General features: G+C 49.4%; 5 protein-coding genes and 1 pseudogene across 9 annotated transcripts in view; 5 read left to right on the top strand and 1 right to left on the bottom strand.

The window, feature by feature from the left end:
- The window catches only part of LOC119957249 (C-type lectin domain family 10 member A-like), a 26,493-nt gene extending 11,638 nt beyond the window's left edge, over positions 1–14,855 (top strand). The window contains exons 4-8 of one of the 2 annotated variants that reach the window (XM_038785094.1): positions 964–1,035; positions 6,248–6,322; positions 7,567–7,718; positions 10,277–10,389; positions 14,354–14,855. In XM_038785094.1, the coding sequence (XP_038641022.1) occupies positions 964–1,035; positions 6,248–6,322; positions 7,567–7,718; positions 10,277–10,389; positions 14,354–14,483 (542 nt within the window). In that variant the 3' untranslated portion in view covers positions 14,484–14,855. The remainder of the gene's footprint in view (positions 1–963; positions 1,036–6,247; positions 6,323–7,566; positions 7,719–10,276; positions 10,390–14,353) is intronic. The other variant, XM_038785095.1, reaches the window with a different exon arrangement.
- Positions 14,856–22,479: 7,624 nt separating this feature from the next.
- On the top strand, positions 22,480–38,618 carry LOC119957133 (deoxyribonuclease-2-alpha-like). Its single transcript, XM_038784880.1, has 7 exons — positions 22,480–22,743; positions 23,742–23,854; positions 29,199–29,364; positions 33,182–33,257; positions 35,336–35,497; positions 36,247–36,444; positions 37,230–38,618. Exons 2-7 carry the CDS (start codon positions 23,742–23,744, stop codon positions 37,601–37,603), a joined length of 1,089 nt encoding a protein of 362 aa, XP_038640808.1. The 5' UTR covers positions 22,480–22,743; the 3' UTR covers positions 37,604–38,618.
- A 1,742-nt stretch (positions 38,619–40,360) lies between these two features.
- Positions 40,361–68,276, top strand: dcaf15 (DDB1 and CUL4 associated factor 15). Its single transcript, XM_038784735.1, has 13 exons — positions 40,361–40,486; positions 48,900–48,997; positions 50,480–50,624; positions 51,375–51,481; positions 52,989–53,125; positions 53,224–53,394; positions 54,800–55,627; positions 58,094–58,182; positions 59,938–60,066; positions 61,090–61,172; positions 64,906–65,010; positions 65,110–65,225; positions 67,255–68,276. The coding sequence occupies exons 1-13, from the start codon at positions 40,412–40,414 to the stop codon at positions 67,308–67,310; spliced, it is 2,139 nt and encodes a 712-aa protein (XP_038640663.1). The 5' UTR covers positions 40,361–40,411; the 3' UTR covers positions 67,311–68,276.
- A 1,206-nt stretch (positions 68,277–69,482) lies between these two features.
- Positions 69,483–69,683, top strand: LOC119957268 (annotated as a pseudogene).
- A 1,550-nt stretch (positions 69,684–71,233) lies between these two features.
- On the bottom strand, positions 71,234–81,824 carry LOC119957086 (guanine nucleotide-binding protein G(I)/G(S)/G(O) subunit gamma-10-like). 2 transcript variants are annotated; one of them, XM_038784753.1, is made up of 3 exons: positions 81,630–81,824; positions 76,971–77,133; positions 71,234–74,851 (listed from the first exon to the last, which is right to left on the bottom strand). In XM_038784753.1, exons 1-2 carry the CDS (start codon positions 81,708–81,710, stop codon positions 77,008–77,010), a joined length of 207 nt encoding a protein of 68 aa, XP_038640681.1. In that variant the 5' UTR covers positions 81,711–81,824; the 3' UTR covers positions 71,234–74,851; positions 76,971–77,007. The 2 variants fall into 2 exon arrangements, with proteins under 2 accessions (XP_038640681.1, XP_038640680.1); XM_038784752.1 differs by having other exon boundaries at positions 71,234–75,096; positions 81,630–81,823.
- Positions 81,825–93,351: 11,527 nt separating this feature from the next.
- Positions 93,352–103,616, top strand: LOC119957182 (caseinolytic mitochondrial matrix peptidase proteolytic subunit). 3 transcript variants are annotated; one of them, XM_038784980.1, is made up of 7 exons: positions 93,352–93,596; positions 96,431–96,532; positions 96,656–96,727; positions 96,819–96,915; positions 99,586–99,773; positions 101,425–101,530; positions 103,341–103,616. In XM_038784980.1, the coding sequence occupies exons 1-7, from the start codon at positions 93,387–93,389 to the stop codon at positions 103,499–103,501; spliced, it is 936 nt and encodes a 311-aa protein (XP_038640908.1). In that variant the 5' UTR covers positions 93,352–93,386; the 3' UTR covers positions 103,502–103,616. The 3 variants fall into 3 exon arrangements, with proteins under 3 accessions (XP_038640908.1, XP_038640910.1, XP_038640909.1); XM_038784982.1 differs by lacking the exon at positions 93,352–93,596 and adding an exon at positions 93,601–93,621; XM_038784981.1 differs by lacking the exon at positions 93,352–93,596 and adding an exon at positions 94,990–95,031.
- Positions 103,617–105,541: the final 1,925 nt, after the last annotated feature.

The following is a 105,541-nucleotide window of genomic DNA, read 5'->3' as shown; positions in this document are numbered from 1 at the left end:
CTCTGAGTTCTCTGTTGTGTCCAGCTGGTGCCAGAAACACGGCAATCCCCTTCCTGAAACTCTGGGCCCGCTCGCTTTAAGACATTCCTTGCAATCCAAATTCTTCGACCAAGCTTTTGGTCACCTGCCCTAGTGTCCCCTCATCGAGCTCAGTGTCAGAATTTGCCCACAACGGTCTTGTGAAGGACCTTGGGATGCTTACCTACGGTGAAAGGCACCATCTAAATGCGAGTTGTTGTTGCCTCACGTTCGACATGCCTGGCCTGTATGATCGTCCACTCCGCCGCAGCTGTACTCAGGCTCCCATCATCCCCCAAATCTCTTCCAAAGCCTCAAACCTACAACAAGGAAAAGTGCAGCACAGGAACAGACCCTTCGGCCCTCCAATCCTGCACCGACCATGCTGCCTAAAACCTTCTACACTTCCGGGGACCGTATCCCTCTATTCCCATCCTAATCATGTATTTGTCAAGTCCCCCCTCAAAAGTCACTATCGGACCTGCATCCGCCACCTCCCCCAGCAGCGAATTCCAGGCACCCACTAATAATTATAAGAACGATCTTTATTATTGTCACAAGTAGGCTTACATTAACACTGCAATGAAGTTACTGTGAAAATCCCCTAGTCGTCACATTCCGGCGCCTGTTCGGGTACACAGAGGGAGAATTCAGAATGTCCAATTCACCTAACAGCACGTCTTTTGGGACTTGTGGGAGGAAACCGGAGGAAACCCACGCAGACACGGGGGGAGAACGTGCAGACTCCGCACAGACAGCACAGTAGCACAGCGGTTCACACATCTCTGGCGTTAGTCGATACTCTGCGATGAATTGGTGAACAGGTTACACAGAGGTGAGGGGGTAAAATTTCCCCGTATTGTGGCTCACTCACACTGCAGCCGGTTAGGAGGTGATTTGCTTAAAATTCTAATCTTGACATCTAAACCGTTTCTCACAATTTAGTCTCCGACAGGACAGAGCTGCGGGAGCTCGAGCTGCACATCCTCAGCGAAGTTTCACGGATGAGTGAGAGAGGTGAGAGGGACAGCGCTGGTTAGGTCAAACCGCTGGCGTGAATAGACATTGTGGTGCTAATTCCCATAAGGGAATGTAGACATTTATGGTACAGAAGGAGGCCATTCAGCCCATCATATTTGTTACAGCCGGAAAGGAGAAATCGAGACATCATATTTTATTGTTAATTTGCAGCACGGGTTTAAGAATAAGTCACTCCTCCACGTTCTGGAGACGACAGGGGATTGATTGGATTTCAGTTTAATGAAGTGCAGGGAGCGTCAGTCTCCTGCAGGTGGCAGCAGCACCCAGGCCTTCCCTGGCCTGGACCTCTCATTGGAAGTGACAACGTCCACTGGGATGGAGCCTGGGCCCTGTCACTCCCACAGTCAGCAATCCGCCTTCAACCAAGATCACTCCCTCGATCAATATCACTCCCTCAACCAACATCCCTCCCTCGATCAATATCACTCTCTCAACCGACATCCCTCCCTCAATCAATATCACTCCCTCAACCGACATCCCTCCCTCAATCAATATCACTCCCTCAACCATCACTCCCTCAACGAACCTCACTCCCTCAATCAATATTCCTCCCTAAACCAACATCACTCCCTAAATCAATATCACTCCCTCAACCAACATCCCTCCCTCAATCAATATCACTCCCTCAACCGACATCCCTCCCTCGATCAATATCACTCCCTCAACCGACATCCCTCCCTCAATCAATATCACTCCCTCAACCGACATCCCTCCCTCGATCAATATCACTCCCTCAACCGACATCCCTCCCTCAATCAATATCACTCCCTCAACCATCACTCCCTCAACGAACCTCACTCCCTCAATCAATATTCCTCCCTAAACCAACATCACTCCCTAAATCAATATCACTCCCTCAACCAACATCCCTCCCTCAATCAATATCACTCCCTCAACCGACATCCCTCCCTCGATCAATATCACTCCCTCAACCGACATCCCTCCCTCAATCAATATCACTCCCTCAACCAACATCCCTCCCTCGATCAATATCACTCCCTCAACCGACATCCCTCCCTCGATCAATATCACTCCCTCAACCATCACTCCCTCAACGAACCTCACTCCCTCAATCAATATTCCTCCCTAAACCAACATCACTCCCTCAATCAATATCCCTCCCTCAACCAAGATCACTCCCTCAATCAATATCACTCCCTCAACCAACATCCCTCCCTCAATCAATATCACTCCCTCAACCAACATCCCTCCCTCGATCAATATCACTCCCTCAACCGACATCCCTCCCTCGATCAAAATCACTCCCTCAACCGACATCCCTCCCTCGATCAATATCACTCCCTCAACCATCACTCCCTCAACGAACCTCACTCCCTCAATCAATATTCCTCCCTAAACCAACATCACTCCCTCAATCAATATCCCTCCCTCAACCGACATCACTCCCTCAATCAATATCCCTCCCTCAATCAATATTCCTCCCTAAACCAACATCACTCCCTCAATCAATATCACTCATCAATCAATATCCCTCCCTAAACCGACATTACTCCCTCAATCAATATCACTCCCTCAATCTATATCCCTCCCTAAACCAACATCACTCTCTCAATCAATATCCCTCCCTAAACCAACATCACTCCCTCAATCAATATCCCTCTCTCAACTATTACTCCCTCAACCAACCTCACTCCCTCAATCAATATCCCTCCCTCAATCAATATCCCTCCCTCAATCAATCAACCTCCCTCAATCAATAACCTCCCTCAATCAATCAACCTCCCTCAATCAATCAACCTCCCTCAATCAATTAACCTCCCTCAATCAATCAACTTCCCTCAATCAATCAACCTCCCTCAATCAATTAACCTCCCTCAATCAATTAACCTCCCTCAATCAATCAACCTCCCTCAATCAATCAACCTCCCTCAATCAATCAACCTCCCTCAATCAATCAACCTCCCTCAATCAATTAACCTCCCTCAATCAATCAACCTCCCTCAATCAATCAACCTCCCTCAATCAATCAACCTCCCTCAATCAATCAACCTCCCTCAATCAATTAACCTCCCTCAATCAATCAACCTCCCTCAATCAATTAACCTCCCTCAATCAATAAACCTCCCTCAATCAATCAACCTCCCTCAATCAATCAACCTCCCTCAATCAATCAACCTCCCTCAATCAATCAACCTCCCTCAATCAATCAACCTCCCTCAATCAATCAACCTCCCTCAATCAATTAACCTCCCTCAATCAATCAACCTCCCTCAATAAATTATCCTCCCTCAATCAACGTAATATTTGTCTTTATTAGTGCCACAATTAACACTGCAATGAAGTTACTGTGAAAAGCCCCTAGTTGCCACATTCCGGCGCCTGTTCGGGTACACAGAGGGAGAATTCAGAAGGTCCAATTCACCTAACAGCACGTCTTTTGGGACTTGTGGGAGGAAACCGGAGCACCCGGAGGAAACCCACGCAGACACGGGGAGAACGTGCAGACTCCGCACAGACAGTGACCCAAGCCGGGAATCGAACCCGGGACCCTGGCGCTGTGAAGCAACAATGCTAACCATTGTGCCACTGTGATACCCTGAATGTGTGTGCCTGTGTAAGTGTGTGTATTAGTGTGTGTTGTGTTTGTGTGAGTGTGTATATTAGTGTGTGTTTATGTTTGTGTGAGTGTGTATTAGTGTGTATATTTTTAGAACATAGACCATAGACCATAGAGAAATACAGCACAGAACAGGCCCTTCGGCCCACGATGTTGTGCCGAACTTTTGTACTAGGTTAAGAACAAATTAATCTACACCCCATCATTTTACCGTAATCCATGTACCTATCCAATAGCCGCTTGAAGGACCCTAAAGTTTCCGACTCAACTACTTCCACAGGCAGTGCATTCCATGCCCACACTACTCTCTGGGTAAAGAACCTACCTCTGACATCCCCGCTATATCTTCCACCATTCACCTAAAATTTATGTCCCCTTGTAATGGTTTGTTCCACCCGGGGAAAAAGTCTCTGACTGTCTACTCTATCTATTCCCCTGATCATCTTATAAACCTCTATCAAGTCGCCCCTCATCCTTCTCCGTTCTAATGAGAAAAGGCCTAGCACCCTCACCCTTTCCTTGTAAGACCTACTCTCCATTCCAGACAACATCCTGGTAAATCTCCTTTGCACCTTTTCCAAAGCTTCCACATCCTTCCTAAAATGAGGTGACCAGAACTGCACACAGTACTCCAAATGTGGGGATGGGTGTGGGTGGGGAGGGTGGGGGTGTGGGGTGGGTGGGGATGGTGGGGGTGTGGGGTGGGTGGGGATGGGGGGTATGGGTGGGGGTGTGGGGAGGGTGGGGATGGGTGGGGAGGGTGGGGTGGGGAGGGTGGGGATGGATGTGGGTGGGGAGGGTGGGGGTGTGGGGAGGGTGGGGATGGATGTGGGTGGGGAGGGTGGGGGTGTGGGGTGGGTGGGGATGGGAGTGGGTGGGGAGGGTGGGGGTGTGGGGTGGGTGGGGATGGGAGGTATGGGTGGGGGTGTGGGGAGGGTGGGGATGGGTGGGAAGGGTGGGGGTGGGGAGGGTGGGGATGGATGTGGGTGGGGAGGGTGGGGATGGGGGGTATGGGTGGGGAGGGTGGGGGTGTGGGGAGGGTGGGGATGGGGGGTATGGATGGGGAGGGTGGGAGTGTGGGGAGGGTGGGGGTTTGTGGGTGAGGGTGTGGAGAGGATGAGGGTGTGGGGGTGGGGTGGGTGGGATGGGTGTGGGTGGGGAGGGTGGGGGTGTGGGGTGGGTGGGGATGGTGGGGGTGTAGGGTGGGTGGGGATGGGGGGTATGGGTGGGGGTGTGGGGAGGGGGGGGATGGGTGGGGAGGGTGGGGTGGGGAGGGTGGGGATGGATGTGGGTGGGGAGGGTGGGGGTGTGGGGAGGGTGGGGATGGATGTGGGTGGGGAGGGTGGGGGTGTGGGGTGGGTGGGGATGGGAGTGGGTGGGGAGGGTGGGGGTGTGGGGTGGGTGGGGATGGGAGGTATGGGTGGGGGTGTGGGGCGGGTGGGGATGGGTGGGAAGGGTGGGGGTGGGGAGGGTGGGGGATGGATGTGGGTGGGGAGGGTGGGGATGGGGGGTATGGGTGGGGAGGGTGGGGGTGTGGGGAGGGTGGGGATGGGGGGTATGGATGGGGAGGGTGGGAGTGTGGGGAGGGTGGGGGTTTGTGGGTGAGGGTGTGGAGAGGATGAGGGTGTGGGGGTGGGGTGGGTGGGATGGGTGTGGGTGGGGAGGATGAGGGTGTGGGGAGGGTGTGGGGGTGGGGTGGGTGGGGGTGTAGGGAGGGTGTGGGGAGGGTGTGGGGGTGTGGGGAGGGTGGGGATGGATGTGGGTGTGGGGGTGGGGGTGTGGGGAGGGTGAGGGTGTGGGGGTGGGGGGTGGGGAGGGTGGGGAGGGGGTGGGTGAGGGGGTGCGGGGTGGGTGGGGATGGGTGTGGGTGTGGGGGTGGGGGTGTGGGGAGGGTGAGGGTGTGGGGGTGGGGGGTGGGGGGGTGGGTGAGGGTGAGGGTGTGGGGTGGGGGTGTGGGTGAGGGTGAGGGGGTGGGGGTGTGGGGGTGGGGGTGTGGGTGAGGGTGTGGTGAGGATGAGGGTGTGGGGGTGGGGTGGGTGGGGATGGATGTGGGTGTGGGGGTGGGGGTGTGGGGAGGGTGAGGGTGTGGGGGTGGGGGGTGGGGAGGGTGGGGAGGGTGTGGGTGAGGGGGTGGGGGGTGGGTGGGGATGGATGTGGGTGTGGGGGTGGGGGTGTGGGGAGGGTGAGGGTGTGGGGGTGGGGGGGTGGGGGGGTGGGTGAGGGTGAGGGTGTGGGGGTGGGGGTGTGGGTGAGGGTGAGGGGGTGGGGGTGTGGGGGTGGGGGTGTGGGTGAGGGGGTGGGGGTGAGGGTGTGGGGGTGGGGGTGTGGGTGAGGGTGAGGGGGTGGGGGTGTGGGGGTGGGGGTGGGGGTGTGGTTGAGGGTGAGGATGAGGGTGTGGGGGTGGGGTGGGTGGGGATGGATGTGGGTGAGGAGGGTGGGGAGAGGATGAGGGTGTGGGGAGGGTGGGGATGGGGTAGGGGTGGGGGTGTGGGGAGGGTGGGGAGGGGGGATAGGTGGGGAGGTTGGGGTGTGGGGAGGGGGTTTGTGGGTGGGGGTGGGGGTGAAGATGTTTGGATTTTCTCTCCCTTACGATGCACCCTTGCAATTCAGTTATGGCCAAGTTACTGAAGAACAATAACTTAATAAAGATCATGATCAGAAGATTGGAAATGTTACCCGAACCTGGTGAGTTATCCTGATGATAAGTTGATTTAAATAAATTTAAGGTGGAATCTTCCCTTCCATCGGCAGCGGGAAGTTGGCGGGAGCGAGGCCCAGACAGACCGGGATGAGCTTTAGGAATGGATTTCTTGAGACTTTAAGGTCGGTTTGAGCTTTACTGATACACAATATTGGGAAGTCTATCAGACCAGCTCATTGAAATGCCACCCAACCAGAATTAAGTTGTCCACCAGTCAGAAACTATAACGTTGACCTTTACAATCGTCGTGACCCTGGTGGGGTAGATGTCCATCACCCTCTTAAGGGAGCGTGAGCCAATGGCCAGCCTGTGCTGGAGATCGGGCGGTGCCAGTGAAAGCTGTGTGGAGGACACCGAGGGAGGGTTAGCGGGCAAGACTGGACCAGTGAACGGGCGAAGGTGGGAGGGAGTGTGCCGATTGCCCGTGTGCCCTTTAAATACGGGGCCTGGACCTCCGACCCTATGAACTGAAGGGCAGGGACGACCACTTCCAGCCTGTCCCTGCCACCTGAATGGGCAAGCCCCAGCCCGCGATCGCATGTGGTCACCCCATCCTGCACCCAGGCCGGGGACTCACCCTTACCTCCCCACCCACCACCAATCCTACACTTCAGAGAGGATGGTTCTGCATTAGTGCCCGGCAATATATAGACACTCCGCAGTCTGACCAGGCAAGTGTGAGGGAGTACGCCCTTTCGCTTTGGTGCCAACAGTGTGGAGGAGGCAGGTTTACCTTTCAACCTCGTCCTTTGCTGGAGGTGTTAGGACACGTTTCCTGCTCTAGTGACCTCACCAACGTAATTCCGCGATCCATGCCCACCCACCCACATCCCCCCCATCCCACACCCCACTCTCAGTCTCCAATGTTGGATTCACAAGGGAATATTCAGGAGGATGGCCATAAGCTTGGTCACAGGTAGGTTCAGAGGAGCACCATAAAGGGGCAGAGAGAGAGGTGGAGAGGTTTCAAGAGACAATCATAGAATTGAGGCCTTTAGCAGCTGGAGAACAGTCAGCATTGATGGAGCATTGAAAATTGGAGTTGCGGAAGAGGCCAAGCTGGGAGGGAAATCAATATTGTTCATGTTTGGCCCAGTGCAACATGGAGCCCCTCTTAAACCTAGAAACTGAGCGTGCCTGGAGGCCATTCCTCCTCCGTGTTGTGCTGTGTTGGTGAAATTCATGCTCCTTTGTTGACTTTTCCAGGTAAATGTTAAATGTTTTTCAGCCTCTCAGAACCTTCAATGCCCTCGCCACTGGATATACTTCAATGAGAGCTGTTACTACTTCTCAACCAGCAGAGCCTCGTGGAATGCAAGCAATTTGTACTGTTCCCAGCGTGAGACCCACCTTCTCGTCATTAACAGCCTTCAGGAGCAGGTGAAGCCAGCTTTATACAATCTGTCGGTGTCCAATAGGGCCGGCATTGTCAAACTCAGGGGCGCGACCCGCGGGTGGGTCGCGGGCGGGTCGTGGAGCCGTCCGTCACGGCGCTCCCGATCGCGCAAATCTGTGTGCAACAGCCACAGCAGCCGGCTGTTAATAATGCCGAATGCAAGCAACCTTCAAAATCGCCAGGAACAGATAAAAGAAAATTCGGCCGCACTGCGCATGCGCAAAACTATGCGCATGCACACCAGTGATCGGGCACACATGCGCAGTGCAGCCGCATTTTCTTTTAATATGATCGCAGCCTCTTTTTTTCAAGTTTGGGGGGGCCAAAGGGACCCAAAACCATTTCCTCCATTTTTGTCAGCAACAAACAAGGTAAGAGAAAATGGTGGGCCGCGCACGCCGGCTGGCGTAGGTCGTGAAGGTCGGCTGGCGTGGGTCGTAAAGATTGGCCGGTATGGGTTGCGAAGGTCGGCCAGCATGGCTCACGAAGGTCGGCTGGCGTGGGTCGCGAAGGTCGGCCAGCGTGGGTCGCAAAGATCGGCCGGCCAGGGTCGCGAAGGTCGGCCAGCGTGGGTCGCAAAGATCGGCCGGCCAGGGTCGCGAAGGTCGGCCAGCGTGGGTCGCAAAGATCGGCCGGCCAGGGTCGCGAAGGTCGGCCGGCGTGGGTCGTAAAGATCGGCCGGTATGGGTTGCGAAGGTCGGCCAGCATGGCTCACGAAGGTCGGCCAGCGTGGGTCGCAAAGATCGGCCGGCCAGGGTCGCGAAGGTCGGTCGGGTTGGGTCCCGAAGGTTGGCCGGTTGGTAAGAATGGGTCCCCGGAAAAGGAGTTTGGAAAACACTGCAATAAGGAGTGTGGTGGCGGAGAGGGTACAGGGAAGGGATGAGAGATCCAGATCTGTGGAGACACTGGAGAGGTTTGGGATATTCCCCTTTGAGCGGAGGGTCGAAGTCAGGTTCCACTGGAAGGTTTGAACGGACAATGTTTCTGAAGAGGGCAGATTTACAGAATGATAGGAAAAATCTGGGATTCATTTCAGACCTCTTCAATGAGCTGGTACAACATGATGAATAACAGCCTCCTGCCCTCTTAAATTCCAGACTTTCCTTCGCTCACAGAACCAAGTAGGTGACTGGAGTTGGGACAAATGTCTGTTTATCTGTTGCCTTTCTTTCCGAAACTTGCACCTGGCAAACCCCACACCAGCCCCCCACCACACCCCACTCCCCCAGTGAGGATTGTGGTCCAATCGATTGATAGAAGTGGTTTGAAGGGGCTGAATGGCCTCCTCCTGTCCCTGTGCAGTGATGACCGCTCCAGTTAAGAAGGTGAGGTGGAGATGGTGGGCACAGTCCTCCCATCAGCTTTATTAATGTGGACACCACTGGGAAAGGCCATGTGATTTCCCCGCAGGGTGGTTTGGAGGTATCCAGATCAGCATTCACCCACACTTGGAAATTCCTTCGGAGGATGAGGTAAACTGTGCCCTGGGTGAGGCGCGCGGGACCTGAAGATGCCGGCAAGGTCCGGCTCCTCAGGGATCAGGGCACCCTTTTTAAAGGCCGGCCAGACTTCAAACTAACACCCTGGCCTCTCTACAACCCCCCCCCCCCCCACCCCCCAACAGCCCCCCCCCCCCCCCGCCCCACCCACGTCTCTCCAGCAAAGACCTACCCCGCTTTCCTCCAGCATCAGCCTGCACCCCCTCACTCGCCAGCCTCCTCCCCCATCCCCTGGAGAGCCACACCCTGCTATAGGGCACCAAATGCCCCCCAATTAATGCCCTGTTCAGCCCCCCCCCCCCTCAGACCCCGCCTCCTCCAGGCAGTGCCAACCTGGGAGTGCCAGTTGCCATGCCCGTGACCAGGGACGGCAATGATATCCAAGACCCCCAGGGTGGCCTCCATGTCTGGTCTCCGTTTGCGGGGGTCATTAGGCCGGGATTCTCCTGCGGATCGCTGGTAATGGGATTCTCGGGCATCCCCCCCCCCCCCCCACAGCTGGGTGGCAGGGAAGGAATGAGGCTGGGCCCAGAGAGACAGGGCAAGAGACAGGACGGGATGCTGGGGTATGGCAGAGAGGCCGGGACACGCCGGAAGGTGGGATTGGGGTTTGCCACTAAGGCTTACGCAAAATCATTCCCACCCCTTCAAGAGACAATTCGGAGTGGGGGGGGGGGGGGGTTCCTCAACACTATGCAGCTCAGAGGTGTGGCTGACTCGATCCCAGTCCGCAGAGCTGCTGGGGTTTTATTTGAACCTTGGGCCGTATTATTAAAATCCATCGCGGGATGCCTCCGGTTCTGGGCGTGGCTGATAGCAAGGAGGGAGTTTGGATGCTTTGTGAAGCCGAGATTGGACTGGTCCCGTCCGGGTAGGGGAGGGAGTGAAGGCAACGCACCAACAGCTCGTCCCCCTGGGTTTGTCCTTGACGAAGGCCTGGAGATCAATTCTCAACGCCCAATGGGGGACGGGCAATGAATCGCTCTCGCCCAATGAAAGAACTTGAAAAATACTAACGATGTTCCATCTCCATCCGTACGCAGCATTTTGCGACCTCGGAAACCCAATCCAGGAGGTTCTGGATTGGTCTGACTGATCACAAAGGGGAGAATAAATGGCAATGGATTGACGGCACAGATTACACAAAATCGCCCACGTAAGTCCAGCCAAGAGATACAAAACCCAACACTGGCTATCTGGGTGCCTGGCGGCCCGATCCCTATACCTGGTTTGAACACAACACAACAGAGAGAACATGTTCTGGAATTCTCCGCCATTGAGATTCACTTTTCTCGCTGACGGCCCAGCCCCACCCATGGCTGGGGGTGGGTGGGTGGGGGGTGGGGGGGGGGGGGGTGGGGGGGGGGTGTCTTCAATGGGGAATTCCATTGATAATAGGCAGGCAGTAGAATAGAATCCCGCAACCAGAGAAAGGTGCGCCGCCGAGACACACGCAGCTTGGGCACCAGAGAATCCAGCCCATAATATAAAAACTAAGGTTCCAATATTGCCTCGGAGCTGGACGTTGTTCGCAACAATTATTATTGCATTTCAAAGACATGACGCTTCCTTAATGACAAAGAACAGCGAGCTGCCTGATATGTCAATAAATAGTCCTTTGGGAGCACACAACGAGAATTAAGACGCGTGTTGTCAAAGCTTTTCATCTTCCAATCTCCATGGCAACTCCTCGACCAATAAAAGTCCACTTGCCAACCAACCGGCGCTCTCTTCTCATTTATTGTAGCTTGTTGTTCCCTGTAAAATTTGGTATTCTTGCAAACTGATCTGATGAGTGCAAGACAATCAGCTTCGACGGCATGTGTCTTTTTTTTGTCAGTGCTCACCTCGGACATGAAATGAATGAAATGAAATGAAAATGAAAATCGCTTATTGTCACAAGTAGGCTTCAAATGAAGTTACTGTGAAAAGCCCCTAGTCGCCACATTCCAGCGCCTGTTCGGGGAGGCTGGTACGGGAATTGAACCCGCGCTGCTGGCCTGCCTTGGTCTGCTTTAAAAGCCAGCTATTTAGCCCTGTGCTAAACCAGCCCCTCATGTAGTGTGATGGACAGAAATTGACTTTTTTAAATTCATCTTTAGAGTCTCCAATTAATTTTTTTCCAATTAAGGGGCAATTTAGCATGGCCAATCCGCCTACCCTGCACATCTTTGGGTTGTGGGGGCGAAACCCACGCAGACACGGGGAGAATGTGCAAACCCCACACGGACAGTGACCCAGAGCTGGGATCGAACCTGGGATCTTGGCGCCGTGAGGCAGCAGTGCTAACCACTGCGCCACCGTGCTGCCCTCAGAAAAGAACATTTCCGATTGAAATCAACTCCTGAAGCGGTTTCCCAACCGTCAACAACGACAGCCGGCATTTATATAGCACCTTCAAACCAGTAAAACATCCCAAGGTCCTTCATGGGAACCATTTTCAAACAACATTTCCACCAAGCCATATGAGAAGATATTGGGACAGGTGAACGAAAGCTGAGTCAAGGAGCTAGGTTTTATGGAGACTCCTAAAGGAGCGGGAAACTGTAGAGAGGGAATTCCAGAGGTTAGCACCCAGCCAGCTGAAAGCACGGCGTCGAACGGCAGGGGAGTGAAAATCGGGATGAAGAAAGACCGGAATTGGAGGAGCGCATATCTCAGAGGGTTGTGAGGCTGGAGGAGGTTACAGAGATAGGGAGGGGTGTAGGGGCTGGAGGTTACAGAGATAGGGAGGGGTGTAGGGGCTGGAGGTGGTTACAGAGATAGGGAGGGTTGTCGGGGCTGGAGGAGGTTACAGAGATAGGGAGGGGTGTAGGGGCTGGAGGGGGTTACAGAGATAGGGAGGGGTGTAGGGGCTGGAGGAGGTTACAGAGATAAGGAGGGGGTAGGGGATGGAGGAGGTTACAGAGATTGGGAGGGGTGTAGGGGCTGGAGGAGGTTACAGAGATAGGGAGGGTTGTAGGGGCTGGAGGAGGTTACAGAGATAGGGAGGAGTGTACGGGCTGGAGGAGGTTACAGAGATAGGGAGGGTTGTAGGGGCTGGGGGAGGTTACAGAGATAGGGAGTGTTGTAGGGGACTGGAGGAGGTTACAGAGATAGGGAGGGATGTAGGGGCTGGAGGAGGTTACAGAGATAGGGAGGGTTGCAGAGGCCTGGGGAGGTTACAGAGATAGGGAGGGTTGTAGGGGACTGGAGGAGGTTACAGAGATAGGGAGGCTTTGTAGAGGCTGGAGGAGGTTACAGAGATAGGGAGGGTTGTAGGGGCTGGTGGAGGTTACAGAGATAGGGAGGATTGTAGGGGCTGGAGGAGGTTACAGAGATAGGGAGGGGTGTCGGGGCTGGAGGAGGTTACAGAGATAGGGAGGGGTGTAGGGGCTGGAGGAGGTTACAGGGATAGGGAGGATTGTAGGGGCTGGAGGAGGTTACAGAGATAGGGAGGGTGTAGGGGCTGGAGGAGGTTACAGAGATAGGGAGGATTGCAGAGGCTGGAGAAGGTTACAGAGATAGGGAGAGTTGTAGGGACTGGAGGAGGTTACAGAGATAGGGAGAGTTGTAGGGACTGGGGGAGATTACAAAGATAGGGAGGGTGTAGGGGCTGGAGGAGGTTACAGAGATAGGGAGAGTTGTAGGGGCTGTAGGTGGTTACAGAGATAGGGAGAGTTGTAGGGACTGGGGGAGATTACAAAGATAGGGAGAGTTGTAGGGATTGGAGGGGGTCACTGATATAGGGAGGGTTGTAGGGCTGGAGGAGGTAACAGAGATAGGGAGGGGTTTAGGGGCTGGAGGAGGTTACAGAGATAGGGAGGATTGTAGGGGCCGGAGGAGGTTACAGAGATGGGGAGGGTTTGTAGGGGCTGGAGGAGGTTACAGAGGTAGGAAGGAGTGTAGGAGCTGGAGGAGGTTACAGAGGTAGGAAGGAGTGTAGGAGGGGATCATCGATATAGGGAGGGTTGTAGGGCTGGAGGAGGTTACAGGTAGGGAGGATTGTAGGGGCTGGAGGAAGTTACAGAGATAGGGAGGGGTTTAGGGGCTGGAGGAGGTTACAGAGATAGGGAGGATTGTAGGGGCTGGAGGAGGTTACAGAGATAGGGAGGCTTTGTAGGGGCTGGAGGAGGTTACAGAGATAAGGAAAGGTGTAGGGGATGGAGGAGGTTACAGAGATAGGGAGGAGTGTAGGGGCTGGAGGAGGTTACAGGGATAGGGAGGGGTGTAGGGGCTGGAGGGGGTTACAGGGGTAGGGAGGGTTGTAGGGGCTGGAGGAGGTTACAGAGGTAGGAAGGAGTGTAGGGACTGGAGGAGGTTACAGAGATAAGGAGGGGTGTAGGGGCTGGAGGAGGTTACAGAGATAAGGAGGGGTGGGAATGGAGGAGGTTACAAAGATAAGGAGGGGGTGGGGATGGAGGAGGTTACAGAGATAAGGAGGGGGTAGGGGATGGAGGAGGTTACAGAGATAGGGAGGAGTGTAGTGGCTGGAGGAGGTTACAGGGATAGGGAGGGGTGTAGGGGCTGGAGGAGGTTACAGAGATAGGGAGGAGTGTAGTGGCTGGAGGAGGTTACAGGGATAGGGAGGGGTGTAGGGGCTGGAGGAGGTTACAGAGATAGGGAGGAGTGTAATGGCTGGAGGAGGTTACAGGGATAGGGAGGGCTGTAGGGGCTGGAGGAGGTTACAGAGATAGGGAAGATTGTAGGGGCTGGAGGTGGTTACAGAGATAGGGAGGGGTGTAGGGGCTGGAGGAGGTTACAGAGATAGGGAGGAGTGTAGTGGCTGGAGGAGGTTACAGGGATAGGGAGGGGTGTAGGGGCTGGAGGGGGTTACAGGGATAGGGTGGGTTGTAGGGGCTGGAGGTGGTTACAGAGATAGGGAGGGGGTGGGGATGGAGGAGGTTACAAAGATAAGGAGGGGGTGGGGATGGAGGAGGTTACAGAGATAAGGAGGGGGTAGGGGATGGAGGAGGTTGGAGATAGGGAGAGGGCAATGCAATGGAGGGATTTGGAAACATGGCTGAGAACGTTAAATGATTTGGATGGGCTGGTTTGTTTGTAAACTGTATTATTTTGTATGTGCTAAAGTGTTGGATGGCCAGGATTGGACACTGTAATACCCACCATTTCTTCCTCAGATATTGGATGCCTGGCGAACCAAACAGTCTTGATGAAAGCTGTGCTCACTTGTGGCTGGAAGGTTCCTGGAACGATGCCCCCTGTACTGAGATAGAGTACTTTGTCTGTGAAATGGATGCTCAGCAATAAGCCTGTCGCCAAGGAAAGCACTATTTTGGATTTTTCTTTAATTCCTTCCTGCTCAGCTCTAACTGCATTTGTGTAGCACCTTTCCTCACTTCTCACAATGAAGCACTTCTGACATGCAGGCACCGTTGTAATGTAGGAAACGCGGCAGCCAATCTGCTCACAGGCAGCTCTGTCAAACTGCAATGTGAGAATGTCCAGATCACCTGTTCTCGGGATCTGGGTGAATGGGTAAATATTGAGCAGGATACTGGGGGGGGACGCCCCCCATTCCTCTCCCAAATAGTCTCGCCAAATCTTTCTGTCCATCTGGGATTTTACACTGAACCCCACGGCAGCTGATCAGGGGAATGCACCCATTCCCCCCCCCCCCCCCCCCCCCCCCCCCCCAACCCCTTTGCCCACCGCACAGAAATGCAACCTGAACGAGCGTCACACCACTCTGGGCCCCGCCCCATCACCCAAGCAGGCCAGCAGCACGGTTCGATTCCCGTACCAGCCTCCCCGGACAGGCGCCGGAATGTGGCGACTAGGGGCTTTTCACAGTAACTTCATCGAAGCCTACTCGTGACAATAAGCGATTTTCATTTTTTCATTATCTTCGCTCACTTTTCACCTGAGTTGGCACGTCAACATTTACAGGGACGGAGAGAACGAGCCGGTGGGGGTGGGGGGTCTGGTTAAACAGTTCTTTCAAAGAGCTGACACAGAGCTGATGGGCAGAATGGCCTCCTCCTGTGCTGAGCAACTTTATGATTCTATCTGGGATCCATTTTATTTTGGGTTCTGGTGAGTTTTTTCGCCAATCTTCGCTCATCCCTTGTGATGTGAAAGCTTTGAATAAAACCCCGTTTGGGAACTCTCTCTTGTCTGTCGTGGATGTTAGTTACGTTCTACGTGGCGTCCGATTAAAGCTGTCGCCCAGTTTCGCAGTGACTCATGCTTCAGGAGGTGCGCGCAGGGGGGATGACGGTGGGGGTTGAGGGGTGGGGGGAGCTTCTTACAGTTCGGAAATCCTGCCCTCCCAAATTTTGTGTCATTAAAATGCTTCACTCCAAGACCCCTTTCGATTTTTTAGCCTGCCTGTGATTTGCCCGTCAAAGTAATTCGAACATTATCAGGGCCAGTGACCGAGGAACTGCGAGTTTCCTGGGTTTACACTGCTGATGTACTTGGAGGGGAGGTTAACTGAGATGTTAATGCTGAGCTGGGCTCAGTGCAGTGCAGTTACATTGAGAAGGCACTGGGCGGTTGATGCGCGATCAATGAACACAGAAACGAAGGAGTAGTCCCAATTGAAGGCTTTAATCTACAAGAAGTGTGCCCAGCAGCTCGAGTACAGAAAGAACGATGGCTGCTGGGAAACACGGGTTCTTATACTCCGCCTCGTAGGCGGAGCTACCTTTCTCTCGACCGATGAGAAGACAACACTTGGGCCAATGGGCAGCGAGCCTTCTACACCAATAGCAGCTCACACTCCCAGGTACCGTAGTACCCCTAGTCATACTACCACAGCGGTCTTCCTTTTTCCTAAACCGAGGTGTTACAAAGAGAGATTAAGTCGGCTGGACCTGTATTCGCTCACCGTCCACGGGCACCAAACATCCCGTCCAGGTTGAGCAGAACTTCACTCGTGCTGTTTTCAGTCCGGTCTATTGTGTTTGCTGCTCCTATTCCTCTCTGCTCTACACTGGGTAGACTGAACGGGCAGCAGAGTAGCACAATGGTTGCTTCGCAGCTCCAAGGTCCCAGGTTCGATTCCCGGCTTGGGTGACTGCCTGTGCGGAGTCTGCACGTTCTCCCCGTGTCTGCGTGGGTTTCCTCCGGGTGCTCCGGTTTCCTCCCACAAGTCCAAAGACGCGCAGGTTAGGTGGATTGGCCGTGATAAATTGCCCTGAGTGTCCAAATAAAAGGTTAGGTTGGGTTACGGGGATAAAGGGGATAGGGTGGAGGCACAGGGCTTAAGTAGGGTGCTCTTTCCAAGGGCCGGTGCAGACTCGGTGGGCTGAATGGCCTCCTTCTGCACTGTAAATTCTATGATTCTATAAACGCAGACTGGGTGACCGCCTTGCGGAACACCTTCTCTCAGTCCGCAAACGTAACCCCAACCCCTCCCCCTCTGCCGCCTGGCATTTAGAGTCACCACCTCGCTCTCACGCCCACATGTCCGTCCATGGCCTGCTGCAAGGCTCCAGTGAAGCCCAATCCTGCTACAGGAACAGCCTTGTCAACTCAGCTTTGCTTCAATAACCTCAGACCTTCAACCCTGTCCTCCTTTTTGATTCCCGCCTCAAGTGCCAGTCCTGCCCCGTGGTCTTCTTTAGTCAGCACTGACCTTCAATTCACATGTCAAAAACCCCTCAGGGTGGCTGAACCCTTCTCAATCCCCTTCTATCCAATTCTTTCATCTCTATTTTATCCCAGCTTCTTGTCAACAGTTCCCATCATCCCAGCGCTGCGGACATCTACTGCCCTCCCTCCTACAAACAAATGAAGAATGGAGCAAGAGGAGGCCGTTCGGCCCATCGAACCACTCTCCGCCATTTAATAAGATTGTTGTGGTGATATGCATCACTGTAAATACTCAAGGGGTTAATGTAAATACACTACGACTAAGTAACCACTAGAGGGAGCACCAGAGACATCATGACATGCCGACATACAGCTAATGAACACATAGAATAGGACACGGCCAATGGGCAGTCAAGACACCCAGGGGTGACACTACCACAAGGGGGCATTACACAACCCATATATAAGGACAAGGCACACATGCTCTGTCTCTTTCCACAGGCGACACTTAGAGAGTAGGACAGGGGCAGATCAGAAGCATCACACCCACCACATGGCTTAGAGCAGACTGGTTAGTTAGATTGAGTTACTATAGCAAGATTAGCAGGAGAGTCGAACTCATAGAGAACTGTGCTAATGGTTCAATAAATCACAATGAATTTACTTCAAAGTCTGGAGTATCTTTTGGTCAAAGCTGCATCGAGTTGCAGCCTGTGTTATCCCAGAGTACATAACACAACAATCGTGGCTGATCTGATCGTAGCTTCAAGTCTGACCCCCTGGTAACCCATCACCCCTTTGTTTACCGAGAACCAATCTGGCTCTGCCTAAAAATATTCACAGATTCTGCTGAAACTGCCTTTTGAGGAAGAGAGTTTCAGAGACTCACCCCCCTCCCTCGAGAGAAACAATTTCTCCTCATCTCCGTCTCAAATGGATGACCCCTTATTTTTAAACAGTGACCTCTCGTTCTAGATTCTCCCACAAGAGGAAACATCCTCTCCACACCCACCCTGTCAACACCCCTCAGCATCTTTAAGGTTTCGATCAAGTCGCCTCTCACTCTGCTAAACTCCAACCTTTCCTCATTAGACAACCCGCCCATTCCTGGTGTTATTCTGGTAAACACAAGTTTTCCAGCCATGTATTGAATCGTTCAATTCTCCTATTTCTCAATGCGCTTGCCTGTGAAATGAGATTGCTGCTGTTAATATCCTGTTTTTCCCAGCTCCCTCATATCTATTTTCAGGAACTCATCATCATTCCTACCAACATGGACCACAACCATTAGCTGGCCACCCTCCTCTTCTTTCACACATCAGTCACACTCACTCAGACACACGCACTCACACTCACATCAGAGTCACACACACTCACAAACACACACACTCACAAACACACACACGTCACGCTCACTCAGACACACACATCAGTCACACTCACTCAGACACACACACTCACACCAGAGTCACACACACTCACAAACACACCAGTCATGCTCACTCAGACACACTCACTCACATCAGAGTCACACACGCTCACAAACACACACGTCACGCTCACTCAGGCACACACATCAGTCACACTCACTCAGACACACGCACTCACATCAGAGTCACACACACTCACAAACACACACACGTCACGCTCACTCAGACACACACATCAGTCACACTCACTCAGACACACACACTCACATCAGAGTCACACACACTCACAAACACACACACGTCACGCTCACTCAGACACACACATCAGTCACACTCACTCAGACACACACACTCACATCAGAGTCACACACACTCACAAACACACCAGTCACACTCACTCAGACACACAGACATCAGAGTCACACTCACTCAGACACACAGACATCAGAGTCACACTCACTCAGACACACAGACATCAGAGTCACACTCACTCACATCAGAGTCACACACACTCACTCAGACACACACACCAGTCACATTCTCTCTCGCACACATCAAAGTCACACACACTCACATCAGAGTCACACACACTCACAAACACACCAGTCACACTCACTCAGACACACACATCAGAGTCACACTCACTCAGACACACACATCAGAGTCACACACACTCACAAACACACCAGTCACACTCACTCAGACACACAGACATCAGAGTCACACTCACTCAGACACACACGTCACGCTCACTCAGACCCCACATCAGAATCACACTCACTCAGACACACACTCACACCAGAGTCACACACACTCACATCAGAGTCACACACGCTCACATCAGAGTCACACACACTCACAAACACACCAGTCACGCTCACTCAGACACACACATCAGAGTCACACACACTCAGATACACACACTCACACTCACATCAGAGTCACACACACTCACTCAGACACACACACCAGTCACATTCTCTCTCGCATACATCAGAGTCACACACACTCACATCAGAGTCACACACACTCACAAACACACACATCAGTCACACACACTTACAAACACACACGTCACGCTCACTCAGACACACACATCAGAGTCACACTCACTCAGACACACACTCACATCAGAGTCACACACACTCACAAACACACCAGTCACACTCACTCAGACACACAGACATCAGAGTCACACACACTCACATCAGAGTCACACACACTCACATCAGAGTCACACACACTCACACCAGAGTCACACACACTCACATCAGAGTCACACACACTCACAAACACACCAGTCACACTCACCCAGACACACACATCAGAGTCACACTCACTCAAACACACAGACATCAGAGTCACACACACTCACATCAGAGTCACACACACTCACATTAGAGTCACACACACTCACAAACACACACATCAGTCACACACACTTACAAACACACCAGTCACGCTCACGCAGACACACACATCAGAGTCACACACACTCACATCAGAGTCACACACACTCAGACACACACTCACACCAGAGTCACACACACTCACATCAGAGTCACACACACTCACAAACACACCAGTCACGCTCACGCAGACACACACATCAGAGTCACACTCACTCAGACACACACATCAGAGTCACACTCACTCACATCAGAGTCACACACACACACATCAGAGTCACACACACTCACATCAGAGTCACACACACTCACAAACACACACCAGCCACACTCACTCAGACACACACATCAGAGTCACACTCACTCAGACACACACACACATCAGAGTGACACACACACTCACATCAGAGTCACACACACTCAGACACACACACTCACATCAGAGTCACACACACTCAGACACACACACTCACAACAGAGTCACGCTCACTCAGACACACACACTCACATCAGAGTGACACACACACTCACATCAGAGTCACACACACACAGACACACACACTCACATCAGAGTCACACACACTCAGACACACACACTCACATCAGAGTCACACACACTCAGACACACACACTCACATCAGAGTCACACACACTCAGACACACACACTCACATCAGAGTCACACACACTCAGACACACACACTCACATCAGAGTCACACTCACTCAGACACACACACTCACATCAGAGTGACACACACACTCACATCAGAGTCACACACTCGACACACACACTCACATCAGAGTCACACACACTCAGACACACACACTCACATCAGAGTCACACACACTCAGACACACACTCACATCAGAGTCACACACACTCAGACACACACACTCACATCAGAGTCACACTCACTCAGACACACACACTCACATCAGAGTGACACACACACTCACATCAGAGTCACACACACTCAGACACACACACTCACATCAGAGTCACACACACTCACATCAGAGTCACACACACTCACATCAGAGTCACACACACTCACACCAGAGTCACACACACTCACATCAGAGTCACACACACTCACAAACACACCAGTCACACTCACCCAGACACACACATCAGAGTCACACTCACTCAAACACACAGACATCAGAGTCACACACACTCACATCAGAGTCACACACACTCACATTAGAGTCACACACACTCACAAACACACACATCAGTCACACACACTTACAAACACACCAGTCACGCTCACGCAGACACACACATCAGAGTCACACACACTCACATCAGAGTCACACACACTCAGACACACACTCACACCAGAGTCACACACACTCACATCAGAGTCACACACACTCACAAACACACCAGTCACGCTCACGCAGACACACACATCAGAGTCACACTCACTCAGACACACACATCAGAGTCACACTCACTCACATCAGAGTCACACACACACACATCAGAGTCACACACACTCACATCAGAGTCACACACACTCACAAACACACACCAGCCACACTCACTCAGACACACACATCAGAGTCACACTCACTCAGACACACACACACATCAGAGTGACACACACACTCACATCAGAGTCACACACACTCAGACACACACACTCACATCAGAGTCACACACACTCAGACACACACACTCACAACAGAGTCACGCTCACTCAGACACACACACTCACATCAGAGTGACACACACACTCACATCAGAGTCACACACACACAGACACACACACTCACATCAGAGTCACACACACTCAGACACACACACTCACATCAGAGTCACACACACTCAGACACACACACTCACATCAGAGTCACACACTCAGACACACACACTCACATCAGAGTCACACACACTCAGACACACACACTCACATCAGAGTCACACTCACTCAGACACACACACTCACATCAGAGTGACACACACACTCACATCAGAGTCACACACTCGACACACACACTCACATCAGAGTCACACACACTCAGACACACACACTCACATCAGAGTCACACACACTCAGACACACACTCACATCAGAGTCACACACACTCAGACACACACACTCACATCAGAGTCACACTCACTCAGACACACACACTCACATCAGAGTGACACACACACTCACATCAGAGTCACACACACTCAGACACACACACTCACATCAGAGTCACACACACTCACATCAGAGTCACACACTCAGACACACACACTCACATCAGAGTCACACTCTCAGACACACACACTCACATCAGAGTGACACGCACACTCACATAAGAGTCACACACACTCAGACACACACACTCACATCAGAGTGACACACACACTCACATCAGAGTCACACTCACTCGACACACACACTCACATCAGAGTCACACACACTCAGACACACACCAGTCACATTCTCTCTCGCACGCACCAGCCACGCTCACTCAGACACACACTCACATCAGAGTCACACACACTCAGACACACACACTCACATCAGAGTCACACTCTCAGACACACACACTCACATCAGAGTGACACGCACACTCACATAAGAGTCACACACACTCAGACACACACACTCACATCAGAGTGACACACACACTCACATCAGAGTCACACACACTCAGACACACACACTCACATCAGAGTGACACACACACTCACACACACTCAGACACACACCAGTCACATTCTCTCTCGCACACACCAGCCACGCTCACTCAGACACAAACTCTGCTCCGGAAATACCGATTGCTATTGTGAAAGGTTTTGTAATGATAAAGGGTCAGAGTTAAGTGTAAAAGGAAGGACGAGCTGGGGAAATCCCTCAACTGGGAACGAAACTTCTTTCCTTGTCTTAGTTAATGCTGCTACGTTTCATCTGGTTCCAACCTCCCACCACCTCCCCCTGCAAACTTTAAATGGACTCTTCCAAACAGCAGTTCTGGAGGCAATTCTTTGTCCTGTGACCCAGTGGGCTGAGCAAAGTGTTTGTACCAGGAAAGGCTTGGAAGCGGTTAGAGTTGTGGCATGAACGGCTGATAGGACAGGGCAGCTGTCACAGTGCAAACACGGCAGCAGACACGAGTTAAGACAGGGTGAGTATCTGGAGAGGGTCTGGGTCTGTTCCCCCACCTTGTTCAGGCAGCTCCAGCAGAGAAACTGGATGTATGGAGTTTAGTCTCAATTTTATTTTAGGACCCAGTTGAGGACTGGTGGAATTTCCTTGGCCCTTGAATGATACAATCTGAATTTATTGCTGAGATGGTCTCATTGTCCGTGCCCTCCAATTATTCAGCCCCATATTCTTTCCCCTCTATTTCTGTATTGGCAATGAACTTGCACACATTGATTAAAGTTCTGATCTGGCCGACTGTCCTTTTTATCCCCATAATCTGTGCCTAATACTTTGCAATACATTGAGACTCAGTTACCAATTGCTCCCAGAGAGATGCTGTGTGCTGGTCTGTGATGTGTATGAAGTGGGGGGTGCAGACTGATTGGTGTGGCTGTGGTTCTGTATCCCATGTCTGTGCGTGTTTTTATTTTCCAGCACTTGGCATTTATCTGGTTTGAACAGTTGATACACGATATTGCCGAGGCTGCACAATTCCAAATCCACACGCTCCCCCTCCCAGAAGGTCAATAGCAGCAGATACCTGGGAACCCCACCACCTGGAGGTTCCCCTCCAAGCCACACACCACCCTGACTTGGAAATATATCGGCCGTTCCTTCACTGTCGCTGGGTCAAAATTCTGGAGCTCCCTCCCTGACAGCACTGTGGGTGGACCTACAGCGGCTCAAGAAGGCTGTTCACCACACCACCCAGATAAAGGTGGATAATAAATGGTGGCCGAGTCAAAACAATAATTATTTCTAAAAACATTAACATCCTTGTGAGTTTATGCCTCCGCCAATTTTTTTAAGAGTCTATTCTTGGGTTTATGGGTACCAGTGACGAGTCTGGCATCTAGTGCCCATCCCTAGTTGGCCTTGAGAAGGTGGGTATGAGCCCCCTTCTGCCTGAACCATTGCGGTCCATGAGGTGACATTGCCACCACTCCCCCCCCACCGCACATTGTCATTGTGTTTCAGATGCTGAACTCCGATTGTTGGCACGCGCTCGCTCCCCTGATTGTCGCCTGTTTCACGTCTTCCGTGATCGCTGACATTTCCTGTTACGATGATGACGGGCAGCCCGTTGACTGGTAAGTTTGAGGCATTTGCCATTCGCACCCGGTAACTTGTTCAACTAAAGCCTGAGCTGTAAGCATCAGGAAATTGATAAAAGTGACCTTTCCAATCAGCAATGAACAGGCCCTTGGGCGATTTGATCAGGGGAAACATATTACCCAGGAGAGTTGAGGAGTCCTAAGTGGTTTAGTTTGAAGATTTACAGTGCTATGTTGAGAAGTGAAAATTTTTTTTTTTAAATTTAGAGTACCCAATCATTTTTCCAACTAAGGGGCAATTTAGCCTGGCCAATCCACCTACCCTGCACATTTTTGGGTTGTGGGGGCGAAACCCACGCAGACACAGGGAGAATGTGCAAACTCCACACGGACAGTGACCCAGAGCCGGGATCGAACCTGGGACCTCAGCGCCATGAGGCCGCAGGGCTAACCACTGCGCCACCGTGCCGCCCTGAGAAGTGAAAATTTGAATACAACACATACATATCATAGATTTATCATAGAATTTACAGTGCAGAAGGAGGCCATTCGGCCCATCGAGTCTGCACCGGCTCTTAGAAACAGCACCCTACCCAAGGTTAACACCTCCACCCGATCCCCATAACCCAGTAACCCCACCCAACACTAAGGGCAATTTTGGACACTAAGGGCAATTTATCATGGCCAGTCCACCTGACCTGCACATCTTTGGACCGTGGGAGGAAACCGGAGCACCCGGAGGAAACCCACGCAGACACGGGGAGGATGTGCAGACTCCGCACAGACAGTGACCCAAGCGGGAATCGAACCTGGGACCCTGGAGCTGTGAAGCGATTGTGCTATCCACAATGCTACCGTGCTGCCCATATGGGGCTGGATTCACCGATTTGGAGACATGTCCCCACGCTGGTGTAGGAACGGTGGCGTTTTAAGAAAACTGTCGCAAAACGGCCTCCGATTTCCCCGTTTTGCTGTGGGCTAGCAGGGAGGCAGCATATAGCACCCAGCTCGAGCCGCCGTTACGCCCCGGAGAATTGCCCAGTCCGTGGCCGCACATGCGCACAGCGGTGGCCTGCATTGGCCACGTCCTGCTTCATGGCGGATGCCACCCGTGGACCCGGCCCGCGAAGTAGTCCTCCCCTTCGGCCAGCTCTTGCGCCCCCGACCGCCCCACCACAGCGCCCCCAGCCCCGAATAACATCTCCCCCCCCCACCCCGCCCCCCGCCCGCACTGCCGCCACGCTGAGTTCCCTCCGAGTGAGACCACACACGAGCAACGCTGGAGGGAACTCGGCCGGCTGGGGCGGAACATCGTGGGGTGTCCCTAAGGCAATGGGTAAGGCCGAGTATGCCGATTTGGAGGGGGCGGACCATGGCAAAAGCAGCACCGCCCCCGATTCTGTTGGGAATTTGGATTTTCCGGCTCGTCGCTAAACGAGAATCCAGCCCATGACCCATGATAGGTGCGGAGGTTTACTGTCTGTATCTCTTCCATGTCTTCAGGATGTTCATGTTGGGAAGCTGAAGCAACCTCAAGGAGTCTCCTCACTTGATCCGTGCTTCTTCCCTCTGATTGTCCATTTATTAATTGGGAAGAGTGGGAAACTCCTGCCAATCACTTGTTGCATTATATCTTCCCATCCAATTGTCTAAATACCCCAAAGAGATAGGTACCCAAAGTACACTCTTCTGATTTCACCTGGTCCATTAAGTCACTTCATTGCTTGTCTCGTGTATCTCAGTAGCTTCACCAGACAGTTTTTATTTAGAGAAGCAAGCAACAAGCCCAGACCTGTGCTCGGAGGAGATTTACCCCTGGCTGGGTGACCCAGATACTAACAATTGATCTTGACTGCGCCGTACACGTGCCATCTCCAGGAGGTGCTTGAAGAATTCCTTCAAAGTGAGAGAAAGAGCGGGAAATAAAGCTATTTCTGAAAAGCCGCTGTTCCACCCTGTTTTCAACAGCTATCAACGCTGGTAACTTTCTAATATTCTCAGAACAGCCATTCAGCCCCTCGAACCTGTTCCACCACTCAATAGAATGATGGCTGATCTTAACTCAACCCAACAACGTTGGTTCCAAAGGCCATTGGTTCCAAAGGCCATAATACTCTACTTCAAAGAAACAGAAGACCCTCCCTTACCGACTCCAGTAGAAGGAGCAGGGGAGGTGGGGTGGGAGCACCCATTATAATAGAAGGAGATATTCAATCAGATGTGCCTTGTTCGAGTCTAGGATAGTAAGAGCTGTTCAATTAGATAAGAGTGAAGGGATATAACTGATTGAAGTGTTGTACAGCATTGGTTTCCAAGTTGAGGGAAAAGACGGACCTTGCATTTGTCTTGTGCACTATATTCTACAACGCTCCCAGCGAATTCCATTTGGTCAAAACAAAGCAGTCATTTCCCAATCTTTGCATGTTGATCTATAGGGCTGGTGCTTGTTTAAACTAATAATGCTAAAAATACATATTTTTTATAACGATAGCGCTGTTTCCTGAGGGACAAAGGCCCCTCAATGTCACCTTGGTGAGTCAGATGAGGGAGTGCCACCCATAGCTGACACCATCAATGTGCTGATCAGTGAACCATTCATGTGACTCCCAAGGGTGAACTAGCTGGACTAAAATTTGTTTCATCCAACAACTGGTATCTTTCCCCTAAATTTCCTCCTCAACCCCTAACCCATCGATAAGGCTCCTAGATGAGTTTAAAAAAAAAAGAAATCCACTTGTGTCAGGAAATAATGTTTTCTGAATGGGATAGAGCGATCAAAGGAAATCGCAATGGTGGCAGTTAAACGTTTTTTAAAAAAGCAGAAGTTTGTTGATAGTTTCGAAATCAATAGGTTTAACGTAACAATCATTTTGTGGTGTGAATTAACGTACACGTAAGCATGTACGGGGCTGGTTTAGCACACTGGGCTAAATCGCTGGCTTTTAAAGCAGGCCAAGGCAGCCAGCAGCACGGTTCAATTCCCGTACCAGCCTCCCCGGACAGGCGCCGGAATGTGGCGACTAGGGGCTTTTCACAGTAACTTCATTGAAGCCTACTCGTGACAATAAGCGATTTTCATTTCATTTTCATTGTGCTCAAATTGATAGCCATTTTAATAAAAACTGAACCGCCATTATTGGATGCCAGCCAGACTGATTAGGCATACAAACATAATTGAGAGACAATTTAAAGAATAAGTAATTCGTTAATAGGTATGTTAGAAAGGCTGGGAATGTAATTTGGAACACAAAAATTTATAACTTATAATTATAAACACATTGTTAACACTTGATTATTCATACAGATTCTTAAAACACTGGGAATAATCAACTTGTATCCTTCTCAGGAAACAAAAATAACATGACTTGTTAACCTTGACTGACGTTCAAGATATCTCGACTTTAAATGACAGGCAGCAGTGTTGACCAATTATTGGTGGACACTTTGCCTACCTCAAGATAAAAAATGTAGTTTGAGAAGATGCATTGTTTTAAGCGTAATTAGCTGAAAACCGGTTAACTCTGACTCTTGGCAAGTTGTAGCCTAATTGGCTGTTTTCCAACAGTTGGTTAAGATGGGCTTTCAACAGGCGACTCGAGAAGCCATTTTGGGAGACCGGGACCAACGAGAGATGTTTACATAGAACATAGCCCACGGTGCTGTGCCGACCATTTAGCCTAATCTAAGATCAACCTAACCTACACTCCTTCAATTTACTGCTGTCCATGTGCCTGTCCAAGAGTCGCTTAAATGTCCCGAATGACTCTGACTCCACCACCTCTGCTGGCAGCGCATTCCACACACCCACCACTCTCTGTGTAAAGAACCTACCTCTGACATCTCCCCTATACCTTCCTCCAATCACCTTAAAATTATGTCTCCTCATGACAGCGGTTTGACAAGGTTTTTCTAATCACTGTTAATTGCTGCTATTTACTGTTAATTGACACTTTATGCTTTTTATTCTGATGTGTGACCTTTTTAATGGTTAATTAACTTTCTGAATTCACTATTTAAAGTCATATGATTACGTCTCTAGGACCTGGAGTCATAGAATCATAGAATGTAGAGTGCAGAAGGAGGCCATTTGGCCTATTGAGTCTGTACCGGCCCTTGGAAAGAGCACCCTACCCAAGGTCAACACCTCCACCCTATCCCAGTAACCCCACCTAACCATTTCTTTGGCACTAAGGGCAATTTAACATGGCCAATCCACCTAACCTGCACATCTTTGGACTGTGGGAGGTAACCGGAGCACCCGGGGGAAACCCACGCAGACACGGGGCGAACGTGCAGACTCCGCACAGTCAGTGACCCAAGCCGGGAATCGAACCTGGGACCCTGGCGCTGTGAATTTCTCATGCAGGATTGGTTGTAGTCAGCATATATTTCCATTCTCGAACAGAGCACCCTGATGGAACCTTCCCCCTCTCAATGAAATTGATGCTTTAAAATCTGTTTATGGGATGTGGGCTTCGTTGGCGCGGCCATATTTATTGCCCTTGCCTGGTTGCCCCTTGAGGGGATGGTGGTGAGCTGCCTTCTTGAACGGTGGCAGTCCGTGTGGTGTAGGTACACCCATAGTGCTGTTAGGGAGGGAGTTCCGGGCGGCACGGTGGCACAGTGGTTAGCACTGCTGCATCACAGCACTGAGGACCCAGGTTCGATCCCGGTCCCGTGGAGTTTGCACATTCTCTTCGTGTCTATGTTCTTACCCCCACAACCCAAAGACAGATTGGCCATGCTAAATTGCCCCTTAATTTGAATTTTAAAAAAAAAGGTAGGGAGTTCCAGGATTTTGAACAGTGAAGGAACCTCGATGTATTTCCAAGTCGGGATGGTGTGGGGCTTGGGGGGGGGGGTGGGGGTACTTGCAGGTGTCCGTGGCTCTCATCCTTTTCGGTGGTAGAGGTCATGGGTTTGGATATTGCTGTTGGGAACCTTGGCGAGTTCCTGCAGTTCATCTTGTAAATGGTGCTGAGTGTCTGTAATGATAATCGCTTATTGTCACGAGTAGGCGTTAATGAAGTTACTGTGAAAGCCCCTAGTCGCCACATTCCGGCGCCTGTTCGGGGAGACCGGTACGGGAATTGAACCCGCACTGCTGGCACTGCAAGTCAGCTGTTTAGCCCATGTGCTAAACCAGCCTCTCTCGCTAAACCAGCCGCCAAGGTGATGGATTAAACGGGCTACTTTGTCCCAGATGATGTCGAGCATCTTGAACGCGAGTGAGGGGGAATATTGTGTTGTGGCCTCCTATCCACCAGGAGTGGTTGATTCAGGCCCACCCAGACCAGATTATGGGACAGTGTTCCCTTTTCTCCCACACTGCCTTCATTGTTAACTTCTTGTTTCCTTCCCCGAACCCCTCTACTTCCAGGTTCATTATTTACAAGTTGCCTAAACACGTCAATAAAACTGGTTTAGGATACATGTACATGGACCCCTCAACCAATGGCTGGAGAGCAGGGAAACACTCAATAAATGATACCACGTGTGCTGTGGGAGCGACTCTTCAGCAATACTACAAAAAAGCCAAATATCAGGTAATTGAAAAGGCGAGTGACTCACTGAAATCTACAAGTAGATGTTGAAATGCTTTATTGATCATGCGGTGCACATGTGAGGGACTTATCAATAAGACAGATCCATATGGTGGAATATCTCCTAAGACTGCCCCATACATTTTACAATTCCCCCACCACCCCCCAAATGTGTTCTCCCCTCAGACCCAAATTCTGCATCTGTCGTTGGACAAACTGAACTTTGGAGGGTAACTTGGAAAAAGCAGGGCGAGCGGGACATATTGATTATGTTTTTCGAAAGAGGTGCCACTCTTACAATGGACTGAATGGCCTCTTTCGCTGCTGTATCATTCTATGATGTGGTAATCCGACAGTAGCTGAAGTTGGCATAGGGAGGGGAGCTGGGCGGTCCCCCAGGAGGGACAATCTTATGGGGGCCGAAACCTTGGGGCCTTGTTAGTTCGATTGATCTAGCATGTCCTCAGTGTCGTGGGCTGGTCTGAGGGTGCATGAGGGCCCGGAACCAGGCTCAGGGATACTGGGCTGGTGCAGTGATCACTGAGCAGTGATCCTGCGCTCTGTAATATTTAACTGGGTTGGCGAACATCCGAAACACAATCTGTAAACTGCTACAAGTTACCCTGACACCTCGAAGCTAGTGGTTGAGCAGCTGAAAGAATGACTCATGGTTTCAGAACCTTCATAAAGTTAAGGCCAGAAGTATTTTTCTTCCCCCGTCACTTTCTGGATCTCGTGCCTGATCTGGATTAACCCCACCCATCTGTCTTAGTTCCCTGTTCCTTCATGTGCGTACAGAACAAAAAACGAATCAATCCCAATGTTGAAATTTTCAATTGACTTCCAGTCTTAACATCTTTTTTGTGGAGAGAGAGAGATCCAGGTTTCTATTCCCCGCTGTGTGAGGTGGTGCTTCCTGACATCACCCCTGAACGGCCTGGGTCTCGTTTTAAGGTTATGGCCTCTTATTCTGGACTCTTTCCCCCCCCTCCCCCCCCAACACCAGAGGAGGCGGCTCGGTGACACAGTGGTTAGCACTGCCGCCTCACAGGATCAGGGTCCCGGGTTCGATTCCAGCCTTGGGTGACTGTCTGTGTGGAGTCTGCACGTTCTCCCCGTGTCTGAAATGAAATGAAAATCGCTGATCGGCACGAGCAGGCTTCAATGAAGTTACTGTGAAAAACCCCTAGTCGCCATATTCCGGCGCCTGTCCGGGGAGGCTGGTACGGGTGCTCCGGTTTCCTCCCACAGCCCAAAGATGTGCAGGTTATCTGGGGTTATGGGGGTACGGGAGAGGAGTGGGCCGAGGTACTGTGCTCCTTCAGAGGGTCAGTGCAGACTCGATGGGCCGAATGGCCTCCTTCTGCACTGTCGGGATTCTATGGGATCCAGAGAATACAAGCCTAGTCTCTGCAACTTGGACTTCCTTGTCTAACTCGAGAAATAGTAGATCCATGGGGGGTCATTTTCCAAAATTCTTTGGACTCTGGAATGGTTCCTAAGGATTGGTGGGTAACTAATAGAACCCCACTATTCACAAAGGGAGGTAGAGAGAATACAGGGCACTATAGCCCAGTGAACCTAACGTCAGTCGGCAGGAAGTTGCTAGGGTCCATTATCAAGGATTTCATAGCACAGCATTTGGAAAGCAGTGATGTAATCAGACAAAGTCAGCGTGTATTTGCAAAAGGAAAATCATGCTTGACAAATCTACTGGAATTCTTTGAAGATGTAACTAGTAGAGTTGACCAGGGAGAACCGGTGGATGTGGTTTATTTATACTTTCAGAAGGTTTTCGGCAAGGTCTCACATAGCAGATTACTGTGTAAAGTTAAAGTGTATGGGATTACGGGTAGTTATTAAAATGGATAGAAAGCTGATTAACAGACAGGAAGCAAAAAGTTGGAATAACATAGACTATACATACAGTGCAGAAGGAGGCCATTCGGCCCATCGAGTCTGCACCGACCCACTTAAGCCCTCACTTCCACCCTATCCCCGTAACCCAATCACACCTCCTATCCTTTTTGGACACTAAGGGCAATTTACCATGGCCAATCCACCTAACCTGCACGTCTTTGGACTGTGGTGGGAAACCGGAGCATCCGGAGGAAACCCACGCAGACACGGGGAGAACATGTAGACTCCGCACAGACAGTGACCCAGCGGGGAATCGAACCTGGGACCCTGGGGCTGTGAAGCCACAGTGCTAGCCACTTAGCGCTACCGTGCTGCCCCAGGGTTGGGTCTTTTTCTGATTGGCATGCAGTGTCTAGCGGGGTGCTGCAGGGATCTGTGCTGGGACCCCAACTGTTCACATTATATATATTTAAAATAAATTTAGAGTACCCAATTATGTATATTTTTTTCCAATTAAGGGGCAATTTAGCGTGGCCAATCCACCTACCCTGCACATCTTTGGGTTGTGGGGGTGAAACCCACGCAGACACGGGGAGAATGTGCAAACTCCACACGGACAGTGACTCTGGGCTGGGATTCGAACCCGGATCCTCAGCGTTGCAGTCCCAGTGCTAACCACTGCGCCACCATGCTGCCCTGTTCACATTATATATTAATGATTTGGACGAGGGAACTAAATGTGGTATTTTCAAATTTGCAGACGATACAAAGTTGGGTGGGAGGGTGAGCTGTGAGGAGGATGCAGAGATACTTCAGTGGGATTTGGACAGGCTGAGTGAGTGGGCAGGTGCGTGGCAGATACAGGATACTGTAGAGAAATGTGAGGTTATCCGCTTTGGTAGCAAAAGTAGGATGACAGATCATTATTTGAATGGGTGTAAATTGAGAGAGGCGGATACTCAGCGGGACCTTGGTGTCCTCGTGCATCAGTCGCTGAAAGTAAGCGCGCAGGTACAGCCGGCAGTAAAGAAGGCAAATGGTATGTGGCCTTCATAGCGAGAGGATTTGAGTATCGGAACAGAGGTATTTTACTGTAATTATACAGGGCATTGGTGAGGCCACACCTGGAGTATTGTGAGCAGTTTTGATGTCCTTATCTGAGGAAGGATGTTCTTGCTATGGAGGGAGAGCAGCGAAGGTTTACCAGGCTGATTCCTGGGATGGCGGGACTGTCATATGAGGAGAGACTAAATCGGTTAGGATTATATTCATTGGAGTTTAGAAGAGTGAGAGGGGATCTCATAGAAACTTGTAAAATTCTGACAGGATTAGGCAGGGTTAGATTCAGAAAGAATGTTCCTGATGGTGGGGGAGTCCAGAACCAGGGGGTCATAGTTTGAGGATAAGGGGTAAACTTTTAGGGACTGAGGTGAGGAGAAATTTCTTCATCCAGAGAGTGGTGAATCTGTGGAATTCACCGCCACAGAATGTAGTTGAGGCCAAAACGTTGTGTAATTTCAAGATTGGATTAGATATAGCTCTATCTGGGGTGGGGGGTGGGGTGGGGGGGGGCGGTATCAGGGTATTGAACTTGATGATCAGCCATGATCATAATGAATGGGGGAGCAGCTGGAAGGGCCAAATGGCCTCCTCCTGCTTCTATTTTCTCTGTATGTTTCTGTAATAGCTCTGGCATCGTCGGTTTGGATTGCCTGGCACAGAGTGGTTGGGAATTCTGTGGGAGCTACGGCAATAATGTGTTCTCTCTGGGATTACAGAGCTGTAAATACAGTGACTGTGCTCAGACAATGTGTATCTGTGTTGGGCAGGGAGCACTCTCTGTATCGTATCATTTGGTTTGTGTTGAAGAAAGCAAGTTGGCAAGATGGGGTTTCCAGAATGAGGCAGGAAGAAGCAGTTGGAAGCATTTCTGCATTCACTCTCTATTTTGTCTTCCCAGAATGACGATATGGCATATGTGTTCTATAACGACCAGATCCCTGACAACTCTGAAAGTTATGGTGGTCATACTAAAGGTGATGGTCATCGGCTGCGCCGTGGTGGTTGTTAATCATGCTTCGGGTCACAGGCATCTCCAAAAGTAACATCCTGATAGTAAAAAAAGCTTGTTTAAAATGGGCTGGATCACAGGGCTATTATTTTCCTCTCCTTGACTGCCCTGTGTCTCTGAGATATGTGATTGTTTTATGGATTTTTGTAAAAGGTGACCCCGTAAAAGGTTATGGGAATAAGATGGAGGATTGGACCTCTTTCGGAGGGTTGGTGCAGACTCTGATGGGCCGAATGGCCTCCTGCACTGTAGGGATCCTATGATTCCCATGGCCACTTGCCTCCAGTTTTGACCCTGTCCCTACTTCACTGCTGAAACATGGATCCTTTATTTTGATATCTCACTGCTCCATTCTTTTGGCAATCTCCAAACCAAAGCTCACCCAAAACTTTATCCTTACTTATAACAAAGTTTCATCTATCCATCCATCCTGTACTCGCTGACCTGCGTTGGCCTTCTAACCAACAACAACCCAAATTTAAAATTCTCATTTTTGTGCTCTTTATCTCTCTAACCTCCTCCATCTCTACAATCCTCCAAGAACTCTACAATCTTCCAATCTTGACTTCTTGTGCATCGCCCTGATCTCTCCTGCTCCTCCATTGTTAACTGTGCTGAGGCACCCAAACTCAGGAACTCCCTCTCTGCCTCTCCCGTCTCTTCTCAAAACCGCCCTCTGGCTCTTCGTCCTAAATATCTGCTCCTCGGTACAGCAGAGAAAGAGGCCATTCAGCCCATCGCATCGACACTGGCTCTCCAAATGAGCAACTGGCCGCGTGCCATTCCCCCCCCCCCCCCACCTCCTCCCCGTAACCCTGCACGTTCTTCCATTTCAGATAACCGTCTAACTCCTTTTTGAATGCCTCGCTTGAACCTGCCTCCTCCACACTCGCAGGCAGTGCAATCCAGAACGTAACCACTCGCTGCGGGAAATATCTTTTCCTCCTGTTGCTTTACTGTAAATCTGTGCCCCCCCCCCTCGATCTTGACCCGTTCCCGAACTGTTTCTCCTCCATCTATTCTGCCCAGAGCCCTCATGATTTTTAAAACCTCAATCAAATCTCCTCTCCGTCTCCTTTCGTCCAAAGAAAACAATTCCTGCAAACCATCTTTGTCGCTTGAAGTTCCTCATCCCTCGAATCACTCACAGGAATCTTTTCCGCATGCTCTCTGGTGCCATCACATCCTTCCTAAAGTGTGGACACAATCCTCCAGCTCAGGCTAAACTGGTGTCTTGCTCTAATACTCTATGTCCCTTAATAAAGCCTAGGATAATCACTCTGAAAACCTATCCTGTCACCTTCTGCAGCACAATGTCAAATTCTATTTGTCAATGCTCCTCTGATGCACCTTGGGGCATTTTGATACATTAAAGATGCTCTATAAATGCATATTCTGGTTGTATTCCATGCAACACGGTAGCATTGTGGATAGCACAATTGCTTCTCCGCTCCAGGGTCCCAGGTTCAATTCCGGCTTGGGTCACCGTCTGTGCGGAGTCTGCACATCCTTCCCATGTCTGCGTGGGTTTCCTCCGGCTGCTCCGGTTTCCTCCCACAGTCCAAAGATGTGCAGGTTAGGTGGATTGGCCATGCTAAATTGCCCTTAGTGACCAAAATTTCCCTTAGTGTTGGGTGGGGTTACTGGGTTATGGGGATAGGGTGGAGGTGTTGACCTTGGGTAGGGTGCTCTTTCCAAGAGCCGGTGCAGACTCGATGGGCCGAATGGCACTGTAAATTCTATGATTATGTGTTACTGACGGGGTGGGATTTCCTTCCCCCCTCTGGGGAGTACTCTGCAGCGGGGGAGGGAGATGGTTGGCCAGCGTTTGGCAGCGTGATCTTCTAGCGGGGTTCCCTGTTGAACGCGCCCGTTGCCGCTGTGAAACCCACCAGCACAAATGGCCAGAACCCCCTCCTGCCCGTCCCCTGGCGGGATGTGAAAGCTTTGTCTTGTCTCATTTATTCACAATCTGCGAGTTGGAAGAATATACGGCCGCTGGAATGTTTACATTTTGTTTGTATGTTTCCCTCCTAAATTCAGGCGTTGTCCTTCTGGATCAGAAACAAGGCTTCTGGCTGGTTCACAGCACCCCACACTTCCCAGACAAAGCCGGCCAACTTTACACGTGGCCACACAGCGGAGAGAAAAATGGCCAATCCCTCCTGTGTGTGACCTACCTGTACTCCCAGTTCAAGGATATTGGTGAGAGCAAATGTTGCCTTTTTTTCACCTTCTAAGTACCACTGAGCTCCTCGTTGGCTGTGCTGGTGAATGCAGTGGGTGGGGAGACCCCAGACTGGTTCCCCTGATCTGTGAGTTGCCTGATCTTGGTTACGATGGCAATGCACTGGGTAACTAATCTTCAAAGGACTGGGTTAGGGAGAGGAGTATTTAAACAACAAAAAAAGGAAATCAGCCTGAATTCTTACTCTGAATCACTGTTGATTGGCTGGACAGAGGTGGGACCACGAGGCCTTGGATCAGCTGACCTTACAGTTCCTGCTGTGACGTGGCTGGATGATGTAGGACTGAGGTTGACCATGTTTGCCCAGGGAGTGGTGAGACTGTGGAACTCACAGGCCCAGGGGGTGGTCGAGGTGAATAGCGACAATGTATTTATGGGGAATCTGGATAAAGCACAGGCAGGAGAAAGGATTAGAAAGATGTGCTGATAGGGTGGGATGAAGGAGATGGGATGAAGCTCTTGCAGAGCATAAACAGCCAGCATAGAGCAGTCGGGTCGAATGGCCTGTTTCTGAACACTCTACGGAAGATACCAGACATCTGCGAAACTCCAACGTTCGAGAGAGAGAAAAATCAACTCCCATTTTTTTCCCCCCAAGTGTCTCTTGCCTTCTGATTGGTCTTGAATTTGTTTTATTTCAAGTCTTTGAAGGATTCGTTGTTAAAGTTTCCTGAAAGGTCTAATCCCGCTATGTTGCCTCTTGTAGGTACGCAGTTGTTGTACAACAACCCTCGCGTCTACGCTCATTCGCTGCCGAACCCCTTCGATTTAAATCTGGTGAACATGACCAAGGCAGCGGCTGGCAAACGGGCGCAGGGCCCCCCCTGGAAGAACGAGGTCACCCTCACATCGGCAGCAGGAAAACACTTCACCAGTTTTGCAAAATACAGGAAATTTGGAGATGGTAACAGATTTCCCCCATTGGCACTGTCCCCCTCTTCGCTCTCTCTCTCTCTCTCTCTTTCTCGTTCTCTCTCTCGCTCTCTCTCTCTCGCTCAGTCTGATCCCTGAATCTGCTTTCTCCAAATTAATCTCGGGCATTTCCTGACTTGCAAACGCTCCCAGTTTACAGTCACTTTCGATGCCACCCTACTTTGACTTGTCCCATCCAATTGGAAGTGGGTTCAACAGCAACGTTTGCAAGTTAATTGGATATCTATTTGAAAATAAAATTGTCAGGGTTGCGGGGAACTGCGTTTAGCCCAGTTAGCGGGAAAGCTGCTTAATGCTGCAAAGTGAGGACAACAGCGTGGGATCGGATGCCATTCGGCCCATCGGGCCTCCACCGACCCTCTGAAAGAACACCCACTCCCTCGCCCCATAACCCCACCGAACCATCTAGACACTAAGAGGCAATTTAGCATGGCCAATTCACCTAACCTGCACATCTTAGGGCTGTGGGAGGAAACCGGAGCGCCCGGAAGAAACCCACGCAGACACGGGGGGTGAACGTGCAAACTCTACACAGTCAGTCACCTAAGGCCGGAATTGAACCCGGGCACTGTGAGGCAGCAGTGCTAACTGCTCTGTCACCCCATTGAATCTGCTGAATTCTTATCACTCTCTGCTAATGATGCTTCCCTTGAATTCCTAACCGGATTTAATGGGGACAATTGAATGTTGCTGATGGGATGGAAGGGGTAGAGATCTTATTGATCATCGCTTCCTTGATATCTTCTTGCATTGCAGATTTGTACGCTGGCTGGGTAGCAGAGGCCTTTCACAGTGACCTGTTTGTTCAGACATGGCTAAACTCTGCACACACTCTCCGTTCCAACTGCAGCATGACGTATGCGGTGTACAACGTGAGGAATATCACATTCGGCGCCAAGATCCGCTTCGATACACACGAGGACCACTCGAAATGGTGCGTGACCATTCCGGGCGCAGGCGCGAAGTGGACTTGCATCGGTGACATCAACCGAGATGAGGCACAGGAGCACCGCGGAGGTGGAACTGTCTGCACTGATGACCCAGTCGTCTGGGACTCTTTCTCCAGTCTGGTTGCATCCTGTGAGATCTGTGCGTGTTCTTGCAGTGAGAAGGGACGGAGTCCTGTCTGAGCTGGGGCTCCGATGGAGGTTTCGGGGTAAATCTCACGGCGTTAACTTTCCTTCACTTTTGTCAGGCCGCGTTTAGAATTTTGTTTGTAAATTCGTGTCCAGAAACCATTTTGATAACCGGTGATATGCCGGAATCCCATTCGGAGCGCTCCCGAGTCATTCCCAGGCCTTGCCAAGGTTTGCTTCATACGGATAATCCCGAAATTTTCCTTTGGACCCGCCTTATGGATGGGAATTCAAACCGATGCCCCGAGGCCCCCTCAGCTTCCCATGAAAGACCCTCTGGCCACTATTTGGATAACGAGCCAGAGGAGCTGGCCCCAGTGTCGTGTCCTGTATGTATTCCTCAATCAAAATCATTGAAGCAGATTGTATAATCGGTGATGTTTCCGGGAGATTGCTGTGGGTGCAATTTGGCTGCTGAGTTTCCTACATTACAGCAGTGCCCCGACTTCAAAAGTGCTGTAAAGCCCCCTCGGGTTACGACAGGCGCTATGCAAATGCACCAGTTGGTTTTCCTTTGGTTCCTTTCCCTAGTACGGAGTTCTGAAACCTTATTGTGTTGAAAGGATTGCCCAGATTCAGCCCACCAAAGCGTGTCCAGGGAACGCACTAGAAAGCCTGCGGCCTATGGAGCTTCGGACTATTGCCTGCACTGCTGAATAGTAGTGCCCGGCAATAAAAATGCGACATGGGAAAGACAAGCAGCCCACACCCTCGACCCCCTCCCCCGAACACCTACAGATATAGAAACATAGAAGTTCTCTGTTTTCGGAGTCACTCAGCAGCATATGTCTGATTTGCTGGGCCATGCTTTGCCGTGTGGCTGAGGTTAATGGTGGTGTTCCTGCTGTGATCCGAGTCATTGCTTTGGATCTTCCTGACCATGTGGAATCCACAAATATTCTGTTTAATTTGTAGCACTGAATGTCCTTTGCTGAACGCTGGGTAAATTGTAACCTGGCGATGCTGTGTAACACAATAAATCCCGTTTTTAACCTGTCATTGGATCTGATATATCATTTCTGGCCTGGTTTTATTTGTATAACTTCCTATAAATTAAGTGTCACAGAATCAGGCTTTCTATCTGCCAGGATGCCCTGGGACAGTGCACAGTCCATTCCAGTCCCACTTCTCCCGGAGTCGCAACACAAGTGAATTAACCAATAATTCTTAGAAAAATACCCCAAATCTTCGGCCCTTGTCTGCCCAATACAGTCACCAGGTTTGTATGTTTAAATACAGTTACTGTTTATTTATAACAAGAACTGTAACGAAATATGCAGCAAATACAACTGGTTAACGATTAACAAATTCCTAATTCCCCACTTTAATTTACCCTCCACACAAGCACACGACAGACAAACACAGAGGGGTGGGAAGGGGTAAAAATAATAAGCAGAAGGAAAATAGAGTCTTTGCTTCCGATGACGGTTTTTAGCGCACCCACTGTCTCTTCACGGCGAGCTCGCAGGTTCAAGTCTCTGTAGATTCATTCAACCAGGTTCTCTGCAACTTCAGAAGTACAGCAGTCACAGCCTTTCTGGAGAGAGAGTAGCAGGTTACGGCCATTCAACAAGATCATGGCATACACCTCAGAGTAAGGAGTCCCGGCATCGCTTCTCGGCCTTTTGGCTAAGATTGAGCGTAGATTGAGCCTTTTGGCTCAGATCTGGTATGTCTCCTTTATGGGGACCATGAATTGGATTCAATTTGAATTGGTTTTTGGAGCAGGCAAGGAGCTGGATTAGGGGTTCGCCTCTGTCCCTGGCTTTGTAACTAAGATAAAGTAATAAAAAAAAGAGTAAGGGGTCGCCCATTTAATACTGAGACGACGAGGGCTCCTTGATACGATAGGGGCTGGTTTAGCTCACTGGGCTAAATCTCTGGCTTTTAAAGCAGGCCAGCACCACGGTTCGATTCCCGTACCAGCCTCCCCGGACAGGCACCGGAATGTGGCGACTAGGGGCTTTTCACAGTAACTTCATTGAAGCCTACTCGTGACAATAAGCGATTTTTCATTTTCAATTTCTTTTCTCAGTGAACCTGTTGAATTCTTTACCACAGAGAGCTGTAGAGGCTAATGGTTAAGTTTCAAGGCCGAGATAGATTTTTAATCAGGTGGGGAATCGAGGATTATGGGGATAGGTCGGGAAAAGTGTTGAGGTTTATCACATCGGATTGGCCATGATGTTGTTGAATGCCGGAGCGGACTCGACGGGCTCGTGGTCCTACAGCTTTGTGTAGTGACCTTATCCCCAACCCCCTTCCCAAAGCGAAATCAAGGGTCAATCGGGCGGGAGTCCAAGGTATGGGGGGAGGATCGAGGAGGAAGGGAGTTGGAGTGCCTAAAGATGTGCTGTTAGATGAATTGGACATTCTGAATTCTCCCTTGGCGTCCCCGAACAGGGGCCGGAATGTGGTGACGAGGGGATTTTCACAGTGGCTTCATTGCGGCATTAATGCAAGCCGGCTTGTGACAATAATGAAGATGATAAAAGAGCCACATTGGGGGTAGCTGTGGGGGGTGGGGGAGGGGGGAGAGAGGAGAGGCCGAGCTGGGCTCTGAGCTGCGCTGCGCCTCCCGCCCTGCGGAGGGCGCTCACCTGGCAACCGGGCGAAGCCAGCCAGCGACCGCCGCAACCTAACTCGCTGGCGAGGGGGTGGTTGATTGACGGCAGGGGCGGACCAACGGGAGAGCAGCGCTGGGGAGGCGGTAACCAATAGGGAGGGGAGGGGAGTGGGCGGGACCTCCTCTCCCCGCCGCCAGCAGGTTGGGTTGCGCGGCGTGGGGGAGGGGAGGAGAAGATGGCGCCGAGTTGGAACAAGCGGCCGAGCGGGAGGAAGAAAAGCAGCGTCCTGAGGAACCTGTACCGGCTGAAGGTACCGGGGGTGGGCGGGGCACACTGTCTCCTAACAATAAACCTGCCTCTGCAGGGTGAATACCCCTCCCCAGAATACTGACCCCCGGGGGGGTCAAACCCTCAGAGAATGACCCAAATATCACAATGAACCTCTTCCCATTGACCTGGACCAATCAGACTGGTCTGTCTGCTCTGCCTCCCACAGCAGCTGTGTACCCCACCATCCATTCCACTTATCCCAGTCCCCCGCCATCCCAAAGCCCACCCTCACATGCTGGGGGTGAGGACCAAAGGGTGGGTCCTGTTGCCCCCGGCACCCACCTGGCTGCCGCCTCCCACCCCCCAGTCGCATTTGGAAATCCGCACTCAAATGCAATCAGAGTTTGCCCGTGAAATTCCCTTGTTGCCCCCCCCCCCCCGGTTTGCCCCCTTCCTTCCCTCCCCGCGCTCGAGGTTTGGGACAGGTGACGGGCAGAAATGTTCACGGCGCCCACGTTTTTTGCCCTTTCCAATGTTGCCCGCTATCACAGTCGACTTGATTAGTGTCACGGTGAGGCCGCAGTGGAGTCACTGTGAAAATCCCCGCACCAGGGCGCCCGTTTGGGTACGCCGAGGGAGAATTCGGAATGTCCAGTTCGCCCAACGAGCATGTCCGTGCGGAGTCTGCACGTTCTCTCCATGTCCGCGTGGGTGTCCTCCGGGTGCTCCGGTTTCCTCCCACAAGTCCTGAAAGACGTGCTTGTTAGGTGAATTGGACATTCTGAGTTCTCCCTCTGTGTACCCGAACGGGCGCCAGAGTGTGGCGACGAGTGGCTTTTCGCAGTAACTTTGTTGCAGTGTTAATGTAAGTCCACATGTGACAATGATAAAGATTATTATTATTGCGGGGGTAAACCGGAGCGCTCAGAGGAAACCCACGCAAACATGGGGGAGAACGTGCAGACACTGCACAGGCGGTGACCCAAGCAGGAATTGAACCTGCGTCCCTGGTGCTGTGAAGCAACAGTGCTAACCATTATGCTGCTGTGCCACCCTAATTCCCTCCTTTTTATACGAAACCACTTTTGTGATGTCAGGGACAGAGTGTGGTATGGGTGCTGCTACTTCCTGCCCTCTTTGCAAGCTGCAACTCATTTCATAATCCAGAATCTTTTTTTAAAAAAAATATTCTGTCACAGGATGTGGGTTTGTCTGGCGAGGCCAGCGTTTATTGCCCATCCCTGATTTCTCTTGAGAAGTTGGTAATGAGTTGCTGCTGCAGTCCATGCAGTATAGGTCCATCCACAAGTGCTGTTAAGGGAGGATCTTGACCCAGCGACAGTGATGGACCGGCAATGTATTTCCAAATCGGGATGGGTGTGTGGCTTGGAGGGATTTGCAGGCAGTGCTGTTTCAATGCATCTGCTGTCCTTGTCCTTTCTGGATGGTAGAGGTCATGGGTTTGGAAGGTGCTGTCGAAGGAGCCTTGGTGAGTTGTCGCAGTGCATCTTGTAGATGGTACACATGGCTGCCACTTTGCGTTGGTGGTGGAGGGAGTGAATTTTGAAGGTGGTGGATGGGGTGCAAATCAAGCAGGGCTGCTCTCTCCTGGATGGTGTCGAGCTTATTGAGAGTTGTTGGAGCTGCGCTCATCCAGGCAGGTGGGGAATATTCCATCACACTCCTGACTGGTGCCTTGTAGGTAGAGTGGTGTACAGGCTTTTGGGGGGGTTGGGGGGTGGGTGGGGGTGGAGGGGGAGGGGAGTGGGGGGGGGGGGGGAGGGGAGTGGGGGGGGGGGGAGGGGAGGGGGGGGGGGGGTTAGGAGGTGAGTTACTACCACAGGATTCCCAGTCTCTGACCTGCTCTTGTGGCCACAGTATTTATATGGCTGGGTCCAGTTCAGTTTTTGGTCAATGGTAACTCCCAGAATGTTGGTAATGGGGGTTTCAGTGATGGTAATGCCGCTGAATGTTAAGGGTCAATGGTTAGCTAGGGCTCCTTGATACGATACTCAGTCAAACGCTGCCTTGAAGTCGAGGGCAGTCACTCTCGCCGCACCTTGAGTGCAGCTGTTTGTCCATGTTGGACTGTGGCTAAACAAGGTCAGAAGCAGAGTGACCCTGATGGAACCTAAACGGAGCATCAGTCAGCAGGTTATTGCTGAGTAAGTGCTGTTTGATAGCACTGTTGAAGACACCTTCCACCACTTTTGCAATTGAGAGTAGACCAATGGGATGATAATCGGCCAGGTTGGATCCAAAATCTGAACATTGATTTCCTCCCCTTTGAACCGGTGCAAGGCACTCAATTCACTTCCACATGGGGTCATTGCGACAGATCTTAAAGGGAAGCTGGGTAAACACAAGAGGATATGCTGATAGGATGAGAGGAGGCTTGTGTGGAACATAAATATGATGTTTGATCCAGGGGTATTCAATATTTAGATGGACAGACAAAAGGGAAAAGGCAGTGGAGTGGCAGTGCGGATTAAAGAGGAAATTAACGCAATAGTGAGAAAGAAATATGATGTGTGCAAGACAGCTCTGAGTGAGATGAGGAGAAACTTATTCACTCACAGAGTTTTGGGGTTTGGAATGCACTGGCTGGGAGAGAGGTGGAGATGGATTCCACAGGAGTTTTCAAAAGAGAGCTGGATATATATTTGGACGTGATGAACTTAGAGTCATAGATGTTTACAGCATGGAAATTTATGAGTGCTACAGAGATGGGGCTGGGGAATGGGACTAGCGGGTTGCTCTTTTGGGAGCTGGTGCAGACACAATGGGTCGAATGGCCTCCTTCTTTGCTGTAAATAACAAACAAACAGGTATGGTATAATCGGGATTACGGAGAGATGGTTGCAGGGTGACCATTGATGGGAACTGAATATCCAGGGGTATTCACTATTTAGATGGACAGACAAAAAGGAAAAGGCGGTGGACTGGCAGTGCTGATTAAAGAGGAAATTAACGCAATAGTGAGGAAGGATATTAGTCCTGACATTGTGGAATCTGTATGGATAGAGCTGAGGAGCACCAAGGGGTAAAAAATATTAGTGGGTATTGTAGATAGACCCCCAAACTGCAGTGGTGTTGGGAATAGCATTAAACACACAATTCGAGACACACGTGATAAAGTAACGTCTGTAATTATGGGTGATTTTAATCTGCATATAGATTGGGCAAATCAAATTAGTCCCAATACAGTAGAGGATAAATTCCCGGAGTGAATACGGGATGGTTTTCTGGACCAATGAATTGAGGAACCAACTAGAGATCAGGCCATCTTACACTGGGCACTGTGTAATGAGAATGGAATCACTGGCAATCTTGTTATGCGAGACCCCTTGGGGATTAGCAACCATAATATGTTAGAATTTTTCATTAAGATGGAGAGTGACATAGTTGATTCTGAGACTATGGTCCTGAATCTTAATAAAGAAAACTATGATGATATGAGGCGTGAGTTGGCTATGGTCATTTGAGACACATTACTTGAAGGGATGACTGTGGCTCGGCGATGGCAAACATTCAAAAGAACGCATAAAGGAATTGCAACAATTGTTTATTCCTTTCTCGCACAGAAATAAAAAGGGAAAGGTGGTCAATCGATTGCTTACAGGGGCAATTAAAGATAGTATTCGATCCATGGAAGAAGCATACAAATTGGCCAAGATAAACAACAGGTTGAGGATTGTGTGCACTTTAGAATTCAGCAAGGGAGGACAAAGGTATTGATTGAGAACGGCAAAATAAAGTACGAGAATAAGCTTGTGGGGGACATAATAAATGACTATGAAAGTTTCTATAGGTCCATGAAGAGAAAAAAGATTGGTGAAGACAAATGTAGGTCCCTTACAGTCAGATACAGGGGAATGTATAATGGGGGCAAATTGGCTGAGCAACTAAACACATACTTTGGTTCTGTCTTCACAAATGAGGGCACAAATAAGGTACCAGAAATGTTGGGGAATGCAGTGTTTAGTGAGAAGGAGGAACTGAAGGAGATCAATATGGAGAAATGTTGTTGGGGAAACTGATGAGGCTGAAGGCTGTTAATCCCCTGGCCTTGATAATCTGTATCCCAGAGTACTTAAGGAAGTACGGTGGCATAGTAGTTAGCACTGCTGCCTCACAGCTCCAGGGTCCCTGCATCAATTCCGGCCTCAGATGACTCTCTGTCTGGAGTTTGCACTTTCTCCCTGTGTCTGCCTGGGTTTTCCTCCAGGGCTCCGGTTCCCCCCACAGTCCAAAGATGTGCAGAGGCAGCATGGGTGGCACAGTGGTTAGCACTGCTGCCCCACCGCTCCAGTGCCCGGGTTCAATTCCGGCCTCGGCTGACTGTCAGTGTGGAGTCTGCACGTTCTCCCCGTGTCTGCGTGGGTTTCCTCTGGGTGCTCCATTTCTCCCACAGTCCAAAGATGTGGAGGTTAGGTGGATTGGCTATGCTAAATTGCCCCTAGTGTCCAAAAGATTAGGTGGGGTTACTGGGTTATGGGGTGGAGGTGTACGCTTAAGTGGGGGGGCGCTCTTTCCAAGGGTTGGTGCAGACTTGATGGGCTGAATGGCCTCCTTCTGCCCTGCCTGTAAATTCTATAAGTGGCTCTAGAAATAATGAATGCATTGGTGGTCACCTTCCAATATTCTCTAGTCTTTGGAACAGTTCCTACAGATTGGAGGGTAGCTAACATAACCCCACTATTTATAAAAGGAGGGCTTTTTATAGGGGCTGGGTTTAGCACAGTGGGCTAAACAGCTGGCTTGTAATGCCAGCAGCATGGGTTCAATTCCCAGACCAGCCTCCCCAAACAGGCGCCGGAATGTGGCAACTAGGGGCTTTTCACAGTAACTTCATTGAAGCCTGCTTGTGACAATAAGCGATTATTATTAAAAGGAGGTAGACAGAAAACAGGGAATTATAGACTGTAAGCCTGATGTTGATAGTATCAAAGATTTTATTACACCAGGTTAAAGTCCAACTTGTTTGTTTCAAACACTAGCTTTCGGAGCACTGCTCCTTCCTCAGGTGAATACAAATAAATATGTTGGACTTTAACCTGGTGTTGGAAGACTTCTTACTGTGCTCACCCCAGTCCAACGTCGGCATCTCCACATCAAAGATTTTATAGCAGAGCACTTAAAAAACAGCGCAGGATTGGACAGAGTCAGCACGGATTTATGAAGGGGAAATTGTGCTTGACAAATGTATTGGAATTCTTCGAGCGTATATCTTGCAGAGTTGGTGTGGCGGGGGGGGGGGGGGGGGGGGGGGGGGGATGTGGTTTATCTTGGGACTTTCAGAAGGCTTTTGACAAAGTGCCACATAAGAGATAAGTGTGTAAAATTAAAGCGCATGGGATTAGAGGTAGTGTATTGAGATGGACAGAAAACTGTTTGGCAGACAGGAAACAAAGAATAAGAATTAACGGGTCTTTTTTCCAAATTGGCAGGCAGTGACTAGTGGGGTACCGCAGAGATCGGTGCTGGGACCCCAGATATTCACAATATATATTAATGATTTAGATGAGGGAACAAAAAGTAATATCTCCAAATTTGCAGATGACAGAAAGTTGGGTGGGAGGATGACCTGTGAGGAGGATGCAGAGATCCTTCAGTGTGATTTGGACAAGTTGAATGCGTGGGTAAATTAATGCCAGATGCAGTATAATTTGGATAAATGCGAGGCTATCCACTTTGGTTGCAAAAACAGGAAGGCAGACTATTAACTGAATGGCCATAAATTAGGAGAGGGGAATGTGCAATGAGACCTGGGTGTCCTTGTACACCAGTCACTGAAGGTAAGCATGAAGGTGCAGCAGGCGGTAAAGACGGCAAATGGTATTATGGCCTTCATTGCCAGAGGATTAGAGTACAGGAGTAGGGATGTCTTACTGCAATTATACAGGGCCTTGGTGAGGCCACACCTGGAATACTGTGCGCAGTTTTGGTCTCCTTATCTGAGGAAGGATGTTCTTGCTCTAGAGGGAGTACAGTGAAAATTTACCAGACTGAATTCCTGGGAGGGTGGGACTGACATATGAGGAGAGATTGAGTCATTTAAGGATTGTATTCCTTAGAGTTCATAGGAAGGTGAGGGGATCTCATAGAAACCTATAAAATTCTAATCGAACTGGACAAGATTGATGCTCCCAATGGTGAGTGTGTCCAGAACCACGGGTCACAGTCTAAGGATAAGAAGTAAACCGTTTAGGACGGATGAGGAGAAATTTCTTCACACACAGTGTGGTGAGTCTGTGGAATTCATTACAATAAAAAGTAGTCAAGGCCAAAGCATTGAATGGTTTCAAGAAGCAGTTAGATATAGCGCTTGGCAGGGCAGCAGGGTGGCACAATGGTTAGCACTGCTGGCTCATGGCGCCGAGGACCCGGGTTCTATCCTGGCCCCGGGTCACTGTCCGTGTGGAGTTTGCACATTCTCCCCATGTCTGCATGGGTCTAACCCCCCACAGCCCAAAAGATGTGCAAGGTAGGTGGATTGGCCATGCTAAATTGCCCCTTAATTGGAGAGAAAAAACAATTGGATACTCCATATTTATAGAAATAAATATATAGCACTTGGGTCAAAGGGGATCAAAGGATATTGGGGGTGAGGGGGGAGGTGGAATTAGGCTATTGAGTTAGATGATCAGCCGTGATCTTAATGAGTGGCGGAATAGGCTCAAAGGGCAGAATGGCCTCCACTTCTATTTTCTAAGTTTGTATGTAAGGAGGCCAAAACCGCGCGCACTACTTCAGGTGTGGTCTCATGAAGGCTGTGTACAGCTGCAGTAAGACATCCCTGCTCCTGTACTGGAGTCCTCTGGCAATGAAGGCCTTGTATCCCATGTTTTATTCCATGAGGTAGGGGAGGACATTGTGTGGTTCAGTCACACCTCCATATTCCTCTGATTGCTGTGTCATATGGTCCCTGTCAACTTTGGCTTGGTTGGTGGAAATCTGGATGGGAGTTGTTTTGTGGGATTGAGTCATAACCACACAACTTGGAGTTAGCTAACATTGCATTGTAGCACCAAGGGAGTGCCACACTATCCTCTCTCCCTTAACCAGTCCCAACTAACATTAGTTTAATTGGTTGGTTACTTGTGTTGCTGCTGTTAATGGAATGTTGCTGATGCAGAATGGCTGCCTTGTTTGCCTCTATAGGAAGCCACTGCATTTCAAAAAGGAATTCACTCTGTAACCTGCCACAACAGTACAATTCTTGCAGACTGATTCATGTTGTGGGTTAGATCAGGTTTCACCTCTGGAACCAGCATTTAAATATGTAAAAGTGTCTTCTATGTAAAGTGAGTTTGGGTAGATTCAGTGTAAATCCTAATGAATATGCAGCTGTAACATTGAATTGTCTTGTCCCTAAATCATCACGAATTTGCACTGTCACTGGAATTATACGGTGTGAAAATGGGAAAAGTGCCATGTGTCAACAATAGAGAAGGAGACATGTTTGGAGTTGGTAGTCGAGTGTGCCCCTTTTTTAAATTCAGCTTTCTGAGGAGAGTTCCCCTTGTATCCTGGCCAATATTCAACTCAACCAATTCTCTAAGACAGATTGTCAGGTCATTATCAGATTGTCATTGTGGGAACTTGCTGTGTGCACATTGGCCTCTGTGCTTCCAACATTTCATCAGTGAGTACACTTCAAAAGGACTTCATTGGCTGGGAAATGTTTTGGAACACCCTGAGGTTGTGAAAGGTGCTATGCAAATTCAGGTCTGACTTGCTTTTATTATTTTCCAATCCTCTGTCTTGGCTGGGTCAGTGATCTTTACTCAACTCTCTCTTTAAGCTTTCATCCTTTAATATATTAATTCATTATTAATAATCTTTATTGTCATCTTCTGGAATTTTTCCTTTTTGACAAACGAATTGGTTGAAAAAAAGAATTAACAAACCTTTCCAGACTGAAGAGCCCGTGATTGAGGCGATAGTCATGGATTGGTTGGTGACTTGCTCGCAAAATGATAAATTCCTCACAGGCTTCTGTGATTCTTAAAACCGGTTTTAATAGGCTTGGCAAATTAAAGAAGCATTTATTTAGTTTAACAAACGGGAATTGTATATTATGGCACTGACTTTGCAGCAGGGAATGGTTCACGACATTATTGGGATGCTCTAAGGATCTTACTCGCTCATTAAATATATGAATTAAAAGTCGAGCCTGTAGAGGTCTTTCTGGGCATTTCTGAATTCTCATGCTTGTTCTTGAGAGTTTTATGACGAGTGGATGGGCAATCTGATCATAGTCTCAACTTAGCTGAATGGGTCAAATTTCCAGTGATCGCAGCCCTTCTGGGTCACTGAAGTACTGTGTGAGATCGCCTTTAATGTGAAGTGTCAAACTATTTGAATTCAGTCCTTGTCCAAATGAATGTCCGTCGTCATGTGGTTCTTATTTTGGCTTCAAACAAACGTGTTACCTTTTTCTCTCGCAGATAACTGGCCAGTTCTCGCACCGAATGTTCCAAAATTTGCCTCCCATTCTCTGTGTCCCCCTGAAGAACATAGTCGACGATGATTTTTTGCTAGCTGGGTACGTATACTGTTTCCTGAATCTATCGATGTTTTAGTTCCAGGTACAAGAGTTTGGTTTATTCAGTGGTTTTAACTTGAGAAGAATGTTAGGCTCTGGCCATATTCTGTGAGAGATTGGTGTATTTGTCTGTGACATTGTACCATTCTCCAGAGGCTTTAACCCTTCCATTTTAAGCAGCCAGTTCTAAAATAGAGTCGAGCGGATTTTTCACACAAGCGCGTTGTGTTCTGCTCCAGAATCCCACTGTATAATGTGTAGACCCAGACTACACATGAACCTACTGGTCTCTCTGGTGTTTAGTTCTGAACATCACAATTAATTTGATCACTCTACCCACATGGTGTAAATGTTTTTAATTTATTGAGTGGACCCATTGAAATCGCAGACGGTTTTATAAAGGTAGCGTGCAATTTTGCCATTTCTAGATTTTACGTGTATTTGTCTGTAACACTGTACCATTCTCCAGAGGCTTTAACCCTTCATTTTATGCAGCCTCGAGCCAGTTCTAAAATCCATTCACCTGAGGAAGGAGCAGTGCTCCGAAAGCTAGTGATTTGAAACAAACCTGTTGGACTTTAACCTGGTGTTGTAAAACTTCTTACTGTGCTCATCCCAGTCCAACGCCGGCATCTCCACATCATAGATTTTACCTAACAAATCTCTCTGGCTTGGTTACAGTCTATAGTCTATAGTCCAGTACTTGTGGCAGCATTGCATGTTTCATAGAATTTACAGTGCAGAAGGAGGCCATTCGGCCCATCGAGTCTGCACCGGCTCTTGGAAAGAGCACCCTACCCAAGGTCAATACCTCCACCCTATCCCCATAACCCCACCCAGCACTAAGGGCAATTTTGGACACTTAAGGGCAATTTATCATGGCCAATCCACTTAACCTGCACATCTTTGGACTGTGGGAGGAAACCGGAGCACCCGGAGGAAACCCACGCACACACGGGGAAGACGTGCAGACTCCGCACAGACAGTAACCCAAGCTGTAATCGAACCTAGGACCCTGGAGCTGTGAAGCAATTATGCTATCCACAATGCTACCGTGCTCACGGGACTACTGCAGGGGTATGTGCACTTTACGCTGGAGGAGAATAGGATCAGTTTCAACTGTTATGCACTAACAGCTCCCCTCCCCCACACAATATGGTAATGAGATTTATCAAGAAAGGGCTGGTGGAGAAAGTGTGGTCTTGCCTCTGATGCCCTGGGCAAAGTACCAAAGCCAAACTGTGTCTGTGGAGCTGAATCTGAGGAAACCAGCAGTGCTCTCAGGAGAAAGGAAGAAAGATCAGACAGCACCCCTCAAAGTAATAATGCCAAAATTGAACGAGTGGATTTCACAAATCCCGGAATGTTTTGTTGAATTTTGCAGTTCTGAAAATCTTGCCTGTACTAACCGGGAACAGTTACTTTTGTTTTAACTTTCAACCGTTTAATCTCTTTCTGTCATTTCCTTTTCTCTTGCCACAGACACATATTCCTTGGCTTTACGAAATGCGGTAGGTACGTGCTGTCCTACACCAGGGATGTACCAGAGCAGGATATTGACGAATTACCATACTATGTGTATTACCTGTACTGGTGGAAGTTCAACATTCATGCCAAGTTGAAAAAGGTGAGACCAAAGGCTTCCTTGTGCATAGGGAACGCTCCGACTTCCAGTGCTGAACTCGTCCTCGGACGGACACCATTCCCTTTCTTTCTCGCCTGTTGTTATTGCGTTTTATCAGTTTTTAGTTTCTCAGTAACAACTTGCATTGATGTAGAGTCTTTCATATGCTACAAGTTCCCGTGGCGACAAGTTCCCAAGCAGCGAAGATCAAACGCACATTGATATCGGGCCACGCGAGATGCTAACACAGGTGATGTGAAACTTGGTGAGGAGATGGGTTTGAAGGAGTGTCTTAAAGAAGGATAGTGAGATAGAGAGGCTGAGAGGTTCAGGGAGGGACTTCCATAAGCTGAAAACAAACGGCCACTGATATAGGAATGGGTACGTGCAAAAGGCTGGATTTGGAGGCGTGGAAAGATCTCAGAGGGTTGTAGGATTGGAGGAAGTTACAGAGGTAGGGAGTGAAAGAAAGTGGCAGGCTGCCTCTGATTCCTTTCACCATGCCTTCTAGTGGGGGCTGATCTGCTTATGTGTAACTCACACATGGGGCGAGGTAGCGGCTGATGCCAGGTGGACTAGGCTTCTTCCTGGCCCTTGTTGACCTAAATCACTTCCACTTCAAGCACCTACAAACACATAGCTCTCATGTATGTGTGGGTTTACACTCATGACAAATACACACACTATATTTAACTCCATACTCAGTTTTAGTTGGATACTGTGCTGTTTATTAATACTTTTTTTAAACTTTAGGTGAGGCAAGTGCACCTCTTCAAAGATCAGGAAGTGTACAGCGACCTGTATCTAACAGTGTGTGAATGGCCAAGCGATCCCTCAAAGCTTATTGTATTTGGCTTCAAGTAAGTATTCGCAGCAATAGTAGAGGCTACTCAACACATGCAGCTTGTCCTGACATTCAACCCCCACCCCCGGAGACAGTTCCGGATTTCTCCTCTCCTTTGAAGAAATGCTTCCTGACATCGCCCCTGAATGGCCCGGATCTAATTTTAAAGTTGTGCCCCCTTGTCTGGACTCGTCATCACCAACAGGGGAAATAGCTTCTAATAATAATAATCTTTATTGTCACAAGTAGGCTTACATCGCAATGAAGTTACTGTAAAAAGCCCCTAGTCGCCACACTCCGGCGCCTGTTCGGGTACACAGAGGGAGAATTCAGAATGTCCAAATTACCCAACAGCACGTCTTTTGGGACTTGTGGGAGGAAACCCACGCAGACACGGGGAGAAGGTGCAGACTCCACAAGGACAGTGACCCAACCGGGAATCGATCCTGGGACCCTGGCGCTGTGAAGCCACAGTGCTAACCACTGTGCAATCGTGCTGCCCTTCTCTTTATTTGCCAATCATAATATATTTACCGTTAATAATCATAAACCTAGTTAGATCCCCGCTTCATCTTCTATATTCAAGGGACTGTAAGGTCGATGGCATCAATCCTCTTGATTTGACCTCTTTGCCATGCACTGCAGCTCCTCGAAAGGCCTGCGATCCAGTGCTTCAAACTGAACGCAATGCTCAACATACCAAAACAGAAAATGCTGGGAAAACCTAGCGGGTCTGACAGCATCTGTGGAAGAGGAAAACCAAGTTAATGTTTCGAGTCGGTGTGACTCTTCTGCGTTTTCCCCCAAATTTTCTGTTTGTATTTCAGATTTCCAGCGTTTGACTTTATCAATGCGAATGTTCTTTTAAGGAGGTTGGTGTTCCCATCCCGTTGAGAAGTTTCTTCTCTGAAATTGTCAACACCCCCTTCACCCCTGCAGCAAAGGTTGCCGAGCTTTAACCCTGGATGCCTAATTGGTTCTGTGGGTAGTAATCTCACCTGAGTCAGAAAGTTGTGGCTTCGAGTCCCACGGCAGAGAGCTGAGCTCAAAAACCCGCTGAGTCATTAAATTACATAGAACATACAGTGCAGAAGGAGGCCATTTGGCCCATCACGTCTGCACCGACCCACTGCAGGTGTTGGTTCAGGAGGTAATATTAACTTGGGAAAGGAGTAAATGCCTCCTTTGCCTGAGTTAATATTAGCTCCTGAACTAACACCACCTAAAACGGATTAACTCTTTATGTTTGCTACTTGTAGGATCTTCTTGTTCTGGTTCCTTGCCTTTTAAAGCAAAACAGTTAATTTTTTTTCCCCTTTCTAGTTTTCTCCTGTGCTGCAGACCCTGCTTCATTCTCAGCTGCTGAAAGATGGGTGGATGACTCACTTCTGCTTGTTATGAGTGTTGTCCCAGGATAGGGAGCAGGGTAGACAGAGCCTTTGGTCTTCCTCCAGCAAAGTTGTTTCTCATATCGTATTTTCACCTCCAAAACATGAAAATGTGATTGTTTCTTTTTAATTCAGCATTCGCTCTGTGAATGACCTGCTGATAAACATGGTGATGAGTGATGAGAATGACCGAGACATTTATATTACAACGGTCGCTACACCGCCATTTGCGTTCTGCCCTGACTGTAAGGACATGGCTTTGCTTAGTACAGGTATAAAAAAGATTTTTTATTCCCAATTAGGTGGGTGTGTGCGTGTGTGTGTGTGTGTGACGTTGCACAGACCTAACTTGCTGTTGTGTGCTTCACAGATGAGCAGAATGCCTACTGTCTGCAGCATGGCTTCATGTTTCACACAAAGTACCAGGTGGTGTATCCCTTCCCCACGTTCCAGCCTGCCTTCCAGCTCAAGAAAGACGGCGTGGTGTTACTCAATACCAGCTACTCACTGGTAGCCTGTGCGATATCTGTAAACACAGCAGGTAATGCCCTAACTGGTCGTTCTTCATTTGGGAACTTAGTATGCGTGAGTGAGCTTCGAGAAGGGAGGATATTTGGTCCAAATAATTTTCATCCAGGCAGGAAAGTGTTCAACCTGCCTCTCCCTTCACTGGAGCAGCCAGTTGACGTTCACCTCCACTGCTGGATCTGGGCAGCTGTGTCTCAGTGATGTTCAAGTCCCACTCCGAAGCCTTGAGCATAAAATCTAAGCTGACACTGTCAGTGGGGTACTGAGTGGTGAAGGGGTTGCTGCCTTTTGAAATGAAATGAAATGAAAATCGCTCATTGTCACAAGTCGGCTTCAAATGAGGTTACTGTGAAAAGCCCCTAGTCGCCATATTCCGGTGGCTGTTCGGGGAGGCTGTTGCGGGGATTAATTATGGTTCCGTTCAGATGACGTCCACTCATTCAGCAATGGTGCTGACATTCAGCTAGAGGTCATGGGGGGGGGGGCAAAAAGAGTAGCTGGTCCATCAAGCTGGAGCATCATGACCAGACACCTATCCTTCTACCCGCTGGAATCTCCTGGGAGGGGCATGCAACCAGAGGAAAACCTCTGTACTAACCAGGGGGACAATTCCTGCAGGGCAATTGGAACAAGCTCGGGACATCACCATAGAATTTACAGTGCAGAAGGAGGCCATTTGGCCCATCGAGTCTGCACCAGCCCTGAGGAAAGAGCAACCCACTTAAGCCCATGCCTCCATCCCATCCCCATAACCTAGTAACCCCACCTAAACTTTTTGGACACTAAGGGTAATTTACCATCGCCAATCCACCTAACCTGCACGTCTTTGGACTGTGGGGGGAAACCGGAGCACCCGGAGGAAACCCACGCAGACACGAGGAGAACGTGCAGACTCCACACACAGTGACCCAAGCCGGGAATCGAATCTGGGACCCTGGAGCTGTGAAGCAATTGTGCTATCCACTGTGCTTCCGTGCTGCCCCATGCCTGCGTTTTAAGTAACAAAACCTATGCACAGCCTCAAACAACCATTCCTCCAATTCAGATTTGTTTCATTACTACCATTCCTCCAATTCAGATTTGTTTCATTACTACCATTCCTCCAATTCAGATTTGTTTCATTACTACCATTCCTCCAATTCAGATTTGTTTCATTACTACCATTCCTCCAATTCAGATTTGTTTCATTACTACCATTCCTCCAATTCAGATTTGTTTCATTACTACCATTCCTCCAATTCAGATTTGTTTCATTACTACCATTCCTCCAATTCAGATTTGTTTCATTACTACCATTCCTCCAATTCAGATTTGTTTCATTACTACCATTCCTCCAATTCAGATTTGTTTCATTACTACCATTCCTCCAATTCAGATTTGTTTCATTGGTATTCTGTTTGGTTTTCTATGTGTTCCAGGTGAGAAAGGACAGATTCTGTACAGCAAGAGCAGTGAAAACACTGCACCGCCAGGTCACTATGGGCTGGATCCTAGTCTTATTTCGCCAGCAACGGACAATGTCGTGTCCAGTTCTCAGCAGTGTGAAGGTGTGAATCATCCTTCATTGAGCCACTGGGCGCCAGACTGCATCTTACACAAAGCTGACACGGACGCCAGCACGCGCACTGAAAACTGCTCTGAGGAAATGCTGAGCTGGGAACTTAAAAGCTCCAAGCATGCCGTACTGGCAGGATATGACCCTGCCCAATGTGACCGATCCTCTGCCACAGGCAAAGCAAAGGAGTTTGCAGCCGACATTTTCAGGCGAGCCAGAGCTGCTACAAGCACCACAGAAGCAGGGTGTAGTGTAAACGCAGCCGTACCCGAACAGAAGGAAGGTGTCCGCCCAGGGGTACCCACAGAAGACTGCCATAAGGTCCTTAGAACACAAGGAAGTGAGACGTCAGATCTCTCACATCCCCCCTGTTCTTCTGAAGCAAAGTTAGAGATTCAGTGTTCAAATTCTACTGCAGACCCCTCCGACTCTACCTTGAACTCCAAGCCTTCGCGTTCACTTGTATTAGGGTGCACTTGCACCACAGCAGGCAAGCCAACACTGGATAATGGTGCATCATCTGCTGCTAAACTGACGGCTGAAGTGGCAAGCGAGTTGATTCAGGGTGAGTCGGGCTCAATGGACAATACTGCCAGCCAACAGGAAACTGCACCAACAGACCCCGGTTACGTGAACTACATAAAGCTGCACTATGTTCTGGAACCTTCTGGCATGGTTGCAGATGACGATGGTGAGTGAAGCAGGAATGCGAAGAAATTGGTCGTGTCTCCATCTTTTGATGGTCGGTGTGCTGTTTGCTTCACAGTTTGCAATAATCCTGTGACACCGCACTGGCCTAGGCGGCTTTCCTCATCAGAAGTCAGCTTGCTCCATTCTTCCTGTGCCATGTGCCCAAAAAAAAGGATTGGCAGAGAACCTGCTCCCAGGTCCTCGCACTTGTCACTCTGGCGCTCCATATTGGGTGGTGCTTGAAACCGATAGGTTTTGCCCTTTAGTAAACGCGAGCCTTAATCAAGTCCCTGGTGTTTCCCAAATCTATTCTTCTCCCAGTTCAATCATCACCATTGTTCAGTGAGTATCACCCCTTCCTAAGTCAGAAGCTTGTGTGTTGAAACCTCATTCCAGAGACTTGAACAGATAGTCTAAGATGACACATCTGTTCATGCCAGATTGTCAGAGGTGTGGCCTTTCAAGTGAGACAGTTAACTGGGATCCCATTGCCTGTTCGGGGGCTCACGCAAGACCCCACAGCACTTTCTCAGTGAGCTCCAGTGACCCCATGATACGGTGCCTTCAATTCCATCAAAGCAAAGTCTGGCTAAAAATCCCACTTGCTACTTATTGGATCTTGCTGTGTATAATTTGCTGGCCACGTTTTGCTGCAGCATTAACTTCACTCGCTAGGATGCACTCTGGGCTGTGAGAAGATTTTTGCAAAAGGCAAGTAATTTCTTTCGATGTGTGGATAAGACCTATTTATTCAGAGCCAGTTGCTGCTTGAGTCTCCGAGCTCAAAGCAGGCTGCATTTCCTCTTTAGAAACACTGACCAACCCCAGGAAGTTCCAGCATTCTCTCTCTTTCATTTAGATCTTCGAATGTCCAGATTTGTTTGTTTTAAATCTTGCAATTTGCGTCGATCGAGGTGCTGCAGATTGGGACATTTCTCAAGCCCTCCGAGGAAGTGTTCCCTCTTGCCTGACTTCTGTTTGCTGTGTGAGGCCAGCTTGTTGCACGGCATGGTCCGTTTCAGGTTGATGCACTGCCATCACATGTTCACCTTAAAAGGAGCGTTGTTTGTGTGCATCCAGCTTGTTCCTCACACAGCATATTCCCAGTTACTGCACGGCTGCACAGCTTGGGGGAGAATGTTGCTCAGAAACTAGTTGAAAGCACTCCGACTGCACTGGTGATCCTGAATCAGATTGTCCATCTGTTGTTGAGTTAGGAACAGTTTTGTGCTCATCGGGAAATATGGTGACACAGTCCAAACCCATTTGACAATCACTGCCGAGTAACATTCATCCTGTCAGACTGAACCATGGGTCTGAACTTTCTAAGCCAGTATATTCACCCACTCTCCACCTATCCCTGATTCTGTGAGCTATGATTCGATGCCCCCTCTCTGTGCTTAATTTAATCCCTTTTTTTGTAGGTGCCAACCTACTTTCCACCATATTCCCAAATCCCACCTGTTTCCAGAAATTAAATAGTCTCCCTGATCCTGTTAATACCATGTGTTGGAATGCAGATAAAAATATTCCTGATAATTTCCTCAGCTACAGTTACTAAGGTAATCATATTCCTGATCATTTGCTCAGCTACAGTTACTAAGGTAATCATATTCCTGATCATTTGCTCAGCTACAGTTACTAGGAAAGAATCGGTCTTAGTTTTTTTTAAAGCTTCCTGCAATGTTAGTGATTTGTGACAGGCTTTGTTAAGTCGGAGGTATAAATGTCCAGGCCTGCCATCCAGGAAGTACAGATAGGTTTTCACTTTGATTTCGAAGTGGCTTGAGAACCACATCCTCTCTGCTGGATATACCTTCACTCTCGTCACAATGTGATCGGGTGTCTTCCATTGCCACTGTTGGTTTATCTTCCAGATTGGGCAGCACGGTAGCATTGTGGATAGCACAATCGCTTCACAGCTCCAGGGTCCCAGGTTCGATTCCGGCTTGGGTCACTGTCTGTGCGGAGTCTGCACATCTTCCCCGTGTGTGCGTGGGTTTCCTCCGGGTGCTCCGGTTTCCTCCCACAGTCCAAAGATGTGCAGGTTAGGTGGATTGGTCATGATAAATTGCCCTTAGTGTCCAAAATTGCCCTTAGTGTTGGGTGGGGTTGCTGGGATATGGGGATGGGGTGGAGGTGTTGACCTTGGGTAGGGTGCTCTTTCCAAGAGCCGGTGCAGACTCGATGGGCTGAATGGCCTCCTTCTGCACTGTAAATTCTATGATTGTGATTCTAAAGCGGGTGAAACTTTGCATTATTGCTTTATTAAAACTTTGCGCAGTGTTAAATTGAAGGATTAAATTAAGGAAAGTTCAGCTGCTTTATATGGGGAAAAAAATGCTGACTTAATTTTGTGATTGTGGATCTTCAAGGGTTTGCTCAATCTTCCAATTTTTGGTAATTAGTTTGCTGTTAGTGAAAGAACTCGGTGATGGGAGACTAAACCAGATCTTGTTTCCCACAGGATATGATGATAAGATCTCACTGCATTTTGTCGTGACTGATCTGAGGGGAAGGAATCTGAAACCTGTTAAAGAAAGTGCTTTGTATCAGGTAACCTAACCAACTTGCCGACTGAGATGGGGACAGACCTGTTATTCCCGAGGATTCGTTGGTTGCACTGTGTAGCAACCTGCCACATTGTCACTGTGATTGTAACAGTGGGATATACAATTTTGAAATGTGAAAAGAGCCCAGCAGTGGAAGTTTCTAGATTTCATTCTTGCTCATTTGTTTCCAGACTGCCAGACTGCATTGTCTGCCAGTGAAGTACTGGTATTTGCAGATTATCAGAGATGTTGGTAAGAATAATCCGAGTGATGGTTTAGGTATGGAGCATTTCTTTTGTTCATCTCGTAAATAAAGTCTCCATAGTCCCAGATGACCACTGGCTGCTTTTCCCTTTTGACAGAGAGCGGCGGTTTTACCCGAGGGTCACCACACCTTAGGCGAGGGGCAAGGTTGAGAAGGTGGGGCCTTCATGAATAACCTCAGCCGGTACGGGGATTGAACCCGTGCTGCTGTCCTCGCTCTGCATCACAAACCAGCTGTCCAGCTGACTGAGCTAAACTGGTCCCCAAGCTCTCTGAAGTAACCACATTCTAACTAGCAACAATACCTCATTGTAAATATAGAGTTTGAAACTCCATCCCCTGGTTACTGATTTAAAGTGTTATGAAATGAAAATCGCTTATTGTCACGAGTAGGCTTCAATGAAGTTACCGTGAAAAGCCCCTAGTCACCACATTCCGGCGCCTGTCCGGGGAGGCTGGTACGGGAATCGAACCGTGCTGCTGGCCTGCTTGGTCTGCTTTAAAAACCAGCGATTTAGCCCAGTGAGCTCCACGTTACATTTCTTCTCTTTGTAAATTAGCTGGGGGCAGACTGGGATGTGTTGAGCTTGTGTTTAAAGCCTAGCAAATAAAAATGTTAATGACCCACAGTCCCAGAGGACCATAGGCTACTGTGCCCTCTAAGAGCTGATTTCTTTCGATGTGTGGATAAGACCTATTTATTCAGAGCCAGTTGCTGCTCGAGTCTCCGAGCTCAAAGCAGGCTGCATTTCCTCTTTAGAAACACTGACCAACCCCAGGAGTTCCAGCATTCTCTCTCTTTCATTTAGATCTTCGAATGTCCAGATTTGTTTTTTTTTAATCTTGCAATTTGCGTCGATCGAGGTGCTGCGGATTGGGATATTTCTCAAGCGCTCCGAGGAAGTGTTCCCTCTTGCCTGACTTCTGTTTGCTGTGTGACTCCAGCTTGTTGCACGGCATGGTCCGTTTCAGGTTGATGCACTGCCATCACATGTGCACCTTAAAAGGAGCGTTGTTTGTGTGTGGTGATTTAACCTGAGGGTCACTTGTGCGCAATATTACATTGGAACTCTGGCACGAATATTTATTGGGGAAATATGTTCATTCTGACATTGCGCACCTTGTATTCCATTTCCAGTAATGGCGATGCATAGTTGTATAGTGTGTAATGGATAATAGGTATTTAACACTCCGTCAATGCTGCACTGGGATTGTCAGCCTGGATTTTTGACTAAGACTTGACGCCACAACTTTCCGACTGGGGTGAGAAGGCTGCCCACTGAGCTCCAGCTGACACCGTTTGGCATACATGTGCCCTGGTACCCAGTGTCCTGAACCGCTTGCGCAATCGAGGCTGCTGTGCTGAGATAGATGGAGAGGATGGGTTTAAATACTTTCACTGCGATACGTTTCCCACGAGGGAAAATAATCTTAACCTTGTGCCTGGTCTTTCTCTGCCTCCCTGCAACCCACTTCCTGCACTGTGAATTTCCAGGGCAAGTACCTCACTGTGGAGCAGCTGACACTCGACTTTGAATATGTCATCAATGAGGTCATACGGAACGACGCATCCTGGTCGAAGCGATACTGTTCCTTCAGTGACTATGATATTGTAATCCTAGAGGTGAGTGGATTTAGACAGGAAGGCAAAGTGTTTTGGACAGCCCCTGGTGTGGGATGAGTGACAGACAGGACACGGTTTCACAGTGATTCTTCATGTCATAGCACTGTAGATTGACCCCATCATGCGGGCCTTCGGTCTGTGCCGCTTTGATTCACCCCCAGTGAGGAGGAAATGAGAGGCTGGATACAGTCTGTGCCGCTTTGATTCACCCCCAGTGAGGAGGAAATGAGAGGCTGGACACAGTTATTGTCAGTAAAATAAATTAGTCTCCAGACGAGAAATCAGTTCTCTGAAACTGAAGTTGGGTAAATTTGAGATGGAGGGATTTTGAGGATCGCAGCGTCACTGGTTAGAGGCCCCATTCCGTTACAGCAGATGTTTGAAATGATTAGAATGAAGTTTCTGTCCAAGTTCCAGTTTCATTGTTTTGTTTGAAACAGTGGTTTCTTCCCTGCACCACTCTGAGCGCGTGTGACCAGCTGCTTCCCTCCCTGCACCACTCTCAGCGCGTGTGACCAGCTGCTTCCCTGCACCACTCTCATGTCTAGGGTTTGAAACACTTTGTCACTCATGTTTTAGCCTATGACCAGCGTGTGACCAGCTGCTTCCCTGCACCACTCTCAGCGCGTGTGACCAGCTGAGGGGCCAGCAAGCAGGGTCACTGCTGGTCCACTCTGAAACTGTCCATAAACAGTAGTCTGAGTGTGGTCAAGAATGACATCCAGTTTTCTCCCACAATATGGGAGGTGAGTGGCTGGTTTCTGCTGATTTATTTCCAGGTACTTCAGGTGCTCGAGAAAAGAATGCAAGCTTTTTTTTTAGGAGTGGACAGGAGATCTCGAGGCCTAACTGACTGGCTACTCGCCACCCATGACCCTCTTTTAACACATTCTCTGTATCCAATTGTTCCTTGGGCACCTTCTGTTCAAAAGCCTGTGAGAAAAGTTGGTTATAAGTTTGTGCTTTTAGTGCAGTTCATTTCTGCTTTCGGGACTGTCAATAATGATCTCTTTCTGTTTCAAGGTATGCCCGATAACCAATCATGTCATCATGAACATAGGACTGCTGCTCTTGGCATACCCTTCAGATGAAGAAGGACAAATAAGGTAAGGGAAAAACAACCTTCAGAGCCTGAATGCTTCTGCTGTGAAATGGTGTAGACTAGGTTGATCTGAGTTACACATTTCACTACTCTGGCAAATAATGGCATTTGCTCCATTCAGGGACTTCATGGGTAGGTTGGCACACTGACCTTTCAGCTTCAGGATCTAGATCCAGCACACACTGATGAGATGTAAGTTTTCTTGATCTTGTTGCTTCTCGGGATACAATGTGAAATGAATTTGGTAAGTTTAAGTCCATTTGATAGAGGTTCTTGCCTCTAGGCGTAGAGCAAGAGAGAATCTAACCATTACCCCATGACCTTCAATCTCATTACCATCGCTGAATCCTCCACTGTCAAACATCCTGGGAGTTACCATTGACCACAAACTGAACTGAACCCACCCAGTTCAGTTTGTGGTCAATGGTAAAATCTCAGTTTGGCATCGGTGGCACAGTGGTTAGCACTGCTGCCTCACAGCTCCAGGGACCCAGGTTCAATTCCTGCCTCGGGTGATTGCATACAGTTTGCACTTTCTCCCCGTGTCTGAGTGGGTTTCCTCCGGGTGCTCCGGGTTCCTCCCACAGTCCAAAGATGTGATGGTTAGGTGGATTGGCCACGCTAAATTGCCCCTTAGCGTCCAAAAGGTTAGGTGGGGTAACAAGAATTCTTGATGCTGGGATGGGAAATTGTTCTGTGTCCCAGTACAAACACCCTGATGAGCACAAATATTCTGCCCTCTTTTGCCGAGACATTTTTAAGCATGTCTAGGGTTTAAAACACTTTGTCACTCATGTTTTAGCCTATTCGCTCAAATGTGTAACTGGGGTTGTGGAACAATGTGTATATTTGTGTGTGTGCGTGTGTACACATCCGTGTATGTGTACACCCGTGTGTGTGCACATGTGTATGTACACCCGTGTGTGTGTGTATATGAGTAGACAAATACTGTTTCCCTCTATCACTATTCATAGAGCTTTACAGCACAGGAGGTGACACTTTGTGTCTGTGCCAACAATCGAGCACTTATCTATTCTAATCCCATTTTTCAGCACTTGGTTCGTAGCCTTGTATACTCATCTAAATGCTTCTTAAATGTTGTGAGGGTTCCCGCCTCCACCACCCTTTCAGGCAGCAAGTTCCAGACTCCCACCGCCCTCTGGGTGGAAAAGTTTGTCCTCAAATCCCCTCTAAACCTCCCGCCCCTATGACCCCTGGTTCTTGATCTCTACTAGTATCATAGAATTTACAATGCAGAAGGAGGCCATTCAGCCCATCAGGTCTGCACCGGTCCTTGGAAAGAGCACCCTACTCAAGCGTACACCTCCACCCTATCCCCGAGACCCAGTAACCCCACCTAACCTTTTTGGACGCTAAGGGCATTTACCATGGCCAGTGCACCTAACCACATCTTTGGACTGTGGGAGGAAACCGGAGCACCCAGGGGAAACCCACGCACACACGGGGAGGACGTGCAGACTCCGCACAGACAGTCACCCGAGGCCAGAATTGAACCCGGGACCCTGGAGCTGTGAGGCAGCAGTGCTAACCACTGTGTTTCTTCCTATTCACCCTATATATGTCCCTCATAATTTTGTACACCTCAATCAGGTCCCCTTTCGGCCTTCTCTGCTGTAAGGAAAACAATCCCAGCATAACCAGCCTCTCTCTGTAGCTGAAAGACTCCAGCCCAGGCGACATCCTGGTTAATCTCCACCCTTTCTCGTGCAATCACATCCTTCCTATAATGTGGTGACCAGAACTGCACACAGTACTCCAGCTGGGGCCTAACCAGCATTTTATACAGCCCCATCATAACCCCCCTACCCTTTATGCTGCCTTGTTGCGATGTGCTCCCTGCAGCTACTCCACATGATCAATACTGAGTCACAAAAATGAGTTAAAACTGCAAAGAACGGAAGAGTTGGGAATTGTTCAAGTTCAGACATGTTTACCATAGGAACTCCATACGGATTGTAAACTCTGCCACAATACTACAGACTGCAGGAAACACAACCAGCTTTCACAAAATACCTTTCACACCATAAAACACCCGAGTACATATCACAGAAGCTTCCTCAAACAAAATTTGACGCCAAGCCAAATGGAAGATTTCGAATAGGCGACTGAAACTTGATCAGAGGTAGATTTTAAAGGAGAGTCTGGGCGCAGATGGAGAGGTTTAGAGATTTCAGATGGTGGGGCCCAGGCAGCTGAAGGCACAGCCACAATGGTGTGGGGTGATAACATTCGGGGTTGGGCAAGAGGCCGGAACTTGAGGCGTGCAGAGAGCTCGAGAGTTTTGGATTGGAGGAGGTTCCGGGCAGGAGGCTGCGCGTTTAGTCCGGGTTTGAAAATCCCCACCTTCTGCGCAAAATCGCAGCTATTTCTGCGAATGAGAATAGATGGAGATGCTGTGATTTATTTAATCACCTGATGGCTCTGAACTGTGAGAGTTCTGTAGTGAAAAATAGATCATTTGACCCCTTGGACCTATTTTCACAGACCATGCAATCTGTACTGCTTCCATTTCGTCAGTGAAGGAAAGTCCCACAGAAACATTCTCTGGGCCTCAAAAGAATATTGAGTATAATCTTACAGCACAGAAAGAGGCCACTTGGCCTATCCTGCCTGTGCTGGCTCTTTGAAGGAGCTATCCAATTAGTTCTGCCTCTCTGCTCTTTCCCCATAACCCTGTCATTTGGTCCCCTTTGAGGATGCATATCTCCAATTGCCTTTATGAAAGTTGTTATTCAATCTGATTCCACCAGCCTATTAGCGACTGAGTTCCAGAACTCTACAATAGGTCCAGGGCTGCACGGTAGCACAGTGGTTAGCACTGTGGCTTCACAGCGCCAGGGTCCCAGGTTCGATTCCCCGCTGGGTCACTGTCTATGCAGAGTCTGCATGTTCTTCCTGTGTCTGCGTTTCCTCTGGGTGCTCCGGTTTCCCCCACAGTCCAGAGATGTGCAGGTTAGGTGGATTGGACATAATAAATTACCCTTAGTGTCCAAAAAGGATAGGAGGGTGTTATAACCTGCCTGCTTACCATTGGCTGGGAACTAATGACAATCCCACAATCCTTTGGGAGTATGAGCTTCCCCAGTGAGGGGGGCGGAGAAATCATTAGCAGACTCCCTGCATAAATAAAGCTGGCCAGTTTGGAACCAGCAGAGAGAGAGGAGTTAGCTGCAAGGGAAGTTGCTGCTGTTGTTGTATATTGTAAATAAATGTTATTTCTTTGTATCCTGAAGACTCGTGCTGGATTCTTCGTGGGTTACGGGGATAGGGTGGAAGTGAGGGCTGTAGTGGGTCAGTGCAGACTCGATGGGCCAAATGGCCTCCTTCTGCACTGTATGTTCTATGTCTCTAAACATAGCAACTAAGAGAAGTAGGCCGTTCAGCCCATCGAGCTTGCTTCACCATTGTGTGACTGATTGATCCTCTAACTCAGTACCATACTCCCATCCTCTCCCCATTGCCTCTTGACCCCTTCTAGTGTCTAGAAATGTATTTCTTTCATAAATATATTCAGTGACGACCTCCGCAGTGTTCTGTGGTAGAGAATTCACCTGTTCGCCACCATCTGAGTGAAGAAATTTATCCTTCACACAGTCCTAAATGGCCCACCTACTTCTTTAATGATGTGAGCATGGCTCCCGATAACCAACCTGCCAGTGTTAGTAAGCTGTGGTGTGAGACTGAAGTACTATTTAACTTTATTATTGATTTTTCAGACCTAGGACCTATCATACATGTTTGAAGGGCACGTGGAACCTAAATACTGGTATCTTTGCAACTGTGGGAGTTGGTGACTTAACCGCTGTACAGGGACAAACAAGGTAAGTCCAGTGGTGCGTTTGTCCCATGAACATCTTGCACGAGGAATGGAAAATAGGCTAATGTTCCTCTCTCTCTCTCTCTCAAATCCTCCATTACAGTGGCAGCGTTTGGAGTACCTTCCGTAAAAGCTGTGTTGATATTGCAATGAGGTGGCTGGTTCCTGAAAGTACCTTCCGCAACGTCAACAGGATGACGAATGAAGCCCTGCATAAAGGTGCGCGTTAATTCCTGAGGGTGTACTGGCCCTAGCCTGCACGTAAACGTATTGTGGCACAGTGGTGCGTGCGATCTAACCTCGGGCCATTTGGAGCCTGCCTTCTCCCGTGTCACCCACTGGACACATGGTCCCAGAGATCTCGAGGCCAGTTCGATTCACAGTTTGCCTGCCTGTGGGATATTGGCTGATGTGACGTGCAATGCTGTCCCTCACTCTCTGATTCGACAAATCAAAGGAGTTGAGGGAGTGCTGGTAGGAGTTTTTTTCTCAGCCTTTTCCCACACACACCATTTTCCCTTTGGGGAATTGGTGGAAAGATTCCCGAGCTGATAATCATCCCGTTGATCCGTGTTATGCTCGCTCCTTCTGTGGCCAACAAGTACTGGCGTTGGACTTGAACCCGTAGCTTCTGGTCCAGAGATGGGGATGCTGCCCACTGTGCTACAACACCTTCTGTTCTCGTAGGAGTGAGGGAGCTGCAGCTAAAATTGAAAACCCTGGGCCTGTATCTTTCATTTTACTCCTCCCTTGAACAAGAACCTGGTCTACACTTGTAACTGCTGCTAGTGGCACCAGGAAACCAGGAGCCCTCTGTGGGAAATCGCCCAAGCTCTGTCACTCTGTGCTGCACTCGATTGTGATATTCCTCAGCCAGCTCCCCATAAACGAGATTTATTCAGTTATTGGCCTTGGGCAGAAAGCTGGCGAGCAACGTGCGGAATTTGAGTAGCCCCCCACCCGACGTTTCTCAGGTTTCTGCATTCGTGTCATGCTCACTGTCTTCAATAGACGAGCACCACAGAGCGGACGGGGATTGTGGACGGATGACCGTGTGGCACTTCGGAATGTTAGAGGCCTGTGTTAACCCACTTCCAGAAGCTTAATGATTACATAACCATTCTGTTTGTGCTGGTTTTTCAATCTCGCTGGCTGTCAGTGAGCAAATGCGTGCCTCATTGTTTCAGGTTTGATTTGACAGGTTCTGTATTGAAATCCCAGCCTTAGAACCAAGTTGAACAGGATAGGAGACTGATAAAGAAGGTAAAAGCACATGGGATCCAGGGCAACGTGGCAAGTTGGATTCAAAACTGGCTTATTGATAGGAGACAGGGGGTGGTGGTAGAAGGCTGTTTGTGTGTTGATATGGTTGAGAATGTGGGGGGGCTGATTATTAAGTTTGGAATGGCGTGAAGATTGGAAGGTTGGTTAATAATGAGGAAGAAGCAATCCGGGATTGCAGCAAGATGTAGACGGGTGGATCAGATTGGTGGCAGATGGGATTCAACCCTGAAAAGTGATGCACTTAGGAACAAGACAAGGGAAGCATCAATGAATGGCAGGACACTAGGAGGAACAGAGGGTGCTTGTCCACAGATCCCTGAAGGTGTCAGGACAGGTTAATATGGTAGTCGAGGCATATGGGACACACTTGCCGTTCTCAGTCACGGCATTGATTATAAGAGCGGGGAGGTTATGTTGGAGCTGTACAAAACTTTAGTTATGGTCACAGCCGGACTCCTGTTGCAGGTCTAGTCGCCTCACTATAGGAAGGATGCACTGGAGATGGTGCAGCGGCAATTCACTAGGATGTTGTCTGGGAACAAGCATTTGAGCTATGAGGAGAGGCTGGATAGGCTCAGGTTTGATTCTTTAGAATAGAAAAGGCTGAGGGGGAACCTGATTGAGGTGTGTAAAATTATAAAGGGGATGGAGAGGGTGGATAGAAAGCAGTTGTTCACCTTAGTTGAATGGGGCATAATTTTATGATGAGGGGCAGGAGGTTTAGAGGAAATATTTTTTCACCCAGAGGGTGATGGGAGTCTGGGTCCCACTGCCTGGGAGGGGAGCAGAGGCGGGATACCTCACGTCCTTTAAAAAATATGTGTATGGGACAAGTGCTGGAATATAGGATGAGTGTGGATTTAGTGTAGTTTTGTCAGTGTAGACTCGTGGGCCAAAGTGCCTCCTGTGTATGGTATGACTCTATGACCATGGTGATTTAATATAAATGTTGGCTTTTCTCTAGGTCGCTCGCTGAAGCGCCTGGCGGACAGTGGGCGTAGCATGTGGATTGTTCTGTAGCAGTGACTATTGCTGTCGTCCATTTCACCAACAATCTTTTTAAAAAGGGAAGAATGAAGATCCGAGTTTCAAAGTCAGCCGCAATTAGCATTGATGGTTTAAAAGTTTATATTTTTTAAAGCAGCTACCTCTTTGTTCAGTTTTATTTTCTCAATCATTCCTTCTCGGGCCGAGCAATAAGGCCAGGTCCTTTGCGGTTTAAAAAAAAAATAGAACTTTGTGAAAGTTTAAAAAAGAATCTTCCAAGGCGGCACGGTGGCGCGGTGGGTTAGCCCTGCTGCCTCACGGCACCGAGGTCCCAGGTTCAATCCTGCCTCTGGGTCACTGTCCGTGTGGAGTTTGCACATTCTCCCCTTGTCTGCATGGGTTTCGCCCCCACAACCCAAAGATGTGCAGGGTAGGTGGATTGAACATGTTAAATTGCCCCTTAATTGGAAAAATGAATTGGGTACTCTAAATTTTAAAAAAAAGAATCTTCCAAGTGTGTGCAAGATATTGAATTTTTTCCTTTTTTTTGAGGGTGACAAATATCTCAACTACTGCCAGCCCCCGCCCCCATACCAAAGTTTTGGTATCTGCATTACCTCAGCATCTAATTTAGGACTTTGTTAGTTTGTGTTATGTGAATGTCTTTGAGAGACTCCAGGCCACTTGACTGAAGAGTGTTGATCTTTTTTTAAACTGTAGTTTATGTCATATTTAACACTATTTAGGGTCTAGTTTGAAGGTGTAAAGAGCTGGTTACATTCCTTCGTTAAATCTGACCAGGGACAGTATCTGTCACTGCAGGCCATGCAGACTCTGCACAGCGAGGTGAACATTCCCCCTCAGTGAAATGAATCCTGCGGTAATTCTCAGCTTGGACAGAATCGCAGGTACTGAGCGGTGAAACTGTATTCCGTGTTAATGCTGTTATTGGGTATGAATGTGTTCCTTCCTGTGAATTTCAATAAAATATGGAGAGACGCTTTGTGTGGCTTGGTGTTGTTTTGGAGCTTTTAACAGTGAACATCCACACTGCCCTAATTGAAAACATCATGTGCTAATTGTTGGTGTCGCAACAAATCTACGTGATGGCTGCTTCGTGCTGTTTACGTTCAGACGAGCCTCCTCCCACCCATCTTCACCTCAACCTATCAATATATCCTCTTCCTTTCTACCTTGTGTGCTTACCGGCTTCCCCTTATTCACCTCAACTACCGTCTGTGGCAGAGTTCCATATTCTCACCATTATCCGTCCAACAAAGTTTCTCCTGAATCCTTATTGGATTATTAGTGATGATCTTACATGGCATGGTCTGGTCTCTCCTGCAAGTGGAAATATCTTCTCCACGTCTAAATCCTGAAATATGTGCCGCACCATCTCGCCTCTGAAGGGAGAGTACATGGAGGAGTGCTGAGAGGCAGGAGCAGTCTGCCTAATTCTTCCCTGGGGGACTGACTTACTTTAATACCTCACTGGAAAACAGGTGAGCTTGGATTTGATAGCAATGCCTCACAAACCAGCATGGTGAGCACGCAAACAAATTTGAGACGCAACACCACCATTCTGATTGCAACAAATGGACCCACCATTAAATGGTCCGACCAGCTGGAGATTTAGGGCATCAGCAGCGGCTAGTTCTGGTCTAGCTCACTTGTTTAGCTCACTTGGCTAAATCGCTGGGTTTTAAAGCAGGCCAGCAGCACGGTTCGATTCCCGTACCAGCCTCCCCGAACAGGCGCCGGAATGTGGCCTTTTAGATGGGATGTCAGGGCAGTACAATCGGCACGTCTGTGTATCTGTTCAGACTGAGTTTAAAAAGCAGCAGAGAAAGTCCAGGTAAAATCAAATTACTGCGGGGGCAGGGATCTGAAACAGAACATAGTGGACAATCACAACAGGTCTGACAGAATCTGCAGAGAGAAAGGAGTCCAGGAATGAGGCAACATTCCCACTCTCTGTGTACGAAACAAAACAGTTGTTTAGAAATATATCTAGGAAAAATGCAACTGGGTTAGAGTAACATGAACAAGCAACACAATAATTGACTCCCTGGTTAATCTTTAATTATTAAAGTACATTTTTACAGTTTGTGGTACAAGAAACAAGCTGATAGTCCAGTCCTGCTTACGGTGCAGGTAAAACGGATTTAACAGACGGTGGTCTGGGCACAGGAATGATGTAGAGTGATAGCTTCTCAGCCTTTTGGCCGAGATCAAGTGTATCTGCTCTGCCTTTTGGCTCAGACCTGGTCTGTCGCTGGTGGGGACCATGAATTGGATTCATTTTGAATTTGAATTGGTTTTTGGAGCAGGCAGGGAACTGGATTAGGGGTTCACCCCTGACCCACACTCTGAGCCCTGGCTTTGTACACAGAAAAAGTAATTTTTAAAAAAGGAATGATGTAGAGTGTTACACAGTGCTGTTCCCCTATGCTGTGTTTCTATTGTCACCTACATGGTGGGGGGGGGGGGGGGGGGGGGGGGGGTCGGAAAGGGCTTTCCCACGGGAGGGGCTGGGTGGAGGGGGCCCTTGGGGCTAAATCATCCCCAGGTCACGCTTGGCACATTTCACCGCATCGATGGAGTTGTGAGAATGGGTTATGGTGCTGGACTTGTTCACCTCCCCGGTCACAAAGTTGGACATGGTTGGTGTGCGGAAGCAAAGCTGAAAACAACTTCAAAAGCAGTAACTCCTGTATGAGCTATAAAATCCGAGCACAACGTGAGGGCATTCACTGTTCAGTGAACCCCCCCCCCCCCCCCCCCCCCCCCATCAGTGATCAAGACCCATTCAACCAGGAGATGGGCACCAGTTAAGTTCTGCTCGCCAAAAACAATTTTACACATACCGGTGAGCAAATGTCTCTGTTCAGTTTATAGACTGAACACAATCCGAATTAGAGTTCCTGCCCATTGGCATGTTGGACCAGCAGAAGCATAGATATCGAGTTACAATTACTTCCTTGAATTACCGAACAAATTAATTCTGTTCCGAGGGTTTTTGTATTTCATAGAATTTACAGTGCAGAAGGAGGCCATTCGGCCCATCGAGTCTGCACCGGCTCCTGGAAAGAGCACCCCACCCAAGGCCACACCTCCACCCTATCCCCACAACCCAGTAACCCCACCCAACACTAAGGGTAATTTTGGACACTAAGGGCAATTTATCATGGCCAATCCACCCAACCTGCACATCTTTGGACTGTGGGAGGAAACCCACGCACACACGGAGAGGATGTGCAGACTCCGCACAGACAGTGACCCAAGCCGGTATCGAACCTGGGACCCTGGAGCTGTGAAGCGATTGTGCTATCCACAATGCTACCGTGGGAATATAATACTGAGTAGTTTAAAGCAATATCTGCCCACGTACGTCACTGATTTAAAATAAAGTAATTGTGTAAAGGAACTTGTGAAGCTTCAGTGACAATCATGGCACCGTCTAAATTGAAGTAAATTTCATTCTTGGTGATGAAGAACATCTCAGAATGCTGTAAATGAGTGCATTTACCAGCTGAATAATGGAACAGAGAAATTTCAATGCGTAATCTAGCAATTATACATATATGTAAATTTTATTTTAGAAAATGCAGGTAGCAAGCTGAAGATTATAAATTACATCACTGTGTTCGGGTGTATTCATCAGCTGTGTGACTGATGTTTAGGACGTTATACACTATACACAGAGTATTTTATTCAAACTAGTTTTCTTTTTTTTTTTTAAATTTAGAGTACCCAATTATTTTTTCCAATTAAGGGGCAATTTAGCGTGGCCAATCCACCTATCCTGCACATCTTTTGGGTTGTGGGGGCGAAACCCACGCAGACACGGGGAGAATGTGCAAACTCCACACGGACAGTGACCCAGGGCCGGGATTCGAACCCGGGTCCTCAGCGCCGTAGGCAGCAATGCTGACCACTGTGCCACCGTGCTGCCCTCAAACTAGTTTTCTGACGTTTGCTCCCTGTAACCTGTGTGTTGCACGAGGAAAGTGCAAGATCACTGTCCTGTAATTTTGCATGTCGACCATGTCTGTCAGCTGTGACACAATCAAGCCTGGTGCTCCCCAGCACCAATAGTCTCTTAATTTGGAGACCGTCATGGTGGCTGCTCTTAAACAGATACCTTGGGAAGGCAGGGGATGGAAATCTGGAGCTCATTTCCCCCCAAACGCTGTTGAGGCTGGAGATCAACTGAAAGTACTAAAACAGAAGTGGATTTTTTTTTTTGATCGGGTGGTAAAGGTTACTGGACGCCTGAGATTTAACTGAATGGCAGGACAGGCTAAAGGGGCTGAACAGCACTGCCGGCCCCTGTCTCACGGAGTAGCCTGTTGGAATCGTGAGATCTCCGTCGCCTGATCTCGGCTTTGCTGTCGCTCAGAATGAAACCCGTGGGTTAGATGTCCCACACCACAACCCACCGTCCTTCCTCGTGTCGGTTTCAGAGTAGCCACTGAATCGCCTGAATTGCAAATTTGCGAAGGAGATGACTGGGAAGTTCAGATTAGAAACATAGAAAAGAAAGGCTGATATTAAATCATTAACAACTGCATGGGCCAGGGATCACTGAGCCACAAACGGACTCATTGGCTGGTTTCCTCAGTAATGTACAGGAATTGACTTGCCAAGGCCATGTCTAATACACACAAGCCAGCTGTACTCAACAGAATTTGTACATCGATAATGGAGATTTTCAGTCTAAACAGTATTTTCAATCTATTTTCACAAAGTGCACTTGCAAAGGCTGTTCTACCGATAGCTACAATGCACAGTGTTGAATAGGACAAAAACTTAACACAGGGTGGAATGCCTCACAGTCCAGCTCCAGCAATCCCGTGGAAGAAACATGAAGGCACACCAAAGTGAAGGATGGCGGTACATTGAGGGTTTCAATCCTCCTGATTGTCCTGGAGAAATGTTCCATCTCCAGGGTAATAGTGGGAGCAACCCAAGAGAAAAATCAAAGGCATGTTTACAAAGGTTTTTTTTTACTGAATACGTTTATTAGCGATAAGAATATTGGAAATGGAATTGCTTTAATCAGGGAAGGGCAGTCAACAACAGTAAGTTATATTGATACAAGTGAAGTGTTAGGCACCTCCAGGACTATACTGCCCCTGAATTGGCAACCCTCTCCAGAACGGTGTTATCCCAGTGATGGTGTTCTCTCAGATTGGACAGGATTACATCAGTGGGCCCTTTCCTGTAGATGTATGTACGGTTGCTTTGCACTATATTAGGGAATTTCACACTAAGGGAAACTAGCTTAGATGGTAATGGGTTCCTCTATCCTACCCAAAATTCAGGAACAGGTTTTACTCCTAAATGAATATCACACTCTTGTGGATTTCTCACTCCGGGATTGTATAGGTTTATCGGTGTGAAGTTGGAAGTTCTCATCGTTGAGACAGTGTGGTCTCAGGGAATCCAGTTACTGTGCCATCAAAACTCTGAGCACAGTTTACAGTGAGAGTACCGGTAGGTAACAGGATAGCTTGTGACAGATCTCGAATGCTTTCTTGTTGCAAGGATGCTGATGTTTACATCTCAGGGCGAGCAGCCAATACTCCTCAATGGGGACAAGTCATCACTTGTGCATGTTCAAATTCCATCCATTCGGGTTGGGTAATGAAATCCCCAACTCCACTTCCCTAGAAAACATCTACGTGTGTCACAAAACTTTATCTTAACAACTATAGCCATTAAAAGAAGGGAATTAAGGGTGGTGCAGTGGGTTAGCACTGCTGCCTCACGGCGCCGAGGTCCCAGGGTCGATCCCGGCTCACGGCACCAAGGTCCCAGGTTCGATCCCGGCTCTGGGTCACTGTCCGTGTGGAGTTTGCGCATTCTCCCCTTGTTTGCGTGGATTTCGCCCCCACAACCCAAAGATGTGCAGGGCAGGTGGATTGGCCACGCTAAATTGCCCCTTAATTGGGGAAAAAATGAATTGGGTACTCTAAATTTATTTTAAAAAAGAAGGGAATTAATAATCTGAAACAGGACTGTGGTGTGATGTGCAGTAGCTGACCAGCAGTGGAACCGGGCTGCCACTATTCAATACTCTGCTGGTATTCACTGTCAGGGCTGACACAGGAAGAACGGTGACCTGGGCAAACACCTGAGGGCTGCCAGAGTCCCAAAGGACTGCATGGAATGGCTGTGATGAATTGTAGCGAGAGAATATGCCGATAGATGAGAAGGGGTCAGAGGTGGCTCAGGCGGAGCACAAACCCCAGCTTCGAGCAGTTGAGTGTCTTGTGATTTCAACGTAATGTTTCCAATTACCCAACACAAAATAAACAGGGAGGCTGTAAAGGGAGGACCTTTGCACTGGCGACAGCGAAATCTTTTGGCAGGACTGTGGAAGGTGTATCTAAAGCATATAAGTTCTTGTATGCTCACCATCATTTGGCACATGCGGTTTATTTATCAAGCGACAAATCTTAAAACACAGCAAAGAAAAACGTCCACACTGTTAGGAGGGCCACTAACCAGAGGTCACAGATTTGAAGTAATTGGCAAAAGGGCTAGAGGCGAGGTATGGAATCTCTTAATGCAGTGAATTATGATGATTGGGAACAGGCTGCGTGAAAGGGCGTTGGAAACAGGCTCAATACTAACTTTCAAAGGGATCTGGATTAATACTGGAGATGGAAACATTTGAAGGCTATGGGAGTGGGACTAGTTAGATCATTCTTTCAAACAGCTGACAGACACGATGGGCTGAATGGCCTCCTTTGAACAATTCTATGAAATTTACCTTTGGTATCTCAGTACAATCAAACATTAAGGTGATATCAGCAATGCACAGGGGCACAAATCATCCACAATTTCAATTTTTGCAGGGGGTTTCCGAAACTGCACAGGAAAATAACCCTTTACACCTTTCCTAAACAGGGAGCGACTGGGTCTCGAGAGCAGGCCTTAACCCAGCAAACTCAATACAAGCCGTACGTGTTTTAGCCTTCTGAAGCAAGAACAGAAAGTGCTTTAGAAACTCATCCTGTCAGGCAGCGTATGTGGGGAGAAGTACAGGGTCAATGCTTCGGGTTGGCTACAACGACTCTTCTAAAAGAGTCATTTTGGACTTGAAACGTTGACTCTGTTTCATCTTTTCACTGACACTGCCCGGCCCACTGAGCTTCACCAGCACTTTGCTTTTATGTCAGATCTCCAGCATCCGCTGGATTTTGCTTTTCCTTTAGGCGCCTGTTATTTTCCTCCACGCTTGTGGAATTGGCGGGATCACTCGGTTTCCAGGGAGCCGCTTGGAGGGGTTCTTTGATCCTTTGTCATTAGGTGAAATGATCGCTTTCCTTGTGCTCGGGATTTGAAGAAGAGTAGAAACTTTTGTAAATGTTGCAACGTCTCCCAACGCTAAATGTTGCAAGAAATTTGGCGTGGCTTGGCTAACAGACTTCAGAAACAGAGGTCACGAGTGCAACAGCTCAGCATTTGAGTGGTAAATCTGTCGACTGTTTCGAGAGCAGGTGCCCACTTTCACTTTTGTAATTTCCAAAGTCTTTTCTGTTGTTGGTTTATTGTATTCGATACTAAAAAAAAAAAAGTGCAGTGAATCATTCTCCGACCAGTTTATGTAAATCACACATTGCCCCAAACACCACTCTCGAAATATTCTTTCCACAGCAGTTCCTGTTACAGATGAAAGTGTTTTCTGTTCCGTTATTGCAGGTGGCAGTAATGGAGTGTTCGGAATCGTCTTGAGTGAGGTTCAGGACTTTTATTTATTGGGAGCATCCAGAGATGACACAGTACCCCAATAAATTCAAACACCAGCCTAAAGGAAACCAAACAAAGGCAACTTTAGAATTTTATTTTGCTTCACCGCCTCTCCTCCTGCAGCGATTACCAGCTGCTTCGGGGAACAGAAAGAGAAAAGGTACCAACCAGGGCGTTTAAACATTTCACTCGGCATAGAAAGCTGTCCGCTGTTTAATGTCAAAATGGTGCCCAACATCTCGGGGGAACCTCTTCCTGGCTTTGCTATGCTCCCCACCCTCTCCCCTTAGGCAATCCCCCTCCCGAAAATATACCCCGCAATTTACGACTAAATCCAACCCATCACAGGTGCCTCCTATTGTTCAACGGCACAGCATGTTGGGTGTCCAATGCATTCGGCCAATTAGAAAAGAACGGAGGGAGACACAGGCCTCGGCAGCCGGTGCTACATCTGACCCAGGGAGTGCTGAGGGTGGGATCGCTGACAGAAGTGCTCCGCTCGCAAGCTGTGAGCATTCATCACCTCGACCAGAAGGAACTTGCATTTATGGAGCGCTTTCCACAATCTTAGGATGACTCAAAGTATTTGTGAAGTGCAGTCGTTGTTGTAACGCAGGGAACACGGCAGTCAGTTTGTGCACAGAAAGCTCCCACAATAATAATAATAATCTTTATTGCCACAAATAGGCTCTCATTAGCACTGCAATGAAGTTACTGTGAAAAGCCCTTAGTCACCACATTCCGGTGCCTGTTCAGGTACAGTGATAAAGAGCAGATAATATACTCTTGTAATACGTAAACAGAAAATGCTGTGGATGCTCAGCAGATCAGGCTATGTCTGTAAATCGACAGAATTAATGTTTCAGGGGCAGCATGGTGGTGCAGTGGTTAGCACTGCTGCCTCATGACGCCAAGGTCCCAGGTTTGATCCCGGCCCTGGGTCACTGTCCGCATGGAGTTTGCACATTCTGCCCATGTCTGCGTGGGTTTCTCCCCCACCACCCAAAGATGGGCAGGTTAGGCAGGGTTACGGGTGCGGGAGTGGGCCAAGGTAGGGGGCTCTTTGAGGGGGTTGGTGCAGACTCGATGGGCTAAATGGCTTCCTTCTGCGCTGGAGGGATTCTATGATTTTTTGTTTTTAATGTGCTGAGTTTCCAGGACATTCAGGAATGGGAGGAGGCCATTCAGCCCCTTGAACCTGTACAGCCATTCAGTGACACCATGGCTGGTCTGTGAGCGAAATCTGTGTCCTTGCCTCATTACGCCTCGATTACTGCAGCAACTCATTAAGGGTCCACTGACAGCACCTTCCGAACTCACGACCTCTATCGCTCAGAGTCCCACTGACTGTCCTTCCATCACTGTCCCAGCAACAAAATCTTGGACCACATGGACTGCAGCGGTTCAAGAAGACAGCTCACCACCTGGTCAAGTGTAATTAAGGATGGCAGCACGGTGGCGCAGTGGGTAGCACTGCTGGCTCACGGCGCCGAGGTCCCAGGTTCGATCCCGGTTCTGGGTCACTGTCCGTGTGGAGTTTGCACATTCTCCCCGTGTCTGCGTGGGTTTCGCCCTCACAACCCAAAGATGTGCAGGGTAGGTGGATTGGCCACGCTAAATTGACACTTAATTGGAAAAATGAATTGGGTACTCTAAATTAATTTTTTAAAAGTGTGATTAAGGATGGGTAAAAGATGCTGGCCCAGCCAGCGAGGTTCACATCCCATAACCAAGTAAAAACAAGCAAACTCGGGAGTGAAGTGGAGAATTACACAGCTCACAGAATCAATAAGAAGCTTGTGCACGGCCAGGCTCTCTAGTCAGGGAATAAGACATATGTTATAGAGAGATAGGCCACCTTGGCCAACCAGTTCATGTTGGTAAAAATATTATATATAAATGGTACAGGCTAAAGTATTAACATTTTCTTACCATTTACTGGACAGCTGTATGATGCCTGGTGATGAGTTCAGAGCAGAAGGCAGGATTTTGGAGGCCTGAAGGGATTATCGTTGGATGGGACCCCTGTAAGCAGCAGATCTTTGTGAGCATTCTGGAGACAGAAGTTTTTCAGATCCGCTGCCGCCTGAGATACCTGCAATAGTCACAACAGAATTAAATCAGAAATAAAATACTAACATGGTGGCCACAGGGGTGCGAGTTACAGTGTGCGGCTGTGGGAGATGGCGTACCGACACGTGTGTGTGACTGTGGGAGATGGCGTACCGACACGTGTGTGTGACTGTGGGAGATGGCATACCGACACGTGTGTGTGACTGTGGGAGATGGCATACCAACACGTGTGTGTGACTGTGGGAGATGGCGCACCGATACGTGTGTGCGGCTGTGGGAGATGGTGTACTGACACGTGTGTGTGTGGCTGTGGGAGATGGCGTACCGACACGTGTGTGTGGCTGTGGGAGATGGCGTACCGACACGTGTGTGCGGCTGTGGGAGATGGTGTACTGACACGTGTGTGTGTGGCTGTGGGAGATGGCATACCGACACGTGTGTGTGACTGTGGGAGATGGCGTACCGAGACGTGTGTGCGGCTGTGGGAGATGGTGTACTGACACGTGTGTGTGTGGCTGTGGGAGCTGGCGTACCAACACGTGTGTGTGTGGCTGTGGGAGATGGCATACCGACATGTGTGCGCGGCTGTGGGAGATGGTGTACCGACAGGTGTGTGTGTCTGTGGAAGATGGTGTACTGACAGGTGTGTGGCTGTGGGAGATGGTGTACTGACACGTGTGTCAGATTGAAGGGTCAATAAACAGAGGGCATAGATTGAAGGGTTAATAAGCAGAGGGCACAGATTGAAAGTGATTGGCAAGAGAACCGCAGATGACACGAGGAAAACCTTTTTTATGCAGCGAGTGGTTAGGATTTGGGACGCAGTGCCTGACAGGGTGCTGGATACACATCCAGTAGTCGCCGTCAAATGGGAATGGGCTAAATATTTGATGGAGAAAATCGTGCAGGTTTATGGGGAAAGAATGGGGTAGTGGGACTCTGTAGATTTAGGGAAGGATGCAATGGGAGCGGTTCAGTAGATTGATATCGGGAATGAGCGGATTGTCTTGTGAGGAAAGGTTGGACAGACTGGGACTGTTTCCACTGGAGGTTAGAAGGGTGAGAGGGCAACTTGATTGAAGTCTGTAAAATCCTGAATGGTCTCGACAAGATGGATGTGGCAAGGATGTTCGCTCTTGAGGAGGGAGTCCAGAAGCTGGGGGCAGGTTTTTAACATTAAGGATCGCCCCTGTAGGGCAGAGATGAGAAGATTTTCTTTTCTCTCAAGAGGATTGTGAACATTGGAACTCTCGGCCTCAGAAGGTGTTGGAGGTCGGGGGTCATTGAATATTTTAAAGTGGAGGTAGATAGGTTCTTGTTCGGCAAAAGAACCAAAGGTTATGAAACATGAAAATCGCTTATTGTCACGAGTAGGCTTCAATGAAGTTACTGTGAAAAGCCCCTAGTCGCCACATTCCGGCACCTGTCCGGGGAGGCTGGTACGGGAATCGAACCGTGCTGCTGGCCTGCCTTGGTCTGCTTTAAAAGCCAGCGATTTAGCCCAGTGAGATAAACCAGCCCCTGTATAAACCAGCCCCTGTATAAACCAGCTCCTGTATAAACCAGCCCCTGTATAAACCAGCCCCTGTATAAACCAGCCCAGTGAGCTAAACCAGCCCAGTGAGCTAAACCAGCCCCTGTATAAACCAGCTCCTGTATAAACCAGCCCCTGTATAAACCAGCCCAGTGAGCTAAACCAGCCCAGTGAGCTAAACCAGCCCCTGTATAAACCAGCCCCTGTATAAACCAGCCCCTGTATAAACCAGCCCAGTGAGCTAAACCAGCCCAGTGAGCTAAACCAGCCCCTGTATAAACCAGCCCCTGTATAAACCAGCCCCTGTATAAACCAGCCCAGTGAGCTAAACCAGCCCCTGTATAAACCAGCCCCTGTATAAACCAGCCCAGTGAGCTAAACCAGCCCAGTGAGATAAACCAGCCCCTGTATAAACCAGCCCCTGTATAAACCAGCCCCTGTATAAACCAGCCCCTGTATAAACCAGCCCCTGTATAAACCAGCCCAGTGAGCTAAACCAGCCCAGTGAGCTAAACCAGCCCCTGTATAAACCAGCCCCTGTATAAACCAGCCCCTGTATTGGGCTATTGGGGGTAGATGGGAATGTGGAGTTCGAAACACAAACAGAGAAGCCATGATCTTAGCGAATGGTGCAGCGGGCTCGAAGGGCATTTTTCATTTTTCTCTATGTGCGTTGGTATTTGAAAAAACTACCACTGCCTGCCTTACATTGTGCTTTACACATGACCACGAGCGGACTGTCAGACACTGAGCATCTTTGTCTCATCGTTCAGTCAACAGTAAGACCTAACCGCAAATGGCTTTACTAATTTATGACTCTATAAATATAATTACAATAGAAATTTACAGCCAATATTACATTAACCAGCTTCCCTGCATTGTCTAGCCAGGATAGACGAGTTATACCATCTCTGAATCTTTCAAGTCATTCACCTTCATGAGAACATTGTTAGCTCGATTATTATCAGACAAAGCTGCTGGTTTGGGGGTTCCTGGTTTTGAGGTAAAACGTTGCTGTCACACGGATAACTTAGCAAATGCTAGAGTGTGTTTGCCCGAGAGTGATCTGTGGCTACCTCCCAGCCTCACTTTAGGCCGCACTGTCCTCCCAAGCTCCAGTTTTCAAACTCCCTGAGGCGTCACAAGGATCTCTCTCAGCTGAGGGAAGATTTGCAGTGGTGGTCTCGGCCTTCGTGTCCCTGGGGAAACAGAGAGGGAGACAGCAGCCTGGCATCCTGATCTTTGATCCCCAGGCTAATGGGATTTTTATCACAGGAGCCATAACGTTAGAATCGGAGCTGGGCTGTTTGGGACTGATGTCAGAAACACCCCTTCACATGAAGGGTGGTGGAAACAAAAATCAACTGAAAATCTCAATGCTGGAATCGATTACTTTTGCGTTGGCAATGGGGATTAAAGGCTATAGAATCGAGGCAGGTAGATAGAGTTCGGGTACAGATCGGCCATGATCAGACCCGAGGGGCCGAATTGCTTCCTCTTCTTATTGTGAGAGAGCTGTTCCTGCCAGTGGACGTTACTGTGAAGCCATGCCAAAATGTGATGCCCTCCTTAGTTAAATAACCCGAGGACAGTTGCCCCACACATGAGGAATGGGGAAGGGGCGCTGGCAAATGGTTCACGGTCTGTACACCAATATGGGCTCTAGGCATCAGGAGAGGAAAACAAATAATCGGTGGGGTTCTCGTCTATCCACTGTCCTTACTGGTTGAGAAATAGACAGGAGGAGCTGGAGTTAACGAAACAATCAGAGGGCAGGAGACAAAAGTCAAGAGCTGCCGATGAGCAGTTCACTCGCTGTTTTAGTTCTTGGATCGGACCCAAGTGATGATGAACCGCCTGCCTTACTTTGTGCTTTACACATGACCATGAGCAGACGGTCAGACACTGAGCATCTTTGTCTCATTGTTCAGTCCTAATCGCAGTGCATTCACAGAATGATTACAGCACAATGGGAGGCTATTCAGCCCATCGTGTCTGTGCTGCCCCTCTGAGGCAGCAACTCCTACAATGCCACGCCCCTGCTTTTTCCCCACAGCCCTTTTCGGGTAATGGTCCAAGTCCAATTTGAAAGCCACGATTGAACCGGCTTCCACCGCACTCTCAGGCAGCGCATTCCAGATACTAGTCACTCGCCGTGTGAAGAACATTCCCCCCCCCCCCCACCCCCCTGTCCCATTCCTTCTTTAGCCAATTATCTTAAAACTGTCTCCTCTGGTTCTGAATCGTTCCACCAATGAGGACAGTTTCTCCTTATCTACTCTGTCCGGGTCCCTCATGAGTTGGAACACCTCTATCAAATCTCCTCCTCACCTTCTCTCCAATCGATCTCATAACTGAAGTTCCTGATCCCTGGAAACAGTCTTTTCTGCGCTCTCTTGAATACCTTCACATCCTTCCTGTAGCGCAGCACCCAGAACTGCTCGCAATAGTCCAGCTGGCACCAGACCAATGTTTTACACAAGTTTAAGCTAACCTTTTGTGCTCAACGCCGCTATTCATAAAGCCCACAATGCTGTTTGCTCTATTGACCACTCCCTCAACCTGTCCTGCCACCTTCAATGATTTGTGTCTCTGCCCTCTCCCCATTCCGCGCCCCTCTGCCTTAACTTTCTTCTGCCAATTGCCTGCCCACCCCACCAGCTTGTCTCTATCCTTTCGAAGCCTACACTATACCTTCATGGTGGTTCAAATAGCTTCCAAGTTTCACATCATCTGCAAATGTTGAAACCGTGTGGGCCAAGGTCTGATCAGGGAGGGCAGAGCTTCTGGGGAACACTGCCATACCCTCCTCTGGTCTTTAAAAACAGCAGCCATTCACCTGCTTCCTGTCCCTCAGCTAATCCGGTATCCGTGTTGCTACTGTCCCTCTTATTCCATGAACTGTAATTTGGCTCACAATTCCTGTTGCTTAATCCCCCTCTCCTGTTTACCTCCCCTTCCCCTCCCCCTCAGGGAGCTCTCACCTTAAGCCTCTCCACACTGGCCTCCAGCTTCAGCTGCTCCACCACCTTCTGCATCAGCTGGACACTGTTATTATTCGACATGTTTCAGAGAAGCACAAAAAAAAACACCCCAAAGTAAAGTTAACAAAGTACAAGTCCACACCCAGATGGCCAATTAGTCCTTTCCCATGGTTAGGTTCCTCCCAGAGCATACAGATATAGTTAAGTATAACCGTTCAGTTCACTGGCACTATTATTTACTTTGCTTCATTAGTACCATTCAGCGATTCCATTTTTGTTAAAGCGAAAAACACTTCAAAAGTACCTCATTGGCTGTAAGACACCTTGGGACGTCAGAGATTGGAAAGGTGCTTGATAAATACAGGTCTTTCTCTTTTGTTCTGTGTGAGGTTGCATTTCATACTGACACAAAAACTGTGTTGAGCAATCAGAAGAAAGGTTGTACAGGGGCGAAATTGGTCCACTTGCAGCCACTATTGTTTTGGGGATTAAATGTCCCATGTGTGATGGGATAAGCGAGAGTACAATGGTAATTTGGTGGCCCTGGACTAGCCACCCAGAGGTTGTAAATTGGAATCCTATAATGGAAAATTAATTCAACAAACACTTATAATTTATGGACTGGTAACAGAGGGTGACCATGCATGGTAGCACAGTGGTTAGCACTGTTGCTTCATAGCGCCAAGGTCCGACGTTCCATTCCCGGCTTGGGTGAATGTGCCGAGTCTGCACGTTCTCCCTGTGTCTGCGTGGGATTGCTCCGGGTGCTCCAGTTTCCTCCCACAAGTCCCGAAAGATGTGCTGTTAGATAATTTGGACATTCTGAATTCTCCCTCTGTGTACCCGAACAGGCGCCGGAATGTGGCGACTAGGGGCGTTTCACAGTAACTTCATTGCAGTGTTAATGTAAGCCTACTTGTGACGATAAAGATTATTATTATAAGCTGACAGAAACCCAAGTGGCTCACAAACGCCCTTCACGGAAGCTGTCACCACTATCTGGTGTTGGTCACGCTACAGGGTTGATTCCCAAAACCCTCAGACCATGTGGCCAATGAATGTTGCCTAACCTTTTCCCACATCTCAAAAACAGACAATAAAAATTGCGATGCTGTGTACCAATCAACAGCAGTTTTCACAGCATCAACTCCAGCCTGTAGAAGAACAAGGACAAGGACAGCAGGTGCCGAGGAGAACAGCGTCATCTTCAAGATCCCCTCCAAGCCACGACCCTTTTCTACCTGAGCACAGGTTTGCGAATACATCCACCACCTGGATGACAGCATGGAGGACGACCCACCACCATCTTCTGACGGCGCAACTAGGCGCGGGTAATAAATCCCAGTCGAGCTTCTTAACACACACATCCCCATGAATGAAGAAAACTTATGAATGATGAAAGCCAATTGGACCAACTTAACTCATCCATCAGAATGGTACAGTGATGAATAGCTGAATTAATACTGTTTGAAGAGGACTCCTGATAAAATAATGCATCATCGGGATCATTAGCTATGAGTGAAAATATTCAGCAAAGCCTCGAATGTCTGCATTGAAAGCTGATGTTTCATGTGGAGAACCTTTATGGGTAGAGAAGGTTCGGGTTTCAGTTTTAAGGAAACATGCGGTGCTCACTGGAATGTGTGATGCCTTCTGCAATCGGTGGGCACCACCCCATGGTATAGATTGTCTTGTAGACACCGACAATAACATCCTGCATTCTTGTTTTAGCTGCGGGTTGATGTTTATTTTGCGTCTTTCTATTTTTGCTCAGTCAATCCCATGTGCACAGTGACCTGGGGCACTTGCTGCGACAATATTTGGTTTGGTGACCCTGTGGGACGGCCTGGTACCATCAGATTGGCCCACATTAGAGAGAAGAAAAGTCAAGTTCAAGGAGGTCTACCTACCACTAACATCGTATAGGATGTCGGTGAGACCACATCTGGAGTATTGTGTCCAGTTGTGGTCTCCTTATTTGAGGAAGGATGTGGTGACATTGGAGGCAGATCAGAGGAGGCTTACCAGATTGATTCCGTAAATGAAAGGCTTGACGTATGAGGAGAGATTAAACAGTTTGGCTTATACTTGCTGGAGTTTAGAAGGATGAGAGGGGAACTGATCGAGGTGTATAAAATATTAATTGGGATTGATAAAGTAAACATAGATCAAATGTTTCCCCTTGTGGAGCAATCTAGAACGAGAAGTCACAGTGAAAGGTTCAGAGGCAGTAAATTTAAAACTGAGATGAGGAGGAACTACTTCTCGCAGAGGGTGGTGAATCTGTGGAACTCGCTGCCCCATAGTGCGGTGGAATCTGAGTCGTTAAATGGTTTCAAGACGGAGATGGATATAGTTCTGATTTTTTTAAAAACAGGTTAAAGGGATATGGGCATCTGATTGGATGGCAGAGCAGGCTCGAGGGGCTGAATTGAAGACTTCTGTGCAGGTCTGGCAGCACACCTGTGATCCTGAAACGCCAACTCTGCTTCTCGCTCCGTGGACATTGTCGACCTGCTGGGTTTTTCCAGCAGCACCTTCTGTTTGTAATTGCAGATGTGCAGCTGTTGAGCGGTGCCCCTGCCCTGAGCTTGCTCTGCCGCTACCCTGAGCTGGCTGTGCCCCTACCCTGAGTTGGCACTGCCCCTACCCTGGCTTTGCCCCTGCCCAGCCCTGGCTCTGCCCCTGCCCAGACCTGGCTCTGCCCCTAGCTGGCTCCGCCCCTGCCCTCAGCTGGCACTGCCCTGCCCTAAACTGGCACTGCTCTAAGCTGGCTCGGCCCCTGCCCAGCCCTGATTATGCCCCTGCCCTGAGCTGGCATTGCCCATATCCTGGATCTGTCCCGCCCTGGCGCTGTCACTGCCCTGGCTCTGCCCAGCCTTGGCTCTGCCCCTGCCCTGAGCTGGCACTGCCCATGTCCTGGTTCTGCCCCGCCCTGAGCTGGGGCTGCCCCTGCCCTGGCTCTGCCCTTGCCCTGGCTCTGCCCCTGCCCTGAGCTGACTGTGCCCCTGCCCTGCTGCTGTGGCTGCCTGCCCCTTGGTTTGCTTTTGCACTGACCCACACTACATTCCTACACCTGCCAGCTGGCTGACGTCTGACCTCAGGCAACGGATAATCACATTAGTGAAACAAAGAGGAGCCAGTGGTGCATCTGGAGGTGTGGACTGTCTGGGGTATCTCAGTGTCTGGGGTATCTCAGTTCTGGAGTATCTCAGTGTCTGGAGTATCTCAGTGTCGGGGTGTCTGGAGTATCTCAGTGTCTGGAGTATCTCAGTTTCTTGGGTATCTCAGTGTCTGGAGTATCTCAGTGTCTGGGGTATCTCAGTGTCTGGAGTATCTCAGTTCTGGAGTATCTCAGTGTCTGGAGTATCTCAGTGTCGGGGTGTCTGGAGTATCTCAGTGTCTGGAGTATCTCAGTTTCTTGGGTATCTCAGTGTCTGGGTGTCTGGAGTATCTCAGTGTCTGGGTGTCTGGAGTATCTCAGTGTCTGGAGTATCTCAGTGTCTGGAGTATCTCAGTGTCTGGAGTATCTCAGTGTCTGGATTATTAAGAGGCTTGGAACCCTGGGGGACTCCGCCTCTGGCTACGCCCCCAGGAAACAGTATATAGGATAAGGCTCCATGTGGCGAGCACACTTCTCTCAAATGCTGTCCTGTTCTCTGTATATTAATGAAATGAAAATCGCTTATTGTCACGCGTAGGCTTCAAATGAAGTTACTGTGAAAAGCCCCTAGTCGCCACATTCCAGCGCCTGTTCGGGGAGGCTGTTACGGGAATCGAACCGTGCTGCTGACTTGCCTTGGTCTGCTTTCAAAGCCAGTGATTAGCCCTGTGAGCTAAACAGCCCCTTGATTAAAGCCTTTGATTACCGACCTCGCTCTGGCATCGTAATTGAGAGTGCCTCAATTTAATCTACAGACACATCAAGATGGACAGCGCTCTAAACCCGGAGAAACTCAACCTGGACGCTCGGTCGCCGGAAGCCCCGGAAATGTTTAAACATTGGCTCCGGTGTTTTGAGGACTATCTGGACTCCTCAACGACTGATGTCGACAGCACTCGCAAGCTGGGTGGGCCACCGACTCTCTGCCGTGATCGAAACTGCTACGAGCTATGAGGCGGCCGTGGAAATATTGAAGAAACGCTTCATAAAACCTACTAACGAGGTACATGCCAGACATTTGCTCTCAACCTGCAGCCAGCGTTCCGGGGAAACGCTGGACGAGTTTGTGGAAAGACTCACCGCGCTCGCGAGGAACTACGATCACAAAGCAGTGACGGCAGAAGACCACACGAACTTACATATTTGCGACGACCTTGTGTCTGGTATCAGGTCCTTGTACATCCGGCAGCGACTCCTAGAAGACGGGGCAAAGGATCTCCAGGGCACGGTAACGCTCGCCTCTTCTCTCGAAAGGGCCACCGTAACCTCCGTACGTACTCCGCGGACCTTGCGAACCCCTCTCTATCCCCTCCAGACTTGGCCACGCTACAGGCCTGTGCCACGTGACGATCTACTCACTCCGGGGGTTCCCCATATTATTTCTGTGGGCAAGGCCAGCAGCCACGTCAGCATTGCCCGGCCCGATCCGCGATCTGCAACAACTGCGGGAAGAAAGGGCACTTTACGAAAGTCTGCCTGGCTGGGCCCAAAAGCCACAAACAAAATCCTCATCAGGCCCAGAAATCAAGCTCCTGGTCTCACAGACCCCGCAACGTGGCCGCGCTGCGGCCGGGCACGCCCACTTCCGACGCGTCATCGACCTCGTGCGAGTCATGGGAGCGGCCATCTTGGCGGCGGCCATCTTCGAAACCCGACAAGTTCGACCGGCGGCGGCGGCCATCTTGTGACTCCGGGCGGCCATTTTGTGAGTTCGACTCTAACAGCCCGCAACTAGGAGCGATCACACTCGATCAATCGCGGCCGAAGCACCTGCGAACCTCAATGATGCGGGTGCGAATCAACGGCCATGACACTCCCTGCCTGTTCGACTCCGGGAGCACGGAGAGCTTTATCCACCCAGACACGGTAAGGCACTGCTCCCTGCGCACCCATCCCGCCTCCCAAACTATCGCCCTTGCCTCAGGGTCCCATTCGGTACAAATCACGGGGTATTGTGTCGCTGACCTCACAATTCAAGGCGCTAAATACAATTTTAAACTTTACATCCTCCCTCAACTCTGCGCCCCCCCCCCTGCTGCTCGGTCTGGACTTTCAGTGCAGCCACCGGAGCCTGACACTGAAGTTCGGCGGACCCCTGCCCCCACTCACTGTCTGCAGCCTGGCGACACTCAAAGTTGCGCCACCCCGCCTCTTCGCGAACCTCACGCCCGACTGTAAGCCCATCGCCACCAAGAGTTGCCGGTACAGTACCCAAGACATGACTTTTATCAAGTCAGAGGTTCAGCGGCTACTAAAAGAGGGGGTCATAGAGGCCAGCAACAGCCCTTGGATGGCTCAAGTATTGGTAGTCCGCTCCGGGGAAAAGCAACGAATGGTAGTGGATTATAGCCAGACCATAAACTGCTTTACACAACTCGATGCTTACCCACTTCCCCGCATAGCTGAAGTGGTCACTCCATCGCCCATATCGGGTATTCTCCACGGTTGACCTAAAATCGGCCTACCATCAACTCCATATCCGCTCAGAGGACCGCCCCTACACGGCTTTTGAAGCAGCCAGTCGGCTGTTTCACTTCCTCAGGGTCCCCTTTGGTGTTACAGAGTCTCCGCTTTCCCGAGGGCGATGGATCAAATGGTGGACCAGTACGGCTTATGGGCTACCTTCCCGTACTTGGACAACGTCACCATCTGCGGCCATGACCATCAGGACCATGACGCAAACCTGAGGAAGTTCCTCCAGACTGCCCGGGCCCTCAACCTCACGTACAAGAAAGAGAAATGCGTGTTCCACACAACCCGGCTCGCCATCCTCGGCTACGTCGCGGAAAACGGGGTCCTAGGCCCGGACCCCGACCGCATGTGTCCCCTTAAGGAACTCCCCCTTCCCCGTAGCCTCAAGGCATTCAAACGGTGCTTGGGGCTTTTCTCCTATTACGCCCAGTGGGTCCCCAGATATGCGGACAAAGCCCGGCCACTCATTAAGACCACGGTTTTTCCCCTGACGGATGAGGCCCAGTCGGCTTTCGACCGTATCAAGGCCGGCATCATCAAGGCCGTCATGCACGCGGTGGACGAAGCCATTCCCTTCCAAGTAGAAAGCGACGCATCAGACGTCGCCCTGGCTGCTACCCTCAACCAAGTGGGCAGACCAGTAGCGTTCTTCTCCCGAACCCTCAACGCCTCGGAAATTCGACACTCTGCAGTCGAGAAGGAGGCAAAAGCCATTGTGGAGGCCGTGCGACACTGGAGGCACTACCTAGCTGGTAGGAGGTTCACCCTCATCACCGACCAACGGCCGGTCGCCTTTATGTTCGATAACGCACAACGGGGCAAAATAAAGAACGACAAAATTCTGAGGTGGAGGATAGAGCTCTCCACCTATACGTACGATATTAAATATCGCCCGGGTAAGCTCAACGAGTCCCCAGATGCCCTGTCTCGCGGCACGTGCGCCAACGCGCAATTGGACCGCCTGAGATCCATCCACGATGACCTCTGCCACCGGCTTGCCCACTTCATCAAGTCCTGCAAGCTACCCTACTCCACAGGGGAGGTCAAGGCCATGACTAAGGCATGCCAGATCTGTGCGGAATGCAAACCGCAATTCTATCGAGCAGACAAGGCCCGCCTGATGAAGGCCTCTGGGCCCTTTGAGCGACTAAGCGTGAGCTTCAAAGGGCCCCTCCCGTCCACCAACCGCAACATCTATTTCCTCACCGTTATCGACAAATTCTCCCGCTTCCCTTTTTCTGTCCCCTGCCCCAATACGACCTCGGCCTCCGTGATCAAGGCACTGTATCTCAGTGTCTGTAGTATCTCAGTGTCTGGGTGTCTGGAGTATCTCAGTGTCTGGGTGTCTGGAGTATCTCAGTGTCTGGAGTATCTCAGTGTCTGGGGTATCTCAGTGTCTGGAGTATCTCAGTGTCTGGAGTATCTCAGTTTCTGGATTATCTCAGTGTCTGGAGTATCTCAGTGTCTGGAGTATCTCAGTGTCTGGGGTGTCTGGGATACCTCAGTGTCTGGGGTATCTCAGTGTCTGGGGTATCTCAGTGTCTGGAGTATCTCAGTGTCTGGAGTATCTCAGTTTCTGGATTATCTCAGTGTCTGGAGTATCTCAGTGTCTGGAGTATCTCAGTGTCTGGGGTGTTTGGGATACCTCAGTGTCTGGAGTATCTCAGTGTCTGGGGTATCTCAGTTTCTGGGGTATCTCAGTGTCTGGAGTATCTCAGTGTCTGGATTATCTCAGTGTCTGGGGTATCTCAGTGTCTGGAGTATCTCAGTGTCTGGGGTATCTCAGTGTCTGGGGTATCTCAGTGTCTGGGGTATCTCAGTTTCTGGATTATCTCAGTGTCTGGAGTATCTCAGTGTCTGGAGTGTCTCAGTGTCTGGAGTGTCTCAGTGCCTGGGGTATCTCAGTGTCTGGAGTATCTCAGTGTCTGAGAGTCTGGAGTATCTCAGTTTCTGGATTATCTCAGTGTCTGGAGTATCTCAGTGTCTGGAGTGTCTCAGTGTCTGGAGTATCTCAGTGTCTGGAGTATCTCAGTGTCTGGAGTATCTCAGTGTCTGGGGTATCTCAGTGTCTGGAGTATCTCAGTGTCTGGAGTATCTCAGTGTCTGGGGTATCTCAGTGTCTGGGGTATCTCAGTGTCTGGGGTATCTCAGTGTCTGGAGTGTCTCAGTGTCTGGGGTATCTCAGTGTCTGGAGTGTCTCAGTGTCTGGAGTGTCTCAGTGCCTGGGGTATCTCAGTGTCTGGAGTATCTCAGTGTCTGAGAGTCTGGAGTATCTCAGTTTCTGGATTATCTCAGTGTCTGGAGTATCTCAGTGTCTGGAGTGTCTCAGTGCCTGGGGTATCTCAGTGTCTGGAGTATCTCAGTGTCTGAGAGTCTGGAGTATCTCAGTTTCTGGATTATCTCAGTGTCTGGAGTATCTCAGTGTCTGGAGTGTCTCAGTGTCTGGAGTATCTCAGTGTCTGGGTGTCTCAGTGTCTGGGGTATCTCAGTGTCTGGAGTATCTCAGTGTCTGGAGTGTCTCAGTGCCTGGGGTGTCTCAGTGTCAGGGGTGTCTCAGTGTCTGGGGTGTCTCAGTGTCAGGGTGTCTCAGTGTCTGGAGTATCTCAGTGTCTGGGGTTATCTCAGTGTCTGGGGTGTCTCAGTGTCTGGAGTGTCTGGGTGTCTCAGTGTCTGGAGTATCTCAGTGTCTGGAGTGTCTGGGTGTCTCAGTGTCTGGAGTATCTCAGTGTCTGGGGTATCTCAGTGTCTGGAGTATCTCAGTGTCTGGGATATCTCAGTGTCTGGAGTATCTCAGTGTCTGGGTATCTCAGTGTCTGGAGTATCTCAGTGTCTGGGGTATCTCAGTGTCTGGGTGTCTGGAGTATCTCCGTGTCTGGGTGTCTGGAGTATCTCAGTGTCTGGAGTGTCTCAGTGTCTGCAGTGTCTCAGTGTCTGGAGTATCTCAGTGTCTGGGTGTCTGGAGTATCTCAGTGTCTGGAGTGTCTCAGTGTCTGGAGTGTCTCAGTGTCTGGGGTGTCTCAGTGTTTGGAGTATCTCAGTGTCTGGAGTATCTCAGTGTCTGGATTATCTCAGTGTCTGGATTATCTCAGTGTCTGGGGTATCTCAGTGTCTGGGAGTCTGGAGTATCTCAGTGTCTGGAGTATCTCAGTGTCTGGGGTATCTCAGTGTCTGGAGTATCTCAGTGTCTAGAGTATTTCAGTGTCTGGAGTATCTCAGTGTCTGGATTATCTCAGTGTCTGGGTTGTCTCAGTGTCTGGAGTATCTCAGTGTCTGGGGTTATCTCAGTGTCTGGAGTGTCTGGGTGTCTCAGTGTCTGGAGTATCTCAGTGTCTGGGGTATCTCAGTGTCTGGGATATCTGAGTGTCTGGAGTATCTCAGTGTCTGGAGTATCTCAGTGTCTGGAGTATCTCAGTGTCTGGAGTATCTCAGTTTCTGGATTATCTCAGTGTCTGGAGTATCTCAGTGTCTGGAGTATCTCAGTGTCTGGAGTATCTCAGTGTCTGGGGTCTCTCAGTGTCTGGAGTATCTCAGTGTCTGGGGTATCTCAGTGTCTGGAGTATTACAGTGTCTGGGGTGTCTCAGTGTCTGGGGTATCTCAGACCTGGGATATCTCAGTGTCTGGAGTATTTCAGTGTCTGGAGTATCTCAGTGTCTGAGAGTCTGGAGTATCTCAGTGTCTGGAGTATCTCAGTGTCTGGAGTATCTCAGTGTCTGGGGTATCTCAGTGTCTGGGGTATCTCAGTGTCTGGAGTATTACAGTGTCTGGGGTATCTCAGTGTCTGGGGTATCTCAGTGTCTGGAGTATTACAGTGTCTGGGATATCTCAGTGTCTGAGAGTCTGGAGTATCTCAGTGTCTGGGGTATCTCAATGTCTGGGGTATCTCAGTGTCTGGAGTATCTCAGTGTCTGGAGTATCTCAGTGTCTGGAGTATCTCAGTGTCTGGAGTATCTCAGTGTCTGGGGTATCTCAGTGTCTGGGGTATCTCAGTGTCTGGAGTATTACAGTGTCTGGGGTGTCTCAGTGTCTGGGGTGTCTTAGTGTCTGGGGTATCTCAGTGTCTGAGAGTCTGGAGTATCTCAGTGTCTGGGGTATCTCAATGTCTGGGGTATCTCAGTGTCTGGAGTATCTCAGTGTCTGGAGTATCTCAGTGTCTGGAGTATCTCAGTGTCTGGGGTATCTCAGTCTCTGGGGTATCTCAGTGTCTGGAGTATCTCAGTGTCTGTAGTATCTCAGTGTCTGGAGTATCTCAGTGTCTGGAGTATCTCAGTGTCTGGAGTATCTCAGTGTCGGGGGTATCTCAGTGTCTGGAGTATCTCAGTGTCTGGAGTATCTCAGTTTCTGGATTATCTCAGTGTCTGGAGTATCTCAGTGTCTGGAGTATCTCAGTGTCTGGGGTGTCTGGGATATCTCAGTGTCTGGAGTGTCTCAGTGTCTGGAGTGTCTCAGTGTCTGGAGTATCTCAGTGTCTGGAGTATCTCAGTGTCTGGAGTGTCTCAGTGTCTGGAGTATCTCAGTGTCTGGGTGTCTGGAGTATCTCAGTGTCTGGAGTATCTCAGTGTCTGGAGTGTCTCAGTGTCTGGAGTATCGCAGTGTCTGGGTGTCTCAGTGTCTGGAGTGTCTCAGTGTCTGGAGTATCTCAGTGTCTGGAGTATCTCAGTGTCTGGAGTATTTCAGTGTCTGGAGTGTCTCAGTGTCTGGAGTATCTCAGTGTCTGGAGTATCTCAGTGTCTGGGGTATCTTAGTGTCTGGAGTATCTCAGTGTCTGGAGTGTCTGGAGTATCTCAGTGTCTGGGGTATCTCAGTGTCTGGAGTGTCTCAGTGTCTGGAGTATCTCAGTGTCTGGGTATCTCAGTGTCTGGGTGTCTCAGTGTCTGGAGTATCTCAGTGTCTGGAGTATCTCAGTGTCTGGAGTATCTCAGTGTCTAGAGTATTTCAGTGTCTGGAGTGTCTCAGTGTCTGGAGTATCTCAGTGTCTGGGGTATCTCAGTGTCTGGAGTGTCTCAGTGTCTGGAGTATCTCAGTGTCTGGAGTATCTCAGTGTCTGGAGTATCTCAGTGTCTGGAGTATCTCAGGGTCTGGAATATCTCAGTGTCTGGAGTATCTCAGTGTCTGGAGTATCTCAGTGTCTGGAGTATCTCAGTGTCTGGAGTATCTCAGTGTCTAGAGTATTTCAGTGTCTGGAGTGTCTCAGTGTCTGGAGTATCTCAGTGTCTGGGGTATCTCAGTGTCTGGAGTGTCTCAGTGTCTGGAGTATCTCAGTGTCTGGAGTATCTCAGTGTCTGGAGTATCTCAGTGTCTGGAGTATCTCAGTGTCTGGAGTATCTCAGTGTCTGGAATATCTCAGTGTCTGGAGTATCTCAGTGTCTGGGGTATCTCAGTGTCTGGAGTATCTCAGTGTCTGGAGTATCTCAGTGTCTGGAGTGTCTCAGTGTCTGGAGTATCTCTGTGTCTGGAGTATCTCAGTGTCAGAAGTATCTCAGTGTCTGGAGTATCTCAGTGTCTGGAGTGTCTCAGTGTCTGGAGTATCTCTGTGGCTGGAGTATCTCAGTGGCTGGGTGTCTGGAGTATCTCAGTGTCTGGGGTATCTGAGTGTCTGGGGTATCTCAGTGTCTGGGGTATCTCAGTGTCTGGAGTATCTCAGTGTCTGGAGTATCTCAGTGTCTGGAGTATCTCTGTGGCTGGAGTATCTCAGTGTCTGGGTGTCTGGAGTATCTCAGTGTCTGGGGTATCTCAGTGTCTGGGGTATCTCAGTGTCTGGAGTATCTCAGTGTCTGGAGTATCTCAGTGTCTGGGGTATCTCAGTGTCTGGGGTATCTCAGTGTCTGGAGTATCTCAGTGTCTGGGGTCTCTCAGTGTCTGGGGTATCTCAGTGTCTGGAGTATCTCAGTGTCTGGAGTATCTCAGTGTCTGGAATATCTCAGTGTCTGGAGTATCTCAGTGTCTGGGGTATCTCAGTGTCTGGAGTATCTCAGTGTCTGGAGTATCTCAGTGTCTGGGGTCTCTCAGTGTCTGGGGCTGCTGCAAACTCCGCGCTACTCGCTGGTCGGCCAAACACAGGCCTCTCTCCGGCGGCGGGCGGGAACAGCCGGAGTAACTGTAATGGTTGCCGAGGTTGTTGTTGATGACAGCCTGGCGGAAGCGGCTGGAGTTTAGCCGCTCTCCCTTCCCTCTCCTCTCCTGTCCTCTCCTCTCTCCCGGTCACTTTCCCCAGGCCGCCCCCGGCTCGGCTCGGGGTCAGGCCGCGTTGCCATGGCACGGTCGCTTCCGGTTAGCGTGCACTTCCGGGTCGGAGGTCGGGGCAAACAAGATGCTGCTGGGGCAGAGGCTGAGGGTGAGTGGGTGCAGAGGGAATGAGGGTGAGTGGGTGCAGAGGGAGTGAGGGTGCAGAGGGACTGAGGGTGAGTGGGTGCAGAGAGACTGAGGGTGAGTGGGTGCAACGGGGGTGCGTGGGAGCAGAGGGGGCTGCAGGCAGGCGTGAGGGGGCTGAAGGCAGGGATGAGGGAGCTGAAGGCAGGGGTGAGGGGGAGCAGAGGGGGCTGAAGGCAGGGGTGAGGGGGCTGAAGGCAGGGGTGAGGGGGAGCAGAGGGGGCTGAAGGCAGGGGTGAGGGGGCTGAATGCAGTGGTGAGGGGGAGCTGAGGGGGAGCAGAGGGGGCTGAAGGCAGGGGTGAGAGGGAGCAGAGGGGGCTGCAGGCAGGGGTGAGGGTGAGCAGAGGGGGCTGAAGGCAGAGGTGAGGGGGTTGAAGGCAGGGGTGAGGGGGAGCAGAGGTGGCTGCAGGCAGGGGTGAGGGGGAGTAGAGGGGGCTGCAGGCAGGGGTGAGGGGGAGCAGTGGGGGCTGCAGGCAGGGGTGAGGGGGAGCAGAGGTGGCTGCAGGCAGGGGTGAGGGGGAGTAGAGGGGGCTGCAGGCAGGGGTGAGGGGGAGCAGTGGGGGCTGAAGGCAGGGGTGAGGGGGAGCAGTGGGGGCTGAAGGCAGGGGTGAGGGGGAGTAGAGGGGGCTGCAGGCAGGGGTGAGGGGGAGTAGAGGGGGCTGAAGGCAGGGGTGAGGGGGAGCAGACAGACACCAAACGCAAACCTTTCAAAAAGAAGCCCAAAGCTTCAAATGAAGCCACTCTGTTAATCGGGGATCAGAGCAGGGACGTTCTGCTGAACTTGCAGTTGGACCAGCTGAGTACTGGCTCCGGTCCTGGGACCCCAACACTGCAGGAAGGTTGGGAAAGCACTGGAGAGGACGTGGAAAAGAGGTTCAGGTCTGGGTGGTGTTGCCTGAGGGTGTGGAGGAGGCAGGTTCAGCTGAAGCGTTTGGAAGGACCTTAGACTGTTAGCTGAAAATGATGAACGTACAGGGTTATGGGGAGAAGGTGGTGGGGATGACATTGGGTGAGTTCATTCGGAGAGCTAGTACAAACATGATGGGCCAAATGGCCTCCTTGTGTGCTGTAATGATTCTGTGATTCTGCTGAACCAGAGATGTCAAGTCTCTTGACGTATGTTTTTCTGATCTGCTGTGTCTCTGTGTTATCTGGACTTGTCTCATTGCACCCAATGTTCATTCCCTTCCCCATCAACAATCAACACAATGACCAGTATTATGATAGAATATAAAATCTATACAAAGCCAAGTGAGAATGTAAGCTGTGAGGAGGCTGCAAAGAGATATAGACTGGTTAAGTGCGTGGATAATAGGCTTCCAGATGGAGTATCATGTAAAGGAGTGTGAGGTTATTCACTGTGGTCTTAACAATGGAAAAGCAGAATGTTTTTCAAGAGGTGAGAAACTTGTCAATGTTGATGTTCAGAGAGACTGGGTGTACTTGTACAGAGGGCACAAAGTTAATATGTAGGTACAGTCAGCAGTTAGGGGACAGCAAATGGCGTGTTGACCTTTACTGCAAGGGGATTGGTGGACAGGAATAAAGAAGTTTTACAATTGTACGGGGTTTTACTGACAACACATGAAATGAAAATCGCTTATTGTCACGAGTAGGCTTCAATGAAGTTACTGTGAAAAGTCCCTAGTCGCCACATTCCGGCGCCTGTCCGGGGAGGCTGGTACATCTGGAGTACTGTGTGCTGTTTTGATCTCCATGTTTAAGGAAGGATATACTCGCATTGCAGGCAGTCTAGAGAAGGTTCACTACATTGGTAGCTGGGTTGACCTATGATGAGAGACTAAGTACATTGGGTCTATGTTATCTGGAGTTTAGAAGAGTGAGATCTCAGTGAAACATTTTAAATTTTGATAGAGTGGCTACTGAGAGGATGTTCCGCCTGGCTGGGGAATTAAAAACACGGGGGCACAGTTCATGAATGAGACACTGCCTGGTGCAACACTAATTAATAGAGACCAGGAAGATCGCAGTTTGAGTTTTAACTAGGGCAGAGGGCGGGATGTTGGAATAGGAGGCCTGGGGGTTGTGTGATTATCAGGTGAGGTCAATGTGAGGCAACGGGGGATGGTTTAGCTCAGTGAGCTAGACAGCTAGTTCGTGATGCGGAGCGAGGCCAGCAGCGCGGGTTCAATTCCCGTCCCGGCTGAGGTTATTTTTTTTTAAATTTAGAGTACCCGATTCATTTTGTTTCTCCAATTTGGGGCAATTTATCATGGCCAATCCACCTACCCTGCACATCTTTGGGCTGTGAGGGTGAGAGCCACGCAGACACAGGGAGAATGTGCAAACTCCACACGGACGGTGACCTGGGGCCGGGATAGAACCTGGGCTCTCGGCGGCGTGAGGCAGCAGTGCTAACCACTGGGCCACCGTGCTGCCCCTCGCTGGATAACTCTAGCAAAGAGCAGGTACAGATAAGATAGGCTGAATGGCCTCCTTTGGTGCGAAAATATTTGCTGATTGATCTTGGCTGTGATCTCTGCACTGACAAATATTGGGGACAGGCACAAAGTGAACTCGCCAGGTTTGGTTAAGATATGGTGACAGGCACAAAGTGAACTCCCCAAGTTTGGTTAAGATATGGTGACAGGCACAAAGTGAACTCCCCAAGTTTGGTTAAGATATGGTGACTAGAGTCACAACCTGGGGTGAGAAGAAGCAATAAGCCTCGAGGGGAAAGTGCAGAAGTTCTGAATCAGTAAGCGCTTGATTTTTAACACCTTTTTAAATGCATTGTAATATTTATCACCATTTCTTTGTATCTGCTTATTATCTAGACGTTCGTGCAACATTCTGGGCAGCTGATCACAGGATGCAGGACGATTCATCAGACACCAAGCTGTAGCCACCCATTAATTCCCATCGTCATCGAACAGACAGTAAGTGTTTCAATGGGATGGTGGTTTCTTGGCAACGCATCCTGGGTTTTCCCTCGCTCCGGTCAAGGAGAACATCCAGCTTCGTACGTTCTCAGTTTTTAATCGTTGTCTTTCCTTCCCCAGGGCCGTGGAGAGAGAGCTTACGATATCTATTCCCGATTGTTAAGGGAAAGGATTATTTGTGTTATGGGACCGGTGAGTGCTTGTGTCTCTTCGATGCCACGGAGGGTTTTTTTTTCCCCCCTGTGACGGTCTTGGTTGAGTTTAATAATTGTGTTTCTCTCAGATAGACGATACTATCGCCAGCCTGGTGATTGCTCAGCTCTTGTTTCTTCAGTCTGAGAGCAATAAGAAGCCAATCCACATGTACATCAACAGTCCAGGTGAGTTGGGCTTTGTGTGTCCCTGTCTTTGTTTCAGTTTTAAGTTTCTAGGGGACAGTTTGGCAAGGAGCTCGCTCCCGCTGCTGCCTGCCTTTTATCTCCCCGACTAACGTCACCAGCCAGGGAGAAGCAGGCCCAGTGATTCTAACGGCATTTCACAAGGTCTGTGATTGGTCCGTATCCACTGCTGCCCGATGTGTTTGCAGTTTTCTATTTCTCGACAGCTACAGATGCTGCTCCCTGTGCTTGGGCGTAGCGTACAGGATAATCGCTCACTTGGAGCCAGGTTTGCTTTCAGCTGTGGCTGAGTGGGTAGCATCTGAATTGGTCGGTTCAAGGTTCACTCCGGAGACTTGAACACAAAGTCCAGGGTGGGAGAATGCTGAGGTGCATGAAACCCTGTCTGCTCTCGCTGCTGGATGTAAAAAATCCCCTGGTACGATTTTGGAGAGGAGCAGTTATCCCCGGTGTCCTGGCCAGTATTTCTATCCTTCGGAAACAGTCTATCTGCTCATTGTCACACTGCAGATTGTGGGGGCTTACTGTGCGTACATTTCCCACATTGTAGCAGTTTAAAAAAAAAAGTATTTTATTTCCAAACATGTAACAAAACAGGTTACAGCAAATAAACACCCCGGGAAATGTACTTCCCAGCAATCAACTAAACAGTCTGTACAGATTTTTCCCTTTCCACCCCCCCCCCCCCCCCCCCCCTCAACGAACAGCTCCTCAAACATGGTCACAAACATCCCCCACCTTTCTTCAAACCCCCCTGAAGAGCCTCTTAACTCATACTTTATCTTCTCCAACTGCAGGAAGTCATACAGGTCACCCAACCATGCTGCTACCCCGGGTGGCGATGCCAACCGCCACTCTAGTAAAATTCCCCGCCGCGCAATCAGAGAGACGAAGGCCATGACATCGGCCTTCCTCCTCTCCGTGAGCTCCGGCTTCTCTGAAATTCTAAATATTGCCACCAAGGGGTCCGGGTCCACTCCCTCCCCCACTATCCTGGCTAAGACCGCGAACACTCCCGCCCAGAATCTTCCCAATTTTTTACAACCCCAAAACATGTGCGCGTGATTCACTGGCCCACGCCCACACCTCTCCCACTCATCTGCTACCCCCTGAAAGAACCCACTCATTCTCGCCCAAGTCATATACACCACCTTGAACTGTATCAGGCTCATCCTTGCACAAGAGGAGGTCCCGTTTACCCTTCGCAGTGCCTCACTCCATACCCTCCAATTGATCTCCATTCCCAACTCCGCTTCCCACTTCTCCTTGATCTTCACCTCCCGTCGCCTCCCTGCTTCCCCAGCCACTTATATATATCCCCAATTCTTCCCTCCCCTCCCACATCCAGAAGCAGCAGTCGCTCCAGCAGGGTGTATCCCGGCAACCTAGGGAATCCCCTACATTGTAGCAGCGACTACACTTCAAAAGTGTTTCATTGTCTCTAAACCACTTTGGGACACCTGAGGTTGTGAAAAATACTGGATAAATGCAAGTCTTTTTCCTTATTGTGAGGTGTTGTCACTCCTGCTCCTGTGTTTAGCTTTATTGAGAAAAGGGGAGGTGTGGGACTGAAAGGGAGTAATGTTAGGTGGTTGTGGAGCATAACAGAAGGGAAACAGGTTCCATCGTTTAGAGGACAGGAAGAAGCAATCTTGATTTTTAAAAAAAATATTTGATTCCTTTCAAAGCCAATGATTGATTAGTTTATTGTCACATCTACTGAAGGACAGTGAAAGGCATTTTTACGCAGCCAAATAGGCAGAAAGAATAATCGACAAAGTACAAGGACAAACAGTGATTGGTTACAGTGTGGAACAAGGGGCCAAACAAAGCAGATATATGAGCAAGAGCAGCATAGGGTGTCGTGAATAGTGTTCTTACAGGGAACAGATCAGTCCGAGGGGGAGTCGTTGAGGAGTCTAGTAGCTGTGGGGAAGAAGCAGTTCCTATGTCTGGATGTGCGGATCTTCAGACTTCTGTACCTTCTGCCTGATGGAAGTGTCTGGAAGAGGGCAAAGCCTGGGCAATGTGCAGAGTTAAACCTAAGGGGCAAACCTTTAATCCAGCTCCTTGCTTGCTCCAAAAACCAATTTAAATTCAAATTGACTCCAGTTCATGGTCCCCACAAGAGAGACAGACCAGATCCAAGCTGACAAGAACAGGCACCGCACCTGATCTTGGGCCTGATCTTAGCCGAAAGGCTAAAAAGCGATGTCAGTGCACGGGGTTACAAGGGAAAGCAGGCTGTTGAACGGTCTGAGTGGCTGGGATACAAGACAGTACCTGTCCCCACGGGATCGCTCCCCCCTGGTGTCCTGCCCCAACTCACTCCATTGTTCCCTGTTTGCTGTTCAATGTCTGTGTTTTCTTTTCGCTCTTCCTGTGTAAGTAATAATAATAATAATCGCTTATTGTCACAAGTAGGCTTCAATGAAGTTACGGTGAAAAGCCCCTAGTCACCACATTGCGGCACCTGTTCGGGGAGGCCGGTACGGGAATTGAACCCGCGCTGCTTGCCTTGTTCTGCATTACAAGCCAGCTGTTTAGCCCACTGTGCTAAACCAGCCCCAAGTGGTGTGGTGACTGTGTTTTCTTATTGCCCTGCCTGTGTAAGTGGTGTGACTGTGTTTTCTTTGTGCTCTCCCTGTGTAGGTGGTGTGGTGACTGCTGGCCTGGCTATTTACGACACCATGCAGTACATTCTGAACCCTATCTCCACGTGGTGCGTAGGGCAAGCTGCCAGCATGGGTTCCTTGCTTCTGGCCGCCGGCTGCCCAGGAATGAGGCACTCCCTCCCTAACGCACGCATCATGATTCACCAGCCCTCGGGAGGGGCATCTGTAAGTACTGAGAGTAGCGGCCTAGTCCCATCCCTGAGTTGTGTGATCTTCTATTCATATTACATGCATTGCTTTGGAAGCACCATTCTTAGATGAAATAAATAAGTGGTTTTGGTTTAATACTGTGGGAGGATGCCGGCTCCATCTGTCTTGATGTCCAGGAGCGAGGTTTGAAATCAGTGTTCGGATTCAGTGCCACGTGATTTCAACAGAGGAACAGGAAGAGATCTTTCAGTCCTTCGATCCTTTGAGGGGCTGGTTTAGCTCACCAGGCTAAATCGCTGGCTTTTAAAGCAGACCAACAGGCCAGCAGCACGGTTCAATTGCCGTACCAGCCTCCCCGGACAGGCGCCGGAATGTGGCGACTAGGGGCTTTTCACAGTAACTTCATTGAAGCCTACTCGTGACAATAAGCGATTTTCAATTTTTCAATTTCAATTTTCCTGTTCCATCATTCAATGAGATCATGACTGCGCTGCTTCTTAACTCCATTGTAGCACCTTGTTCCATTTACCCAACCCCAGGGTTTCACTCCCTGGAGCATATCTTCCTAGCTCGGCACTCAGTGGTAAACAGGGCTGCCTGTGTCCGTGTTGGTAGCTCCAACCTCTTGCTCCGAAAGGTCTGACTCCGTTGCTCCATTGTAATCCAGGCTTGCGTATCGATGCAGTACTGAGGGAGTGCCACACTGTCTGAGATGCAGGCATTTGGGTGGATTTTTAAAACTGCCCTGGCACCATTCGAAGGAGAGCATGGTGTCCTCGGTGTCCTGGGCAACGGTTCCTCCACCTTCAGCCAAAAATCCTGATCCACTGTTTTTGCTTCAATGCAAAATACTGCGGATGCTGGAAATCTGAAATAAAACCAGAGTTCTGCTGAGACAGCGGCATCGCCGGAGAGAGGGACAGAGTTAATGTTTCGAGTCCAGAAGAAGAGTCAGATTGGAATTGAAATGTTGACTCTGTTTCTCTCTCTCCACAGATGCTGTCAAACACACCAGCGCTATCTGTTTATCCCTCCACTGTTGATCTGATTGCAGTTAGTGGGATCTTGCTGTGTAAAAAAAATGGCAGCCAGCATTTGCCTTCACAATTGCTGCATTTCAGAGGAAATCATTGTGCGATGTTTTGCCGCTTTATATAGAATCACCATTCTGGGGTAAAGCCTTTCGTGCGTCATTCCTCTGCCCCGCCATTGGTATCCATGTCACACTCCAGAATTCCCTGAACCCCTCCCACCTCTTTGCAGATCAGACCCTCCCTTGGTAGCTTTTGATCTACCCATCCTAATGTGGCTCAGCGTCCATCTCTTCATTTAAGCTTCACTGATTTTCTACATCCGAGATGCTAAATGTTTGGAAGTTGTTTCAATTTGGCAAAATCCTGGAAATGTTTTTCTCACTGTCACTCTGCTGCCCATATCCCCCCTCCCCATCACTCTTTCTCCCCATTCGCTCCAGCTCCCCCCACCCCCCCCCTCGCTCGTCTACGTTGAATTGAGGGTGGTGATCAGCATACTGTGGGCTTTGAGCAGGGGTAACAGTGGCGAGGGAAGGGTGGTGGGGCAGACCGTTTTGAGAGACTGAGTTTCGAGGAGGTCACAAACGTGCACTGAAGAAATCTAATGGCTGGTTCTGATGCCTCCTTCACAGGGCCAGGCCACTGACATCGCTATCCAGGCAGAGGAGATTCTCAAGATCAAAAGACAGATTAATCATATTTATGCTAAGCACACTAAGCAGATGCTGTCAGTGATTGGTAAGTGCTGGATATCGGTATCATTTCTATTCTTGCCTGGTTGTTGCAGTATCAGTAGTTGGTGGAATAATTCACCATTCCCCCCCCCCCCACTCCAGCGATGTATTTCCAAGTAAGGACGGTGTGTGGCTTGGAGGGGAACTTGGTGGTGTTCCCATGTGTCTTCTGCCCTTGTCCTTCTAGGTGGTAGAGGTCGCGGGTTTGCAAAGTGCTTTGGATGGTGACTTGCTGCAGTCTATCTCGGGTCCAGTACACACTGCTGCCATTGTGCGCCATTGATGGAGGGAATTACTTGATAACCCGGTTGATGTGGTGCTGATCAAGTGGGGATTGACCTCTATGGTGCTGATCTGTTTGACTGTCGGGGTAACACTGCCGGCCTGACTACGCTGGATTAGAGAGATGGAAAAATCTGCCAGGGTTTCCATGGGAAGCTCCATGAGGGCATTGGGTGAAGGAAGGATCTGGCTCAGCTGTGATGCCCCCCTTGGTTGGATAGCGTGCTCACATTCACTGTTGTAAGAATGGTCACTTCCGCTAAGGGGGGGCAGCACGGTGGTGCAGTGGGTTAGCCCTGTTGCCTCACGGCGCCGAGGTCCCAGGTTCGATCCCGGCTCTGGGTCACTGTCCGTGTGGAGTTTGCACATTCTCCCCGTGTCTGTGTGTGTTTCTCGCTCACAAACCACAGATGTGCAGGGTAGGTGGATTGGCCATGCTAAATTGGCCCTTAATTGGGAAAAAATGAATTGGGTACTTTAAATTTATTTTTAAAAAACTTGCGCAAAGGGATTGTAGTTACCATGGAGATGTCGAGTGCTGTAACCAACACCTTCAGATGAAGAAATAGTGACAAGTCAGTTATTTAAACCGATTGGATTGAGAGGTTGTTCTGAGTCTTCATGTTTACCTACTCTGTCTGGAAGAATGACGGGGTTTGGGGGGGGGGGGGGGGGGGGGGGGGGGGGATGGGATCGCATAGAAACGTACATCATTCTAACAGGACTAGACAGGGTAGATGCAGGAAGGATGTTCCCGATGGTGGGGGTGTCCAGAACCAGGGGTCACAGTCTGAGGATACGGGGTGGACCATTCAGGGGAGAGATGACCACAGGAATTAGTTGAGGCCAAAACATTAAATGTTTTCAAGAAGGAATTAGATGTAGCTCTTGGGGCTAAAGAGATCAAAGGATAAGTGGGGAAGGTTCCTGAATTGCATGATCAGCCATGATCATGGATCAGAGTAGAAAGACCAAGTGGCCTCCTTCTGCTCCTGTTTTCTATGTTCACTCCTCAAGGGGCAAGGTTCAAAATACAGTCCCTGGAGCTGATAGTTGGTGCCTTTGGTGACCAAGAAATTTGCTTCTTGTAGCCAAAAATATTTAAAAGCGTAACAGGCCCATAGCAAGTGGCAGTCCAGAGGTCTCCCTGTCGGTCAACAGGTGATTGTAGCTGCCCTAAGTTTCCATTAAAGTACAGTGGTTCGCACTGTTGCTTCACAGCGCCAGGGACCCGGGTTTGATTCCTGACTTGGGTCACTGTCTGTGCGGAGTTTGCACGTTCTCCCCGTGTCTGCGTGGGTTTCCTCCGGGTGCTCCGGTTTCCTCCCACAAGTCCCGAAAGACGTGTTTATTAGGTGAATTGGACATTCTGAATTCTCCTGCAGTGTACCGAGCAGGCGGTGGGATGTGGTGACTGGGGGATTTTCACAGTGTGTGTGTCTGCGTGTGTCTGCGTGTGTATTGTGCACCATTCAATGCTGCAAGCCACCATGTTGCTCGCCAAACCCTGTCACGGCTTTGCTGTTTTACAGAAGGAGCGATGGAGCGGGATCGCTACATGAGCCCAGTGGAGGCTCAGGAGTTCGGAATAATCGACAAGGTCCTCGTTCACCCTCCGCAGGACGGGGAAGATGAGCCGCAGCTCGTTCACAAAGACACGACAACAAAGCCATCGGACTCCCCTGAACCCTGAACTGTTCGGTCCACCTGAGTGACCTTCAGCCCAATCCTTCCACATTTTGTCGGATTGCAGTTTCAGCATCAAGCCAATAAAGTATTTGTATTAAACATTTATAACTGACAACTTGTCAAACCTTGTGGTGCTGCTTTACTTTAGGTTAAAGTATTAAACAGAGGCTCCGCTCTGTCAGGCCCCTCAGATGGCTGTGGAAGTTCCCACAGTTACTATTCGAGAAGCGTTCTCCCCAGCGTCCTGGCCAATATTGATCCGTCAAACAAACAGATTTTCAGGTCACTACCACATTGCTGTTTGGTGGGAACGTGCTGTGCACACAGTGGCTGTCATGTATCCGGTATTACAACAGTGACCCACACTTTGAACAAGTACCTCATTGGCTGTAATGTGCTTGGGGACATCATGAAAGGCGTTATATAAATGTAGGATTCCCTTTGGTAACGCTGTCTACTGAACACGAGGGTTGCACAAAGCATCACAGGCCAGGGCTCATGTCTACTCAGAATGCGGTCAATACTGTAGGAAAACTCCAATTGTCTTTGTGCACTTAAACTAGGGAATGTGGAATGAATAACCGCCATTATTTATAAAGTACCTTTTACATAGTTAAACAGTCCACAGTGCTTCACAGAAGCACTCATCAGCACCCATAAGGCGATATCGTGTTGGAACAGATGACCAAATGATTGCTCCCGAAATGCTGGAAAACCTTCACTCTGCTTCTCTACGCAGATTCTGCCGAGCTTCTGCAGAATCTCTACAATGCAAAAGGAGGCCATTTGGCCTATGCACCAACCCTCCGAAAGAGCACTCTACCTGGGTCAACTCCACCACCCCATCCCTCTCACCCGCACATTGATCATGTGCCAATCCACCTAAGCTGCATATCTTTGAACTGCGGGAGGAAACCCACGCAGACACGGGGAGAACGTGTAAACTCCACACAGTTAACCGAGGCCGGATTCGAACTCGGGGTCCCTGATGCTGTGAGGCAGCAGTGCTAACCACTGTGCCACCCTCATTTCTCGTGTAAAATCTCGTTTTCCCCTCTCACCACAACACAGTCCCACACCAACTTACAGAGCTTTCCTGAAACCACAGAAAAACATTCTCCCAACATCTTCAAATTTCCTCCTAGAGCAGCTTCATAGTTAAAATCTTTATGACTAAACGAGTCACCCTGACTCGAAAAGTTAGCTCCCTCCGCTCTCCACAGAGGCTGTCAGACCTGCTGAGATCGCCCAGTATTTTCTGTTTCAGATTCCAGCATCCGCAGCAATTTACTTCGCAAACTTTGTTACTCGCATATCGACAAGTAAATTATGAGATTTGTCAGAATGATCAATTTTTTTTTTCTGGGTGTTTTCAGAATTTTCCGTTTTTGTTTCAGATTTCCAGCGTCCACAGTGTTCTGCTTTTCGATTTCTCGGAGAAGTAGGTTTTAAAGAATGTCTCAAAGGAGGTAGACTGGTGGAGGAGAGTTTTTTAGAGAGGGAATTCCAGAGCTGGAAGCCCAGACAGCTTAAGGCACGGCCGTCAATGGTGGAACGATTTAAATCTCGGATGTGCAAGATGCCAGAATCAGAAGTATGCGGAGATGTCAGAGTTCTTATCCGCAAGTTCCTCTCCAGCCAGCTGGATGTGAACACACAAGCCCTGAAGATGGGCATTGACCTGGTTCCAGCAGCCTAGCTGTAAAACCTGCTGAGATTCAGATCCTGGGATTATACATAAGGGTCAGCCCGAAGTACTGCAGCCCCAGTGTTCAATTCTGAGTACTGAACCTCGCGAAGGACATATTGGCCCAGGAGGAGTCCAAAGGTGTGCAGGTTAGGGGAATTGGCCATGCTAAATTGCTGCTTTATGCCCAAAGATGTGAGGGTTAGGTAGGGATTGCAGGGGCGGGCAGGGGGGAGAAACCGAGGTGGGGTGTTCTTTCGGTGGGTAGGTGCATACTTGATGGGCTGAATGGCCTCCTTTTGCACTGTGAGGATTCTCTGGAGGGGTGTAGCACAGTTACTGGAATTATGCCAGAGG

This window comes from Scyliorhinus canicula, chromosome 25, assembly GCF_902713615.1.
Source record: "Scyliorhinus canicula chromosome 25, sScyCan1.1, whole genome shotgun sequence".
Lineage (NCBI taxonomy): Eukaryota > Metazoa > Chordata > Chondrichthyes > Carcharhiniformes > Scyliorhinidae > Scyliorhinus > Scyliorhinus canicula.
The sequence above is the reverse complement of the archived record's forward strand: the minus strand, read 5'-3'. Positions and strand labels throughout refer to the sequence as shown.

Bases quoted from the DNA above. Each gene is read 5' to 3' on its own strand.
- LOC119957133 (XM_038784880.1), top strand. From the start codon at position 23,742: ATGCTGAACTCCGATTGTTGGCACGCGCTCGCTCCCCTGATTGTCGCC. The intron at 23,855-29,198 runs GTAAGTTTGAGG...CTCTACTTCCAG, and splicing joins GACGGGCAGCCCGTTGACTG to GTTCATTATTTACAAGTTGC. The intron at 36,445-37,229 runs GTAACAGATTTC...CTTGCATTGCAG, and splicing joins ATACAGGAAATTTGGAGATG to ATTTGTACGCTGGCTGGGTA.
- dcaf15 (XM_038784735.1), top strand. From the start codon at position 40,412: ATGGCGCCGAGTTGGAACAAGCGGCCGAGCGGGAGGAAGAAAAGCAGC. The intron at 53,395-54,799 runs GTAATGCCCTAA...TATGTGTTCCAG, and splicing joins GATATCTGTAAACACAGCAG to GTGAGAAAGGACAGATTCTG. The intron at 61,173-64,905 runs GTAAGGGAAAAA...TTGATTTTTCAG, and splicing joins GATGAAGAAGGACAAATAAG to ACCTAGGACCTATCATACAT.
- LOC119957086 (XM_038784753.1), bottom strand. From the start codon at position 81,710: ATGTCGAATAATAACAGTGTCCAGCTGATGCAGAAGGTGGTGGAGCAG. The intron at 77,134-81,629 runs GTGAGAGCTCCC...TGACTATTGCAG, and splicing joins CCAGTGTGGAGAGGCTTAAG to GTATCTCAGGCGGCAGCGGA.
- LOC119957182 (XM_038784980.1), top strand. From the start codon at position 93,387: ATGACAGCCTGGCGGAAGCGGCTGGAGTTTAGCCGCTCTCCCTTCCCT. The intron at 96,533-96,655 runs GTAAGTGTTTCA...TTCCTTCCCCAG, and splicing joins CCATCGTCATCGAACAGACA to GGCCGTGGAGAGAGAGCTTA. The intron at 101,531-103,340 runs GTAAGTGCTGGA...GCTGTTTTACAG, and splicing joins GCAGATGCTGTCAGTGATTG to AAGGAGCGATGGAGCGGGAT.